The sequence below is a fragment of the Molothrus ater genome, chromosome 3 (assembly GCF_012460135.2).
Source record: "Molothrus ater isolate BHLD 08-10-18 breed brown headed cowbird chromosome 3, BPBGC_Mater_1.1, whole genome shotgun sequence".
Taxonomy (NCBI): domain Eukaryota; kingdom Metazoa; phylum Chordata; class Aves; order Passeriformes; family Icteridae; genus Molothrus; species Molothrus ater.
This window is the reverse complement of record NC_050480.2, coordinates 58,259,308-58,364,848: the sequence shown is the minus strand read 5'-3', so window position 1 is coordinate 58,364,848 and position 105,541 is coordinate 58,259,308. Positions and strand designations below refer to the sequence as shown.

The window sequence follows — 105,541 nt, the reverse complement described above, 5'->3', positions numbered from 1 at the left end:
TAAAATTGCCCAAATTTCCCCAATTTTTTTTTTTTCTCCTCCAATTGCAATTCCTTAGCTGGTATCTCCATTCCAGCCTGTTGGAAAGTCCTTCTTTTCTCTTTTGGCCTTCAGCGGGGATCAATTCTGGCAAGCTTTGCTGCATGTGCCTCCATTTCATAGAATATGGGAAAATTGTTTCTTTTTTAATTTTAGATTTTTAAGTGTCCATACCATGTTCCTCATATCCTCTCCTCCACGTTGTGTCTTCCTCCTTGCCATTTTCCCCTGCTTTGGCAACGTCTGGGAGCTTAGTTTTGGCATCTTTTGGTCCTTTGCAATGCAGCTCATTTCCTCACAGACCATTTCTTGAAGACACTAAAACTCCCAATTTTCTGCATTTTTTTGGCTTTTTTTCAATTGGATTTCATTTGATCCTATCTCCTTTCCAGAGCGTTTGTAAGCCTTTCTTTATGGGGTCGCAAGATTCCGTTTCCTTCCCGAAAGGAAATGAAATTTCCTTTCGGGAAGGGAAACGGAATCTTGCGATTTCAATGGGGACCAAGAGAGGAATCTTTGGTGCATGCCCCTGCCCTAGATGACATGCCATGACTTTTGATGCCTTTGACTTTGGGAAAGATTTTTTTCTTTTTTTTTCCATTTTTTTTAAGCATCCATGCCATGTCTTTTATATCTTCCCCTCCACGTTGTGTCTTGCTCCTTGCAATTTTGCACGGCTTTGGCAATGTCTGGAAGCTTAGTTTTGGCATGTTTTGGTATTTTGCACTGCTCTGCTATAATCCCGGTCCATTTTCTTAGAGTCACTAAATTGCCCAAATTTCCCAAATTTTTTTTTTTTCTCCTCCAATTGCAATTCCTTAGCTGGTATCTCCATTCCAGCCTGTTTGAAAGTCCTTCTTTTCTGTTTTGGCCTTCAGCGGGGATCACTTTTGGCAAGCTTTGCTGCATGTGCCTCCATGTCATAGAATATCGGAAAATTTTTTCTTTTTTAATTTTAGATTTTTAAGTGTCCATACCATGTTCCTCATATCCTCTCCTCCACGTTGTGTCTTCCTCCTTGCCATTTTCCCCTGCTTTGGCAACGTCTGGGAGCTTAGTTTTGGCATCTTTTGGTCCTTTGCAATGCAGCTCATTTCCTCACAGACCATTTCTTGAAGACACTAAAACTCCCAATTTTCTGCATTTTTTGGGCTTTTTTTCAATTGGATTTCATTTGATCCTATCTCCTTTCCAGAGCGTTTGTAAGCCTTTTCTTTATGGGGTCGCAAGATTCCGTTTCCTTCCCGAAAGGAAATTAATTTTCCTTTCGGGAAGGGAAACGGAATCTTGCAATTTCAATGGGGACCAAGAGAGGAATCTTTGGTGCATGCCCCTGCCCTAGATGACATGCCATGACTTTTGATGCCTTTGACTTTGGGAAAGATTTTTTTCTTTTTTTTTCCATTTTTTTTAAGCATCCATGCCATGTCTTTTATATCTTCCCCTCCACGTTGTGTCTTGCTCCTTGCAATTTTCCACTGCTTTGGCAATGTCTGGAAGCTTAGTTTTGGCATGTTTTGGTATTTTGCACTGCTCTGCTATAATCCCGGTCCATTTTCTTTGAGTCACTAAATTGCCCAAATTTCCCAATTTTTTTTTTTTCTCCTCCAATTGCAATTCCTTAGCTGGTATCTCCATTCCAGCCTGTTGGAAAGTCCTTCTTTTCTCTTTTGGCCTTCAGCGGGGATCAATTCTGGCAAGCTTTGCTGCATGTGCCTCCATTTCATAGAATATGGGAAAATTGTTTCTTTTTTAATTTTAGATTTTTTTAAGTGTCCATATTATGTTCCTCATACCTTCCCCTCCACGTTGTGTCTTCCTCCTTGCAATTTTCCACTGCTTTGGCAATGTCTGGAAGCTTAGTTTTGGCATGTTTTGGTATTTTGCACTGCTCTGCTATAATCCCGGTCCATTTTCTTAGAGTCACTAAATTGCCCAAATTTCCCAATTTTTTTTTTTTCTCCTCCAATTGCAATTCCGTAGCTGGTATCTCCATTCCAGCCTGTTTGAAAGTCCTTCTTTTCTCTTTTGGCCTTCAGCGGGGATCACTTTTGGCAAGCTTTGCTGCATGTGCCTCCATGTCATAGAATATGGGAAAATCTTTTCTTTTTTAATTTTAGATTTTTAAGTGTCCATACCATGTTCCTCATATCCTCTCCTCCACGTTGTGTCTTCCTCCTTGCCATTTTCCCCTGCTTTGGCAACGTCTGGGAGCTTAGTTTTGGCATCTTTTGGTCCTTTGCAATGCAGCTCATTTCCTCACAGACCATTTCTTGAAGACACTAAAACTCCCAATTTTCTGCATTTTTTTGGCTTTTTTTCAATTGGATTTCATTTGATTCTATCTCCTTTCCAGAGCGTTTGCAAGCCTTTCTTTATGGGGTCGCAAGATTCCGTTTCCTTCCCGAAAGGAAATGAAATTTCCTTTCGGGAAGGGAAACGGAATCTTGCGATTTCAATGGGGACCAAGAGAGGAATCTTTGGTGCATGTCCCTGCCCTAGATGACATGCCATGACTTTTGATGCCTTTGACTTTGGGAAAGATTTTTTTCTTTTTTTTCCATTTTTTTTAAGCATCCATGCCATGTCTTTTATATCTTCCCCTCCACGTTGTGTCTTGCTCCTTGCAATTTTCCACTGCTTTGGCAATGTCTGGAAGCTTAGTTTTGGCATGTTTTGGTATTTTGCACTGCTCTGCTATAATCCCGGTCCATTTTCTTAGAGTCACTAAATTGCCCAAATTTCCCAAATTTTTTTTTTTTCTCCTCCAATTGCAATTCCTTAGCTGGTATCTCCATTCCAGCCTGTTTGAAAGTCCTTCTTTTCTCTTTTGGCCTTCAGCGGGGATCACTTTTGGCAAGCTTTGCTGCATGTGCCTCCATGTCATAGAATATCGGAAAATCTTTTCTTTTTTAATTTTAGATTTTTAAGTGTCCATACCATGTTCCTCATATCCTCTCCTCCACGTTGTGTCTTCCTCCTTGCCATTTTCCCCTGCTTTGGCAACGTCTGGGAGCTTAGTTTTGGCATCTTTTGGTCCTTTGCAATGCAGCTCATTTCCTCACAGACCATTTCTTGAAGACACTAAAACTCCCAATTTTCTGCATTTTTTTGGCTTTTTTTCAATTGGATTTCATTTGATCCTATCTCCTTTCCAGAGCGTTTGTAAGCCTTTCTTTATGGGGTCGCAAGATTCCGTTTCCTTCCCGAAAGGAAATTTCATTTCCTTTCGGGAAGGGAAACGGAATCTTGCGATTTCAATGGGGACCAAGAGAGGAATCTTTGGTGCATGCCCCTGCCCTAGATGACATGCCATGACTTTTGATGCCTTTGACTTTGGGAAAGATTTTTTTCTTTTTTTTTCCATTTTTTTTAAGCATCCATGCCATGTCTTTTATATCTTCCCCTCCACGTTGTGTCTTGCTCCTTGCAATTTTGCACGGCTTTGGCAATGTCTGGAAGCTTAGTTTTGGCATGTTTTGGTATTTTGCACTGCTCTGCTATAATCCCGGTCCATTTTCTTAGAGTCACTAAATTGCCCAAATTTCCCAAATTTTTTTTTTTTCTCCTCCAATTGCAATTCCTTAGCTGGTATCTCCATTCCAGCCTGTTTGAAAGTCCTTCTTTTCTGTTTTGGCCTTCAGCGGGGATCACTTTTGGCAAGCTTTGCTGCATGTGCCTCCATGTCATAGAATATCGGAAAATTTTTTCTTTTTTAATTTTAGATTTTTAAGTGTCCATACCATGTTCCTCATATCCTCTCCTCCACGTTGTGTCTTCCTCCTTGCCATTTTCCCCTGCTTTGGCAACGTCTGGGAGCTTAGTTTTGGCATCTTTTGGTCCTTTGCAATGCAGCTCATTTCCTCACAGACCATTTCTTGAAGACACTAAAACTCCCAATTTTCTGCATTTTTTGGGCTTTTTTTCAATTGGATTTCATTTGATCCTATCTCCTTTCCAGAGCGTTTGTAAGCCTTTCTTTATGGGGTCGCAAGATTCCGTTTCCTTCCCGAAAGGAAATGAAATTTCCTTTCGGGAAGGGAAACGGAATCTTGCGATTTCAATGGGGACCAAGAGAGGAATCTTTGGTGCATGCCCCTGCCCTAGATGACATGCCATGACTTTTGATGCCTTTGACTTTGGGAAAGATTTTTTTCTTTTTTTTTCCATTTTTTTTAAGCATCCATGCCATGTCTTTTATATCTTCCCCTCCACGTTGTGTCTTGCTCCTTGCAATTTTCCACTGCTTTGGCAATGTCTGGAAGCTTAGTTTTGGCATGTTTTGGTATTTTGCACTGCTCTGCTATAATCCCGGTCCATTTTCTTAGAGTCACTAAATTGCCCAAATTTCCCAATTTTTTTTTTTTCTCCTCCAATTGCAATTCCTTAGCTGGTATCTCCATTCCAGCCTGTTGGAAAGTCCTTCTTTTCTCTTTTGGCCTTCAGCGGGGATCAATTCTGGCAAGCTTTGCTGCATGTGCCTCCATTTCATAGAATATGGGAAAATTGTTTCTTTTTTAATTTTAGATTTTTTTAAGTGTCCATATTATGTTCCTCATACCTTCCCCTCCACGTTGTGTCTTCCTCCTTGCAATTTTCCACTGCTTTGGCAATGTCTGGAAGCTTAGTTTTGGCATGTTTTGGTATTTTGCACTGCTCTGCTATAATCCCGGTCCATTTTCTTAGAGTCACTAAATTGCCCAATTTTCTGCATTTTTTTTTTCTCCTCCAATTGCAATTCCGTAGCTGGTATCTCCATTCCAGCCTGTTTGAAAGTCCTTCTTTTCTCTTTTGGCCTTCAGCGGGGATCACTTTTGGCAAGCTTTGCTGCATGTGCCTCCATGTCATAGAATATGGGAAAATCTTTTCTTTTTTAATTTTACATTTTTAAGTGTCCATACCATGTTCCTCATATCCTCTCCTCCACGTTGTGTCTTGCTCCTTGCCATTTTCCCCTGCTTTGGCAACGTCTGGGAGCTTAGTTTTGGCATCTTTTGGTCCTTTGCAATGCAGCTCATTTCCTCACAGACCATTTCTTGAAGACACTAAAACTCCCAATTTTCTGCATTTTTTTGGCTTTTTTTCAATTGGATTTCATTTGATCCTATCTCCTTTCCAGAGCGTTTGTAAGCCTTTCTTTATGGGGTCGCAAGATTCCGTTTCCTTCCCGAAAGGAAATGAAATTTCCTTTCGGGAAGGGAAACGGAATCTTGCGATTTCAATGGGGACCAAGAGAGGAATCTTTGGTGCATGCCCCTGCCCTAGATGACATGCCATGACTTTTGATGCCTTTGACTTTGGGAAAGATTTTTTTCTTTTTTTTTCCATTTTTTTTAAGCATCCATGCCATGTCTTTTATATCTTCCCCTCCACGTTGTGTCTTGCTCCTTGCAATTTTCCACTGCTTTGGCAATGTCTGGAAGCTTAGTTTTGGCATGTTTTGGTATTTTGCACTGCTCTGCTATAATCCCGGTCCATTTTCTTAGAGTCACTAAATTGCCCAAATTTCCCAATTTTTTTTTTTTCTCCTCCAATTGCAATTCCTTAGCTGGTATCTCCATTCCAGCCTGTTGGAAAGTCCTTCTTTTCTCTTTTGGCCTTCAGCGGGGATCAATTCTGGCAAGCTTTGCTGCATGTGCCTCCATTTCATAGAATATGGGAAAATTGTTTCTTTTTTAATTTTAGATTTTTTTAAGTGTCCATATTATGTTCCTCATACCTTCCCCTCCACGTTGTGTCTTCCTCCTTGCAATTTTCCACTGCTTTGGCAATGTCTGGAAGCTTAGTTTTGGCATGTTTTGGTATTTTGCACTGCTCTGCTATAATCCCGGTCCATTTTCTTAGAGTCACTAAATTGCCCAATTTTCTGCATTTTTTTTTTCTCCTCCAATTGCAATTCCGTAGCTGGTATCTCCATTCCAGCCTGTTTGAAAGTCCTTCTTTTCTCTTTTGGCCTTCAGCGGGGATCACTTTTGGCAAGCTTTGCTGCATGTGCCTCCATGTCATAGAATATGGGAAAATCTTTTCTTTTTTAATTTTACATTTTTAAGTGTCCATACCATGTTCCTCATATCCTCTCCTCCACGTTGTGTCTTGCTCCTTGCCATTTTCCCCTGCTTTGGCAACGTCTGGGAGCTTAGTTTTGGCATCTTTTGGTCCTTTGCAATGCAGCTCATTTCCTCACAGACCATTTCTTGAAGACACTAAAACTCCCAATTTTCTGCATTTTTTTGGCTTTTTTTCAATTGGATTTCATTTGATCCTATCTCCTTTCCAGAGCGTTTGCAAGCCTTTCTTTATGGGGTCGCAAGATTCCGTTTCCTTCCCGAAAGGAAATGAAATTTCCTTTCGGGAAGGGAAACGGAATCTTGCGATTTCAATGGGGACCAAGAGAGGAATCTTTGGTGCATGTCCCTGCCCTAGATGACATGCCATGACTTTTGATGCCTTTGACTTTGGGAAAGATTTTTTTCTTTTTTTTCCATTTTTTTTAAGCATCCATGCCATGTCTTTTATATCTTCCCCTCCACGTTGTGTCTTGCTCCTTGCAATTTTCCACTGCTTTGGCAATGTCTGGAAGCTTAGTTTTGGCATGTTTTGGTATTTTGCACTGCTCTGCTATAATCCCGGTCCATTTTCTTAGAGTCACTAAATTGCCCAAATTTCCCAATTTTTTTTTTTTCTCCTCCAATTGCAATTCCTTAGCTGGTATCTCCATTCCAGCCTGTTTGAAAGTCCTTCTTTTCTCTTTTGGCCTTCAGCGGGGATCACTTTTGGCAAGCTTTGCTGCATGTGCCTCCATGTCATAGAATATCGGAGAATTTTTTCTTTTTTAATTTTAGATTTTTAAGTGTCCATACCATGTTCCTCATATCCTCTCCTCCACGTTGTGTCTTCCTCCTTGCCATTTTCCCCTGCTTTGGCAACGTCTGGGAGCTTAGTTTTGGCATCTTTTGGTCCTTTGCAATGCAGCTCATTTCCTCACAGACCATTTCTTGAAGACACTAAAACTCCCAATTTTCTGCATTTTTTTGGCTTTTTTTCAATTGGATTTCATTTGATCCTATCTCCTTTCCAGAGCGTTTGTAAGCCTTTCTTTATGGGGTCGCAAGATTCCGTTTCCTTCCCGAAAGGAAATGAAATTTCCTTTCGGGAAGGGAAACGGAATCTTGCGATTTCAATGGGGACCAAGAGATGAATCTTTGGTGCATGTCCCTGCCCTAGATGACATGCCATGACTTTTGATGCCTTTGACTTTGGGAAAGATTTTTTTCTTTTTTTTTCCATTTTTTTTTTGCATCCATGCCATGTCTTTTATATCTTCCCCTCCACGTTGTGTCTTCCTCCTTGCAATTTTCCACTGCTTTGGCAATGTCTGGAAGCTTAGTTTTGGCATGTTTTGGTATTTTGCACTGCTCTGCTATAATCCCGGTCCATTTCCTTATAGTCATTAAATTGCCCAAATTTCCCAATTTTTTTTTTTTCTCCTCCAATTGCAATTCCTTAGCTGGTATCTCCATTCCAGCCTGTTTGAAAGTCCTTCTTTTCTGTTTTGGCCTTCAGCGGGAATCACTTTTGGCAAGCTTTGCTGCATGTGCCTGCACTTCATAGCATATGGGGAAATTTTTTCTTTTTTAACTTTAGGTTTTCTAAGTGTCCATATTATGTTCCTCATACCTTCCCCTCCACGTTGTGTCTTGCTCCTTGCAATTTTCCACTGCTTTGGCAATGTCTGGAAGCTTAGTTTTGGCATGTTTTGGTATTTTGCACTGCTCTGCTATAATCCCGGTCCATTTCCTTATAGTCACTAAATTGCCCAAATTTCCCATTTTTTTTTTTTTTCTCCTCCAATTGCAATTCCTTAGCTGGTATCTCCATTCCAGCCTGTTGTTCTTCTATTATTTCTATAGAGTCCCATATTGTTATTAGATTTTTAAAGTCCATACCTCTCTGGTGTATTCTCATGGCCGCAGATCTTCACAGCATGGACTCCTTCTTCTGCATGCTGTTCTCTCTCTGGTCAGGGCTCCTCCAAGGCTCTCCGTGACTGACTATCCCGCCCCCTTTTATCCTGGTCATCTTTATCGGTTACAGCTGCAGCCCAATTAAGTCATTGCAGCTGCAGCCCATCGAGGGCAACCAGGATCTCTGGGGCAAAGCCTCTATACAGATATTTAAATACAATACATAGCTTCTACTATATTTCCCCCTTTGTTTTTACTTAAGTTAACAGTTATACAGATGTTTAAATACAATACATTTTCTCATGACTCACAGGCCATGTTCAACACCCACATTCTCCCATGACTCACAGGCCATGTATAACCCACATAGCTCCTTGCTCAAAGGCCATACTCTTTCACAGCTCCCTGACCCAAAGGCTATGTTCCGTCGCAGCTCTTGGCCGCCACAGCTCTCAGCTGTCTTATGTTGTCGCAGCTCTTGACCGCCACAGCTCTCAGCTGTTTTATGTTCTGTTAACTATGACGTCAGGGTCACCACGTGTTCTTCTTCTATTATTTCTCTAGAGTCCCATATTGTTATTTTTAGATTTCTAAAGTCCATACCTCTCTGGTGTATTCTCATGGCCGCAGATCGTCACAGCATGGACTCCTTCTTCTGCATGCTGTTCTCTCTCTGGTCAGGGCTTCTCCAAGGCTCTCCGTGACTGGCTATCCCGCCCCCTTTTATCCTGGTATTCTTCATCGGTTACAGCTGCAGCCCAATTAAGGACATCGCAGCTGCAGCACATCGAGGGCAACCAGGACCACTGGGGCAAAGCCTCTATACAGATATTTAAATACAATACATATCTTCTACTATACCAGCCTGTTTGAAAGTCCTTCTTTTCTCTTTTGGCCTTCAGCGGGGATCAATTCTGGCAAGCTTTGCTGCATGTGCCTGCACTTCATAGCATATGGGAAAATTTTTTCTTTTTTAATTTTAGGTTTTTTTAAGTGTCCATATTATGTTCCTCATATCTTCCCCTCCACGTTGTGTCTTCCTCCTTGCAATTTTCCACTGCTTTGGCAATGTCTGGAAGCTTAGTTTTGGCATGTTTTGGTATTTTGCACTGCTCTGTTATAATCCCGGTCCATTTTCTTTGAGTCACTAAATTGCCCAAATTTCCCAAATTTTTTTTTTTTCTCCTCCAATTGCAATTCCGTAGCTGGTATCTCCATTCCAGCCTGTTTGAAAGTCCTTCTTTTCTGTTTTGGCCTTCAGCGGGGATCACTTTTGGCAAGCTTTGCTGCATGTGCCTCCATGTCATAGAATATGGGAAAATTTTTTCTTTTTTAATTTTAGATTTTTAAGTGTCCATACCATGTTCCTCATATCCTCTCCTCCACGTTGTGTCTTGCTCCTTGCCATTTTCCCCTGCTTTGGCAACGTCTGGGAGCTTAGTTTTGGCATGTTTTGGTCCTTTGCAATGCAGCTCATTTCCTCACAGACCATTTCTTGAAGACACTAAAACTCCCAATTTTCTCCATTTTTTTGGCTTTTTATCAATTGGATTTCATTTGATCCTATCTCCTTTCCAGAGTGTTTGTAAGCCTTTCTTTATGGGGTCGCAAGATTCCGTTTCCTTCCCGAAAGGAAATTTCATTTCCTTTCGGGAAGGGAAACGGAATCTTGCGATTTCAATGGGGACCAAGAGATGAATCTTTGGTGCATGTCCCTGCCCTAGATGACATGCCATGACTTTTGATGCCTTTGACTTTGGGAAAGATTTTTTTCTTTTTTTTTCCATTTTTTTTTTGCATCCATGCCATGTCTTTTATATCTTCCCCTCCACGTTGTGTCTTCCTCCTTGCAATTTTCCACTGCTTTGGCAATGTCTGGAAGCTTAGTTTTGGCATGTTTTGGTATTTTGCACTGCTCTGCTATAATCCCGGTCCATTTACTTATAGTCCCTAAATTGCCCAAATTTCCCAAATTTTTTTTTTTTCTCCTCCAATTGCAATTCCGTAGCTGGTATCTCCATTCCAGCCTGTTTGAAAGTCCTTCTTTTCTCTTTTGGCCTTCAGCGGGGATGAATTCTGGCAAGCTTTGCTGCATGTGCCTCCATTTCATAGAATATGGGAAAATTTTTTCTTTTTTAATTTTAGATTTTTAAGTGTCCATACCATGTTCCTCATATCCTCTCCTCCACGTTGTGTCTTCCTCCTTGCCATTTTCCCCTGCTTTGGCAATGTCTGGGAGCTTAGTTTTGGCATGTTTTGGTCCTTTGCAATGCAGCTCATTTCCTCACAGACCATTTCTTCCTCCCACTCAGCTGGCAGGAGAGTCTGTATACCTGGCTTCAGCAAATGAGTCTGTGGGTTATGCCCTCCCCCTGCCTCAAACAGACAGAGCTTATTTTCAGGACCGATGCTGGGATTACTTTCCTTGTGGATACAATCTTCTCCCTCAGCTTTGTTTTTTTCCTTGGACCTGAGATAATTGAAAATTAGTGATGCCCTCTTCTGTTGTGTGGCCGCTCAGGTGCCCGATTGTCCTTTTCCCAGGGTTGCTGCTGTGGGGCGGATGAACGATAGTGGCTCTGCTGCAGACATCTCCCCTCCCCTAGAGCTTCAAGCCTTGCAGTCCCTGCTGGGGAATTTACAGACTACTTTGTATACTAAGAGAAACAATACAAGTCAGAGACAAATGGTCTGCTTCGCTTCTCTATTTAAAGTTCTCGGATTATTTTAAATAATGATTTGCTGAAGACATCAAAACTATGGCTGATACACAATAAGAAAGCCTCAATTTGTTTTTCTCATCTTACAAGACAGCACAAATCTACTTTTTAATAAGCATTTCTGATCCCCCAAACTTCTTCATACCCAAACTAGGTCTCCCTACAACACAGTCGCTAATCTCCAAGATAATAGTTATTCTTTATCTAATTGAAGAAAATCTGTTGGAGGACAGAGTATTAGACAATAAGAAATCTCCTTATTTCTGTAATACCATGCCAGAGAAGTTCTTGAAGACAAGATACGAAGGACCCGATTTTGGGGTTTCAGTTTCCTCTGCATTGAGAACATCTGTGTCTATGAGAGGGGAGAGGGTGGGAAGGGAGCAAACATGGTGCAGATGGCAAGGAGTATATTTATCTCCCTCTCCCCAGGTTGCTGTCTGACGTTCTCCTTTAGAGGGGAAAAGACCCTCTCCTTGTCCCTGCTTACCTCCTTTAGATAAAGGTCCATCCAGTCTGCAGGACTTGGGAGCAGCTGAAGCTGTTGCTGAGGAATTCCCTGTGGGTCTTGGAGTCCTTCCTTCTAATATCAAACTTGGCAGCTACAGTGAGCTCCAGCAGCTTTTATGAGTAAAGTTGGGAAGGTAGATTATCATTTATACTGCCTGGATTACGCAGTGAGCTTACTCCTTCCCACCCTTATTATCTCTTCACACTTCAAACTATATTGCCAAAGACCAAACATTTTCTGCATAAATATTAAATAAAGGAAAAACACAATTAAAACTCATATCAGAATGAATCTTGAAGGAGGAAGGAGGGGTGAAATGTGCTGCTAGTGACTTCCAATATTCTTTGTGTTTATTTTTACCTTTCCCCTTTTACAATTTTTAAAATATGTAAGACATATTATGAGATGTGACAGTAATAAAAAGAAAAAGCTTCAAAATTATTATTTTTCTTGTGCTAACAAGCATTTTAATCTAGGTTATTTTTGTCTAAAATCAGAAAAATATATTTTATCAGCAGTAGCAAAGAAGTGATGTTTTCATATACAGAGATATGACTATTAAAGAGCAGACATTTATACTGAATATTTCTTTTTAGGATATTCTTGCAAATGCAGAGTCATAGAATAGTTTGGATTGGAAGGACCCTTTAAAAGTAACCTAGTCCAGCCCTCCTGAAATGTGCAGTGACATCTTCAACTAGATTAGGTTACTCAGTAATTAGTAATTAGAGCCCAGTTCAGCCTGGTCTTGAATGCTTCCAGGGCTGGGTCATCCACCACCGTTCTGGGCAACCTATGTCAGCATTTCACCACCCTTATTGTAAATAATTTCTTCCTTATATCTAATCTAAACCTACCCACTTTTCAGTTTAAAACCATCCCCCTTGCCCTATCACTACACATCCTTGTAAAAAGTCCCTCTCCAGTTCTCTTGGAGGACTTCTTCAAGTACAGGAAAGCCACAATTAAGTTTCCCTGAATTCTTCTCCAGGCTGAACAAACTCAACTCTCTCAGACCTCAGAAAGGAGGTGCTCCAGCCATTTTGTGGCCCTCCTCTGTGGCTGCACCATACCCACAAGTGGGATGCATTCCCTTTCCTGAGTACTTTTCTGATATTTGAAATAGTGATACTTGGGATAGGAGCAAACCAAATCACTACAGCTGTGCTCAACACTAGACATTCAATACAGCCAACAGGAAAAGTTAAAAATTAGTTGAGAAGCAAGCTACAGCAACATTTGTTGCTCTCTAACTCTAAAAGTTGAAGATTTTGCTAACTTTTCTGGTTATTCCTGTATTTGTGGAGTTCTTTAGTATTATGCAAACACAACTCCCTTTATCATAGAAGGATATAATGTATCAGGATACACAAAGCTAAGTAAATGCTTACTATGTCATCTGCATTCTTGAGCTACAAAAACCCCTGTAGCATCAGGGGCCTCCTCAGAGCTCCCTACAAGGACAAAAATGTCTGGAAGCTGATTGCTTTTAGATATTCATTCTTGCAACCCTTATACTGCAATAGCATCTAGAATGGCTCTGCAGGTGGGCACCTCATCAGAGGATAATTAGTCCTCACTCCATAACAGCTTTGGGTGAGAGCTCTGGATTTAATTGCAAACTGAAAGAGAAAGCTGTGTGGTACCCACTTAAGCAGCACTTTGCACCACATGTACCCTAAGAAACAGAAAGTCATCAACTGTTGATACCCAGCAGCAAGGAGATCTCTGCACTTTCCTCTCTCACTGGTGCTCTTGAAATCATCAACGCGGTTCAAGCAGAATTAAACAAAAGCCAAGCAAGTAATTTCTCTCACATGTGATACTCAACCACACAGTGCTTGAAACATCCTAAGCCAGCGATAAACTATGAGGGTATTGGTTCAACTTCACTAACAGATCATGTCATTCTCTCCATCCCTCCCCCCACCTTTAGACTCCTTACTCGTTTTTGTCATGTTTTCAAACTACTGATATCCAAAATCTAGCCCACCCCTCTGACACCAAGCATATTTGCTGACAATACACACACATTGTAGGGGTGGGTGACTTAAGAAAGCTCCTAGGTATGAAGTGAGCTTGGTATTAGTATTGTACACCCTGCTGATTACCAGAACAATTTAAAAGGGTTCAGGGAAAAAGAAAACAAAAACCTTTAAAAAGCTGTGTGCCCCTGTGATTTTCAGCCCTTTGAAAAAGTAAGAAAGAACAGAAAAACACCCCTGGGGTGTGGTTAAGATAACTACAAAGGAACTCTTCTTAGCAGGTTCCTTCAGTAAAATGAAAGGTGCTTTGATTGCATTTTTTGGCCTTCCTAATCTGACAGATATTGGTGGATAATTCAGAACAGCCAAAATCTTTGTTCTAAAAACATTGACTCATACATGTTACACCCAGATGTTTTATTGGGCTCTTAATAGATATCAAAGCTTCCTTCAAAAACTTGGAAGTTGCATTTCATACATTTAAGAGTGTATGCACGTAGGGGAGGGAAATAATAGAGAGAAGCTCCATTAAGAGCAGCTTAGAAAGGAGTATTTATGCCCCCCAACATGGACACTCTAAATACAACCCATCCCAGCACTTTGTTTCTGCCTAATCAAGTTTGAAAATGAACAGCCCCAAGTTCCTTAATGTGCAATTAGGGCCTTGCAGGCTGGTCTCCCCAACAGGTACAGGAGATTGTGTATAAACATTCCAGCACTGACCTCCCCACCAGCAGCAGCAGCCACCATACCTGCCAGAACATCCCTGTGACTTCTGAGAACTGGCTCATTGTCTCATCCAGAGGTAAAGAGCTCCAGTATCCCACCTCCATAGGATTCAAGGAAGAATTCTTTCATCTGAGAGCATGTGGGGGAGGCACCCCCACATCACAAGCAGGGTTTTATTTCAATTAATCATGAATGAAAGAAAGCAAGGCACCCACAGGCACTCTCAGCAGCACTCTTCTCCCCAAGAGTGCCCCCACCACTAAGACCAGAGAGCAGCTGAACAGGCACATGAGTCTGAAAATAGAGACAATTCCATGTGGGAAATAAAGACATGCACATAAATCAGACACAGAAGAGCAGAGACCGTAGGTTGCAGCAGGGGTTCAGGAAATGCAATGCTGTGAAACTTGCAGAATTTCCAAGTTATTTGGTGCTGTTGCCCCAGCTTGATTCTCATCAGCTCCTCATAGTGGAGGCTTTTATGTACTGGCTGTCCCACCTTGCAGTCACTACTGGACAAACTCAGTAAAGAGGGTATTCACCCCTTTACAAGGTAAACAATCAAACAAGATAGTAAATATACCATCTCTTCCTAAGAAAAATATTCTTTAAGGTGGTATGCATTTTAGTAGAGAATCCTCCTAATAGAAAACCAAACAAGAAGAACAAATGCAATGTAATGAGTATCAAGCATAGACAGAATTTCTGATCTGTCATGAGTCAGAGGTGAAGTTCTGCTGCCAAAGAGCTTTTTTCATTCCTCAGCATGTAAATAAAATCAGTCACTGACAAAGACAGTTATGAGGTATTGCAACAGGGAAAAGATTCTCCTGTGTAGGGGGATAGAACGTAAGAAAATAAAGGTAGTATAGAAAGTAATTTTACCCCTTAAGGATTTGCATCTGAGCCAACTGGGAAGAGCTCTCTCCAGCTGAGAGATTGGGAACAGGCCTGACTATAACAGGCCACAACTGTAGCCAATAATAAGAGTGCTATAAAAGAGTGGATTGGTTGGTTGAGAGGGAACTGGAGTTAGTTGGCTGCTACGAGAAGAAGGAAGAGTCAGTGCTTAGAGGAGCTGCCTACCAGAAACATCAGGGAGGTATGGAACTCTAGCAATATGGAACCCTTGCAATATAATGACAATGACAATAGAGCTCTTGTAATATTATGACAACACTCCTGAGTGAATGGGATTAGGTCATCCTTCTGTGCCTGTTTGCAGTAGCGCAAAGAGTTTGTTAAACAGTAAAGCCAGGAAATTTCCAAAGTCAGTTTTAGCTCATTGGTAAGAAAGCTACCTGGCTAACTGTTGAATGCTGTTCTAGTTTAGACTAGTGTAGTCTGAAACCAAAAATCTCACAGCATTAGCGTCACTAGCTGGACATACAAGATCCAGAAGTATTTTCATTGACAATGTGAAGTACAGTACAGGAAGAGAGATTCCCTGGGGCCGCCTCACCAGCTGAGCTAAAATTCTCTGGAGTTGTTCAGAGAAGTTTCAATCATTCACATAAAGGCAAAGACAACAGCTGTGCTTTTAAAGATGGATTCTGAAAAAAAAACAATACTAGAAAAGTGCACTCTTTAAAAGGCCTTTATTCTGGTTGCATGGTTACAATTCATTTATGCTTACAGTTAGATTCTTCCCAAATAATATTTCATAGCTCACCATGTACACAGTGTATTCTCTATCATTCTGGTATGGAGGAACTCTAAAAAATACAAATTAAGTGACTTTTATCTGTACACTTTTCAGATTAGTTAATCAAGATTAAGTAAAAAGGCAAATAGATTAATTGGCAAAAAAGTGGTTTTACATTTTTAATATATTAGTACAAAATGGCACAAAAGGAAAAAAGGTCATTTTAAAGGCTATAACCATCAAACTTTTTAAATGCTTTCAGTCAGTTCAACTGATTTTAACTTAATTTCAAATACCAGTGTTGAACTTAGAATTGAACTTGTAATCTTCTTTTCTTAAGCTGTGTGAACGACATCACATTCAACTTTGTACCTGTTCATGGAAACTAAATCACAGCAGTTTCAGAACAGTGACATTCAAGTGCAGCTAGGAAGTTGGGAATTTCTATTCTTCCCAGTAAGTCTATGAAGTCACAGACTAGAGCATATTTTTGTCTAACCAAATTCACTCATGCACACTTCAGATGCAAAGATACCAGATGTGTGCAATAAAACACAGTATTTCCTAATGCAAGGACTGGGAAAAAAAATCACATAACTACATCATTCAACCTTCCTACCTTTCCAGGAGGCTTCTAGACATAACCATACTTGATGCCAGATATAGAGATAAATTGAACATTTAAAAGATCTCAAGCAAACTGAAGGCTTAATTCACAGGCTTCAGGTATAAAAGAGAGATCACATCAACTTCAGCAACCTATGTTTTATGTTTGAACTACCCATATCAAATGGGTAGGTGAATGCGATGGAAGGGAAAGAGAAGAAATATATTTCTAACTTAAAAATAAATTCTGAGATGTGAATTTGTTGCCTCAAGCAACAATTCAGGAGTTTGTTTTGGCAGCAACATTTAGCAATACCCCAAAAGATAATTACCCACCCTGTCAACACAAGTTATCCTTACTTTGATTAGCCCCCTAAACTTTAAGATGTTTCATGTTTAAATTAACAGAACAGTTTATGATCTTGACTGTTATTTTCCTGGTAACACAGTACCCACATCTGAGAGGCCAGGCAGCTACACTGATGGCAGTACTGAGAACATTACTTCTCAAGTTAAAACAAAAAGTCTTATAAAAAAAGTAAGCGTGATGAAATACAGAACCACTATTTTACTCAGCTTCACAATGAGCAAACCATGATTATGAATTTCCTAATTTAAATACAAATTACAACGCTTTCTCCAGAGACTTATCTTACAATTAACCATATGATGACTCCAAGAAGCAATGCTCCAACAGCAAGTATAATAATGAGTATGCACATCTTCTTTCGGGATTTTTGCTGGCAAAAGAGAAAAAACACAGTTGATTGAAAACTGTACCACATCAGAAAACTATTCAGATGCTTTTATGGTCCTGCTACTTGTGCATTCTAACTAAATTGTGTCCTTACATATAAAGATGGTCAAGACATCTAAAGATGTTTAAGGAAAAAAAAAACTATCTACACTACTTTATAGCTATATTATTCAACAGAATTATTTCAGTGGTATTTTCTGGTACACATAATTAATTAAAACACAGTAATGTAATGAATGGATATAATTAAAACTCTGGGGGAAGTAACATGAGGTGACAGCATAGAGAGGAAAATGGACAATCAGTTGCACAACAGAGAAAGTAGAAATGGTCTGCTAGAAAAAAAAGACTATTAGTGTATATACAGAAGGGAACAACAGACTACAATTTTGGGCTGCTGTGTATCCATTCACAGTTATTTTAAAGGTGTTTTTGCCAAGTTTCTTAGGTAGAACTTCCTCTTAAAGAAAACAAACAAAAATAACCAAACAAAAGAGACATGACTAGAGAACCACTTAAATAGATGTCATTACAATAAAGTCCAAGCTATGAGCATGTTGAGAACTTTCACATTTCCCATACAGGTCTATAACTTGAGATACCAAAGCACTCAAGAGCAGCAGCAGTCTTTCATCCTTTACCTGAAGGGTATAGAATCTGAAGGTTTCCAGAGGATGGAAGAAAATTACCAAATGGGTTTCTCAGGCTTTTGCTAATAGCCAAGGAATAACAACTCAGATCTTGGGATTCTAGGTCATAGTCCCAGAAGTAAAGGCAGTCTTTGCTGTACTTGGCAAAAGTTCTTCTGCCTGGGTGGTTTTGATGTTTTGGGTTTTTTAAATTTTTTTCTCTCTGAAGAACAAGATCTGTGTCAGTTCTTCATAGAAGCTGTCAGTTCTCTAACCAGTAATAGCCAGACCACCACATTTCATAAAAATTCTTTTAGTTTTATTGTCTCATTGCCACTTCTCCCACCATCAGGCTAAGATTTCTTAATTTCATTGTTTTACTTGCTAGAACTCAATAAGCTTGCTGGAGTACCTTCCCCCTCTGTCCATTATCATTTCCTTACACTCACAATCTCTTTCTTCTGCATCCTGCTGACCCCCTTCTTACCAGAACTGCATTGAAGTCAAACATTTCCCCTGTAATACTCCTTAAGCAAGGCATGGCAAACTTATTTCAACATACAATTGATCATCCTTTCCAAAGTGCTGAAGCAGCCTGGCTTTGCCCATATTGCTCTGCAGTGTGAATGCACTCCACAGGGCAGATGAGTGATACAGAGCTCATCCAACCACAAACAGGAGCTGTAGGAGTATCAACAGCCTTGTCCCTCCCCACATACCTGGGCCTCTAACACTCCCTTGAGAGGGTTAGGCCAGATACAATAGTTGCCAAAATTTTTCAGCACCTTGTAACAATGATAAGTTTTCAAGCAAAGGAAAGCAAATCCAAAGCAAACTACACAGTCCTTTCATCAGCAACTCTGCAGTGTTTGGTGCCTCTTGCAAGACCCACTGAACAGAAGCTTGTCAAGTCTTGATAACTTTCCTTTGAGATTGGAAGATCCTTTCCTCCTCAAAATAAATCATGAAGCTTTTCATTTTAAATTTCAACTAGAAAACTTATACCTTACACTGAAATTTTTGGCTATTTTTTTTTTCTGGAATTTTTAAAGTATCAAAATAGGAGTCATCAAACATACTTAATGTGACAATTAGTCCCAGCGAGAATACAGTTCAAGGATGCATCCCCTCTCCTACTTCTGAAATCAGCAGGCAGCCTCTCAGACATTCTGTCACTCATTTACTACTAACACACATAAGAGGGTTTTTTAAAAAAAAAGTCTAAGGACTAACTCTAACTTAAAGGGGAAGATTAGTAATTAGAAATACTATTACTTTATATAAATATTATATATTAGTTTTATATATATATAATAATACTATTATTTCTAATAAGTTCCAAAAATGTTATAAAGAAATGGCATTTAAAGGTATTAAAGGTCTTTTCAAAAAAGTTTGACAGTTTGAAATATGTTTTTATCATCAAAGTAGCAAGTAAAAAAAGCTGGATATATACAACATCAGGAAGATTTTAGACAGCAAAAATTGGTAATAACTGGCCACATCTTCAGAAGATTTTCCTGCCTATCTTCCCTACTCCACCAGTGATCTCCAAAGGCTTGCTCTCCCATATACAGGAACCTTTAACTTTTTGAATTATAAAAGTAGGAGTCTCTTTGTGTAAGGATTTTTGTTGGTTTTGGAATTTTTGTTTAAGTAAAGGTGTAACTCCAGGTGTTCTCACAGAATCGCATAAGATACTGAAACAGTCTGGCTGGAAACAGAGGAAACCCAAAGCTTTCAAAAGTCACTGACTTATTTTATATTGACCTAGAAATACCATTGTAGTCTAACATAAACCTTTAAGTCTTCAAGCCTTGAGGAATTTGCTAGGCAAAATCTGGAGTGCATAAGCAGGACAGTTTCACACAACTGGCATTACCTGGTAGTTTGCTGCTCTTGACAGCTGCTGGTTTGCTTGCTGCACATGTACATCTGCACTTTCCACATTGGCTTCTATGCTGTCTTTGTTTTGAAAAGAAAGATTGCAGATTTTGATAAGTCATAACCCAGATAAAGATTTGGAATGCTGAAATATACTTGAGAGCATATAAACAGCTGCCCCAAAATTCTGGTGTATTCATCAATGTACCTTGGATTATGAAAGCTTGATCCATCCTACACTTATGCTTGAGCTCATTCCAAAACTGCCCAGGCAATACTTGGCTGAATTCATGTCAGGTAACAGCTCTCCTGTTCTGCATGCAGGGCTAAAACTTTGATACCAACTGAGGCAGAAGTTTTTCAGTACTTCTACCTTTTTTTTTTTTTTCATTTTTAAATTACCTTTTACTTGTCCTCCAACTTGCTACTGACTACTCTCTGCTCAGATTAAAAGAAGTCCTAAGGTTTATGAAACAGAGGCAATGGACCAAACAATACCCAAGAGGCATGATTCTAGTTTGGTGTTCTATCATATTGACACAGATTGTATTTTTTTCCAATTTTATATACAAACAGTTCTAAAAACTACTTTAGAGACATTTTATATACATGAAAAATTATATGTTTTAAACTAAATTTTAAGCACTCTTTCTTACTGTGTTCCCAGTCATCTCAGCCAGTCTACCCATTATTAGGTTCTATCTGATTTGCTTTAGCATTAATAGTGTCATTAAAGGAATTTTTCGAGCAAAAGGAAGTTCTACACTGCAGCTCACCAGAGAAAGTGAATAAAAAATTTTCAGGTAATATTTGAATTGGACTTACCTATTACATCACCTTGTTCATGAATCATCATTCCTAGATCTTTGAAAATTTCATTGATGTCCATAATATCAGCCTGCAAAATGAAATCATTAATGTACATCACACATTTAAGCATCTGTGTGCATTATTTAGATGTAAATACTATATCCTTCTCCTCCAGGATGTGCATCCATGACTCCTTATATTACAGGATGGAAAAAAAAATCCTTAATGTGTTTATTTTAAAAGTTTTTCTCGTACTTTGAGACCGAGTTTGAGGTCCTTACTTACCAGAGTTTCAATGAAATAGAAAATCTCTGTATTTCAAGAAATGTTCAAAAAAGTCCACTTAAAAATGAACATGATGAACAATACATTGGGAAGACGTGTGACAAGACGTTTAATTTCGCTACATTTATATTCACTGTTTAAAACAGTTCTATAATATGACCATATTGGAAAAAAATGGTATGCATCTTTTCTTGCAATCACACAAGCACTCTTATTCCACAGAACCACTGAAGTTAAACACAGTATATCAAAACATGGCTTTCATACAGTAGATTTCAAATACCCACAGACAAATCCAAACTACTCAAGATTCATGCCACCAATCAATGCTCATGCTCCTTTAAAAATGCTATTGTTTTGGAACATCAAAAACATGTTCTGCTGTAAAACCACTTGTACTTACTTCAAGCTGCCTAATGGAAGATTCCCTCTCCTCAATAAGACGGAGGTCATCTTCTGTAATTTCTTCATCTTGCACTTGTGTTTGTGGTTGGCTATCACACACAAAAAAAAACCAACAAAACCAAAACCCATGCAGAACTAAACAAATACAATGAGAAATTATTCAAAAGGATAAAACTACAGTTAAGTACATAGCACGTTTTACGTTATCAGTCAATAAAATGTGTGGTTTTACCCTTGTCTGTGCCTGGCTAACAGAAATGGTATAACCATCACAGCTGTGGTGTAGCAGAGCTGCTGGAGCAGTGCTGCACAGAGCAGGGGACTGACTGGAAATTCTAAGTATGAATACAAGGTCAAAGTTTCTTCTGAACTATCAACTGCAGACTTTACATCTATCTGAGCAACAAAAAAGAATCTGAGACTAAGAAACAGTTCTCAAAGAATATGGAAGTAATGGGAGTTTCCAGTAAACACTGGACCCTTATCACAAAAGCTTTACTTTTTTCAAGTTGGAATCTTCTTCCCTAAGTTTTTGGTCCCAGAAAACCCAAATGCGGCTTAGGGGAGCTTAAGGACATGTGTGCAGCTGAAGCATCAGGAAAAAACGAGGGACATTATGTGAACTGCTTCTTTTTCTCCCCATGTATGCCATCAAAGTATCTTTATGCTAAACACAAAAAAAAACCCATGGTCAACTTACTTCCCTGCAGGCCATTCATTATTCTGAGCTAGGATAAGGCATATTAAGTGATTCAACCTACCTGTCCCAAGAGACAAGTGTTCCTTCTTTGTAGTTATCTTCTGGAGCCCCACCCTACATGATCAGTGTTTAAAAATATAAATAAAACATTATACCCCTGAAAAGAGCACTGGCAGCATTTCTATAAGGAGTCAATACTGGGAGGTTTCTGGTAAGTCAAACTGAAACATGATTCAACATGTTCTCTCTGATTTTGCTTTATGCATGCATAAGGCTGAAATATGAGCAAAAGCATTCAGCTCAGTAACTGCCTGCTGCAACTTACAAGTATGGAATGTGTATTGGCACAGAGTGAAAAGGCAAAATTGATATACTGACAAGGAAAATCTGAAGCTACTCAGCACTTCTCCACCTTAATGCTCCACTGAAGTCATTCTTCCCCAAAGGAAAAAATCTGTTGATATGTAAAGGTAGAGCAAAAGCATTTCAAAATCTACTAGAAGCTGCTTTTGCAAGATTACAGCATGAACACGGGGCAGTTCATTCCTCTCTGTGACAAAGGAAAGGAAGAAGTAACAGTTGTCCAGGGAGGTTATTACAACTTAATGCAGCCTTTACTATCATATAGCACATGTTCTGCAGCATTTAGACTCAGCTATAAGCTAAGTAGCACTGTGGAGGTAAATCTGACACAGAACCCCCCTAACACCAATGTAAAGAACATAGTGGCATATTTTCTGATACTTACAGACACCCTTGAGCTGGCTCTTACTCTGGCTACAAAGTCTTTTTCCTTCTCAGCAGCTTGCCTTTGGAGTCTTTGGAAATTTGTTAGTGCTGTGGTGAACTCTCCCACAAGACGATCTTTCTGTATTTTTCTTTGACGCTGTAGGAGAAAAAGTTTTACCAAGTCAAATGAGCTCAGGCTTTTCAAGGCTTTACTATTTCCAGTCTGCTAAATACCAAGGCATATATATCCTTTCTACTAAATTGGTGTAAGGGAAGGCTGTCAACAAAACCATTTGCAATTCCATGGACAAGCCTTCTTTCCTTCTGGGATAACATAACCACATAAATTAAGGCATTTAAAGAAGAAATCAATGTATTTATTTTCATTTAACAACTGGAAATGAGCAATGATAAGAAAGCTTCTACCTTCCTTATTATCCACTGATTGTAAAATCTTCTGCTTTATTGTGAAATATTTTGACACCAGGAATGCTAAAATATGCAGAGATGACTGAATATAGAGGGGAGGAAGGGTGCAGAGAAGAAAGAACAGAGCACTTAATATGTATTTTACATAAATGCTGGAAATACATATTGAACTGAATCCAGCAGTGGGTTCACGTACTCCCTTAAATGCTTTAAAACAGATCCAGAAATGCTTGTTCTCTCCTTTCAGGTTTGTTTTTTTCCAAGATGTAATGAGGAGAAGGGGAATATTGGGCACTCAGGAGAGCCTCCACTGTATTTTGCTAAATATATGCATTCATCAACCCTTCCAATTTTCTGAAAGGTTGTCATTTGCCATTCATGAATCTGTTATTTATGCATTTCATTAAGAAATAGCTTTGATAAAAGGGTAAAATTAACCTATAAAACATTTCACTGTGAACTTTTCAAGTCCAAGACAAGCAAACAGAAAATAACCTGACAAACTAAAGATACTTTGGCTGAACTAGAGGTTATATACCAAGATCAAGTTCTAACACTGCTGTTAGAAGTTTACAGCTTGACAGGATGAGCACACATAGATCACGGCCTGCCATTTGAACTCCGTGTTTTAAGACCATTCACTTTTCCAAAGGCTCCTTACTAACTACCCACAGACCAGACTAGTTGTTTAAGTGACAATAACCTGAATCCATGTTTTCTAGGATCCTGTTGTTCTCCCCTTATTTAAGTGACAGATTTTGCTAGGATAAGAAACCACAGGAGGGCAAACAGGAGTGTGCTAACCACAACAGCCACTTCACATGTTTCTGACTGAAAGATTTTACACACACCTCAGAAAGAAGATTGATTTAGTAACAGCTCCTGTCTAGTCCTCTTGAGAAAGGAAAAGCCTGTGACAAGACATAGCATATGCTGATCTGAGTGATGCAGAACAGACATACTGTGATAATCAAATTACTCAGACAGTGAGTGAACAGTGTTTTGCCACACAATTCCTAGACCCTGGAAGCAGTCAGAGTGATGGCAGAGTCAGATACAGCATCACTGCAATGGATTACAAAGTGTCCAGCTACCTGAAAAAGCAGAAAGGCACAGCCCATTGCCTTGATTCCCACTACTTCAATCACACTACTTCATTCCTGATACATAAAAACAAGTTTGGGACAAGTCTGGACGGTAACAAAATATTCTTACATTTTAGTGAATTCCTGCTTGTGCAAATGTGTTGACTAACTAACTAAACAGTGCTTTGAAAACAGGAATAAAGAACTGAAGTGGCTCAAATACTTTACATGAGCCAACATATTAATCAAACAAGCCATGCTTTTTGGTTTTATACCTGTTCACTTGTTGCAGGCAAAGATCCAAACTCTTTAATGTATTTGTCAGTTTCTTTGGCAAGTTGGTTGGTGTATTGCTGCTTCTGTTGCCTAAAACCAAATGCAAATTTTTATTAGAGACCATCAGGTTACTTTGCTGAATTTCACTGATTCTCAAAAAACATCAGTACTAAAAGCTTTCTCTGAAGCACACAAAGCCATCTTTATTCTGTTGTTTGCTGTAAAGGCATGAAATCATGGATTCCAGGCAAGACAGGTGTTGAAGAAGGTGTATTCTGCAGTGTGACAGCATAATTAATAATTACTCACTTTTTTTTTCCCTTAGGTTTCCTCTATTTTATTCATGTGCAGTAATACATTTGTAGTCATTATGAATACATAAATATACTTCCGATTTTATCACACAATCCTTTACCAATATTCACTTTTATTTTGTTCTGAAGCAACTCAAATTCTTTACCTGCTTTGGCATCTTCCCCGCCCAGTCTATATAAAAAGGTTTTATCTGGAAAGCTATTATCAAGCCATCAGCATCAATATTTAAAATAATCAAATAACTCTTGGAAAGGCCAAATATTCAGAGAAGTGAAAGATCAATAAAAACTCAAGCATGTTTACTATATATACATAAATTATTCCAATAACAGTCTGAAGCGTGTCCTTAACAACAGTTTCTGTGCTGTTTAGGTGTGAATTTATGCTTAGATCTTATTGGGTTATTTCATCAACTGCATGTGTGTATGTTGCTCTTCACCTGTTCTGTCTCCAGTAGAATATCCCCTGTGGATTGTACCTGGCTAATGTTATGGGCCCTAAACTTAGGCTGTTATGAAGAAATTAGGCTGTTCACCAAAATGAACATCACAACTTTGGTCCAACACACACCTCCTCCTACTAGTCAATGGCCACAGCAAAGCACGAAACACACAAAAAATGCCAGGATGAGCACATGTTGCTTACATGCATTTGTGATGCTGAGATTAATGTGGTAAAGAAGTTTAATGAAAAAATCATCCTGGTTCATTAGACCATGCAGAAAAGCAGAGAGCAGCTGCAGTCTCTCCTAGAGGCATATTAGAGGAAGTCCACCTTTAGGTGACTGAACTCCAGCAGAGCATCTGCCTTGGAGTCTGATTTCACTTCAGTTATGTTACTACTTCTGGTACGTATTTATTCTATAATGTCACCCCTTACTGTAGCTTTCATCACTAAAAATGATATTCCCCTTCCTCTCCCAGTATTTCACCTCCCAAAAAACCCATCCCAATATATTCATTACCTTGTGACACTTCTACAATCAGATTGGAAGCATTGACTGGAGTGGAGGGGTGTGGGGGTATGTTTTTGAGCAGTGATACTGCTTTCTGTTTGTGCCACTTTGCTAATAAACAGGACAGGTTTTACAGATGCACTGATACTGCAGGCAATGTGCATGGTAAAATCAGCTGATTCGAGTTTACAGTCTACCCTACTTTATAAAGCACATCTCAACATCTAAGTTTCAAATCTTTCTCTATCTCACCTTGCTCAGGAAAATCAAGCACTCTGCCTAACAGAAACCCACCTCATCACCTAAGAGGAGATTGTTTACAATGCAATGAAATGAAGTGTTATGATGTGAAGTACTCACAGCTGTTGCCTCAACTCAGGCGTGTCCTGTGGTGTTCCAAGCTGATGGAGTATTCTTTGTATTTCAGCAGCTGTTTGTGAAGAGGAAGAAAAAATTGAATGGGGCAGAGACAATTGCTATTCAGTTTAATGCATTTTTGCTTGACAATTCTAAAGCCATGTAAATAAATTGACAGAAATGGATATGCAGGACTTTTTCAACCTACTACAAAGATTCCATTTGTAAGTCCCAAAACAATTATTGAATGATTTTCGCTATGTCAAAGACAAAACCTGAGGTTTCTTATGAAAGAATGTATTAAAATCTTTAGGTAGAAACAGGCAATTTAAAGATTAGTCAATGATTTCATTATAGTAAGTCTAAATCAGGGGTTTTATTTTTTTTTTTTTTTAATAAACAGCACCATTCTTATTCTGGTTTATTTTATATATGTCATTTTGGAAAACCATATGGAAGACTTCTATAACATCTTACACGAACATTTCAGAATCCATGCATCAATGAAGAGACGGCAATAAAGCATTCATGGGTTAACAGTACATTAAAAAGGAAAGAAAACTTGTGTGTCCAGGTTTAAATTGCAATTTTGAAAATCTTATGGTTGTAAGTCTGGGATACAAACTGCCAGTGATTTTAAAGTGTATTTCATGAAACACATTAGTTTTGAACTGCAAGAAGTGACATATTGTCTGAGGCTTATTTTCAGCCTAATATATTTTACTGACATGTGAGAAAGCAAGGAGAAAAATGAACAGAAACTTAAAGGATAGGTAATTTTTCACACTGTAAAGCTTATAGTTTCTCTGTATTTCTGTGGCTCTTCCCAGGCACAATGGTGTACCACACAGACAGATATGGTACAATATTATGTGGGATCCTCACTTCCTTATCTCAGCATCTATTTTTTTCCTTAAACACAGTTGAAAATGCATTAAGTGACAACTCTACATAAGGAAGAAAAACATATTAAAAAAAGAGAGTACTTTTCTATACACTATAGAAGTTACCTGTAGGAAACAGAACTACAGGTAAGAAAATAAGCTGAGTTATGTTAACCAGTTAGATAAAACTGCAATTCCTTAAAGCATTTTATTAATAATGTTAATTCTGATCTTTGCTTCATAACAAATCTTCAGTGAATGTAGTATAGCTGATAGTGGATTATCTGCACTACTTTACAAAACATCCCAATGCTGGCAACTGCTATAGCCAATACTTTGTGTGCACATCCAGGTAATGAATACATCAAAACAGGCAAGTTAGATTTACATTAGGTAAAAAAATCAAATACTTAATGCAAGTGTTTTTGAGATAACTATATGGCATAAACAACTAACAGAATTTCTGTGTGGAATAGCACTGTAAGATGGGTTTCATGCAGCTTGTATTTTAACTGAGCTGAAAAACAGCAAAACATGAGGGAAGATTTTTTGATTTTGGCTACAGTCACCACTGGCTACTAAGGACCAGCCCTTCCCTGCTTCCTGCATGCTGGGCAAGGCAGTGCCTGTCTGCCTGCACTTCTGGGCAGCTGCAGCTGCTCACAAACACTGATCAACACGAGCTCGGGGTTATCAAGCTTCTTTTTTATGGCCAGTGTAATGCACTGTTTTAAAATAAGCAAAAAGATAACTGGCTGGTGTTATCTTCAAAAATATGGAGTTTTAATATCTATAAAACTGAACACTAATTATTCTGTATTTGTTCCAAGGCACTCTGCCTTCTGACTGCAGAGCCGAGGAGCTCGGTTACTCGTATGTACTTGGAAAAGGGAGACTAAAAAGGAAACCCAAAAAGACAGAAATAAGTCTCAGTGTGTCCTACCGCTACCTAGAGGTGCATTATTTAACTGCAAGTGAAGAAAATGCAGGTTTGTGTTTTAAATAAAAATTCCCCAAAACATGGCCTATACTTAAAATATTTGTATGCCAAGCTAACTGCATATTTACCTTACTTCTAAAGCTGAACACAAGTAGATAATTGAGAGAAAATTAAAAGCCCACATTGCAAATTTGGTCAGATGTACAATTCCAAAGGCAGAGTTTGTGGCAGGTCAGGTCTTGTGATTCAAAAATTTAGCATAAAATTCAAACACATGTTATCATGAAGTCTGTAAGTATGCATAGAAATAGCAAATTTCTAATAGGACTTCAAATCACAAGGGGAAAAGTTTGAGAAAAAAACCCTAAGGACTGAAATAATAGCATTTTCTATGCTTCCTATAATTCAGTATTTTCCACCTTAACCTTTCATAGGTATTACTGAAAAAAAAGTTCATGTTTATATGAAGTATAGCAAAAAATATTTTCATAGGAAAATGAAAATGCTTATTTGAGTAAATAAATAGAAAAAGAGGCAGAGCACAAAAAGTAAATTTTGGCCAATAGCCTTCAGCAGCATTCTGGAAGATGCTTCATAAAAAAGACAAAAACAAGTTAGTAGGGCCAGCATAACAAAGGAAGTGGAGAAGCTGACTTTCCTGAAATCTTGGTTTACAGTATATACCTACAGATTGATGAGTTAAAGAAATCCAGTCTTTGCACTCCTTTGTATTAATATAAATATGCTGGCATGTATACAGACTGAAAAATACATTCTTTATAGTCTTCTAACTCTTTTGGTTTGGCTTGTTTTTTTACTGATTTCTCACTGCAGCTACTTCTGATTCAAATATTTTATCTAATATTATAGATGTAATCACAAAGCCACCTAAAATATGTTTATAGTGATAGTTTCATGAACAAAATTTTTGAACAGGATTAAAGATATTACCACGGGGATCACAGAGGGAAAGGGTCTCACAGGTGTCACAGAATCTGATTAAAAGCAAGAACTAGCTCTGCAACTCCTTAGATCATAGGACAATATCCCTTCCTTTACTCAAGGGAAAAGCAGGTAGCCTTAGCATCTCCTAGACTGAAGAAATACCTCTGCTTGCTCCTTGCACTGCTCCATGTGTGAAAGAAGCAGGGAGAAGAACCAAGCAGGCAATTGGGAGCAAAACTGCTGAAAAACTGGGATTACTCTTTGGAAAACAGAAGTTCCTAAATTCCTGATTTCACTGCTGATGGTTGTACTTATAAGGGTACTGTCTCCTTCCTTCATTTAGCCAGCATTTCAGGCCTGTGTAGGGAGTTCAGGCTGGTAGATCACAGCACACAGCATCTGCTCTGGTGCCCTCAGTCCATCAGTAACACTCAAGCGTCCCAGAGAGCCAAAGGCTTAGGCCTAGCTCACAAAGCCCTAGCACTGCACTGCAAACATACTGGTAACAGTCAGGGACCCAAGATCACAACACAGCTTTGACAAGTTCCTAGGCTACTTTACTCGTTATGCTTTTCCCTTCCCCAGTTTCCCAATTCTTCAAACATCCCAAGAAGTTCCAAAAGACAGGAATAACCTAAGGTCCCTCCTGTCTTGGACATTACCAATCCTGCCACAGAGACCGACTGGATCTTGTGCATGATTTTAATTCATTTCAGTGCAAAGTCAGACACTGGCTCACGTGAGCACTTAGGCTCCTTGGTGTACATAGGTGGCTGCTGGACTTAGCTCAGGAGCTGCACAAGGGCACACACCACATGTGCACACAGGCATTCTTTACCAAAGTCACCAGCGCATGGCAACACCCTGCAAACTCCTGCAGCCACTTCACACTGCACATCAGGGGAGATGTTTGCATAGAATGGAAATCAACAGCTCTGTCAGGGCTCACACTGTACTGGCAGGAACAGCACCTTGCCAGCTGTGGGCTGGCAATATAAGAAAGCAAGCCCACTTTGGAAACTGAGCAGAGCAGGAAGCAAGGATACATGACAGCATGCAAGCAAAATGCATTTTTTTCCAAGAAACTGCTGTCTTACATGCAAAGGAATCCCATTTTTTCTACTGAAAATTAGTCTTGTCTTAGAAAGAAGCAATACCATAACATTAAGAAGACTTTCCATTTGTCCTTGCAGTATTCCTGATCTAAATGTCACAATACACAACTATTAGCTGATAAAAGCTACTCAGCTTCTCTAAGGCTGATCACATGCTCAGAAACAGGTCAGACATGGTTAATGATGAGCCAGAGAAACAATTAAGACCTAACCTGAATTCCTACAGAGAAAATTATTCAAGAGTCAGCTCATGTTTATTTTTACTAAGCCAAACAGTGGTTCCATTTCTAGTCAGTAGAAGGCTCTTCCTCTAGTTAAGGAGAACATCAAAAGGAAAGTAGTAGTCTGATATAAAAGACCTCCTTTCCTCTACAAGAGTCATGGAAGTAGAGATAGCTGGAGTGGAAATACTTACAATGTTTAACAGGTAGGAGTACTTGAGAAACATGTTCCTGACTGATCTGTAATAATACAATTTTTTTCATAAATAAAACCATGTTTCACATATTGGATCACACAACTACCCTTGCTTTAGGCTGGCAAGCAAAGAAGAAAGCTTCCTCTCCTTCCTCCTTGTCTTGTTTTTCAGCCAAATTTGCAAAGCTGTTTCATTACTACAAGTAAATCCATGTTGACATACTGATGGTTCCAGTCCTTGAAATCAGAACATTTAAAAGGTGGCATAGGAAATTTTAAAATTAAAATACAGACAAAAATAAATTAATGCAATGAAGACCAAAATGCAAACAACTTCTTTCTTCTAATATCATGGGTGAAAATAATCTTAATCCCAAACTGTGAAATAGTAATCACTGTACAAACTGTAATACCACAGTATTGTTGCAGTAGAAAAGGCAAAAAAAATCCCCACCCAAATCCTTCAGTAAAATCCTAATGCTTGAAAGGTACTGCATCAACTAAGAGAATGGAAATGAAGAACAAAGTGGAGGTCACCTACCTTCTCTGGCAGAGCTGAGAAGTGTCCAAGACTGTTACTGATGTTCAGCTACAGCATTAGACAAAGGAAACTGAGAATGGTCTTACTTTGCAATGTTTACCAGCAACTCCAGCTACAGGAGAGAAGCTTTCTCAAGCTACCCATAATCAGCTGTCTTCTTACCTTAAACTCTGTTCTATTTCACATTTGGAAAACCAAACTTTAAAGCCCCAAGTGGCCATGACCAAGCTTGCTGCAGCTTTACGAGTTGGAGAATGACATGCATCAACAACATAATCCTGAGAGTTCTAAAAAATATACCTCAATATAGAAGCATGAAACTGAGGGCAAATATGTTTAATGAGTGCTGCTTATTACCCCACTGCAGTAACTTCACCTCTTACTTGGATCAAAACTGCTTTATAGCCATCCAGCAGCTGTTTCCTTTAGCTTCCTTCAGCCAGATCCACCACATTGCCCAGTTTCATAAAGCTATGGTCTAATGCTTCCACAGAAAATGTGTCACTCACTGGGTGTGCATGGAAGAAACGCCAACAGCAGCACAAGCAACAAACACTGAGGCACTGCTCTGCAGAGGACAAGAACCAGACAAGCAGGAAGAGCAAGAACAATGAAACCTGCCTTACAAAACAGCAAGGACTGGGACCTCACAGGAAGAAGGAGCAGAACAGCTCCTCCTGAATGTTAATTGCAATGGTCCCACCTATGTCACCATCCTATACTTAAAAAGTGACAGACAGGGTTTTACTAACTGTCTGAGGTTCACAGGGCTAACACAACAACAGGCATTTAAAGACAATGCTTTTTACTCATTTTCCTTATTCCTGCACCCAAGGAGAATAAACAGAATCAGCAAAGTGTTCCTTCGTGTACACCTAATGCAACATTTGATTTGCTCCATGTGAGCCTTATGCTCCAACTGTGGCTTCATAAGGCAAATAAGCAGTGACTAGCACAGTCACCTTGCAGAAATGCTTTGTCAAATACCTCACATGCGCTGAGACCGGCTGGGTAACTATGAAGAAATCTCCTACTTCTTTCCAGCTGAGCAAGTGAGTCAACAAACAGCACATCCAGTTACAGATTAATTTGTGTGGAATCTAATAAACTTCAGAGTCCCTCCAGAGCAAGTTATTGGAACAAAAGAATTATTTGTTAAAATTACACCAGTTCAAACTGCTTTTGCCTGGGGACAACAAACTTCCTCAATTTATTCAAATCCAATTCAATGTGTTTTCTTTCTGCACTTCAACTGAGGGTACTTGACTAAAGATGAAGAGATGCTGAAGAAAACATTCCTAGATCAAGGAAAATTAAGAGAGACACATTTTACAAGGGCACCTAGTGATTGGACAAGGAAGACTGGCTTCAGTCTGAAAGAGAATAGGATTAGGAAAAAAATTCTCTACTGTGAAGGTGACGAGGCACTGGAAGAGGTTGCCCAGAGAAGCTAGGGATGCACCATCTCTGGAAATCTTCACATCCAAGTTGGATGGGATTTTGAGCAGTATGATATAGTGTGTAGCATCCCTGCACATTGCTGGGAGTTGAAACTAGATGATCTCTAAAGTCCCTTCCAACACAAGCCTTCATATGACTCAGTGATTCTGACTTAGTTGCAATATCTTCATCAGATGTAAGTCTCCTGTGTAAGACCCTCTTTAAAGCTATTAATCTAGTTCACTCCCTCAAATTTTGCATAAATCACAATGCCATAGTGCTGTCTTGCTAGCCCTACTTTAAACAAGAGTGACAGTTTCTCAAAGGAATCAAATCCAGGACACCAGTCAAAAGAGACCAGTTTACATTAAAAAGCATCCCCAGGAACTCACCTACTTGAAATCAAATATCCAAAAACTTTAGTAATTTGGTTTTAAGTAATTTGCTTTATTCTATCTTAACTCAGTATGCAATACTGATTATTCTAAAACAGGAGAATGCATCAGCACAGAAAAAACAGTAAATGATGCATGTGTGGGAAGGAGAAAATAAAATGAGGATGGGCCTGAAGATTGTCCCCTGAGCTCTAAGAACTCAGTACGCTTGGACTAGTGGGAAAACATCCAGTCTTGTAACCTTTTCTTTATATTTTGTTACAACTTCTGGCATTTCTAAACAGAATCATGCCTCAGAGCAACCAGGAACACCAGCAACAATGCCTGAAGTTCAGGATCTGCCCTCATTTTTTTCACTGCTGTTGTAATTATTTCATTCTAGGGTACTCCCATCTATAATGGTCTTTCAAGGACAGAGTGAAGTGGGGGCATTGAAGTATTGGCTCTTCTTCTAATATGGGTGTAGAACACACTAAACACACATTGTTAAAGTGTACAATTACTGATCATGCACTCAATTATTACAGCTCAGCCAAGGCAAAGTCATTAAACCAATCCCTTTATATTCTTATCCTAAAGTGTCCCTGGTAACTTCCTGAAACTTGGAAGTTTGAGCATTTCTCTAAAGAATACCAGTAGCTTATTAAATGATGAAAATGAAGCATTGTTCTGCAGTAAACAGTAACTGCACAAACACCATAACCCAACCCATTTCCATGAAGGAAGTCTGGTTTTTAAGAGGCCAGGTCATTACTGCAGCCACCTCAGGAGCTGACATGGAAGGAGACACAATACACCACAGACCGGACAACACAAGCAAGTAGCTGCTACTGCGGGGTCACTCACAATCAATCACTGACCTGCATTTATTCTAAGCCCTGACAGGTGTCTAGCCCCAGCACAGCAGTTTTATAGCAGATTTGATAGAGGACTCTCTGTATAATCAAGCTGCTACGCAATCTCCTGTCCACAAGAAGGAAAATCCAACAAAACTGAGCTGCAGCAGGCATTTTAAGTACCTTAGAGAGCATCTGAAATACAACTCTCCAGAGCCAGGAAGAAGCATGAGGACTCTGGCCACATCCCTTCTCCTCTGCTGCAGGTGCAGGCTGTTTTGTAAAAGTTATCTTATCAAGGTGAGTCCATTTATACTTGCTCCATCAACAAAAGCAACAGTTGCAGAAGAAGTGCGGACATCTTCACTGGCCACCTCTCTGCTTATAACTGTAATGCAATACAGTGCCAGTCAAGGAAAAACTCTCCCTTTTTTGCATATATTGACACAAACTGTGCTGGGGCATACATGGAAGACCCATTTTTTCAGTCTTTTCTGCTGCTAGCATAAATAAATCCCTGCCCCTCTTGTGCAATGTCATCCAAATAAGACAAAGACAAGAGAAAACACAGAAAAATATTAAAAAGCTTCCCAGATTCATAGACAAATCTGTGATGCATGCTTTCTTAAATGTATATGCTATTTTACATAGAAAAAAACCTTTAAGAACTGCATGGAAATTATTCAGGCTTGAGGTTTTCTATTTCTATTTTGAGAAATAATTTGTTTCTGCAAGAACTGTGAGCTTCATAACTTCACCTCATTGCAAAGACAAGCATTTAGAAAGACTCAAATTAGCTAACTTTCTCCTCAATTCCTCAGCCTTGGAAGAAGTCCACAAAATGAAATGTGGAAGGATACAATGGTTCTTAAAATCCCTAAATAACCCGCTTTTTCCAGGTTTTATAGAAACTTCACTCCATAGCCAAGAAACCTTCCGCACAACAGCAACAATAATAATATATAAATTGTTTCAGCTGGTATGTTCCCACAAAGTTTAATCTGGTTAACTGCAGCTAATTGGAAATTTCTGACAATACCACATTTAGAAGCCTCAACAAGCTCTACTGGGAGACTGTTTTCTTAAGAATCACACCTGTACAAAACCACACTTTTTATATATAGACAAAACAGAATTTTCTTTTCATACAGGCTGTGATTTCAACACCTCAGTGATCTCATTTACTTTTCATGTGCCCATCTGTGTTCTTCTTTAGCCAAGAGTAATCATGCGAACCTGCTGGTGTTTCAAACATAGTGACAGATACAGATTTTTGTGAATGTTTTTAGCAGAACATTTTAACTACCTACTGGGCTTAAACCACAACAGAGAGGCATCCATTGAAAGTGTTAATATTTTTCAGGGTTTAATCTACATTTATTATTTTTTACAGTCAGATCAAGTTATAGAGGAAGTCATATGATTGATCTAACTTAACTCCCATCTTAACGACATTGAGTGAGAATAGTAGCTTATACAAAACTTGAGATGCAAGAGAAATTGAATGAAATTGTTGTCACAGGACAGGTATCACATGGCAGAGGGATTTCTGCTGGCTTAAGCTGACCTTCCAGGAATGCGCTCTATATGAATTGATACTTGTGCTGCATTAACGAACAGCGAAGGACATCAGCAGAAAGCAGAAGTCCCTATGAGAAAGTATCTCTCAAAGTCAGCCAGACCCCCTCCAATCATATGTGGATTGTGGCTACTGAATTTTATTTTTATTACCTTGCAGCATGCAGAGAATGTGTTTGTTCAGCTAGGGTGATCTTCAGTGTGAATGAACAAGTCAAATACTTTATCAGCGACCTACCATGCCAACACTGAGCAAGGCTAGATTACGCCATTCTTACTGGCTTCTCAACCAACTCTGTACAAAATGCTGACACTACCTGGAGGAGTTGGGGACTGAAGGAAGGGTTTGGTAGGGAAGGAATATGAACCATTACTACAGTTAATGTAGTTCTCTAGCTTGATTACTGTTTGCAAACTAAAAAAAAAGTGCTTTAAAAGAAGTGTTTTAAAACCCAAAGACTGGGCATATTTTACCAATATCAGGCTTTGTTCTGTGTTCCCAAGCAAAAGGCAGCATTCTAAACTGCTTCTAGATGGGCAGCTCCAAAGCTCAGCTCAAGATGCCAGTGGAGACTTGATAGTTAGAAATCTAGCCTGCACCGTTCTTGCTTTTTTTAAGGAATGCTCCAAGTAATGTATTTGGTAGCTACAAATAAAATATTAACTACAAAGCAAAACAAAGGCATACTAGCCTGCTTCCTCAGTGTCCCACACATGACAGAGTTATTGTATGTGTGGGGAGGAAAAAGCATGGCTTGCTACTTCTTGCACTGTTCCTGTCAGAGACATGAGTCAAATCTTTCCAGCTGAGCAGAAGAGTCAGCTCCTCTAACTGTATCCTTCCCACATTTATATCTGTGAAGTTGTTCCTGTAGAGGAATGCAATTCCCATTTTTCTCCCTCTTGGGAACATCTTTTTAAATAAAATGCTTTCCCTCCTTTAGCCACACAAAGAGAATCAGTTCTTTAAAATCAGAAAGTGGTCAGATTTCAAAGAACTGCTCCCCCTCATCTTCAGTTGTGAGAAGTCTGAAAATTACATATTTTAAAGTCTTTAAATTAGGCTTTGTGTCTCACTTAATCTACTTTCATCTGTCCACTTGTTGGAAGATCAGATTTATACAATTGTATGCCCTTCCAAAAGAGAGGGAGAGGAAAAAAGGAAAGAAACAATCACACGGGCTCATCCTCCCAGGCGTATCCCAGTACGGTAAATGAACATGCCTAGTAGAAATACAGTTTTGTAAGCAGGCAGAATTTGTTCTGTCACAGAGAAATATATTTTGATAACTCATCTTGTATCTGTGCATCACACTCATTCCTTGTCCATCCAGTTGCTGTAGACAAGAGGAAATATTTCAAGGAAATATTGAAGGGAGGCATTTAGATTTGTCTCAAGTTAATAGCACTGCCATTAAGCTGACAAATAGGTGAGAGTGCTACCTGTGAAATCCAGTTCTAGAACAACTGCTCCTTCAGTAAACTGATTAAACCACCTTGATAATAGGTTCTCTGTCTGCAAAGGCCAGACAGGTTGGAGCTTTACATCCTACATATATTCTTCCACATATTCTCTCCTCCATATTCTTGTTCTTCATATTCAGAAAGCTAGGGACAAACCTCAACCACCTTTAAATGCACTACTGGACTTTTAAAGCATGAAATGTAGGTCACCAAGATTTTATAAAGATATAATATAGGCCTGAAATGAGAATTACAGTTACTTTAGACTAGGATCCAGACAGACCATCAAACCTTAACTACCAGTTGTGTTCTAGTAAGATAGAAATTTAGCAGCTATCCAAGTCTAGCTCATTATACACTTCTTTGGCTTTATTATTTGAATCTGAAGTTCCCTTAGCTGTTTGCAGATTTACCTCTCATCACTGCTAATACAGACCCTGAAACCAAACCAGCGAGACATGGCTTGCAGGCATTGCTGCCCTCACTGAGGTTCAGCACACAACACTGCAGCTCATTTGAGCACATGTGATTCAGGCTCCCCAGACTTCAGAGCACTGCTCAGTCACATGGATACTCAAAAACTCCAGGAGTCAGTCTGAGAGCCTAACTCTCTCTCCTGCCTGAGGCCTGCCACTTTCTCTGGATGTCAAGAGCAGCCTTAAGTTTTGCAACTCCAGCTTCTCAGTGAAACAGTTGTGACAAAAGTAATAGAGAAATACCCCACTGACTAGTTCCTTAAATCTCAGCTCAGAGATGTCACTGATAAAATATAAGTTTCAGGCTGAGCAAAGCAACTGCTCTCTAGATGTTGTTAAGTGATGTTATACACATTTATTTCTGCAGAAATGCTGGAAAAGTGAAACAAAGCACAAAGTAAGAGAGCTCACAGTACAGACAGCAGCATATGCTGCTTCCCATTAGCTAGCTCAATTTCAATCTTCAAGGTCCTAAAAAGGACTCACCAACACCCTCTCCTCCAAAGAAACTCAAACAGTCCAGTACAGATAGCATTTATTGCAGTAGCTGAGCAAAGGTTTGTACAAGGCAGAAGCAATTTATAGCTATTAACACACCTTCAACAAAACAATCAACAGCATGATTGCATCAACAGATAAAAAAATCTGTTCTTTGAAGTTAAAAGGCTAACCAAGATGTTACCAACCACAAGTGTATGTCCTTCCATTAACCCAAACCAAAAAGAATACTATCTTGCAACTGATACAATTATTGAAGCAGTGTGTTAAACCAGCATAGAGAGGAGCTTTCCTAGCCAATCAGTAACAGTGGGCTAGATGAACTAGAAAAGAAATGAGAGTATTAATACAACATAAGCATCCTGCCCATGCATTATGAGTGAGGTACTTAACATATGTATTTTATCTTGAAACAGATCAGTTTTATTACTTGGAAGGTGAGGATGTAATAATTCAGCCTTGAAGAAATGTTAAAGATTGTTGTTCTCACCCATGCTACTTCCTATAAACTCTGGTGTATTATGAAACCTTGGCTGCACAATGTTATCTAATATAGGAAGTTCTGTATTTCCCCAACAAGTTAAAGGGCCAGCTTGTAGCTCAAAGGGTCAGTTTCTTTTCAACTAATCTGTATCTCATCTCCATCTCTATAGTAGTATTCCCACCTTGCTTGCATGTTACCGGAAGTGTAAACTAGTTTTGAGGTACCTCCTGAAATAGCCTGGTGATCTGAAATGAAATTCACTTCCTCTATTAATCTCACACTGAAAACCAGAGTATCCACACACCTCCAGGTTAACCAAGAAGAATTCAAATGTGTTGACGCCTCTCACAAAAGCTTAGCATCTCCAGGCAGAAGTGCAAAACCAAGGCAACTGCTTAGATGAAAACCCATGCATTTATGGTTAAGATTCCTGTCTCTCCCCCTTCCTTCCTAACCAAGATGAAAAACTGCAATCTAAGAGACATGTTCAGCATCTCACTAGCACTGTAAGTGCCTAAGCTTGCAGGTTTCTTCCATCTTACCTGGAAGTTCCTGCAGCTCCCACAGTGCAATAGAAAGCTGCATGGGTATTACACACAGTGGGAAAAAAAAAGCTAGAAAAGTCTGTAAGTCCTTAGAGACCTCAGTTCAGGAAACACATAGGATCCAGACCCTCATAAAAATCTATGGACTGCAAGAGTAACTGAGTGGTTACAATTCAGTCAGATCTACACAAGAGCAAGGGATGGAATCCAGCTGTGTCCCTACCAGGACTAGAAAATCTTTGGCTGCTGCTTTTCAGAGCAAAGCTCCGGTTTCTGAAGCCATGCAGCAGTGGGGCTTAGAGACATTTGGACTTGGGTCTTGGCATGGCAGTAGCACCTATCCATTGCTCAGACTTTAGCCATCTAAATTTCAAGATACAAAAGACAGTAGAACTGCAGATAACTCTTCTGGCACATCTCCTATCTATGCATGGGCAGCTTGCTGTTAACATGCCTTGGGGAGGAGACAGAAGAAGGAAGAGAAGGGACGGAAGGGGAAAGATGAGATTAAGGAATCAGGGAGTCCAGCACAAGACAGTTAATTATGTTCAGCAACTTCCATAATACTCCAGTTTCAATCACTGACTTTATGTTTTCATCTGACAGAAAACCCTTGTTTTACATCTTGGAGCTCAGTGTCTGTCACAGATGGGCAGCTGCCTCTGGAAGACCAAGTTAGAAGCCATCAGACTGAATGAGTTCACTGCGCAGATTTTAGGAAATAAAACATGAGGACTTTTACAGAGTTTGTTTGTTAACTTTAGGTTGTGGAAATACCACTCTGAAGTACAGAAACTTTTCAATAAGGCAAAATTGCAATTTTTGTTCTTGCCTGTTGAGATCTTAAGAAATTCTTTCTGGAAGAAAATAGAAAATGTAACTGAAAAAACCAGGAAAAAACCCAGTCTGTGCCACTAACCTGCCCTACAAATACCAACTTCTAGAATTTGTCTTCAAAACAAAGATCAAAATTTTAATAAAAACTGACGTACTTTACTGTCCAGAATTCATTTGAAGTTTTAACATTAAAATACTCATTTCTGCATGCACTCTGCATCCTGCACAACATAAAACACACGTACCAAAACTAGCCACATGTTGTTCATGACTATTTCCCTTCTGATGAACTATATACTTTACATAGTTTGTCAATCAAGTTGTATTTGCTTTGTATTCACACACATTAAAAAAAAATGGAAAATGGTGGAAAAGGGAAAAAGGATTGACAATCCCAGCAGCCTAATTAACCTCTAGCTTGAATACCCCAGTTAGGTGGCTAAAAAAAACTAAGTAGCATGAAACTAAGTACTGGTATTTTAAAACTTGCAGAATTTATTTACAAATCTAAGACATACAAGGAAGAAGGGGAACCTGTGAGGCCACAGCTTCTGTCCCTGCTAAAAAATTCAAGCTTCAGTGAATACTTGATGCAATCCTTGCTCAGCAAACACCTCAACCTACCATCTTAAAGTGTCCTTTAACTGCCAGGACAAAACTGGTGAATACAGAGTGATACTATCTGTACTTGCCATGGCAGATCACTGCTAACAATACACATGAAGGAAGGAACGATCACGCTGTGTGGGGTGCCACAAACCTACCAAATGAGTAGGCAGAGTCAGAGTTAATTCCCATGAATGAATCTGAGACACTCACCTTGAGTGGGGCCACCACCATTACTAAAATTTTACACAAAACATGCACAAATGTAACTTACAGCATTGTGTGATCTTCTGGATGTTAGAAGTTATGCGTTGGGCTAGTTGATTAGGATCCCCAAAACCTGGTCCGTACGACATGGCTGAGTAGATCTGCTGTCACAGTCATCCACAACAGGAAAATGACAGACAGTCTCTACCTACAGAAAACAATAGTTATGTTTTGGTCATTGGTTTATAAAGGTCTTCATCTTCTTAAAGATACATGGGAGAATACATGGGAGAAGATTAAAGAAAACTCCATATACTAATGTTTACCCTCCTTGAACGCACTGTACTTCAAGGACAGTTTATCTTTTGTCAAACTTCTTATATATTTTCCCCACTGTAATCAAAGAGTGTAATTTTCATTGCATTTACCATTCCAGTAAAAAAATGTTTCATCTGAAACTTCCAAACCCTCTGAAGAATTACATCCCAAACCAATTACATTGTTATTTACATACCATATATCACCCACCCCAACAATAAAATCCAGCATAAGTAACTACTGGAAAAAAAACTTCAGAAAAAAGGCAGCAACCAGTTTCCTCCAAACAGCAATCATTTGTATCAACTTCAGTTTTAGTTTAACCCAGTGCCACCTAAGTTCTATGAATTAGCACTTTATCCTGTTTCAGCTGCTGTGTTTGTCGATATGAATTCTTTTTTCAACAACTTGGGTATGCAAACACATTTTTAGGGGTGTTTTTCCATCCATACAGATAAAATTTCAGCACAAGCTCATGGGCACATATCCTAAATCAAAATTACCAAGACATAAATTACAATGCCTGTGCAAATCAAAACTGGTGGTTTATCTGTTCTGCAGTGAGAATGCAAAATAATCAAGTGCAACACATCCAACACAAACCCACAATTTCATCCAGGCTGTGCTTTCCTGCACATCACCTTCACAGGTTGAACATTTCAGCTTCACCACTTCCCCGCATTTCCACTGTTCAACCCAAACCACGTGCTTTCCAAACAATGTCCTCTCCTCCTGACCCATCAGCTTCTGCTTAAGAGACACCGCTAAAATTCCATTTCAGGTATAGAGAAAAAGAAAGCAAATTTACTGTGTGAAAATAAGGAAATGAAAAGACCAACTGATTTGTCAAGTATGACAGCAGCTGTACTACAATTTGCAAACCCTAGTCCTTAAAACCTTTTTTTAAATACAAACAATTAACAGTCATTGTTGCCAAATATTTCCTTCCTACCTTGGAAATGCCTGTATTAATACAGGCAGCAATACCCTGGCTGTTTTAAAACACAACTGGTTTCATATCTCTGTCATATAAAATGATCTCTAGCAGAGCCAAGACATGTACTGGTCTTGACATTGTACAACTCACCAAAACTTCACCAGGGATGTAAATACAGAGGTTAGGCCCATCCCTGCCTCCCTGCAGGTGACATCACCTGTGCCCCATGAAAAAGCTGCTGCTACCATGAAGACAAACTCTGCTTAATTTAAAAATGGCTGCTTCACTATGATCCCAAGCCCTGCTTGGAGTCATCAGGCCCTAGTAATGAATAACCTGACAGCAGACGAGGTCACAGGGAGTGTATTTGCACTCTTCTTCTTGCTGCACCACTGCCAGAGTCATGATAACTGCCTGCAGTGTCGTTTCCTTTGTCTGTACCATATGCAGATTCAAGTTTTTCTGACTAAAGTCTGGAGTCAGTCAGCCAGCCAGCCTAAATCCCACTTATCTGGGCCAAGGCTGGAACTACAACTTTTGATTTTTTTTGGAAATTCCAGGCAAAATCGCACTGAATTTGTATTGCAAGACCAAACCCATGCAACCTTTACAGCAAATAAATGGCTCTATACCTTAGGGCATTGACTACGTAAGGAAATCTACTAATTCAGTGAAAAATACAATAATAGGCATAAAATACAAAGAAACCACCTAAAAACTAAATTTGAAAAAGATTTCTCAGAACTGCTGACAGGTTTTTGTAAAAGTTATTACTATTTCTAGATACCTTAAAAAAACTTTTTAGTTAAATATTACAGTTAATGTTAAAAGTTGTTTAACTTTTATGTTTAATGGTAATGTTAAAATGCCACTGCTAAGGAGAAGAGATAGCAAAAGACCAAGCTACCTTGTGTAGAATTAACTGAAACAACATTTCATGATTGTTTTTTTTTTCTTTCATCTTGGTATTCACCTAACACAGTTGCCTGTAGGACTGTTCTCAGGAATACCTTTACAATCAAGAGATATGCACTGAATATTTCATCCAAGTCTTGACAAAAGCAGCTACTGCTTTTTTTTTTGTCTTGCAAATTTCTACAGCTAACTGTAAATATCTTTAAAGAAGTTACACTCCACTACACTGACAAGCATACAGATTGTTCAATACATAAGACAAGAATTTTTAAAATTTCTACAACAGCCAAACACAATAGATAGCAAGATGTTCAGATGACAGAGTTCAAACTCCACAAGATATAGTTCAACTTTTCATCTGCACATGTAGATCTCTCTAATTGTTGACACAATTCTTTTTATCAACTCACATACTTAACAATTGAGTACTTATAGCAAATTTGTAGGATAGCCATGTAAATTCACAACTGGTTTACTCCATACATATTCTTCTGCTAACAGAGCTATTCCTGAGTATTTCAATAATACAGATAGATGACAGTAAGTGACTGTCTGGGGAACAGACAGAAAGAGAGGTAAGAGGACAGCCATCAGCTGTCATCACCTCCCAATCTTCACCACATTTTCTCCCTCTAGTTCTCACAGTAACATGGGTATCTGAACCTGATGAACACCCTTCTTCCACTCACAACCCCTTCACTTGTGAGTGCTGAGTTACTCAAGCTCCTCTGAAAACACAGATAAGCTGAGCCCTTGGAAAGTCAACTGCTAATGACCTAGACAAGGTCAGGGTTTCAACCACCAGGAAAAAAAACAAGCATGCACCAAACACTTCTTTCCATCCAGGGTGATAGGAGCATTCATCACGACACTGTATTTCCACAGAAATTACCCCTTTTCCCTTTCACAGCATTTAAGTACTCTGTTGTGATGTATTTGGTATGACTGGCTGCACAACTTACAAAACAGGGAAGTTAAAGGCCTGCTGCAGTTGCAGGAAGTACACTTTGCCTTCAGACTGGAACCAAGCTGCACTTGTGGTAGTCTTCAGTTCCTCTAAAAGTTTCAGTCAGGTGTGAGTTTCTTATTGCACATTTTATCTTCTGCTCAACATCACTGCCTCTGAATGGGAGTACACTGAGTGCCAATTCAGTTTTTCAAGCTACTGCAGAAATTCCAAGGAACTGAGTTGACAAGCACAAATTAAATGAAAAATCAGAACATTTTATTGACACTAACTGAAGCAGGATCTCACTGTACATTGAGGTTTAAAGAACTCAAAGGACTGAATATATTTTCCGTAATTTCTGCATTAACTAGTTCCTACATCATTTGGTCACTTCATACCAAAACAAAAAATGAACATTAGTACCAACATATCTTCTAGCAAGGTGTTTATCAGGCATAAGAAAAAATCCACTTTTTCATCGACTATGAATGTAGAGACAAGAAAGTCTCCACATCTAAGCAGCTCCCCAGTGTCATTCCTGAAGCTCCATCAGGACAAAAGGAAGTGATGTGACAAGCACTGCACATGTCAGATTTCACAGCAGTTGCACGAATATTTTGCAGACTCCAGTAAGCTACAGTTAATAAGCACCTAATCTATTTTGTATTCTCTCATTTAGATATTCGAAGAATTCTCCTTCTCCCAGAAGTCTAGCCCAGATACATTAGGATAAGAACCCTTAAGCAATAGTTTCACTGTTTGAGCAATATTATAGCATTAGGACCTAGAATGTTTACATGGACCCTTAACTTTCAGAAAGCAGAAAGTACACACTGCATTCCATAGAACACTTGAAAATTTAAATCTGATCTGATTTTATGCCTTTAAGTATCCAGAAATAAGTCATAGGGCTTTCCTTACAGGATATTCTTTTCCTAAATAAAGGTCACAGTAACAAAGCTTCTCTTAAACAATATGTGGCTTCCTTTACGAACTACCCCTCCCAAAAAGAAAAGGTCAAAATTCTTCAAGCAGGGTGAAAACACAGCCAAAAGTGATGAACTGCTGAAAAACTTGGGCGAAAATTTCAGCAAGTCACAATGTTTGCTACAGAAAAGATAAGGACCTCCTGCTACAGCACCTGAGGGATTATCATAACAGACTCTTAGCAACTGAATTAATAAGATACAGGTGAGCATTAAATCTGTCATTATTTTGCTAAGGGATGAGGGAGGTTTAATTTTTTCCTGGACTTATGTCTCTTTTTCCTTTATACTTCAGCTAAAATATTTAGAGACTGATATCACATTTCCCACTTTCTGCTTTTACAGCTCCTTGTGCTGAAATCCTGGTCCACAGGCAGGCTGTAGGCCCCCATAATACAAAACCTGCCGTGGAGCGTAATAAATAAGCAAACAAAGTAGCAGTAAAATTAAATTCTTCTTGCCTTCTTAAAAGAAAAATTTCCAGATTATTTTTTTATTCTCTACTTTCAGGTAGAAGTCAAACTTAAATCCATATATGGTAGGAAAAAGCAAAGTTTATTTAAAACAGCATCAACACTAACAGAAGAGATGTCAAAAGGTAACTGCGTAGCTACTCTGCACAATTCCCTTAGCCTTGCCATGTTACTGATGCTGAAACCTACCAAAACCAAGCTCGCATCATCTAACAGCTCTATGTTTGGGGTTTTTTGAAATAATTATTAGATTGTGCCACTAGTCAGTGTTTTTAGTCATTTTTTTCTAAAAATGATTCTGTTAAACAAAGATGCAATTTAAAGCAGCAACATTTAAACTGCTCAGCATGAAAAGCTAAATTACAGAAGCCTGAAATTCTACTAGGCCTAACACATCACCAACGCTAAGCATATACGGATAAAAATTACCACCCTTACAATTGTCTGATTCATCCACACTGATATTTATGATGAACTAGGTGAAGGAAGTGCATAGCTTTCACAAGCCTAAGAGAACATATTAGTGCTTGGAAAAATGCCTTAAGCAAGAGAATTATGTTTCCTAGGAGCACACGAGACATTTAAAAGCCTTATGATGAAGCAAGGAAAAGGAACGCTGGGGACTGGAACTATGGGGAAAGAGAGGGAATGAGAAGTCTGAAAATGGACCTGATGACCATTTCAAAGTGCCCAGTTTCTTTTGCAGCTGGTTATCTCATGGGAAAAAGAAGATGGATGAGAAGCCTGATATATGTGGTGTGTTTGTTCTCACCCAATTCTCCATCATGGTAGCTTGTTGGCTACCAAGTGAACAGATCAAGCACACCAAGGGATAAGTTTACCTTTGCACAAAATCCGATTGCAATGCATGCCAAGTCTCTCTGAGGCCTACCGGGGTGCTAATGACTACATATAGCTCATGGTCTCTTTTCTTCTCCTCTCTCAAGAGTTTCACTTCAGTGTAAGCCACCAAGAAGACTGCTACCTCATATTCTTCCAAAGACTACAAAAGGCATCATCATGAAGCAAACACAGACACAGGTTATAACAATGCCAACACTGAGCACCACTTTCTTCTAATTTTGACATATTTTAACCCTTTTTTTTGGTCCCCTTTTCCTTCTTTTCCATTAAGAGCAATTGCACAATCCCCAAGCTCCAAGCAGAAGGGCTGCACTGCCGGCAAAGCACAAGCCTGTATAATGACCCGTCAGGAGGGCTCCACTCGCCCTGCTGGCACAGCCCTCAGCCTTTGAATGGCTCGTGGAGGGGACCACAGCATAGGAGCACATTGCTTCTGACCAAGTATCCTGAGATTTTAACACCGGGCGTTTTCAATTAAGGTGTAGTGCCCTGCGGTGCATGCAAAGCGGAGTGAAACCTTCCACTGACTTGCTGAGTTTGAAGAAGCCTGAGTTTCTGATGCAGCACCGAGTGATTCACCAGGAAAACAGCGATAACGCCGGGCGCCAGGCCCGGGCTCACTCTTTACACCGGCCACTTTTATAATGTCCCCTCCTCCCGCTGACACGCTCACCTCGGACCTGGAACAGCACGGGGAGCATTTCCACAAGGCGGGGGTGCCCGTCCCACCCCACACTTCCACACCAGCTGCTATAAAACACCCAATGTAGGCCCCGACCAAGAGCATCGCCAAGCCCAAAGCCCTGGTACCGTGGGTGTCACAGGGAAGGGTGCGGGGAAAGGAGCTGCCGCTGATACGACCGACCGCGCTCCAACACCGCGCTCCCCGCACAGCCCGGCCCTGGCCCCGGCCCCGTCACCCCCGCCTCGCCCAGAGCCGCCCCGCTCGCCCCACGGCCAGGCACGGGGGCGCGGCCCCGGCTCCAGCGAGGCCCTTCCCACTGCCCTCCGACAGGCTCCCCGCCCCTGACAGCCCCTTCCCGGCGGGCCGGACGCCGCCCGGATCCCCCCTGCCTGCAGCGGGCAGCACCCCCAGCACCCCAGCGAAGCTCCGGCGGCTCTTACCCGGCCCCGGCGAACCCGCTCCCAGGGCGGCGGCTGGGGGCGGTGGCGGTGCAGGGCGTGGAGGGGCGGGCAGGCCCCGCCCCGGCCCGCCCCGCCGTGACGGAGGAGGCGGGGGGAGGCGCGGCCCCGCCCGGGCGGCTGCGAGAGCGGGGCCGGGCAGTCCCTGAGGGGCGGCTCCGCGAGCGGGGCCGGGCGGTCCCTGAAGGGCGGCTCCGCCCGGGCCTGCGGGGCGACCCTGCTGCTGACGGGCACCGGGGGCTGCCGAGGGGAACGGGACAACCCCGGCAGCTGCAGCCCGATGCGATCGGAAAAAGTGAGGGTGAAGGGTGGAGAGAGTGTCTTTCAGGGTGTTGCATGGTTGCTGTTGCATTAGGAAGCAAGGTGAAAACACGGGCAAGGATACAATATTATAGTGAAAAATACGACGTTACTTTGTTAATAGCCTTCTTTGCCAGCCCTGCCTTCCGCTTGGGTTATTTCTTCTCTAAAGGGGAATGGACAATTCAAAGAGAGTTGCGCGGTAGATCTCTTTAAAGGTGCCTTTGAATGCAGAGATACACAATATACAGCTGGGATGGGAGGCAAGCGATGCAGGAGCAGGAAAAATGAAGGATGCATTCACACGGCTGCCGGTACCGGGCTCGGGAGGACAAGGAGGATGCGATAGCCAAGCACCAGGGCTCCTCCCGGCCCAGCTACCTGGGAAGTGACAGGCGAGCCTCCAGGCTGCCTGCACAGCATTTGAGGCATTTCTGCATCCTCCCCACTTCTTCAAAGGGACAATGACAGGGCCAGACGCTCCCCAGAGCGCCGAGGCTGAGCTGCTTCGTCTGCAGGAAACCCCCGTGCACATTAAATAGCACAGAGCAAACAGCCCGCAGACCTGATTGCTGAGAATGCTGCCTCCTCCACACAGCCCAGCCTCGCCTGAGGAACAGCTTCAGGAACTGGGAACTGCAAGCTTAATTGTGCTTTATCATAGATCTTGGTCTTTGCTAAGATTTAGAAATAGCTGAAGCAGTGAAAAACATACTAGGCATGCTAACCCAATAATAACAGAGAAGTCTAATAAACTGCAAACACAATGGAGTGTTAAGTTAAAGGCCTGAAATAGGCAAGACTACTCTTTACCTTACATGGCTGGTGCTTGCTGGGTCTCAAAGCATGCTGAAAGGAGAGAAAGGAGAGACAATATAGTCTCCAAGACTTGCATACCTATACAGAGTTCTGACGTTAATTGATGGTTGGAAGTGTCATTTTATCCCTTTCATGAATTGAAGTTACTAAGGAAAAAAGCCATTCTGATATGCCTTTTTGCTGCAGGAATATTGGCTATACATAGCCAATCTATTTTTACCTGGCTATTTTATTAATGATGATTTTAGCTTTGCTACATGTGCGGGTGTTTCCTCCAAAATCCCACTAGATGGTGCACTAATGAGGGTATAATGCACATTCCTTCCAAATTAAGGGCCTGCCTCGATTATTATTTCTGTCATATAAACTCCATTGTTTGACCCAGTCACTCCTGTTTTATAAAACTTCATCAGAGATCACTGTCAGTTTTCCTCCAGAAAACAATACATCTTTTACTTTATGATTTCAAAAATGCATTTCCCCTTAAAATGTGATGCTACATCAGTGAGAATACTTTGCCTGCAGGTCACCATTCAGGTACTTTTTTTTTAGGCTTAGAGGTAAGACCTAGTCATTGCTGATCAATGCTCATTCTCATCCTACAGAAACAAGTATCCAAATGCTTTCCTAGTGAAGCTGTGTGCTTTATGAAGAAAATCCTGCTCCTCACCTGCTGTTAGCTCACATCATGAGCATCCACATTTTACTGTTAAATATCTCAAAGTCATTATTATTTAAATAACCAGTTGAAGAATAATATAAAAGCCCAAGAGGGGAAAAAATGGATTATAAAATAAGCTTTTCAATGAAATGTCTGTATATAAAAATACCTAAATAGCCTTTGCAATAGAACCATAAAATAATTATGAATGTACAGTTACTAGACTATTGATCATGTTTATTGATCAGAACTGCTAAGAGCATGGTATGCCCTCTGAATATTTTTGTTAACTCCTATAGAAAAGCCATTGACTGGGAGAACATGTCCTGTTTCACCCTTTTAAATAAAACAAGAAGATTCCCTCAGTTTCCTATTCTAGCAATGGTGCACAGACAGGGGCTGTAAAGAAGCCATGCCTAAGTGTTATCAGAGATGCTGATGCATTTGTGCCTCTAAATGCATTTCATTGGCTTGTCTCTAGGGCTCTCACACCAGCATTACCTTGGGATTGAATTAAGAATCATCATTCACCTACCTTTCCTGTTTCTTGTGATACAAAATCAGATTTCAAATGACTGAATTAAATGGGGAAATATTGAGCCCCTGCTATGCACAGTCACTGCATACCATGGAAGATGCTCTGGATATTTACTGACTGAAGGTCAGAGTGTTTGCTATTTATATTCTTGTCATGTGTGTAAAACGAAAATGAAAGGATGTCCTCTTTGGGGATCCATGCCCAGTATAATGTCTGAAAGAGATGAAAGTTAAGCCACAGCACCATGGTGTGATTTGGGAAAAACACAGCTTCTTCCTAGCCCAGTATCCAAATTAGAACTCACCTACCTGACTGTATTTCTGCCTCCCACCTCCTGCTCCTGCCCTGGTCCCTAATGAGCGGGCACACAGGCCCAGCAGTGTGGGTGGCACAAGCTCCAGGGCCACTAGTGACACAGATGAGGCACTCATTTCCATGCAGCTCCCAGGGCCAACACAATGCATGATGAAATGAAGGGGAGCAGCCCAGCGCTGCCCTTATGTTCCTGATGAGTGTCCTCTTTCCAAGGCATGAGCAGTGCCTGAGCAGTGCGTAATTTACTGCACAGGCCAACTTCATTCTCTGCTATCACATCTCACTTGCACACCTCTAGCTTTACATAGGAAGAGTAATGTTTTCAGTATTTGGCAAAAAGTCTGGCAGAGCTTCCCAGACAGTTATTACTGATGCATTCCACCATCAGCAAGAATTCCTTTTATTATCGTTGTCATCTCTGTTTGCTAATTTAATCAAAATATCCACTCCAGAACCTGAAATGAGATTAAGTTCCTATTATACCCAGGCCTAAACAGAATTATGATGGATGATGGTTTCCAGCTTGAACAGATTTATGGGTTAATTGTACTGCAGAATGACTTGTAAAACCTCTTTATTAAAAAAAAAAAAAAAAAAAAAAAAAACATTGACCATTTGCATGTTATTTAGGCTGGCATTTGCTCTCCATCAACAGTAATTAACATAGTAGCATATGTTTTAAATAAACAGAGAATTCTATTCCCAATATTGATAATGTTTCCTTAAAAAAAGAAAATAATCACTACCAACTTATTTTCAAATCTTTCTTTGCCTAACAGTTTAATTTTCAAAGACATGTTATACTTTTATCTGCAGTAGTGAAATGAGCTGACATTAATATTTCAAATCCCAATGTTTAATTAAGTAGTACCTGAAAATACATAATTTCTCTAACTTCAGACAGACCATTTTGAAACAATTAACATTTATAAAAGGCATAAAATGAAACAGCATTGCTTTGTTCAGATAGAGAAATACAACCCTACATAAGAAAAAATATTAAAAATTAAAGAATCTATGGACTGCAAGTTCAACAACTACCTCTGATAGAATCTGATAGATCTTCATTTGGAAAATTAGGTCACTGTTAAGCAACCAATATTCATTATTTTACAGCTCATCATCATCTTTGTCCTCCTCTTCATTTTCAATTCATAATTACCTTAATTGCTTTCAGGAACCATGCAAAATAAAAGAAGAAACTTACACAAAGTAATCTTGACGGAACTTGGTAAACCAAACAGATATCAAAGGTAAGGGTACACACAGCAGGGCTATAAAGGTTAGGAAAATGTTGTTTAATGATATTTCCAAAATGCAGTGTCAGAAAACCAAGAAATCTTGGCTTCTCCCAGAATTTGAGCAGTATTTTCTCCTCACTTACCTGCTCTGCCATTGCTACTATACATATCAGTACTCTGGGTTCTGCTTTTCCCCTTCTCCATCATTCCAGACTGCAGTTTAGCCAAAAATGAGATCTAGCAACAATCACAAGATATTATGGCACAATTCTCACATAGCAGCATAGATGGCGGTCATGCACCAAGGGACTAAATCTCATCCACTTCCACAGAAGAAAACCGTAAAAGCAAATTATGCAAAGGGACTTAAAAAAAAAAAAAAAAAAACAACAAAAAAAACCCCAAACCAAACAAAACAAAACAAACAACAACAACAACAACAACAAAACCCCAGAGTGACTAATTGACTGCATTCATGGCATAAACCCTCTGTAATCTGTTGAGGACTGGTAGAAAATATCTCAAAAACTGATTAGCAACTTTGTGAACACTCCTTTTCTCTATAGCCTTGGCTGCAGTGAGTTCAGAGCAAAAGATGTCCATGTAAGTTATTAAAGGTAGTTAATAAAGTTAAGTTATTAAAGGTGTCAATGTTGTTAAGCTGCCCCCAGGACACAACTCAGTTTGAGGCTTGCGGATTTCTGCACAGCTAAATGTCAAAACTCTGTTATGTGCCTTGCTTAAGCCTAATGCCCCACAGAGAAGCATCTTGTGCCATTTCAGATGCCCAGATGCGTCTCACTTTGCTCTCAGCTACTGTGTAGGCATCCCAGGTTCCCTATTACACCTTATGTGACATTTGGCAAATTATTCATAATTTCTGAATAGCCACTGACCACTAGAACTGGAACTTAAACAGCCATTCCAACTGTAGCTATAATCAGGACTTCAGACACTTACCAGAATTAGAAACACCTACTTATAAACTTCAGAGTCTTAGTCTCAAACTCATCCCACAGTCTAGGTCTTCCAGTGTGTACCACAGCTTTCCTGTGTATTTCTGTGGCAATTTGGCACCAGAACTTTTATAAGAATTCTATTCTGCCCTTCACTCATCAGCCTTTTCCTGTGGGTTTGGTAACCTTATTATAGAAAATCTGCAACTACAGGCAGTATGGGACGGGTTTTTACTTTCTGCTATAGCCTGAATAGAGAGAGGAACAGTAGAAGCAGCTTTGGCTTCTGTTCTAAGAAACAACGAATATTAATCTGACAAAACAGGAGGACATCAGACACTGGCAGAATATAATACGATTGAATTACACTCCAACTCTAAGCACAAGGCCTCCTAAAAGTCACAGTTTAAAACCACCAAAATTTTGTGATTACTCTCTATTCAGGAAATCCCAAAAATATCACATAGGCCCTCCTTCTCATCTCCTTCCTCCAGATATTTGCTCTAATTTCAGATGTGTTGAATACCAATATTTTTTGTCTGACCAGAGTCTTAACCTTATGGACAATACCAAAAAGGATTTGAAATAAACAGGTGTCAGAACAGATTACATCATCTCAAAGTTGTAACTAACTTGTACTAAGAAAGGAAACTGTTCTTGACATTAAAAAAATAATAATGATTAGATAAAACAGAGGGAAAAAATTTTTACCATTTATTTTATTGTACATATTAAAATATATAGTGCAGGGGAATAGAATATAAGTAAATGAAAGTAGTATAGAATGTAAGCTTACCCCCTAAAGAGTTGCAGCTGAGCCAATTATTAAAGATTAGGAGCAGGCCTGATTTTAACAGGCTACAGCTGTAGCCAATAAGAACAGTATTATAAAAGAGTGGATTGATTGATTGAAGGGAAACTGGTGTCAATTGGCTTCTGTGAGGATAAGGGAAGAGTCAGTGCTTAGAGGAGCTGCCTATAAGAAAAATCAAGGAGGTATGAAACTCTAGCAATACGGAACACTTGAAATATGACTACAACACATAGCAGCTACAGCAATCACTGTATTGCACTGATATCCTATGGAATATCTACTGTGACATTTATTTTTCTAGTTCTTACATATGTAGGGCCTGATTCAATTGCCTGCTGCATGTTATGAAAAACTTACCACTTTTTTACAGGCTGTTAGGTATCTGCTGGTGTCTTGCTGTTAGCTGCATGCTTCCTACAGCTGTCTTTTTCTTCTAGTGTTTGTACTTTCCCCCCTCTCTTCTCATCTGATCATGGAAAAAGAGACCAGTTCACAATTAAGAGAAGAGTCAAATAATGACAATTCACAGCTTTCTAATTAGGAACAGAGATTTTTATCACATATTAACTTACAATGTTGAGAATGCTATCACAGAATTTAAAAATGCCCATCATACTGTTCCTTCTTTTCCTTCTTCAGATAAAATTTCTGGGTTCGGTCTCAAACTGAACTTTTGTTGAATGTGCTATTGTGGTGGTTTGACAGGAAATGTGTTTTTTGGGATGCTGTATTTTGGCTAATGGATATTCAGACTTTAATATTGGCATTTAACCTGGCCATTAGGACATTGGACACGCCTCTGAGAACACGGGGTTAAAAGCAGAGCTCTCCCCTGGGAGGGTCCTTTTGGGTTTCCGGTGGGAAAGAGTTCGGGTCTCTCCCCCGGCCCAGCTGCTGGCTGGGCAGGGGGAGGGGAAAAGCCGTGTGGCCGGGAGAGGTAGGCCTGAGCCCCGGGGTGGAAGGGTGGAAGAGAGAGAGAGAGACACCGGGAGCCATCGGGCAGCCCCCCCTGAGAGACACAGAGAGAGAGAGGGAGAGCCGCTGCCTGGGACTGTAACCTTGAAACTTGATAAACATTGGCCTGTGCCGGCAGCACGGCTGGGACGGAGAAGAGGGGGGGTTCAGCCGGCCACTTGTAGGAGCTTTTAACCCCTTTTTCGGAGAATGAGAACTTTACAGATCATTGACCTCTCCTAGAAGATAGAGTGGAAGATGAGGAAAGAAATGGGCCAGTGTGAGAGAGGTCTGGGCGAGCGAGAGATAGTAGAAGAGTAGAGAAGAATCCTAGTGGGAAGAGATGATGGAGTAGCTTTTGCTGGACTCTTTTTGTACAGCCATGGACAGACCCATGTTCCTTGTGATACAGAGACTGCATTCTAGGGGGAGGCAATGGCCTCAGAGCCAAGAGGGTTCAGTGTTGGTGCCCCTCGGCCCCAGGGGGTGAAAAAATATGGGGGGGACAGGTGTCCCAAAGGAGAGATTGTGGGGACAGGTGTCCCAAAAGGAGAGACTGTGCCTTTTTTGGATCGGGACAGAGCATCCTTAAAAAAGACAACCCTAGAAGCAGCTCTGGTCCGTGTTCAGTGGTGAGAGCGCTGGACATGAAAGGAAGAGGTCACGACGGCAGATGTACTCTGGCCGGTGCCACGAGTGACATGGAAACACACGAGGCTTCAGCTGTGTTTCCAGGGGAAGCCCATGGTACAAGAAGGACTCCTCTCCTCTTGATGAACTGAGGATTGATTGTTTGAAGAGTGGTGCTGGACTAAGAGTTGGTGATTTGAGGAGTAGATGTATTGTGTTGGAAATTTGGTGGGGGGAGGAGGAAATGCATTTGTGAGGTTTTCATTTTCCCTGTGTGTGTTCCTTTTTATCTGTAGTTGTAGTGTAGTTAATAAAGTTTTGTTTTCTTTCTTTCCTAAGTAGGAGCCTGCTTTGCTTATTCCTGGTCACATCTCACAGCAGAAACCAGGGAGAAGGTATCTTCATGGAGGCACTGGCATTGTGCCAGTGTCAAACCATGACAGCTATGCAGCCCAGCAATCCACAGGATAACCCAAAAAAATAGAATGAGTGAGCTGTCTGATATGGTTCAATCTGCAGTGAAGTCATGCATAGCCAATGTCTTTTTTTTATTGAAGCTGCTGCACATAACCTCTAAAATCTAAATACCTCCAAGTAATGTCTGAATCTCAGTTTCTTAAAATAGAAGAAGACAATCTCAGAGGATTATTGATTTTCTAAAAGGGCCATAATCGGTGCCCCTTTGCTGTGAAAATTTTTCCTTACAGCTACCAAAAGAGCCAATCTGGGATCTTTAAATTGAATATAACAGTTTGAGAAAGCTATGAGCTTACTAAAATGACCTACTCAGAGCTAGAACACTCATATCTCAAATCTTCCATCATGTGTATAACAGCCCATAGTGCTGGCTTTTGCTCTCCCTTAGTAGTGAGTAGTGACCACCTCTGAAGAAGTTGGTTGAGTGTTTTATCATTAATGCAGAGTGGTGGGAATGTGTGTAGAGTAAATACTCTCTCAGTTCCTTTTAAGATCCTGCTAGGTGTAGCACATCAAATTTCCCAGACAGGGGGTCCCCATAGGATATGGTATGTAATTTTGTATTTCTTGTACAAATGTAAAGGTTTGACCTTAAGCTTTGCAGCTGGAGAATTCTGGTCTAAAGCACTTGCAATAAATTCCTCCACTTACTGCATCCTATTTCTATGTAACTTTTGCTTTTATGTTTTCCTGCTTTTAGTTATATTGATCTGTTTTCTATCTATTGGACTGCTCATGTAGGACACACCTATATGATCAGCTTTAGAAGAAGTACCTCTGTAAGCAACTTAAACCATGTTAAAAGTGAATATGAAGAGAAAAAAAATCACTGCTTTCTCCAACTGTAGCATCTTTGTCCAAATTAGTCAGCTCTAGAGAAAGATTTAAAAGAAGGATAATTTAGTTCAGAAAGTCAATAAAAAGAAGATATTTGTCTCTTATCTTTGAAATGAACAACTTGTATATTTACTTCATTCTAGGATTGTCTTAACACAAAAGAAAATGTTCTTTCTTTCAATTTATTGGTCTTTGTTTCCTTTTTTTCATTTATGAAAAATTTGCAGATATTAATCTCATAATAAAGTGAAAAATACCAATAGTTCATCATATTCAAAACATTATATTTCATAAGTTTTTTCTGTCCAAACTTTTTTCTGATTTTGATCCCAAAGTACAGTTTTAGTGATTACTGATGAATTAGAGGAATTGAAAAATATTGACAGTAAGTGTCAAAATACACATAGAAAAGAGCTGAAAACTTGAATGTTACAGTCTTTAGGTCAATGCAGAAGACTTTCTGCAGTTCCCTGCAGAACAATTAATTAATAACAGGTGTTAAAAGTAATCCCTAAACTGCACAAGGGTTCTGCATGTACAACCAATACAGCCCTTCTCCAGAGTTTCCAATTCCCTTTGCTGTTGTTTGCAGTGAGCAAAACACAAGTCATCTGGGAATTATCATACCGAAACAAGCAAGGTGTTACCAGGACTTGTTAATTCACATTTCAGAAGAAAAATTAGAAACTTAGGCTATTTTAAGCTGATAGAAAAGGAAGGGAGAGGGAGGGTGGTGTGCTTCACAGCACAGGCAGAACAAAATAAATGAAGAATTAACATACTGAAATACAAGCCACCAATTAGTCCAGCATGTGGAAAGCACCAAGTGGCCTTCAACCACCTGGATATGGCCAATCCAAAGCTGCCTTTTCACACTGAGCAACATTTTAGTGGTAGAAAAAGTGCGAAGGTGGCTGAACTGGCCTGGGCAAGGAGTAGGGGAGAGGAAGGCAGGTCAAAGCAGACCTCCATGACCCCCATATTCTGCTGGTTCCAGGCACCACTCTGACCTGCAGCCAGACTGCTGCTCCCAGGCTGTGCAGATACCACTCCCTACCTGCAATTTCCACCAAAGGAAGCAGAAATGGCCAATATAATTGCCTGCAATTCCTTCCTTGCTTGTCCAGTAGTGAATTTGCAGGATTAGAGGTGATGTTCTGGTCCAGGTCTGCTCCGTAGACTTTAAAGATAATTTTCAAAGGCTGTAGAAACACATTTTCCTCCTTTGTGAGTGGACCATGTTGCACTGTTGCAACTCATGTTGCTTCAATGAGATACTGATTTCTGCTAAATTGTGACAGCAAGAAATAAAAATCACTATCACTATTATTATGGGCTGATAAAAAAAATTATCCGCCCATAAAATTAGAAAAAACAGATGCACGAGAATGTCTTACATCACCAAATAGTGTCATCTTCCATCTGTACTCACACACTAAGCTGCATAGCAGCACCCAGCCATCACTGTGGTGTCCTATCTGTGGGAAAGGGGTGCAGTGCAGGGACCACTGGGAAGACATAGCTGAAGCTTTGCCCATGCAATCTTTGACAAATATTATACGTTTTTAATTTATATTTCATTTGTTCTCTTGCTGAAAAATCTAACCTTTAATTTCTCTGAGGGAATGTACCCACCTTCCTAAATGATAACTTATTTTCATAAGGAATGCAGTGTAGCACATGGACAGGCAGGCAGTTTTTCCAAAAGCAGGCCATCATACTGTAAATAAACCCACATTAAAAATATTTTTCAGCTACAGAATGAAAAATTACTTTTATAAAATCATGCTGAGATTGGTTTACCATGTCTGCAGTCCTATGACTAGGTAAAAATGATGAGAGTGTTTTCAGTTGGAAAAAGTTTTAGCTCTGTTCTCATCCCCTAGCTCATTTGCAAAGACTGGTGTAACTAGGGTGGTAATTTTCAGACAATGATATCTAAGTAACTAACTCCTGTGACTTAAGCATGAGTGCTTCCACTGACTCATGGATACAAAGGTTCTCCAGTGTCTTGGCTGCGTAACTTGTGACAGTGTACACACAGCAGAGAAGCTGGATAATGTATCCTGTACATGCTTCAGTGTGCTGGGTCATTTCCCAGAATCTGGCACAACATTTCTTAGGTTATTGTATTGTCTTGCTGGATCTAAGTGCACTCATAGGTTACCTGTTACTATATGTAACAGTAAATGCAAATACCGGAAAGATAAAGGAACCTAGATAAATTTCTGAAAGGAATTCCAGGAGTTGCTAATTAATTTGTAAAGAATAGGACAGGACAGGAAGGCAGTAGAGTACGCTGAAAATGGTAGTCTGAGGATTGCAACTGAAGTGACCATTTTCAAAGTGTTTTTTAATCAAATGATAAAGCATAAATTATAGACCAGCAGGCAGAGCTGAAATAATCCATCCAGAAGGTGTCATTGCACAAGTCCTTAAGTGCTGACAAGTTAGCAAAAATATCAACTATTGGAGAAAAGTAGTCAAGAACAACAACAAAAAACAAACAAACAAAAAACAGTGAACTAACAACAACAGCAAAAAAGCCAAACCAAAATTGTATAAGCCAGCTAGTATTTAATCCTAAGAAAACCAAGCTAAAGGCGAACAAGAATAAAACTGAAAAGCTACCTAAGAAAATGGCTTCTTTCACAGAGATGGTGGTTCTGGTGATCTAAGGAAATGGGTGAAAGATGGTATAATTAGAGTCAAGAGGGAGAAATCCAAGAGGAAGGCGAGGTGCTACACACAACTGCATCACAAGATGTGCAAGGTTTGTAGGAGGGAGCCCCAAGGTACTGGCATAATTTCATGGAGCTGGCTGCGCTGTGGGCCACAGCATAACACTGGGGAAATGTCAGTTTTGGCCATGGAACAGACCAGAATTCACTCTCTTGCTGGGAGAGTGAATTTCTAGAGATGATAGATGGAAGCACTCACAGATATATTTCCCACCATTTTGGACAGGATGGTTCCACACCTGTACATGCACATAGCACAGGGCAAAGCCCACACTTTGAATTTCTAGGCCCTGAAATCTTAACAAAGTCAGACAAATACTACACCAGCTGTGAGCTCCAGAGCCTGGTTGAAGTCATGATTTGGCAACTTGAGGTATTCAACAAAGTATTGCAACACAGTCAGTCCTGAGGAAAAAAAACAGATTAAAAAAATACTTATACATTGAAGAAAAAGATCTGTTGGGGAAAGTGTTCTAGGGAAAAAGATGTCCTTTAGTACACAATTCCTCCTTTGAATCTTTTTTCTCCATCCTGCATTTTGGTGGAAATGAGTAATTAAAAATAAAATGGGTAATTAAAAATAAAGGTGAGAACATTCCTCCTTTCTTACAGGAAAAACTGGGAAGTTCTTGGTTTATATACAGCTAAAAAGATTCATGGCTGTCTTTTGAGAAACAGCACATCCTTTCTAACATCAGTGTTTGCTGTAATGCTTCAGCTCTGTTGCTGATGCAGCCATTAAGGCTGACACACAACTGATCCGGAAGGAAGACAATTTGATTAGGTTCTGTAAACAGAACAACAAATAAATTACTGTAATATATTACTGTTATAGCTGTATATGCCCATTTGTCAGGAATTTCTTGAAACAGGTACTCTCATTTCCCTAATTCTCACTAAAGCTGATTAAAATGTTGTAGGGTTTTTTGGTTAAAAAACATTGTAGCTGAAAAATTGATGCTATTTAGCACTAATTTACCTGAACTTATCTGACTTCTTTGGCATATTTTAGTTTTGAGTAGAAAAATTAATGCCTGTAAACAAAATTTTTAATTTAAATTTTGAAGAATTAATTTTGAAACTTTATGCTGAAAGATCAACACAGAGCTTGCAAAACTGAAACCAATCTATTTCTCGAAGTTTTTAGATGGTGTTTTTGCAACTCAAGGATTTAGCTGGGTTTTTTTGGTTTGTTTTTTTTTACCCCTGTCTTCATATAATGTGTTGCTGACATTTTGTTAAAGCTGTTTTTGCCTGTGGACTCCACAAGAGGGTAGGAAATCCTTCCTCGATGTTTAGACTGTGACAGAAAAGATTAAAAGAGTAAAATAGAGTTTAACTACTCTGACCACAAGTAGGCACTGCAGAAATACCTGCGAGTGAGTTCCTGATCTGCAAATCATTTGAGGGTAAAAATATAGCACTTTTCTGAATAAAAATCACTGTCTTTGAAGAGAACTCTGAATGTTGCTGTTTGAGGCATTGCAACAGGGAGGCTGAGCGCAGATTTCCTGGGTGGGATACTCTTAACCACATGTAGCTGTCCTGTATGTTCAAACTTGGACATACCAGAAAAGAAAAGCACCATGGAAGTGCTCCTGGACTGAGGCCGTCGCCTGGATGTGGAAGCTTGAACTTCCTCCTGAAACCAGAATTGTCCTTCCTCTGAGGGCAATGTCAACTCCTGCTGGAATCAAGACATCCTAAGCATTCTGTCTGATTCCCTGAGGAATAGGAACACTGTCTGTATTTGATATAGACCAGAATTCATGCTGAAACAGTCCACTGTGTAATGTGGAAAAATAGATTAATGTATGATAATGTTTTTTAAGGAAAAAAAGCCCCATACCCCCCTAAAAAACCCAACAAAACAAAACAAAAAAAAATGACACAGACGCTTTTGTTCCTCTGTGTACCAGCAGGTGTGGTCCACAGGGAAAAAAATCTCTTTTATTCTGATGCACTAGGTTTTGTGCCAAGCAGTGGGGTATTTTTTAGCAGCAAGTTTAGCACCAGCATTAAGCTTAACAGCAGGGAGAACAACATGGCATGCCACAAACTCACTCTAGAGCCAAATTATACCATCTGATAGATCTGTAAGAGCCCTTGGCCAGAAGAAGTACTAAAGACCTACTGACAGGCTGCAAGTAGTTTAGCAAAACTAGCTAATGCTCCTTTAACATACAAAGGCATATATTGAACACACAGAAGGACATGACACACTGAAACCTCACAGACAGGTCAATATTATTCCCTGAAGATGTGCTGTCTGGGACAAAAGTTGTCACTGTAGGAAATGTAATGTACAGGGTTGACTCTAAATTATTTATGCTGTATGTTAATGAAGTAATTTTATCATTACTTAAATGTCTCCAATTGCATTGTGTGTCACCAGCTAGACATTTAATACTTACAAGAGCTTTCAGAAATACCTAAATGTTTCTTTAGAGACTTAGACACCTAAAATTTATGTAGCACATGCAACTAACAGAAGGGATAATAATTTTAGATAATAACAATGACTCTTTCTTTGTCAACCAGACCAGTCATTTCATCATAAAAGTTAATAAACTTTAGTCTTTGTCTAATGAAAACAGATTAGTCAAAAAGTGCTTACAGGCAGACATAGTTTTTTTCTGAATTAGGTCTTCAAGTGCAATGTGTGGAAGTAGCATCACAGATAATGAAGATAATCAGAAAATCTGCAGGAATAGAATTTCATAGAATATTGTGTCTAATGTTTGACTGCATCCAGTATTTTCTCCCTTGTTGAATGGATATTAATGCATTGTAGTGGACAGAGAATGCACAGTGTGCACTGCCTAGATGAGTTAATGATTTAAGAAAAGCCATACACTTAGCAATATTTACACATTTTGACAGCTCATTTTTTCTGTTTGAAGACTGCACTAACATATTTTTTATCTAGGAGTTTAAAATACTCCATTTTGGAGTGACTCTTTCCTTTCTGAAGTTTCTGGAAGGGTCCTGCTTGGACAGTTGGTGCTTCTCTTTTTCCACCCTCCTTTCCCATCCTCCTGCCTCTGTTATCTGAGGGACCATGAGATTTTGACACAGGAGGCACCACCATGCATGAGGTGCTACATCAAAACTTGAGGCAGTAAGGCAGGATACAGGCAGCAGTTCAGGACTCTGAAAATCGCTGTCAGTTTTGTACAGAGCCTTTCTGGAATAATTGCTTTTCACAAGTTTTTGAGGAAGTTAAAATATTTGAAATCATTCACAGGGGAATAATTTGTTTTGCAAAAGGTAGCCATCTGGAAAGTGTTTAACAAGGTCACTAATTAAATGTGTTGATAGGGAATTTGACAATACCCTTTGCACTTCATTTGCATTATGATTTCTTAGGTATTGCAGTAAGGTATATTCTGCTCCACTAGACCTAACTCATAATCTGATTGGACAACAGCATCAGGCATTTTTCTTATGCTTTCCTAATTTATTCATGTCTTGGGTTCAAATAGAGTCCCTGTAGCCTCATTAACACATCTAATTTGCACATCACCCTCCCACTGGGAAATAGCCTTACCCAGTCTGTGATTAGAGCTAATGAGAGAAAGCAACCTGGGACTTCATTACAGTCACTGTGCCAGACAAGGCTCTCTGTAAATAGAAGGCAAGGAGGTTCTTTGGGAAAGTGCCACCTTTAGGTAAGAGGACACCAGAGGAAAAAGGTATTTCTGAAATTTTCTGATTTGGCCCATGCACAAAGCTGGCTTATATTTTAGTTTATTAAGAACAAAGAAGACAGCCTTCTAGGGGTAGGTGAAGCATACCAGCAATCTGTATGTGGAAACAGCTTCTTCTGCAGAGAATAAATACTGGTGACACCTTGGCTAGACTGCCTTGCCCAGACAGTTTTTCATCTGTACACTGAAAATATCTTTTACTATTTATCTTTACACTAAATAGATTACGGTAGTCTTATGCAGCCACAATGTTTTGATGCCCTCTCTACTGGTTCTGGCTGGGAAAGGGTCAATTTTCTTTTTAGTAGTTTGTGTGGTGTTGTGTTTTGGATTTGTGATGAAAGCAGTGTTGATAACACACAAACAATCTCCATTTGAGCTAAGACTGAGCAGTGCTTACACAATATTAAGGCCTTCTCCTAGAGTAGCCTGGGGGTGCACAACAGTTTGGGAGGGGACATCTGACCCCAGCTGACCAGAGAGACCAGAGAGATACTCCACACCATATGATGTGCTCAGCAATAAAAACCTTGGGGGAAGAAGGAGGAGCTGGGGTGTTGGGAGTTACAGCGTTTTTTCCCCAAATAACCAATACACGAGGTGGAGCCGTGCTTTCCTCGAAATGACTGAAGATCTGCTTTGTGAGTGGGAAGTAGTGATAAATTCCTTAATTTGCTTTACTTGCATGCATGGCTTTTGCTCTACCTATTAGACTGTCTTTATCAGCAATTTTTCTCACTTCAGAAATGTGACTCTGGTTTCTATGGGTTTATTAAGAAATAGCTTTGCAGTAGGGTCCAGGCACTGTCTTCAGGCACATGCTCTATTTGAACCACAGTCTGTCCGACAAGCAAGTTGGGATCCTACTCATTCATAAACTCCTCCTGCAACCAGAAAACAATGTCTGAGAGATACCACAACAAGTTATGAAAAGAAAATTACCAACTCTAAGGTCTGGTACAGCTGGAATTGTCTGGAAACACAGTAATATTTCCAGATTTTCAAGGAGATAGGGTTATAAGGAAGAAAGGGAAAGAAACAGCTTCATTAACTTCCTGAAGGGACTGCATTAACTTGTGGTGATCTTACTAAATATACTTTAAAATTCCTTAGATTGCATTTGTCATAGAGGATCTATCTTTCCTTCAATCTAAATTATGACCAGACAAAAGGAGGTATCACCTGGCAGCACTTCTGAAATTGTTACTTCAAGAGAGATCAAAGTGTCCAAGTGATCACATATTTTATTTCAGAAAGTAACACTGTGAGGGTGAGAACGTTAACTACAGCAGGGCTACTCATTGGAGATGAAGGAAGAAAATAATTACCCATTATTTATCAGAAAGAGATTTTTAAAAAAAATATCTTGCTTTATTTTTGTGAGATTAAGTATTAAAGTAGTCATATTATCATCAGTAAGGATCCATAGTAGAAGTGCTGATGTGGTGTACATTTCATTGTTCCTTTTTATGTCATTTTTAGGAGGGGAAACTTTACAAGATGGCAATGAAACAGTAATATACACAATTTCAGATCTTGATACTTTGCTCTGCTGAAATGTATCATCATTCAACTTTCAATCTTTTCAGCATAGAGTGCTTCAGTACTCCATAAAGCACACAAAACAAAGACAAGATACAGATATGATGCACTTTCACAAGGAACACAAATGGAGGACATACTGCTGAGTATAGCTCTTACTTTAGTACAGTCATCAATTTTTCTCCATGGTCTTTTCTCAGATACTGATCATTTCCTGCCCACTCCCAGTGCTGTTTCTTCATGATTCAGCTGAGTTCAACCACAGGAAATCTTCACGATTCTCTATATGCTTTCCTCGAAAGCTCTTACGGCATCGCCATGAGACAAAATAACATGACCAAGCTAAAAAAAACTTCTTAAGATGCAACATAGCAAATAATGTTTTACATCTAAACAATCACTAGATAGACATCATTTTCTGGCATTCTTGGGTGCAATGCAACTTTTTTGCAATGGCTTTTCACTTCAAACTTCATATTTTTTCTTGTCTTTGATCTTGTTAAATATGCTTTGATCTCATTAAGCAGCAAAGCCTTTAAGTGGCAAACTCATAAGTGACAAGTACTAGTTGAAATGGAAACAGAAAGAGCAGCATAACCTTTCTCTGTCTCACCTTCCCTCCATGGAGTGTGCGGGTATGGCTGGTTATTGACATGTTTTGAGCTCTGCACACATATGGAAGGGGAAGGACAAAACTTAGGGAGCTTTGGGTTATTAGCCAAAGATGCCAAGAAATCCAAAGGAAAAGGTTTCTCTGCTCTTTCTAGAGGAGAACACAAATGAACACAAATATTGTAATATAAACATACCTTGTTCAAGAAATTAATCTGTTGTGTCAGACAATTTTTTTAATTATGAAGATCAGGGATATAAACTGCTATAAGTTTTTTAAATGGAACTGTTGTTCTTCTGTGCATTGCAAATAAATAGATATAATCAAAACACCACAAAAAACCCCCAATCTGTAATGAAAGGATACGTAAAGCACAATGGTTACTTATCTGCTTGAACTATATTTGGTAAATAGGCAAACAAATTTTGGAAGGAATTTCCTTCCTTCATAGCTCTTACATCCAGGAGTTCAGCCTCCAGGCAAAACTTCAAAGCCATGAATCCAACCATTTAAAACATGTTAGTCTGAGAACAAATGAGTCCTGGAAGAGTCCTGTTGAAAAACTTTTCCTAACAGAATAATCTTCAATGCCCTGCGAAACCACAAGTAAAAAAATGCATAAACAACTGGGTTAAGTGTAGAATTTAAATAGCCAAACCAAACCAAAGCATCCATGAGAACAGGAGGAATCATGTAATCCATAAATGGATTGGTAGCTGTAAAGAAGAAGAATGGAGTCCAGCAGATGAGAAACACTCCCATTATGATGCCTAAAGTCTTAGCAGCTTTCCTTTCTCTGCAGAATGAAATGTGGTGCTTCATTTCAAATTGCATTTTTTTTCTGCTAATTGCATTAATGGATCTTGCCTGCTTCTTGGCTATAGAGTATATTTTCCTATAGATGCACAGCATAACAAATCCAGGGATGTAAAAAGACACTATGGAGGCCACAATACCTGAAGTTTCACTAAAAAGGAGAAAGCATCCTCCTGCACAGTGTACATGATTATGAATCTTTTCTGCCCCTCTCAAGTTTAGGTCTAGAAAGATCATCCCAAAAGCAAAAGCAGCAGGGACCATCCAGCTTATACACACCATGACCACAATGACAAAAGTATTTATCTTTGATTTGTATCTTAAAGGGTCACACACAGCATAGTAACGGTCAATGGCGATGAAGGAAAGATGGAAGATAGAAGCTGTGCTCAGCATAATGTCCGTGCTTGAGTGGATCTTGCAGAAGAACTCCCCAAAATACCAGCAGTGCTCAACAGAGCGCACCATGCTGCAAGGCATGACGACAAATCCCAGCAGGAAGTCCACCGTAGCCATTGAAAGTATCAGGAAATTTGTAGGCGTGTGGAGCTGCTTGAAATGTGATATTGAGATGATAACTGTCAGATTTCCAACCACTGTGGCCAGAATAATGCAAACCATGAAGATGTACATGGAAATACGGATGCTGTTTGACCAGCTGCTCCTTATGCAAGAGCCATTTACAGATTCACAGCACAATTGCATCCTTACTGGGGTCTCAAATCAATGTAGCTGTGTAGCACAGGTACTGTCTTTCCCAATTCTAAGGTACTTTTACAACTGTTTTTCCACTTTCTAGATGGGAAGAGCTGCAGAGAGGAAAAAAAAAGGGCATTCTAAACATCTTCATTTGGTTGGATGTGTAGAAGATTCACATTTCATTAGTTATGAAGGATAAAAATATTTTGTAATTACATTTAGCAGAATGACACTTTTATCATCTGACTTTCCTGGAAATGGGAATCTCCTGCATAATGGCTTGTCCTCACACCAGGACAGCAGTGACTCTGAGAGGCCTGCACTGGGCAATGCCTTGTCCAGTGGGCAGATGAGAAGCCCTTTTCAATATTTCCTGTTTCTGTTTTCAGTCCTAGTCTTCTTTATCAATATTAGCCGGAGTACTGTATCTCCATTTTGCTCTTGAAAATCAGTAATTTTAAATTCTGAAGCTCTCTCAACTTCTTTTTGGATACAGAGGTCTGAAACCTACAGGTCTAAAACAGAAGGCTAAAGCTGAGAAAACCATGCATAACCTCTCCTCCAGCCCTGCTCTGATAGTGATGATCAAGTTTTACTGGAAAACAGATCAAGTTTTACTGGAAAATCCTTGCAGGCTCTAGCTGTAAATAGAGATGCAAGGAAAAGATCTAAGAGAAGAAAAAACTTTTCTACCCTTTTGCTGACAAAATAAAATGGAAGAATCTGACTAATCTAAAACATTATCTGCTGTATAAGCAAATGGTTTTTTTTCTGTTGAGCTCTAGTTTTTTTCAGTGCTAGGAGTTTAGCATTACTATGAGTATAGACTTTATTAATCTATTTTTTAGCTAAGGCACAAACATGGAGAGAAGCATTTTTAGAACATAGGTATAGTTTGCATCCAAGGACACAAATATCACTGTCCTCTTGTGTAGGTAGTAGCATGTCCCTATTAAAAGTTGCTCTTTGTACAAAAACTTTTAATGGAAGTACTTAAGCACTTTGCAAGCAATATTTATGTCTGAAAAAAATCTGTTTTTCTTTTAAATAATAGAAAGCTAGTGCTATTGTGAAAAACAGAGATCATTAGCATATGTTGTTCAGTAGCACTATCATTATGGTATAAAATAGTTGTCAGAAAAATACTGACATGGCAATTCAGCCAGTACTGATTTAACCCACTTGCTTTGGGATTTAGTTGCCCCCAGGGATTTAATGTTCTGGATAGAACATTAAAAAAAAAATTCTTTCCCATATTAAACCAAATGTTATTACAAGCACACCATGGCACTGGAAAGCGAATGAACATAGGCAAAAAAATATAGCTAGCAAGAACTTGACAGCTACAGCTAAACAGCCTGTGTTATACAAGTAGGGCCAGGCAGTGGCACTCAAGTGCCAGGGATAAGGTTCACCCAAAGTCACTCTCAGGAATGGGGAACATATGGAATGCGAGTATATTTATGTACTGTTTGGAGTGCTTTTCATTTCCCCTTTTTTCTGCCCACTAATATTTAACACCATCTCTGTTCTTTTTCACCTCAATTTAATTATCACTTCATATACCTTTTCCTTCCATTTTTGCCAGTCTCTTCATGTTTCTTTTCCTGCCTGTCATTCCTTTTTTCAGCACGTTTACACCCAAGGCCAGATGAATATTCATTAACTCAAATTTTCAATTTTCACAGTAGAAAGAATTAAACACCAATTTAACTGTATCTACTGGGCATCATTATAAAGGCTTTAAGCCCAATAAGATTGTAAATGTGTCACACAGATTTTGAACTTTGTTTGTTCTGTATAAAAATATAAATAAATTAAATTAAATGATTGCGGTAAAACACTCTATGAAGCCAATCAAAAATAATTAACATATTTTCTCTAGTTTTCCTTTAAGATTTACAAGATTGGTAATTTCTCTATGTTCTCTGATAGATAAACTATTTAGCCTAAAGAAATATTATCTGCCCTGAAAACAGGTTTTCTTAAACCAAAAAAACCCAAAAAAAACAAAAGAAGGATTTTTTTAAAATGTCTTTTTTTAATAAATGAAAGTAGAAACTCCAGCCAAAGATGGAGAAAACTGAGATCAAGTGTGTGGCTTTGCATTACACAGAAACTAATTAAATCTAAATGTGTGGCAAACTGTTCAAGTGAGTTGAACTCTGAAGAAGTTTTCAAGAAGAAAGCAGAATGCTTTCCTTCCATCTATAGTCACAAAGGTTAAAATGCAATAAAATGGAAATACAAAGAAACACGCTCTTAAAAACCTCTTCTCTTACCTTTGTCACTTCATGCTGGGTAGAAGTCTACTCTTGACACTCATTTGTTTTCTGCTGGTTGAGTGGCACTTCTTCCTTTTAAAGACCGTCTCAGAAGGCAGCTGATCCTCTTCACCACCATTACAGTTCTGGGTAACACACATTTTGAGAGAACAGGCTTTTAATCCACAGCTGGAGGATCCTCCAGAAACCCCCATGTGTTACTGGGGCATGCTGGTGTGATGAGCAGCATTCTGAGCCGTTTGATTCAGTAGCAGCTGTTGATGTGAACAGTAGCTCAAACTGTTTATTTTGTCACCCACATAGAGAACAAAATTGTGGCTGTAGCTCTCATACTGGTTTAATTTGCCTTATTTATAGGTAAATTGAATTTATTTGAAGTATGTTTACATGTTTGATTAAATGTTACAGTCATATTGTGAGCGGCCCAGAATTGTCTAAGCAAAGAACAAAAGACACTATGTAATCTACCTCCTGTAAGCTTTTAAAATATAGCAAAATACATAAGTATAGGTTGGTTACAGAAGTATGTAAGATTTCCTTGAAAAGGTATAATGTAGACAGAGTGACACATTGTGTATCTACCAGCCTAGCTATGATTACTGAACAAACAGGTTTCATCTATCAGATCACCAGCTAACAGCTATTTGCAAGATACGGCTATTGAAAAAGTGTTTTAAGTAAACACCTTCTATTGGCTGTACCAGAGTCACAGATGAGAAGCATCAATTGTTTTCTCCACAAAGGATCATGCAGCCTTTTAAATCAGTGATACTGCTGAATGTAAAAAAGTGTTATTGAGATGACCATCTGCTAATGCCCAGCTAAGTTGGGTGCCTCGAGGGCATATACAACAAGGTGGGTTAAGACACTACTTGCAAATTCTTTTGATGACCTGGGTTAGCTATGTGGTAAATAGGTATGATTTGTGCTGACAAAATTGAAACAGTAATCAATATTGATACAGTAATTAATATTTGGGAATAATAAAACAGTTAAAAGTTGTAATGCCGAGAAAGAAAGCGAGAGGAGGGGCTCCACCCCTCCCTCCCTGCAGATGTTCAAGGACAGGAGGAAAAAGCAAGAGATAACAGTTACTAAAAATTAACAAAAAGAGGGGAAAATCTGGTTGGGTCCCAGGAAAATGCCAGCTATAAGAGATTTATTGCTTTGATGCTTAAATGCAGTAATATGTTCGTTTTGGCTTACATTGTACTGGCTTGGTGCGCATGTGTAACCCAAAGGTGAATTAAAGGACAAAGAGGAAGAGTAGAGGCCTTCATCAGTGACGACCCCCAAAGACTTGTGCGACCACCAAAACGAGTAGTGGAGCATGTGCAGTAAAGGCGGTGATGAGGGCGGAGGTAGAAGTGTGATGAATCGAAAATGGGAGGAGATGACATTGACACATGGCATATAAGGGGGGAATCTTCACTTGGCAAGCTCGTAGGTGAGGTGGCAAGGGTCCAGAACCCTGCACTCCATACCCCGCGGTTATCTTTTGCTTATGTGCTATTATTGGAAACAAATTATCCCTTATTTTTAATAAAATTATATTGTCAATATATATTTTCTAAACTATTCAATTAAAATTGCTGCTATCTCAAATATTGTTTGGTTTTTTTATGATGGGATAATTGGGCAAACATAACAGCTACCTTATTATATTATGTGCACAAAAATCAAAATGGGTACATACAACTCAGTTCTTTCTTTTTTCTTTTTTTTTTTTTTTTTTTGAGGCTGCTCTCATATATAGACTGAGGTTTTGCACTACAAGGTTCTCTTTGCTATAAAAAGAGAGTTTGACAACTAAAAAAAGTGCAGAAACAACGGTCAGGCTGAGAGAGAAATCACTGGAGAGTGTTGAGAGGATATGTTGAGGAGAGGAGTCAGGTCCAATTCTTCAGAGCTGGGTGTGGTGTTTGTGAGGTCCCCAGAACACGGTGAGAGATGAGAATCTGACTCTAAGTGAGTCAGATTATTATTTTATGATATTATATTATATTATACTAAAGAATGCTATATTAAAACTATACTAAAGAAAGATAAAGGATACATCAGAAGGCTTCACAAGAATGATAAAGAAAAACCCGTGACTCTTCAGAGCCTCAACACAACTGGACCATGATTGGTCATTAAGAAAAAACAATTCACATGGAACCAATCAAACATTCACCTGTTGGTAAGCAATGTCCAAGCCACATTCCAAAGCAGCAAACAGAGGAGCAGCAATCCGATAATTATTGTTTTCATTTCTCTCTGAGGCTTCTTATCTTCCCAGGAGAAAATCCTGGGCAAAGAGGATTTTTCAGAAAATATCGTGGTGACAGTTGGGGAAAAGTGAAAAAGACATATTAGGTCCCAAATACTGCTCTGTGAAAGAGGTCTTCATCCTTCTGAGATGCTCTGTGCTGCCTCAGAGCCAGGCACTTCTCTTTGAGGAGTGAAGGTTTGGGCCTTGGTCACTACTGTCTCGCCACATATGCATTTTATAGGAAGGTAAAATTTAGAGGAACAAATCCATTTTACATGACTTTGTACAACTCGTTATTCTAAAGAAGTCTGGCAGCCAGCTCATTATGGGCACTCAGTCCAAGGCCATCCACGCATGCACACAGGGCTCTCCCACCCTCCACGCTCTGTGCCTTGAGTAACACAGGGACAAAACTCAAGGGCATTTTTTGGAATGGCAGCTCTGCTTCCAGTGCTTGTTCCAGAGGTATCTCCCCGGCAGCAACCTGCAAACCTCTGGGGGAATTCCTGGGGCTGGGGAGCCTTCCCCTGCCCTGAGCCGGCGTGCCCTGCTGCAGAGGGGCAGGCAGCAGCCAGCCATGATGGCAGTTGCCACCACAATTTTTTCTGAAAAATCCCTTCACCAGGATTTTTCTCCTGAGAAGCCTCAGAAAAGAAATGTAAACAATAATTATCTGATTGCTTGGAATGTGGTCTGGAGGTTGCTTACCAACAGGTGCATCTTTGATTGGTTCCATGCAAATTGTTTTTACTTAATGACCAATCCTAGTCCAGCTGTGTCAGACTCTCTGGTGAGTCACGGGTTTTTATCATTCATTCTTGTCCAGCCTTCTGATGTCTCCTTTCTCTTTCTTTAGTAAAGTTTTAGTATACCATTTCTTTTAATATAATATAATACCATAAAATAATAAATCAGCCTTCTGAGAACTTGGAGTCGATTCTCATCTCTCACCTCATCCTGGGGACTCTCACAACATCATAACAATTGGTGATCCCAGGTGAGTGATACCCCAACAGAGGGTGGGTTTTGCTTTGCCTCCTCCTGTGCCCAGGCTGTGTGTCTGGTCAGGGAGCCCTTCCCTCCATCTCCTGGCTTGCAATAAAATTGCACTGCAAGACATACACGCATCGGAAAGGAGTGAACCACAGATCTAGGGGGAGCTGTGAGCATGGGAATGGTGATATTTAATGGTGTGTTGGCTGAAATGAACATAAAGCAGAAAGTTTTGATATATCAAAACCTTAATTAGGTAATTAAGCAGGCCAAATTGTCTACTAATTTGGAGTGAGAAGGAACACTGTGGTAACAAGCTTTCACTCTGTTGGTGCAGACGCTTCAAACAGGCATTTTCTTGTGCCTTAAAGCTGATGTGGAAAAAATATTCCAAATATTTATGTCACGAAAATATTCTCAGACTTGCTCCTTAAAATATCAAAGAGAAACATGCCAAACTCTGTCTTTGTGAGAACTCAAAGCACTTACAAATTGCCAGTGTTTAGCAGTCTTTTTAATCTGTAGTATAGTAAAGCAGTTATACATCAAAATTCAAAGCCAAAACTTTTCTGCAAAATTGTTGCTGTGGCTTTTTTCTTTCCTAAAGAAAAGTTACATTTCGGCAATAAGTTGCTTTCAGAATTCTGGAAAACCAAGAAAGAGAGATGCCACAACATCTAGAATACTGTGGGTGATCTACTCTCCTTGTTTGTTTGTCTTTAAAACATAAAGTAATTAAAATGGAAAACAGCACAGAAGGGAATGGAGATAGCACTTTTTTCAGACATTAAAACCAAAACATTTGAAAAATGTGTTGAAAAGTTATCTTGTCCTTCTTACACAAAACTGTGGAAGGAACACTTGAAGTGGGAAAGAACAGAAAAGGACTTGAGAATGAGAACTGTTACTGTGAAAAAAAGTCAGGAAAGCACTGGTTTCTACTGTGATTCTTTTAGCTTGCATTTCTGTGGTCCATCAGCAGAAAGTTTCTCATTTTCACACAGTTCATTTTAAAAACTGTTTCTCTGTTAGGGGAACCATGGAGGCTGTAAGATGGCCCTATGGCTGAAGAGGAGTTTTGAAAGTGTATAACTCCACTCATCTTGTATGCATTTCTTAGGGGGAAAAAAAAAAAAAGAAGAGCACAATATAAAAAAAATCTTCCTAAGTTTCCATTTACATGCTTGAAATCTAGGAAGAAATGCTTAAATTCCTAATAAACTAGTAGTACAAAATAATTATTTCTTTATAGGGGTTAAACAAGAAGGTCTTGCAACTACTAATCTGAATGCTTCTTTTGCAAACCTGGTGCAGTTCCACTGAAGACAGTCTGAAATTAGCCCAGATTTGTACCAGAGGAATTTGGACAATAGATGAGATGATTGAGCTGTAAACATTTTCCCACGGTTCCTATTCCTAGTTTTCAGTAGAAAACATCATTTTTCCTTGCCAAGTAAAGCCAGCTGTTTATACAGAGTAAAGCAATGTTTGTGCTCTTTCTGCAAGTAGTGCTTAGGCTAAGGACTATAAATCCAAACTCCAACATAAATGCAAACCTCTGAAATGCACAGAGGAGTAAGAGATTCCAAGAAAATAATGTTTTAATAGCAAAGCAAAACACATCCATCCAAAACCAAGAAACTATCTCTGCACAGGGTGAGGGATTCTACATATTTGGTAGTCTCAATAAGTAATGCCATAACGTGGTCCATTGCCTTCACTCTGCAGCAAAAGCTTCTCTCAGAGCTCCTGAGGGCAGGAGCAGCCCCTTTCCCCTCACTCCAGCAGGGCAAGTGAATCCTTGCAGTTGCTGCACAGAGCAGAGGCACAGTGGGGCAGGTCCCTTGTGCGCTGCCAGTGCTTCTCTGCACCCATCAATCCAGCAGGAACAAACTGCAGCTACTGGCTGTAACTGCTTTGTTGGTATTTGCTGGCCTCTGAACATCACCTCCAAGAAGACAGAGGAAGGAAGCACTGAACAGTGAAAAGGTACAATCCCATTCTGCATCTTTATGCCCCTCTAATAACTTCATAGAAAGGAAAGAGCCTTACTCTGAATTCATAGCTGTGTGTGAAAAGAGCTTTGCCCCCACCTATGTTTTTCTTTCAGCCATTGGGAATGAATGGCTTTTAAAATCATACTTTTAAATCATACTTACTGCTGTTGGTGCTATTGCTGTTCACTACAGAAAGAACTGTGCAGAATAACAACCATTATCTTCAGTGCTAATCGTAGGAGATTCATCTTTGAAAGAAAATTACATCCCAGACTAGCAAATCAGCAGCTCACCGTATTCCAGACAGCATGCCTCGGAGATGATACGGCACAGGAGTCACATCCTCATCACCAACCAGCACAGGCTGCAGATACAGCGTGGAACTGACTCATCCCACACCAATTCTCCCAACTAAGTGGCTGCATGCTTGGTCTGACTGGTTCACAGCCTGCTGGAAAAATCTCATCAACAGGATGACGTAAATCTTAAATATCCAGAAAAGATAAGCATGTAATAGTGGCTTGTGCCACTAGCATATGCAAAGATGAATCAATTTGAAGCAAGCTAAAGTCAGGCTTCTTTCATTAAAAGAAGCATGCAAAGTGAAGGAAATGTTTATTGTGGTCAAGGAACACACATTAGATGGAGCTAATAGCACTGAACGGTTTTTAAGATTACCCAATATTTCACTTCCGCCTTTCAGTTTTGTGTGATGTTGACAAACTTTAACACTTTCAGTTATCTTTAAAAATTCGAATTGCCTATCCCAGAGTGGATATTACCCAAAAGCTCTAAGCACAATACTTTGACAGTGTCTGACAACAAGACTGATTAAATGACATCGTTTCCTTCTAATGAAAAATTTTGCTAGCTGTTTATTTATGATGCTCAGGTGTTTATATTATATCATTTGTAGCAGGAACTTAAGAGCTGCTGGTTTCCTATTTACATACTTCTACCATAACAGAGAACTATACCTGCAGCTCAATGACAGCATCCCCCATCCTCAAACAATAGTTTTAGTATTGCTGTGGAACCCAAGAAGGAGCATCCTTACAGGAAAAAAAAGCAACCCCAGAGAAAAGAAGTGACCCACTTTGGGTCAGTTTGTGTGTGTCGTTTGATGGGCTGCATTGGTGGAGAGCCAGGCCTTTCAGCTCCTGCTCCCCAGAGGTTTCTCTGAGCCTGTAGCAGGACATGTGGGCATAGGACTGCAACTTCTCCCCTGGACATTTGGGGTTGAAATAAGCTTTGGACTTAGGAAAGTATGGCACTGGCAAGGGGGCACAAAGGATGTAAGGCTGAACAAGAAGGACAACTGATGGTGAAATGAAAGTCTTGAAATGTCACATTCTGGTCTGGAAGTGTGTCTACTCTACTGGAAGCCACTGAGAGCTAAAATTGCTAATAAAGACTTATATGTCAATAAATTATGTCCTCTACCTTGCCTTCTCATGGACTGTTCTCTGTTCCTTTCACAAATGCTGGATTTGACTACAGTAGACACGTGCTATTTTCCTAGAAATATTGACTCTGACTGTTTCTAGTAGTCCATTTGCAAGCCCAACAGGCTCCAGATGCCAGTGCTAATGCACTATGGGCCATTTTTCCCTTCTGCAGCCATTTCTTGCTGTAGGAAGCAATGATGCTGTGCATGAACATCAGCAGTATCATGGCACTGCAGAAACAGCAACACAACTAGTGCAGAAATTACCAGTGCCAGAGGCTGTACCCTTTCTTGCTGACCCTCTGCTCAGGAAGACATGCCTGGGCAGCCCACTTTTTTCACCAGAAAAGCTTTATTTATCTTTTCAGTAGGTGCTGTATATCAGTTGAATACCAGGTCACTGAAGAAGAGGTAAGGGTATACTGAAGTCGATTTGAACTTGATTTATGAGTTGTTATCGAATTCTTACTGACTAGCTAGCTCCTGACAATACACAAGACACTTAGAGGGAACAGATGGCAACAGGAGGTTCAGCTGTTTAAATGTTCCTCTACCATCTGGCATACATTTTTGTTCATGCAGGTAAGGACTGGTGAAGAGAAAGCATCTCTGTCTTCTCCTCCCTCCCTTTTTTACCCCCTGTAGTCCATTTTGTTCTTATCTGAAATTCTCCCCTCTACTTGCAAATGTTTGTAAGTCATGAAGATCTAATGATGAGCCTTGGTAAATCAAGGAGGAATACAGGTCACATCCTTAGCAACAGAAGGGACAACAATCTATAAGAAAAGGCTCAGAAGAAAACAACTGGCTTTGTAAGACTTCCTTGGCAAAATAGAGGAGTGGTTACATTAAGTGTTACACAACCCTAAAGTGCAAGAGGTTTCTGTTCTTGATTAGTCTAATGCTGAGCTTGGACGAATTCCTGCAAACAGAGGCTAATGTTAACATGAATAAACAACTGAAAGGTGTAGTGTAACACTGAAGATAGTCTCATAAACTCTTCAACAAAATAAATGTCTAAGTCTGTTTCTAGGTAATGATGATTGATTAAACTTAAGCTTTTATATATACACAATCCTCACACATACAGCCATCTGATACTCTTAATTTACACTAGTTATGAAAAGACCACACATATTTTTTTACTCACACCTGCCAAAAGCTTTCTGTCTTTCAGCCTAGCTACCAGGAAGTACCTCATTATTTATTAATGGCCATGTTTTTACAGTTTACTCTTCCCACCTGTAAATCAGTTAAATCAGTGTCAGATATATTTGATTTCTTCTTAGACAAGAATAATTCCTTTTTTTTTTTTTAATGTTCCCATGAATGAATTACAATGTGTTTTCACCATTTGTTTATGGTAATTATTGCAGCCAACTTGGCATAAGAATGTCTCTGAGAAAACTGGAGAAGACAACCACTTAACAAGAAGGGGATGGGAAGAAAATAAAGGTTTGTACGTTTTTTTTGATCCATTTTTGTACACTTTGTAAGCTGGGTGATAAACTAAGGTACTGGGAATGTCACAGGATCAGTGCACCTAACTTTTGTCAGGATTGGTGCTATATCAGTCACTATCTCAACTCTTTGGGGCAGAGTTGATGACTTCCAACCACAACCAAACCCAGTCAAGTTGTGTGAGAGTCTCCATGCAGAGGAAACTGAAAAACCCACAGATTATGACTGAGTTCAAAGCTAAATGTAGAACAGGTCTGTTTCTGCAGATGCACAATCAGCAGATGCAAACTAAATGTAACCACCACTGATTTTAGTGATAGTATAGCAAACTCACTGCCCCCATTTGACTTTATTGGATCTCAATGAAAAGAGCATTAAGTCAAGATTTCTGGCTCCTAGTAGAGAGAAAATAAAAGGAAAAGAGAGCTTTAGGTGTTACATAGCACCACTTAGCCAGCACAGGAAGAAATGCTATATGGAAAACTTAGAAAGGTCTCTAAAAAGCATGGGAGAATGTATCCTAAAGAGTCTGTAAGTAACATGGCAATGGCATTGGCCTAGAGTTTGCTGCACTTTCTTAGTTCAACTTAACTGCAACTGTCTGTCAGTACTATATTTTGTCTAAGAATTTCATAAATGTTGCAGAATAAAGATTAGCTTTTTCCAAACTCATCCATAAGTTTGACAAGAAAGTCATGCCTGAACTGCCCCTCTCTCCTGCCTGCAATGAATTTTCCCCTGAGAGCCCTAAAACTATAACTGAATAGACCTTTTTCAGTTTACAAAACTCAATCTCAGATGGCTGGAAAACACATCAAGGTGAATTGCAAAATAGAAAAATAATCATCTTATAAAAAACTGACCTTGATGTTTCCATGTATTTAACTTTGATAAGTTCAAGTGTGTCTCATACTCCTATGCTCATTTAGAAATAAATGTTCAAAATTGCTGTTACAAAAGTCAACACTTGATCTTGAAGACTATTTCAAATGTATTCAAATTATGTTTTTTTAGTTTTATGTTACTATGTTTTGCAGTACATAAGCTGGGTGACCAACTGTATGCAAATATTTATTCTCCCATTTTTCTGAAAGGGGATTTCCTAAAGATTGACTGTATGTTTGACATTAAAATCTATCCCTGCTTTGTATACTCCTTGTTAATCTTGCATCCTGACACCATCGCAGCTCCCAGGCTATGAGGTTATCAATAAACTTTAACATTAGTAGCAGCAAATGAAGATTGATAGACAAAGTTAAAATCATGCAGCTACAATGCATTTCCTATATTGTACATATTTGTAGTAGAAATTCCCTGTTACCATGAGAATATCTGAACAGAAGGTGGATTATTTCCCTTAAAGCTTTATAGTAATGAGTGGCTACAATAAATATTTTATTACTTTCACAGCTACTATTTTTTTTTCCAGACTGAAAGGGAAGATAACATAGTGTTGTCAGTATGCAAAGTTTCTCTTTCATCTATCAGCTGTGTCTGATTCACAGACAAACAACACTTGGCAATGTTGTCATGCTCATCTGTGGCTTCAGTAGGACGTGGTGTTTGTCTACAGTGTTAAAAGGTTAATTTTTGGAAGGTGTACTATAATTATTTATCTGTTGGGGCTCCATGACATTTCATGGTCCATCACAAGCCACAGAGAAGAATTCCTGTATTAGCTGTGGTATACCTTATAATAACTGCTGCTCTCTTTATTGACCTATGCAAGTGATTTCTCTTTTTCAACTTTGTGGACATGGGCATTGCAAACACCATCTGGATGAAGTGGGGTTATAATTCAATTGTTGGTTAATTAGAAATTCTGCAGTTCAAATTCAGGTCATTGTCATTCTGTCTGTCACTCACTGTAACTGCGCCATTCAGGAATAGTGTCCCATACTGTCAGTAATTCACCCATGATAATGTAAGTTGTTCATAAATGTTTAGCTTTGAATTACTTGGTCTAAAAATCACACGACCTCTGATTGTGCCTCAGTGTACCACATTATTTAACACATAACTTGAGATCATGATGACTTAAATATATGTGTAAGGACATGGCTGAAGAGTCATGTCCTACTCTCTTTAAAACTCCTTATTAAGATTTTGTTTCTCTATTTTTTCCCAAGGCCTCCTTACTTTAATTCAATATGCAAAATAAGTACATTAGATTTTACTCAAAGTTTCCCCAAAATTGTTACTAGTTTTACTTAAGGTAGCTGCAAGGTTTGGATCATATTTATTTAAATTGAGTACTTTTCTACCTTCATCTGAATCCTTGCATCAATAAAATTTATTATGAACTTGTTTTTCTTTCTGTGTGGTTAGAACACTGTGGACAGGTGGGTCTTGTTTGCTCTGGCCAGCATCAAGGTGTAAGGAAGAAATATTGATATATGAAGAGCATGCTTTTCCATCTCAGAGAGGGATAGGTCTCATTAAGATATCATCTGTAGTAGCTTTTGGGGTGGGGTCATTGACATGAATTACTTATAAACTAATTTGACTTTTCTACTCTGGCAGATCTGTCCCAGAGTCAGTAAATAATGCTGCTGTTAAAGATAAATGTCATTTGTTGCATTGAGCATTTATGACCTCTCTGTTTCTCTATTCTGAATGTTTCTGTAATTTGCATCATTTGAAATTTCCTTTTATTACAAAACCTCATATTTCGTTACCTGAACTTTGTCTAGACACTTGTGGCCACCAGTCACTGAGGTGAAGATCTGATTGGCTTTTGCAACCCCTTCAGGGAATCCTCCCCCAAAAGCAGGGTTCATTCTGTATTGAAATGGTGGAGCTATTCTGAGGCTGCTGCAACAGTCCATGCAACTTCATCCTCTGGTTGTCCAAATTCTTGCTTTGTCATCAGAAATGGGAAAGAGTTTAATAAACTCCTCAGTGGTTCATTGTATGGCACCCTTGGAACCCTCTCAGGAGAGGAAAGTTGTGCAGGATATCTCAAAAACTGCAGGTGAGCCATTCTTGAAAATTGCTTTTAGTGTAATTTTCAAGGAATCCTGGACTTCTGCACTGCCAGTGGATGAGATACAGAGTCCTTTCCTGATATCCTGTATTTAACTAGCAATATTTACTTTATCCTACCTTGTGTCAAGCTCTGACAACCCAAGACAGTCAGCTCTGCATGCACCTGGGAAGTACCCAGAACTTCAGAAATGCCAGCAAGCGATACATGAGAGAGTTTTGTGTTCACTTGTGAGGTGCTGAACAAGGAACCAGCAAGCACAACTTAGAGTCCCTGTCTGTTTTGAGTAACTGCACCCAAGTGCTACAGTTCCCCCATTGAGTGAAAGCTCAAGTGTTTTATTTCCAGGGTGAAAACACTCCCAGAAAGAGCCCCTAAAGTTGCACGCTGAGATTCTGCAGCATGGGGAAAACCAGAAATCATGTGATCTCAACAACTTCTGGAAAACATACATAGATGTGCATGGAGTGGGAAGTCACAGAGTGTTTCTTCCATGCCACATTAACACAGCTCAGTGCTAACCTTGGTGTAGGCTCTAAGAATGGCAGTAGATGTAAAATGCTATGGGATAAGTGTGAAGACAGGGACCACTCCAAGGCATAGTGGATGCAAACAACGATCATTTGCTCCATACGCTAGGCAGAAATGAGGCCCAGGACTGCCAAGTTTGATATATCTTTGCTAGAAATCCAAAATAAGGCCCATTGCTCATGCTACAGGGTGAAATGTGTTTCAGGTGCTAAAAGATTGCCTATTTCATATATCTTAACAGTTTTGAAGAAATTATCCATATACCCAGGAGAAGGTGTTGGAGTACTGTGTTGTGTATGCTAAGCTGGATGTGAAGTGCCCTGGACCCAACACTCATCTGCCATGTACAAAGAGGTGCAAGATCAGAGGGACTGCAGAATTGGATGTGCTTTATCTTAGCCAGACCCAACACCTGGGTGGGTTGTTGAGGACCACTTTCTCTCTTTAAGATTACACTAAAGATAATTTCAAATCTTTTGTTTTCTCTTTATTGTACTTGGTCAGAATGGGGCCAAGGCTCATTGAGTGTTAAGTAGGCACTGTTGATTGGGCTGTAAGGCTGAAAAAGGCAGAAACTTAATGATTATACAATCTGAAAAACAGGAAGGGCCAAAAGGGACAGAAAGGCTTTCTTGGAGAGAATTTATTCTCCAATAAAATGACAAACTACATTTCATAGATTTTGTTATCAGTCTTCTTTCTACTGTAATCCTATCAAGCTATATGAAATCTCAGGGGAAACAAAATTTATGACTAAAAGGTTCATGTGGCAGATCATGCATACTAAAAAATAACTGCACTGGCTCAAGCCCTGTTAAAAAGGCACGTACAGCAGGGTGAACACATCACTTTCTCCCAAATAAGCCAAACTGCCACAGGTGCTGAGCAGAAGTGCAATATTGCAGAACAGGAATCATACAAGGTAACTGCTATTTCAGGAGGAAATTCCCTTCCTGTCTCTGGTGAGTGTGATACTCCTAAGGAGACATTTTACAGGGAAATTCGCAGAGGATGTGGCTGGTCCTTCTCATAAAGCCTTCCAAAAAGTGTCGCTGTTAAGAGCGGTTTCGACGTGCCATGCTTGCTTTTCAAACGCCCATCACGTAGCACCTGGTGGGAAAGGGAAAAATGGCACTAATAGTCGACTAACAGAGTAGCAATACTGCATTGTACAGAAAGAATAGGTTCTTAGATGCTGAATATTTTGATGCAACACTATTAAAAACAGTCACGGTAGTGAAAGAAAACAGAATTCTCTCTGGGTCTGCCAGAGCCTCCCCATTATAGTCTTCCTACACTTTCTTGGACCCAGAAATCCTTAAACTTTCCTCTGTCTTTAGAAATAAAGCCCATTTTCTACACCTCATAAGAAGGTGAGAGTGAGACAAACTAATTTGTTAGATTCTCTTTAGTAACTCATATAAGGAAACAAAGGTCATATGCACATCTAGTACATACTTCAAACATTTTTTGATTTGTGGACCCCAGAACAATTTTCAGATGGAAATTGAGAATTTCAAGCTACTGGCCATATATAGCTTTTCCTAGTTCCTTTTTATGTATCCATTTGAAATCACTGTACACCAACTGTGATCACCTGTAAGAACTTGTTTTGCCCCATGACAAAAGGTAAGCATGTATTTGTTAAGAAAATACAGCCTATTGTTTTAAAATTAGACCACAATCATATCTCTAGGATATCAATAAATTCTTTGATGTGCCTATTTTTACAGAAGTCTCATTCAAAAACAAGAATGAAGGGTGAACAATGCTTTTCCATTTCCTACTTCGTAAAAAAATCACCCTTGTTTCCCCTAAAATTTTTCAGGTCTTTCTCACTGTCTTCATTGTCTCTTGTAAGCTGTTAAATACTTCTTCCAAATCAATTAGGATTTCATCTAGCTATTGCATAAAACTAATCTAAGGTTTATGAATGAAAACATCTTTTGCCAAAAATAAAATATGAACTGCCAAATAAAAAAAAAAATAAACCCCACAAACCCCTCAAAAAATCACCTTTAACATTCTTAACTTCATAGAATCTCTGCTCTTACACATGATACGTCTAAGTAATTTTTTTTGTTTGGACAATTTCTCAGAGTATTTTATTTATTTTTCTCCTAAAATGACCATTATGGGAAACCTGTAGAAAACAGCTCATTGAAAGCTGTGGTTTCTTCATTTATGATCTGAAGTGGGAAGGCAGATTTGCTAGATTGATTCAATCCTCCATTTAAATCTGTCCCCTTGGGTTCCAGACAGCAGAACCGAAGAAAGCAGTTCTTGGATTGGACTTTGCTGCCAGATCAATTTTCAGCGCCACAGTGTGAGAAACCTTGCAACAAGCAGCTCCAGGGTGTCCCATTACCTCGAACTCCCCAGGGGGCCAGCTGCACCCCGCTGTACAGCACTTCTGGGAAGATGTAGCTGGTGCCAAACGTGCCACTGAGGGAGAACATCTCAAACTTGGTCTGAGCCGTCTCCACGGGCTGCCCACATGTGCTCAGGTTTGTGCTGGGACACTTGAGTAGAGTGCAGATCTGTGGGAGGAGGAGACAGAAAGGCAAAACACCACTGAGCTTTCAGCAACCATGAGCTAGATTTGGTAGCAAACAAAGTTCCCAGGATGCAGTAATGGACAAATGTTTTTAGATGGCTGGCACGTGGCCACACTCACCTCTAAACATGCAATTACCTGCCAATGGTATTTTATGAGAGAACCGTGAAGCCCATCAAATGCACCCAGGACATAAACTTCATCTCTCCTCTTGCTTGACATCTGGTAGACCAGATGACAGCACAGGTCTCCTTGGCAAACAGTGTAATTTCCATCCTTGTGCCTGAGTTCTCTGAAAGTGAATATATCCTTCCGGACAGTTCCTGAGAAAGTGTCATTTTCTCCAGGGAACTTCTCAATGCTCGTGGCATGCAAACTCCAGTTGATGGCAGGGGGGTAGGTGGGGGAAAGACGGGGGTGTGCACTCAACTCTGCTAGCAGGAGACGTCCCTCCTCGGTGGCACTGTCGTAGTGGTAGGCAGCAGGTCCCTCTGGTGCGAACAGCCCACTGCCTGCCAAGGACACCACCAGCCCCCCCTTAGCCAGCACCACACAGCATGGCTTGGCAGGGGTGCCAGTCACCCCCCACATCACACCAGCATTGCTTTTCAGTGATACTCTTTTCATTCAATACAGTACCGAGAGGTTTTGGAATAACTTTAAAGCACTTAAAAGCTGAAATACCCATCCTAGTGCTAAAGCTTAGGTTCATTTAAAAATAAATCATAGCTCTCAGAGTGGCATATTGGACAAAGGAGACAATCATGGGGGTAGTTATGTTTCACTGAAATACACACAGGGCTATGGCCTAAACTCAATCTATTTAGGGCAGGCAAAAATGCTCCTTTTAGTTTTCGCTTTGATACAGGGAAGAGTAACAGATGCAGCTACATCCTTTTCTCAGTAAAGAGAAAAAAAAAAAAAGGCAGTACGTTGTCATCTTATTGCAAAAGTCCCATACCTTCTTGGTGATTTCTCACAGGCACCTCCTCACACAGCACTGACTCATTCTCCTTCACAGCACAACCAACAAACACCAACTCCCTCCTCAAGCACCTAACCCACTCTTTTGTAGCACTCTTCTTCTTATTGGACACAGCTGTGGCCTGTTAAGGGCAGGCCTGCTCCTAATCTTTGGTGATTAGCACAGCTGCAACTCCTCAGGGGTGAGATTGCCTTCTGCACTATTCTCTTACATTCTGTTCCTCCACAGCAGTAAATATATTTTCAGAGCAAAGAAAAACATAGTATCTCAAAGCCCTCAGCAGCCACAAGAAAAAAGAGAACGTTTTATTCAGTATACAAGTGGAATTCTCCTGTTGGTTTTACTCTACTAGGTTCTGATAAAAACATTTTTTTCTCCATTTAGCTGTTGATTGAATTTTAAATAGGAAATGCTGTCTCTAGATGGGAGACTGAAAATTTAAGTGAAACTTTTTGCTATTTTATGAAATAAAATTTCACTTTTAAGTTATCAAAACTTAATGTCTATTTTTCTACTTTTAGAAATGTCCAGTGTCTTAATGTCTATTTTTTTCTATTTTTACCTTTTTCAGAACATTCAACATTCTTTTACCTGAAGTTGTTTGTTGCATTCAGTACCAAATCACAAAGATCTTTAGTCCAATTAAAACACTGTTTTTCAGAGACTTCACTATGACTAAAACATTCTGTCTGCTTCTGAATCTGGGAACGATTTCCCTGTTCCTGAATGCAACTCACCTGTCATTGCCTTGGTGGTGTTGTGAGTATTTGCAGAAAGTAAATTGACACCCATGCCCATAGCCCAGGCAGAGTGAAACTCAATTGCAGTCAGAAAGGGCAGGACATTCATCCAAGCTGTTGGGAAGAGCACAGTGTCCACCTGCATCTTGCTCACCAGGACCACGGCAGGCTCATAGAAAAGGATGTCAAAGCAAGTGAAAATGCCAAACTTCCCAAAAGGAGTCTCAAAGGTGACAGCTTCTGGCTCTTTTGGATAATCAAACTGAGTTTCACTTCTAAACAGATTGTACTGCAGGTGAAGAAAATGGCATATTAGAAACTGAAAATAAGGTAAGATTATGAACAGCTTTTGCATCTGAGACAGGCTTTAATGCACAACTGGGAGTTGAAGTAACTGAGCTGGCTTAGCTTGTTTGTATCCAATCAGCTGACCCTCCCTCCTAAAAATGGGGTGGCTGTACCCCATCTACCTCCTGACAGCAAAGCCTATCCAGTATTAGCTATACTCCAAGACCAAGGGCCAAGATGTCCCCTGAGAAAGCACTGTCTAGGTTGGCTACGAATGTATCAAGGAAAAGCTAATCTTTAGTGAGTATGGAAAATTCTGTCACTGTTTTCTTACTATTTACTGTCATAAATGTAGCCCTCAAGTGCTTGGCAGCTGGCATGCACTCTGCAGCTACAGTGCTCCTGGGAATAATTTGCCTGACTGTCAAGCAATTACTTAGTTTTCCTTCTGTCCATAAGATCATCAAATCATCCTAGACTGGTTGTCACTTTATAATAATGTAAAATTACTGTATAAAACCATCTGAAATTGGTGCCAGAGAGCTGAAAAATTTTTTGATAATAAATTAGAGGTTGATGCTGGAGTATTTCCTTACCTTATGGTAGCGAGCCACCAGTTTGCCCTGTGTGTCAAAGACGACATCCGTGTTGTACTGGTACCGACCGTCCCTGGGGCAGCTGGGATCACTGGAGTTACACAGCTTCTTGTCCCCAATATTTGCAACCACATAGATGGAGTTATTTCTGGCCATGCAGCTGAGTCGTTCCTGCACTGGTGCTGGACCAAATCTATTGCATTTTTAGTGAAGTCTTATAGAATTTTAAGTGCCCCATGTAAAAGTAATGCATTCAGAATTACTACACCATTAACTGCACACCCCCAGATGCTGAAAAAGCAATAGATCAAATAATAGGTTTTGTTCATTTTCTTCTCTGTTCATAGCATCACTTTAAATTGCCAGTCTCTTTTATCTTTAAAAAATGGCCTCCCTGCGTTCTTCTTTCCTGTATCCTTTACAATGTTATTTTCTGTGTGGATAGAAAATAACAGCTAACAGTTTCCAGCTAACATTCATACAAAGATGTGAAGAGCTTCACAAAGCAAAGACAAGAATAAATCAGTACAGAGACACAAATCTTAAATAGCTTAAAAAGCAAATTATCAAGCAAATCTTCTGATTCAGAAGAAAATTTTAGCCTTTTTAAATAATTTTTGTCTGTATGCCTTTAGTAAAAAGTGGGCACAGCATTTACAGAGCTGAGGACTCGTGAAATCTAGCTTCATAAAGCCTCAAAAGAGTACATAAAAGGTTAGCTTAGACATGAACTCAGTCTTTTCAGTGTCCCAAGCTGACACACGTTGGGACCACCTCTATGTGTAACACAGCAGATGTGCAAGTGGCTGAATTTCCAAAAGATTTTTCTTTCAGATCTAGATTAATATTTTGTGCAATTTGGTTTAGAAATCACTCAGCCACCTGAACTGAGGACTGAATCAGCTTGTCTGATCTATGCAGCTACATGACAATAAAATAGTTTCCACTTACAGAAGGTTTTCACAAGTGATCTGAATCAATAAATTTGCGCATGTTTTTAAAATAATTATTTTGCCTAAAACATCCTCATTTTTGTCCTTTTGCAAGTAAAACTGTCTCAATGCTTTTACCTGATATATTCCCATTACCATTTAATTAAGAACTCTTTTTGATGCATCTCATTTCTACAGTACTTGTGAATTTTTATAGATTAAAGAATTAGCAGATCTTAGTCATTTAATGTGAGCTGCTCAAGACTCCATGAGATAGATAACAGGCTGAAATCACCTAAACCACTGCAGAAGGAATCACCTTGAGGGGTCAGTGCAGGGAATCCAATTCACCGCTGGATCAGGGATATCCTCCAGGTAGGGGTAGATGGAGTCTCTTGTGAATTGCCAGCCATAGATGCCATCTTCAGGAGTCACAATGATGTGGGCACCCTGTCACAACAGGCTCCGTTTAAAGGGCACCCACCAACAGACAACCAGGAGGGTCAGCAGGACCAGGAAACACTGATGGACAGCCCTCACGGCAGCCCTCGTACCTGCTGGGCAGCTTCCTTGATGGCCCCTTCCAAGACATCCATGTTTTTGTTCATCAGGGCCAAAGCATCGCTGGCAGGGACGGGCTCCTGGGTGGGATGTGGCAGGATGACGGCGTGCTCATAGACGGCTGCCATGAAGGTGTCGGAGGCAAGGGCCTGAAGGGCTGCGAGTGCAAACACCACAGCAGGCAGGAGAGCCTGGGAAGGGAGCATGGCTGCAGCCTCCCAGCTCCTGGGTCAGCATGGGGAATATAAACTGGAGAGAAAGAGGAGGAGTAAAGACTAATATGTTTGCTTTGGCAATAATCTTCTGTTAAGTAATCTGAGAGGTTTCTCCCAAAAAGTCAAAGAAGCTTTTCTCGGAATCTGATCTTGTTGCCAATATGAAAGGTTTTAAATAGAAGTAGAACAAAAGGCTAAGAAAGCTTGTCAGAAGCCATGTTAATGTACAAGGGGTTCATTGGAAGGAGCATTTGCACATTTCCTTTGCACATCTCTCTCCATGCTTTTGAACCCATCTCGGGGAAAGCCCAGACTCCCCTGGTTAGGATACACTACTCCAAATAACCTAACTGTACATGGCTGCCATCAGTGGAAACTTCAGCCACAGCTGAAGACAGACCACCTGTGTGGGGTGCAGCCCTCTTGCTCCCGAGCGCAGACAATTCAGCGATGTTTATGAGACATGTGGTCCTGCCATACCTCCTGCTTTTGTCCAATGGCTTGTTACAGTTCAAGTGGGTGCCTTGAGAGTGTCCTCCCCACCGGGCTCACACTGCAGTATAAACTATCCCTTGAATTGTGCTGACCTCTCTGCCTAGAGCTAACAGACTTGCTTGTTTTGTGAGAAAGAATTTGACAGCACATTTTTTTCTTTACAATGAAAAGGAAGTTTTTGTACAATAAGCAACTTGAAATTACTCATGGAAAGCACCATTTTTTCTCATGGAAATAAATTTTTAGTATAGTATTTTGTAAGTAGAATATTGCTACAATAGTTTTAGATGATCCCTAGAAAAGTCTTAGTTAGGGCCTCTGGTACTTTAGTGAGGGTAAAGGAGCATAACCTGACTTGTCATTTACCACTTAGAAGAAATTAAAAAAAAACAAACCTTCTTCCTCCTTGAAAAATCTTCCTATTCCCTATGTAGTGTCAACCAAAAGAATGATTCTTCTTTATCAGCACCAAGGCCTCCTCAGGAGAAGCCAACACTTCATCAAGTCTATGATTCTAAAAGGTCATTGTGCTCACAGCTGGCTGCAACATCTGTGTTCAGGGCACAGGGCTCCAGAGCAGATAGCAGGGCTCCAGAGCAGATAGCACCAAAAGCACAGCAGAGGCACAAGTTTTAGGAAGCCCTGTGTCTGGAGCCTGGAAGTCACCCAAGAGGAGGTGGCAGGCAGACAAAGGCAGTGGGCTTTAAACAGAGGAAGTCTTGCACAAAAGCTGGGAATTCCCCAGGGTAACAAAAAGATGACACCCATGTAATCACCCTTTCGGGAAAGACTCAGCATCAAAGGCAAGGGAGCTGCCAGCATTGAGCAATTCTGCCTCACACAACACAGGGAAGTCATTGAGAAGCCACCACTGTGCTGCAGCTGAAAAAACATGTTACTTACCAGATATACCAAAAAATCAGGCATAGTATTGCTGCAGTAACACAGTTCAAGCAAGCCTGAGTCCCAGAAGGAAAACAACTTTGGGAAATCTCAGCAAAAACCAGCATGGACACATTCCTGCCCAAACTCAAGGGCATGAGGTGCTGGGAGAGGTAGGCCCCAGCATGTGCCACCCCAGCTCAGCACAGCACAGGCTGGAGTAGCAGGGGCTTTGAGGACTGCTGCATATCCTAGGGGGAGCTAGCTGCAAGGAAGGCTGGTTGTCTGAGCAGAACCATCAGCACACCCACCACTCAATAACCAAACCCCAAACATCTCTGGTCCCCAAAGATCTCTGTAGGAAGACCGTCATGAATAAGACACACAATTTCTAAATTTTGCCTATTGCAATGTGCTTTCTTATATCCACAGATCACTCTGGCAGAAATCTTGAAGCTAAAACTGCATGTGCACAAAAATCACTTGTATCTGGCACCCAAGTTTCTTACCTTCTTTGGTTCTGACTCAGCAGTCAGGTAACAAAAGGGTTTTTTCTGCAGTACTCTCGAAGAAGTGTTTATTGTTATTGGTGGTTACACGCAGCCTTGTTTTTATACAGAGGGAGCTGGTATGTGGGTGATGGGTGGACTTGCACAGGATTACTTTCTGTATGCTTGACTCACTTCTCACAATAACAGATTTCACAATGATCAGTGTTATGCAATCTCTGTAGCAAAAAGAATTCAGTGTCATTATGGCTTCTGCCAGTCTTCTGTAGGAAAATACTCAACACACCTTAACCAAACCACAATGGCTTGAACAAAATCCTGGATTCAAGATACTCACCACATTCAGGGCTGAGATCCTACACCTACCTGAACACACATTCCATTATCCAGAAGACTGGCATCAGCAGTGAACAAACCTGAAGAAGTCACCTCTCAGCTTTGAGACTGGCCACACACTCCTGCTGAATCCTTTCTGTAAGATGAGACCTTCCCAGGTGCCATAACTTAAATCCAGATCCTTTCCCTGGGAGAGAGTTGTGGTATCACCCACCAGTTTCCCTGGGGACAAGTACAGTGAATGCACTGAGTTTGTACCCATGGGAAGAGGACCACACTGGATAAACCATTGCTGGACTGAGATCAGTCTGTGGTCACACAGTAACTGACTCGAATAGTGAACAATGTTTTAAGACGGTGTGGCTTTAGCAGCAATAATGTTGAGCTTCCATGAGTCAGAGCACGTTGTCGGGGGCTTTTGATAAACATGTGATTATATGAGACATGTCACTGTTATGTCCCATGTGACTATCTATTTACATTTGGAAACAAAAATGGTCATATGGCACACAGCAGCAGTAATCAGTGCTGGAGTTTGGAGAATATTTGCACTCCCAGTGTCTCACCAGCTCCAGAACATGGGATTGAGGACCTTGAGAGCATCATGGTAAAAGTCTTGGATGGGTAAAAAAAACGGCTAGATGGCACTAACTTGGGTGGAAATGTTGATCTGTGTGAGGGTAGGAAGGGTCTACAGTGAGAGCTGGACAGACTTGACCAATGGACTAAGGACAATTGTTCAAGAAGGGGAAGTGCCAGATCCTACGCTTGGGGCACAGCAACCCCAGGCAGTGCTACAGGCTGGGAGAGGAGTGGCTTGAGAGCTGTTTGGCAGAAATGGACTTGGGAATGCTGGCTGACTGCTGGCTCAGTAGGAGCCAGCAGTGTGCCCAGGTGGCCAAGAAGGTCAATGGCATCTGGGCCTGTATCAATAACAGTGTGGCCAGCAGGAGCAGGGAAGTGATCATCCACTGTACTTAGCACTAGTGAGGCTGCACTTTGGTGCTGTTTCGTTCTGGAACTCTCACTTTAACAAGGGCGTTGGAGTGATGGAGCCTGTCCAGAGAAGGGCAACAAGGCTCCTGAAAGGTCTAGAAAACATGCATTATGAGGACCAGCTGAGGGAGTTGGATTTGTTTAGTCCAGAGAAGAGGAAGCTCACAGGAGACCTCATCACTCTCTACAACTTCCTGAAAGGAGTTTGCTGTGAGGTGAAGGCCAGTCTCTCCTGCTGTGCCTGCAATGAGAGGACTAGAGGTAATGGCCTTAAAGTGGGACAGAGGAGATTCAGGTTATATATTAGAAAAAAATTTTTCACTGTACAGATGGTCAGGCATTGGAATAGATTGTGCAGGGAGGTGGTTGAGCCCCAGACATGTTTAAGAGGGGTCTGGATATGGCACTGCATGATGGTTTAATGGTTTAGGGGCTACTGTGGCAATGCCAAGTTTACAGCTGGACTGGATGATCTCAAAGGTCTCTTCCAACCCTGAAAATTCTATGATTCTATGGTGAGACCAGCAATGGTAGCAATGTGGGGAAAAGGAAGGAGAAATTACACAGAGGTTTCTGACCACTCTTAAGGACACAGCCACAGAATGTGCACATCTTTATACACGGATGTGCTGAAAGAAGGTCACTAAGGTCCAGCAGCATCAACAAAACACAGGTCACTGGGGAGAAGAGAACGCAAAAATGTGAACAGTGACATCTCACTGGGACTAGATGGTCTGAAACAGAACTATAAATCCCCAAATTCCTACAAAAAATTCATCTGCAGGGCAGCACCACCCATCATTAGCAAGAAGGAGAAAAGGGAAAAGTTTATTTCACATACATTGGTGCTACATGACCAGAAAGAAACAGAGAAGATGGGAGGGAGGAGCTGCTATGAGATACCAGGTCACTCAGTGATTTGTTTACTGGTTGCAGTAAAAATACTGTCACTGAATAGCATCCAGTGCAGTCAGGAGGTGTCATCAAGCTGTTTTTCAGAACTGACAACCAGAATAATTTGAGGTTTCAATTCCAAGTTTTATTTCAACAGAGGGTTCATACGAATAATGATTCAAATAATGTTCTGACCAAAAAGTGATGGCATGTTTTGTTTCAGGAGGAGCTCTTTGACTGGAGTCCTCATTCAGCTTCCATGATGCACTCTATTGCCATTTCCTACATGATAGGCACCAATGGCATAAAGGATATAAAACAAAAGCAACACAAATAGGGGGAAAAAGGTCTAATTGTGATAAAAGAGCAGACTGCATAACACTGCACAAGCCATATTCCAGAGACAAAGAAATATTGAGCTTGTGTATAGACCTGCCACAAATCACATCTTTCACTGCTTTATTTACTGGTCCCATAATAATCTGCAATGAAAAAATATGTAATGCTGTTTTAATAAGAATGTATAGTCTGGACTACAATTCAGGCTTTCTGAGGAGTAGAAAAATAAAAATCCAACAAACAGAGAAAAACAAGTGCTCTTTAGAACCAATAAAATATTAGCAATCTTGACATAGGAATAGATTCTTCTCAATAAATGGTAGTAATAATAACACAATATGTTCACATTGTTGCTAAACAAAACACATTGATGAGTTTTTGCAACTGGAAATGAGAAACATAATTGGGATGGTTGTTCTAGATGATGCTGTATGCCATTTGGACATAAGAATAACAGTGTAGAGCTTCAGTTATGGAAATATGGGGAGCCATGTTGGTTGTAGGTCTTCTTTCAGATGTTCCCTTTCATACAACCATCCAAAAAGCATCACAGTAATGACTGATTTAGTTGGTATTTTTACATTTCAAGCATCCATCATTCAGGACATGATTGAAAAACGTGAAACAAGGAGTTTATTAGAGGAGCATCCATATGAACCCACTAAGAGCTCAGAAAAAGTGACAAAACAGGAAGAAGGTACATCAAGCCATATCTCTCAATGAAACTAATCATTTCATTAAAATGTGTTTGATAGATCTGATTAATCACTACGAGCAGGTTCACTGTGGCTGCTTTGAGACAGTTTATTCCATTGAGGTCCTGCAGAGGACTTAGCAGGACACAGCTCGAGGCTGTCTTAAAAATTTCTTCATTCTAGTATCTTGGTATTCCTCAATTCTTATGCTATGTCTCAGTACATGCAGCTTGCTTCTGAGTTTCTCTAGACCACAGAAATTGCATTAGCATCTCGCTGTATTTAGACGTCATGCAGCCAACAGGCCAGCAACAGAACTGTCCCTTGAGTTTATGCCAGTGTCTCTCCCAGTCACTTCTGTTTAGCTGAACATCACTTTCCAACAGCATTCCACCAGAAAATATTAATCTGGATAGAATAATATTTCATCTGAAATAAGGCATGTAAGTAACTCATTGCCTGTCTCTCGCTAGCCTGAAGCAAAAGAGCAGGCTAGTTCACCAGGTGCAGTAGCATGCCTGCTCCTCTGCACATCTTTCTGCTCCCTTGAACCTGCTGTGCATTGAGAGGCCTTCACTTTTAATCTTCAACTCACTTCAAATCCATTTGTTCCTATGACGTTTTCCATTTTTTGACGTTCCAGTATTTGCAGTATTCTCATTTGAAAAAGGCTGTCTGAGCAGTGGGAATCAGAACAGGCTGTCTGCTTTCAGCTACGGCAGACTGTCACTGTAGAGCTGGTTCAGAAAATACAGACAGGCTGATGAATGCAGATACCACAGAGTCCTCTCACACAGTAGTGCTGACTGAGGGCTTCAATCATTAGGAACTTTGATATTTATCTGGTGATTTTCATCCCGAAGTACTTCTCTTTACACATTCCTAGATCCAGCATGCTCATTCAGGAGCCTGAAATACAAGCCTTTTAAAGGCTGCAGGAGAGATCTCGGTGATACTTGAACTAACGTAGCTTGGAAGCCTTCCTCCCTCTCTGCCTCACTTTTTTACCAAACGAAATATAGGCTGAGTCACATTAAGCACAATCAGACATCAGTGTGAAAGAGGAAGTAGCAAATGCTCCCTTGTTTAGCAATAGTGAGGACATCAGCCAGAAGGTGACTGCCCTGCCAGGGCTGAGCAGAAATATTTACAAGTGCAGCGCCAGGGGAATGCCCCGCAGAATTCCAGTCCCACTGCCGGCACAAGCTGCAGTGGATTCTCCCTGTTTGCCTCGGTACCAGCAGGCGCCGCTCCCTATTTCCTGAGGGGCTGGGAGCTCGCCCAGGAGCAAGGAACTGGCACCAGGTAAACAAACAAATCCACCGACTAAACTGAAGAAAACTGCAGCGATCCCGGCTCTCCGTGGCTGTGAACAATGGAAAGGGAAACTTATCTAGAGGTCCGCCTACTTTCCACACCTCTCTCCTCCCAATGCACCCTTCCCGCCCCTGTACGGCACCGTCCCCACCGCTGCCACCGCCTGATGGTGGGGCTACCTGAGGATTTACTTTGCGAAGCAGGATGCAATGTGGTGCTAAATCAGCTTAGCTGTAGAGGGAGTCTGTCGTCAGACTGTGCGCCGGCTTCTTTTCTTGAGCTTAGCGAGAGGAGAGCGTGAGGAAGACTACTGAGCATTCCAAGGGTTAACCCTGCCTGGAGGAGGCTGTGTGAAAGGGCACTCGGCAGCCACGCAATCCCTGCCGAGCCCTGAGCACATGTGAGCAGGAGTCAGGAGGTCAGGAGGCGCTCACTTCTGCCAACAGCGCGTAGTTTTGTTACTTGTGCCCTAACAGGACAGCTTCCCCTAGGGGAGAAATTTAAACATACAGTGCTTTTCCTCCCCAAACAGTAGAATGTTTTCCATTACTTCCACTACATGAATTGTAGAGGGATCCAGATTGATACTTTCACAGACTATAATCTTATTCTTAAGACATTCCCTTGTCAAAAAACACCAATGTATTTTGCCTCCTACAAGTCTATATTTTTTCAATGATCTTGATCAGATGAAGTATAAACAATGTTTGTGCTTCAAAGGAAACCTGCAGAACAAACAACAGAATTGGGCACCCATAGAAATTTTAGCTGGCAGACACAAAGCAATCCAGTCCACTTGCCTAAAGCACATTCTGCAGGGCCCACATCCTCACACGTGCCAGCCTGTCCCACCGGCTCCAGCTGTTCCCTCCCCTTACCCAACACCTGCTGGTGCAGTCCCGGCTTCCCTTGCACCTGTAGGAGCAACCATTCCATGGGAACACAGACATGCTCCTGAGAAATTGCTTCTTTTGAGCCTTTGTGACACAAACAGTTGACAATTCTGTGCTAGGGAGATTTTCCACATCCTAAAAATGTGGCCAGAAAGATTAAAGTAGAGTCCTTCAACTGTGAATTAGGCCATGGTATGATAACACACTGCAGTGTGCTGAGCTGAATAACTGTTTTTTTGAAGAAACATATTTTTGAGACTATTTTTCCTTTACAAAGGAAGTTAAAATTTTCAGAGGTTCTGTTTTCTCTTGTTTACAAAAGTGGCTGTTCAGAAATGTGGTGGGAAGAGTGTTGTGGAAATGGCTTTGAATAGTCCAACAAAAAATTCAAATAATTAAAAACTCTCCTTTATTGGGGCACAACCCACTGAATCCTACACCAGTAAAGTCAGAAGAATTTATTTTCTGTTGTTCCCAGTGTTTCTATTGTTTCCAGGCCAAGCCTATGCCAACCAAAGCCACCATATAAAAATTCATACATAACAGTCCAGCAGAGTATTGATTTTTGCTGCCAAATCGAGTCAATAAATCAAAGTGCAGTAACTATGCCATTAGATAAGGCAACTAGAAAAATAGAATGCCATCTTAATTATGAATATTACTATTAATTACCATTATTTGTGTTTAATTAGTGTTACAGAAATGAGCAGATGAAAGCTTGAAGGATCTGCAGTGAAATCATGCTGAAGCTTGATCTGTGGATGGAGGGTCCTTTTCATACCACCTCCCAAAGAGTGTTACACTCAAAACTGGCTTCGATGTAGTATTCCGATTTATCAGACGTCCATCAGCCAGCACCTGGTTATGAAAAGCAAAATAAGCAGGAGCATCATCAAAGCAGTACTATTGTATGGCAAACACAAAATCATATATTCAGTAATGTTGATCTAGTCAAAAGAGCAGGAAGGCTGAGAAAAATTACATTTCTGTCTCGAGGGAGATCTGGTTCTAGAGGATTTGGGGGAACAGGGCAAAAGAGAATTGGCAAGGTGGACTTACTGTTTGAATACAACCAGGAAAATCAGGCAGAAATAAAGCTGCCTTATACTCAAGGCAGAGGACAGAGGACTCTGGTAACAACTAAGTTGCTCTTGTAGTGGCTTTTTGACCACTGATGTCTGACAAATCACAAGAGTGTCCCATTACCTCAAACTCCCCAGGGGCCAGCTGCACCCCGCTGTACAGCACTTCTGGGAAGATGTAGCTGGTGCCAAACGTGCCACTGAGGGAGAACATCTCAAACTTGGTCTGAGCCGTCTCCACGGGCTGCCCACATGTGCTCAGGTTTGTGCTGGGACACTTGAGCAGAGTGCAGATCTGTGGGGAGGAGGAAACAACAATGTATTTAGCAAGATGGTAACACTGGTGCCTTGTGTCATCAAAGCTAATGTGCGTCAGAGCAGGTCATAGTCACAGGATCTTCTTCATAATTCTTGGGTGACTCCTTTTCAGTTGTAGCTTATTTTTTACCCCTTGATCTGACTGGGTGTATTCCAGACCTTAGTCTTATAATTTTATAAATAAACTGTCTTAGTCTTATAATTTTATAAATAAATTGGTTTTGACATAAGTGCAAGCAAAGCACCTTTTTTCATCTCTGAAGCCCGATTCTGTCCCTTTCACTAATTCTTTCAATCGCCAATTGTCTTATTTGAAGGTTTCTTTCCCACATGTCTTAGTAAGATGAGTTTGTGAATGGAAATTTTAGGCAAACAAAACAAAGTCTTCCACATAGGTACATTGTACAAGTGCACATCCAGATCCTTTTACTGCTAATTATACGTGTTGCTAAAGGTACTTAGATGGCCTGGTAGTCCATGGGAAATCTGAATTTGATGTTCCCTTTCCAGATCCTAGTTAATATAGGCCAAGGAGATGAAGTTAGCATCTTTTGTTACAGTTTTCTGTTAATAGTTGCAGCAGATAAAGTAGGAATCACAGTGTTTCCCTTTTGTCATGAGAGTTTATTATCCAGCTGATAAAGGTTTATAGTCTTCATGAGGAAATATGAAACAGGGCTAGCACTCCTCTGATTCAGGAATGATTTGAAGGATGTTGTCTGGTTTTGCTGATAGGTGATAGGAGTTTTTCTACATGTCTGGTATTGGGGGATAGAAGCACATTTGCAAAAAAATCAGACGTATTATTCATCAGCAAATATGGTTTTGTGTTGAAATGCAAATAAGAGAAATAAGGAATATGTTCTGAGGAAATGAAAAAAATATTGAGGGGAAAAAGGAAGAGTAGAAATTCCTGTATTCTCTAGAACTTTCATTTCTGGCAGAGAGTATCTGGCAACTTTCACAACCACTGAAATAAGTTTTACAACCAAGCTCACCAAGAACTGAATTTATTCAAGTTACCTTCCTGGTATTAGATGAGCTGTTTGCTGGATAACACCTCCCCTCATATCCCAGAGTCTGTACCAGCTGGTACAAAATAGTGATGCTGACAGACAGAAGTAACTAAAAAAAAGTATAATCTGCTGGCACAATAACTTAATTATGAAGGCAAAGGATGTTTTCAAATAGGGCTTTAAGCAAATTCAACCAGGATGCAGCTCACTGTCTTTCCAAATATTTGATTAAAAGAGAGGAAGAGAGGATATTTCCACTAAAAGTCATAAGCCATTTAAGTAGGCTTCATTGCTATGATTTGGATAATAACAAAAAAATTAACATCTCTGTGACCCTAACTTATCAGAGCATCTCATAAAGATAGCTATGATCAACTGATTTTTAACAGCATCTCTTTGATGAAAATACAGTGAGACCACATCTGGAGTACTGTGCCCAGGCTCCTCTTTCTTTCCAGCACAAGAAAGAAAAGGAGCTACTGCAGAGTGTCCAGCTGAGGCCACAAAGATGATTAGGAATGCGGAGCTTCTCTCTTATGAGGAGAGACTATGAGAGCTGGGTCTGTTAAGTCTAGAGAAGACTGAGAGGTGTCTCATAAATACATATAAATATCTCAAAGGTGTGTGCCAAGAAGATGGTGCCAGGCTCTTTTCACTGGTGCCCAGCAACAGGACGAGGAGCAATGGCCATAAAAACACAAGAAGTTTCACCTCAACATGAGGAAGAACAACTTTTTTATATTTAGGGTGGCAGAGCATCAGGACAGGCTGCCCAGGAAGTGTGGGGAAACAGAATGTAAGAGAATAGTGCAGAAGGCAATCTCACCCCTGAGGAGTTGGAGCTGTACTAATCACCAAAGATTAGAAACAGGCCTGCCCTTAATAGGCTACAGCTGTGTCCAATAAGTAGAAGAGTGCTACAAAAGAATGGGTTAGCCCCTTAAGAAGGGAGTTGGAGTTAGTTGGTTGTGCTGTGAAGAGATGCCTGTGAGAAATCACCAAGAAGGTATAGAACTTTTGCGATAAGATGACAACAAGGGAGGTCCTGGATACTCCCTTTCTGGAGACACTCAAAAGCCACCCAGATGTGTTTCTGTGTAATCTGCTCTAGGTGACTTTGCCTTAGCAGAGGGGTTTGGACTATGTGATCTTCAGATGTCCCTTTCAATCCTAACTATTCTGTAATTCAGAGGAGATTCAGAACACTGACTGCAGAAATTCACAGAAGAGAACCTAAATTTAGCCAGTATTGCACACCCACAAAATAGTGAGTGCACTCTGGGCATTTAGAGGAGGTTTAGAGACCTCTCTACTGCATTTGTTGGATTTGAAGGTAAATAGGCTTGGAAGATTTAGCAACTTCTTTCCACTACTAACAAAAGGTGCTGTAGGACTCCAGAATAGAAGAGTCATTCTCTTCTCTTTTTCCACCATAGAGCTGAAGGTTTCTCCCTGTAAATAAGCTTCCTAAATAATCCCCTCCAAAGAATTACCTGCAGATAGTACTGTCCTTCAAAAACATGAAGGCCATCAAAAGCACCCAGCACATAAACTTCATTGTCTCTTTTCTCTGCCATCTTGTAGCTCAAGTGACAGCAGAGGTCTTTTTGGCAGACAGTGAAATTCCCCCCAGGCTTAGTGAGCTCTGTGAAAGTAAAGGGATCTTCAAAGATGATTCCTGTGAATTCATGACCATTCTGTGAGAATCTTTCAACACTCAAAGCATATGAGTTCCAGCTGACAGCAGGCAGGGAGGCAGGAGAAAGACGAGGGTGTGCATCTAGTTCAGCAATGAGGAGGTGACCATCTTCAGTTTTCATGTTGTAGGAGTATGTTCTGGCTCCAGTTGGTGCATAAATTCCACTCCCTGAGGAGAGCACAACAGTCAGCCCAAGAAAAATTTAAAAAATCCTGTTGTCCTTCTAGTTGTCTCTACTGATATCTTATCCACAATTCTACACAGATTACAGTAATTTTAGTCTCACCAAAGGTGACAGTTAGCAACTCGGTACACAGAGCTCAGCTTTGGCGAAGAATACCATTTATTCCCTTAGATAAGGTCTGCTTAGTGTAGCCAGAGGATGTTTGGGTTTTTATGTTATGTTAGGATTATATTTATGGCCTACTCAGTTCTCTTTTCTCCTGTGTGCAGTAGAGTTGATAATTCCTTTTTTCTTGGCTGATTGGTGTGAAAGGACCAGCTACTGACTGAGACAATCCAAAACACAACAACACAGGCAAGTATCACAGGCCTGTCCACGAACAGAAGGAGACAGCAACTTTCCAGCCCCCTTTACACTGGCTGAGAACTCCTCCCCTCATGAGTGATTCACATCTGACCAGCACCAAGCAACAGAGGGAAATCAAAGGTCTGTCATACCCATCACTGCAGAAGCCTGTCAGGCATTTCAAATGAACAGTCCCAAAACAATACTGTGGTTGCACAGGTCAGTGAAGATACTGGTCTAATTGAAATACACTATTCCATAAGCTTAGCTGTAAAAACAATCAATGCTACATTCTAAAATGAAGATGTGGACATCTTAGCAGTGTTACTACAACAGGCCTGAACATGTGTTTTTAATGGTTTTCTGTAACAGTGTTACATACAACTATAAAAATAAATATCTCATTTGGCACAATAAATGTAGCCTCATATATGGTTTATGAGTATATTTACAGTTTGGCATTCAACCATAGACTTATAAGTGGAGATGAAAAGAGCCTTAAAAACCACAAAAATTTCTGTTCAGGCATAAGGGCAGTGACCTACTACTTATTTAGAGCCATTAAAAGAAAAGATAATCCTAAGAAGCTAGGGAAAATAAAACACTACAAGTTTTGTTGTGTCTTTATGAAACCAATAGGAACAGGATTCATGAGCTTTAAAATCTGGTGACTAGACTCTTCACCTTCCAGAGAAATAAAATATATTCCTCTGCAAAATCACTTTGTAGAAGGGGGAATAAGAGATTCATGGTTATCAAGATCCTTGCACAGAGTGAAAATTAAGTTACCTGTCATTTCCATGCTGGTGTTGTGAGTATTGGCAGCTAAGATATTGACACCCATGCCCATAGCCCAGGCAGAGTGAAACTCAATTGCAGTCAGAAAGGGCAGGACATTCATCCAAGCTGTTGGGAAGAGCACAGTGTCCACTTGCATCTTCCTCACCAGGACCACAGCAGGCTCATAGAAAAGGATGTCAAAGCAAGTGAAAATGCCAAACTTCCCAAAAGGAGTCTCAAAGGTGACAGCTTCTGGCTCTTTTGGATAATTAAACTGATTTTCTCCTAGAAAGAGATTATACTGTAGGGGAAGGAAAATAGAGAAACCAGTTAGAGGCACACTAACCATGTGTCTTGGATTCATTCCCTAAAGCTGCTCAGAATGACTAGAGAAAATTTTTGACCTGTGTTGGAAGCCCTCACAGGTAGGAAATCAGGCTCAAATTATATGATCATCATACCCAAAATACGGAACACATATTGCATATTGCCCTGGCATCTAGCTAGGAAAGCAGCCAGCTGCCTTCAGGTCTGTTGGTGTCATCTGCATAACAATAATCTCTCCACTCTCCCCACCTAGTTTATATTTCTGGCAACCCAAATGCAACCAGAAGAGAAATAGTAATGTAAGAGAAGTATGGGGGATCTGGTGCCAAGAGACAAAATTGGTGACTTTGGTGTGGAGATGCCCAAAAGCACTGAAGTACAGAGCACCAGCATGAAGAACAGGACAGTATTTGGGACGCTGCAGAGTAAAAAACAAAGGCTGTGCTGATGGGGGAAAGGCAGATGATCTCAGCCAACAGAAAAACTGAAGTTTTTGACATCCTCAGCTTTCCAACATTTTCCTTCTTCCTTCACATACATATTTATTAAGAGCCTTTTATAAATGTCCAGGTGGTCTGAATGTAAATATGGATACCAAGCTAGAAAAGAAGTTCAAGTTTACTTAACTTGTAATTCAGCACCTGGGCCATAGCAGGCTGGGGAACAGACTTGCTTTATCAGTGTTTCATTCACCCAGTTTGCTCACAAATAGATACCTTGGCATCTTTTCTCTAAACAACCAGATGAAATACTGGGCCCAAAGTGCATTAAATAAACTGACTTCACTCTACCCACACTGGCAGGATATCTGGCACATAATTCGTAAACAACTTTGATGGAACTTGCAGGTAGGCACATAATACTGAAAGTGGAATTTCCATTTGGTGCAAATGACCCAATATCCTTATCTCTTTTTACATCCATCTGGCATTTTCACTTGCTTTGCTATGTCCAAACAATTCCCATTGGGCAAAAACTGTGCCAAAACAGAATCAGAAATAAAGGTCCTGCCTCTCTGAAGTCAGACTGCTCATCTATGATGAAATGGATGTGAACATTGAAATCCTGGAACATGAAGTGGTAGTCTGGTGAAAAGCTGGCACTGAAAACTGAAGCTGCTCAAGCAGCAGAATTTACAGTAGTAGCGAGCTAATGAACTGAGGAAGTCAACCAAAACCATATGCCACTAAATTGCACCAGAACAATCATTTTTCATTCCAGTCTGTTTTGAGAAACATGACAGCAAATGCAAATTTGGCATCAACACTTCATAGCAAGAGAGATATTCTTTTAAATTATAAAGAAAAACAAAACCCTGACAGTGGACAATGACTGGTATCTAATTCTCTTCCCAAATCTAGATATTTTGGAAGTAGGGGAAAATTAATTTTTGTCTTTCTAAGACCACTTTACCTTATGGTAGCGAGCCACCAGTTTGCCCTGTGTGTCAAAGACGACATCCGTGTTGTACTGGTACCGACCGTCCCTGGGGCAGCTGGGATCACTGGAGTTACACAGCTTCTTGTCCCCGATATTTGCAACCACATAGATGGAGTTATTTCTGGCCATGCAGCTGAGTCGTTCCTGCACTGGTGCTGGACCAAATCTAATGTATTTTAGGGAGGGAGAAAAACAAAATTAACAAAACCTGTGCTGTCAGTAGTGTCCATTTCCACAGTACCTGGGGTCACACCAGCAGCATCTCCAACCCTGCAGCCATGGCAGGGTAGGCAGATACACAGAGTTGCTGCAGTGCTTCCTCAGATTGCTTCCTGCACCTTGGGGTAGGCCCTGGAGACCTCCCATTGGCCTCTGCAGAGACATGCCAGCCAGTCTCCTTCAGCATCTGGAACATGCTCTGCAGTAAACAAATAATTCTCGGGCTGGGAAAGGGCAGGAGAGCAATCTTTGGGCGGAGGAAGACACTAGCTTGGTGTCACACAGGCAAATATTTTAGCATCAGGCATCCTGACACCTGAGGGCTGCAGCTCTGGGCCCTTAGCATGCTAAGCAAGGTTGAGCTGTGGGATAATGCAGATGATATGGTCAAGGCAATTCAGCATTCATTTCCTCCCATAGACAGGCGCACACAAACCTGTAACCATGGCCTGAAGAGCAGTGGGCTATTAGTTTCGAGACATGACAGTGTCCATGTGCCAGAAGCTGGCAGCACCTCTGAAGCGTCCATACCAGGCCATAAAGAGAGCAGCCATTCATTCCCCTTTGCAGTGTGGCAATGCCTACAGCTTTGCAAGGTGTGTGTGGGCCACACAAGGAGGACCTCCATGCAAGATACACACACAGCACCAGGAATAAGGCATGCCAGACACTGATGGCAAGTGTTATATTCCCAAAAGCTGCTAGGGAAACCCCTGATTTGGAACAGTGAGGAGGCACTAAGATCACCTCTGCTAAACCTGTGTGATGCCGTAGAATAAAGACCTGCTTAGACACACTGCCACCCCACACTCCACCTTCAATGAAAGACTGTATACTTTAGCTACTTATATCTCAGCAAAAAGTTGCACATCCCTGCAACTGTGACTCTTCTTCTTGGAAGCACTGAATTATTATATTCCCACTGATACAATAGCCTGCTCTCATCAAGGAAGTGCAGAAAGCCATGATGAAAAGGGCAGACCACGGCTGTAATTCCATAGCTGAACACATATTACATGCTGTAGGAGTCTAAAGTCCAGTCCTCAGATGTAGCTTAGTTTGTCACTGCTGAAACATGCTGCCTGAATGACAGATCATGTTCTACAGCACAGAGACTCTAGCAATTCAGACTTTATCTTACCTTAACTGTGGAAAACCAAGATTAAAAATTCCTGGGATTTTATCATTTAGAAGTTTGGACTTTAATTACTGACTTCATCATCTCTTATTATCTGCTCAGAGACTACTTCCTGGCTGTCCACAAAAATGATTTGTGTGCTTTTGTTTCAACATGCCATTTGTAAAAGACAAACAAACCAAAAAATCAAAGAAATACTACTGTTAATAATTTACAGTCAGTTCTATTCAAAATAGTGTGGAAAAACTGAAAGCAGAAAAAGAAGCAGGATATATTCTGGCATCAAAAAAAGAGATTTCCTCAACTTTTAGTAACCTAAATTCTGTATGTTTTGAATTTCTCTTTAAAGTGTCTAATTAAAAAAAAACAAACCAAATGTTTCCCTCATCAATTAGTCATGGACATGGTATATATTTAACCATTTAAATACCTTCATACTAAATTTTAATTAAAACTTAGGTTAGAGTTGTTAGCAGTTCTTAGTAATTTAGTGTCTGCTGCTCAAGACTCCATGAGAAAGATAACAGGTTGAAATCACCTAAACCACTGCAGAAGGAATCACCTTGAGGGGTCAGTGCAGGGAATCCAATTCACCGCTGGATCAGGGATATCCTCCAGGTAGGGGTAGATGGATTCTCTTGTGAATTGCCAGCCATAGATGCCATCTTCAGGAGTCACAATGATGTGGGCACCCTGTCACAACAGGCTCCGTTTAAAGGGCACCCACCAACAGACAACCAGGAGGGTCAGCAGGACCAGGAAACACTGATGGACAGCCCTCACGGCAGCCCTCGTACCTGCTGGGCAGCTTCCTTGATGGCCCCTTCCAAGACATCCATGTTTTTGTTCATCAGGGCCAAAGCATCGCTGGCAGGGACGGGCTCCTGGGTGGGATGTGGCAGGATGACGGCGTGCTCATAGACGGCTGCCATGAAGGTGTCGGAGGCAAGGGCCTGAAGGGCTGCGAGTGCAAACACCACAGCAGGCAGGAGAGCCTGGGAAGGGAGCATGGCTGCAGCCTCCCAGCTCCTAGAGTGCTCTGGAAAAACAGTGCAAAATCAACATGCACAGAAAAGAGAAGGGGGACAAAGTTTACTTTGCAAGAGGGAGGAACGAACTGCAGGTCTGTTAAAGCATTACCTTGCAACCAAGTGTGAGATATAAGAAAGTATTGCAGTACACGGTAAGGATGACACAACTAAACAAATTAAAAATGCTGGGCAATGCCAAGACTAATGGGGCCAGTAAAAAATAGGTCATTAAAATCATATCTAGAAAGCACAGGCCAATTTTTGTTGTTATACTCTTCTCTATCACTGATTACAGCAAGACTTTTTCTGTGTGGGCTCAGCTGCTACGCAGGTGGATATTGCCACCAGTGGAGCTAGTCTTCTGTGAATTTTGAGTGGCAAAACGCAGGGTAATAAAAATTTTTTCATTCTAGTATCTTGGTATTCCTCAATTCTTATGCTATGTCTCAGTACATGCAGCTTGCTTCTGAGTTTCTCTAGACCACAGAAATTGCATTAGCATCTCGCTGTATTTAGACGTCATGCTGCCAATAGGCCAGCAACAGAACTGTCCCTTGAGTTTATGCCAGTGTCTCTCCCAGTCACTTCTGTTTAGCTGAACATCACTTTCCAACAGCATTCCACCAGAAAATATTAATCTGGATAGAATAATATTTCATCTGAAATAAGGCATGTAAGTAACTCATTGCCTGTCTCTCGCTAGCCTGAAGCAAAAGAGCAGGCTAGTTCACCAGGTGCAGTAGCATGCCTGCTCCTCTGCACATCTTTCTGCTCCCTTGAACCTGCTGTGCATTGAGAGGCCTTCACTTTTAATCTTCAACTCACTTCAAATCCATTTGTTCCTATGACGTTTTCCATTTTTTGACGTTCCAGTATTTGCAGTATTCTCATTTGAAAAAGGCTGTCTGAGCAGTGGGAATCAGAACAGGCTGTCTGCTTTCAGCTACGGCAGACTGTCACTGTAGAGCTGGTTCAGAAAATACAGACAGGCTGATGAATGCAGATACCACAGAGTCCTCTCACACAGTAGTGCTGACTGAGGGCTTCAATCATTAGGAACTTTGATATTTATCTGGTGATTTTCATCCCGAAGTACTTCTCTTTACACATTCCTAGATCCAGCATGCTCATTCAGGAGCCTGAAATACAAGCCTTTTAAAGGCTGCAGGAGAGATCTCGGTGATACTTGAACTAATGTAGCTTGGAAGCCTTCCTCCCTCTCTGCCTCACTTTTTTACCAAACGAAATATAGGCTGAGTCACATTAAGCACAATCAGACATCAGTGTGAAAGAGGAAGTAGCAAATGCTCCCTTGTTTAGCAATAGTGAGGACATCAGCCAGAAGGTGACTGCCCTGCCAGGGCTGAGCAGAAATATTTACAAGTGCAGTGCCAGGGGAATGCCCCGCAGAATTCCAGTCCCACTGCCGGCACAAGGTGCAGTGGATTCTCCCTGTTTGCCTCGGTACCAGCAGGCGCCGCTCCCTATTTCCTGCGGGGCTGGGAGCTCGCCCAGGAGCAAGGAACTGGCACCAGGTAAACAAACAAATCCACCGACTAAACTGAAGAAAACTGCAGCGATCCGGGCTCTCCGCGGCTGTGAACAATGGAAGGGGAAACTTATCTAGAGGTCCGCCTACTTTCCACACCTCTCTCCTCCCAATGCACCCTTCCCGCCCCTGTACGGCACCGTCCCCACCGCTGCCACCGCCTGATGGTGGGGGCTACCTGAGGATTTACTTTGCGAAGCAGGATGCAATGTGGTGCTAAATCAGCTTAGCTGTAGAGGGAGTCTGTCGTCAGACTGTGCGCCGGCTTCTTTTCTTGAGCTTAGCGAGAGGAGAGCGTGAGGAAGACTACTGAGCATTCCAAGGGTTAACCCTGCCTGGAGGAGGCTGTGTGAAAGGGCACTCGGCAGCCACGCAATCCCTGCCGAGCCCTGAGCACATGTGAGCAGGAGTCAGGAGGTCAGGAGGCGCTCACTTCTGCCAACAGCGCGTAGTTTTGTTACTTGTGCCCTAACAGGACAGCTTCCCGTAGGGGAGAAATTTAAACATACAGTGCTTTTCCTCCCCAAACAGTAGAATGTTTTCCATTACTTCCACTACATGAATTGTAGAGGGATCCAGTTTGATACTTTCACAGACTATAATCTTATTCTTAAGACATTCCCTTGTCAAAAAACACCAATGTATTTTGCCTCCTACAAGTCTATATTTTTTCAATGATCTTGGTCAGATGAAGTATAAACAATGTTTGTGCTTCAAAGGAAACCTGCAGAACAAACAACAGAATTGGGCACCCATAGAAATTTTAGCTGGCAGACACAAAGCAATCCAGTCCACTTGCCTAAAGCACATTCTGCAGGGCCCACATCCTCACACGTGCCAGCCTGTCCCACCGGCTCCAGCTGTTCCCTCCCCTTACCCAACACCTGCTCGTGCAGTCCCGGCTTCCCTTGCACCTGTAGGAGCAACCATTCCATGGGAACACAGACATGCTCCTGAG

General features: G+C 40.4%; 4 protein-coding genes across 6 annotated transcripts; all 4 read right to left on the bottom strand.

Annotated features, from left to right (window-relative positions):
• Positions 1-15,527: 15,527 nt before the first annotated feature.
• Positions 15,528-46,665, bottom strand: STX7 (syntaxin 7). 3 transcript variants are annotated; one of them, XM_036380800.1, is made up of 11 exons: positions 46,591-46,665; positions 40,091-40,231; positions 25,819-25,888; positions 24,188-24,278; positions 22,418-22,555; positions 21,731-21,783; positions 20,968-21,058; positions 20,295-20,367; positions 19,468-19,550; positions 17,598-17,808; positions 15,528-16,939 (listed from the first exon to the last, which is right to left on the bottom strand). In XM_036380800.1, the coding sequence occupies exons 2-11, from the start codon at positions 40,170-40,172 to the stop codon at positions 16,809-16,811; spliced, it is 1,023 nt and encodes a 340-aa protein (XP_036236693.1). In that variant the 5' UTR covers positions 40,173-40,231; positions 46,591-46,665; the 3' UTR covers positions 15,528-16,808. The 3 variants fall into 3 exon arrangements, with proteins under 3 accessions (XP_036236693.1, XP_036236694.1, XP_054370349.1); XM_036380801.2 differs by lacking the exon at positions 46,591-46,665 and adding an exon at positions 40,983-41,112; XM_054514374.1 differs by lacking the exons at positions 17,598-17,808; positions 46,591-46,665 and adding an exon at positions 40,983-41,003.
• Positions 46,666-64,275: 17,610 nt separating this feature from the next.
• TAAR1 (trace amine associated receptor 1) lies at positions 64,276-65,337 on the bottom strand. Its single transcript, XM_036381105.1, has one exon. It carries the CDS (start codon positions 65,275-65,277, stop codon positions 64,276-64,278), a length of 1,002 nt encoding a protein of 333 aa, XP_036236998.1. The 5' UTR covers positions 65,278-65,337.
• A 14,513-nt stretch (positions 65,338-79,850) lies between these two features.
• LOC118685641 (pantetheinase-like) lies at positions 79,851-86,093 on the bottom strand. Its single transcript, XM_036381275.2, is given in 8 exon segments — positions 79,851-80,335; positions 81,594-81,608; positions 81,610-81,765; positions 81,921-82,294; positions 83,505-83,796; positions 84,392-84,584; positions 85,643-85,773; positions 85,878-86,093. Coding segments are annotated over 8 exon segments (1,494 nt in total). The 5' UTR covers positions 86,091-86,093; the 3' UTR covers positions 79,851-80,215.
• Positions 86,094-93,841: 7,748 nt separating this feature from the next.
• LOC118685642 (pantetheinase-like) lies at positions 93,842-104,938 on the bottom strand. Its single transcript, XM_036381276.2, has 8 exons — positions 104,762-104,938; positions 102,801-103,042; positions 102,566-102,696; positions 100,620-100,812; positions 98,889-99,180; positions 97,365-97,738; positions 94,662-94,832; positions 93,842-94,313 (listed from the first exon to the last, which is right to left on the bottom strand). Exons 2-8 carry the CDS (start codon positions 103,011-103,013, stop codon positions 94,194-94,196), a joined length of 1,494 nt encoding a protein of 497 aa, XP_036237169.1. The 5' UTR covers positions 103,014-103,042; positions 104,762-104,938; the 3' UTR covers positions 93,842-94,193.
• Between the last annotated feature and the right edge of the window lie 603 nt (positions 104,939-105,541).

Bases quoted from the DNA above. Each gene is read 5' to 3' on its own strand.
- STX7 (XM_036380800.1), bottom strand. From the start codon at position 40,172: ATGTCGTACGGACCAGGTTTTGGGGATCCTAATCAACTAGCCCAACGC. The intron at 22,556-24,187 runs GTATAAAACCAA...TTTCTCCTACAG, and splicing joins TGCCTGCAACAAGTGAACAG to CGTCAAAGAAAAATACAGAA. The intron at 17,809-19,467 runs GTAATGCCAGTT...CTTGTTCTTCAG, and splicing joins CAAGAGCAGCAAACTACCAG to AGAGAAAAAAATTTAAAAAA.
- TAAR1 (XM_036381105.1), bottom strand. From the start codon at position 65,277: ATGCAATTGTGCTGTGAATCTGTAAATGGCTCTTGCATAAGGAGCAGC.
- LOC118685642 (XM_036381276.2), bottom strand. From the start codon at position 103,013: ATGCTCCCTTCCCAGGCTCTCCTGCCTGCTGTGGTGTTTGCACTCGCA. The intron at 99,181-100,619 runs GTAAAGTGGTCT...CTTCCCCTACAG, and splicing joins TGGTGGCTCGCTACCATAAG to TATAATCTCTTTCTAGGAGA. The intron at 97,739-98,888 runs GTAACTTAATTT...TGCTCTCCTCAG, and splicing joins CACCAGCATGGAAATGACAG to GGAGTGGAATTTATGCACCA.